Raw genomic sequence first — 144,179 nt, 5'->3', positions numbered from 1 at the left:
CCCATCACTGTACCTGAAGAATGCAAAGCCCCTGTAATCATGGCTGCACAAGTAAAGACCGCACTTTCCAAAACAAAGAATACAGCATCCATGGGACCTGACAACATCTCAGCCTGCGTTCTGCACGAACTACAGAACGAACTGGCACCCCACCTAAGTACCATGTTCAAACATACCCTCACTTCAGGCTTTGTGCCTACTGAATGGCACACAGAGATGGTTATCCCAATCCACAAAGGGGGCACCACCACGGACCCCAGGAACTACCGCCATTAGCCTGATGAGCCTGGTCTGCAAGGCCATGGAATGTATCATCTTGGAGCTTATAAACAAGGGCATAGGTAACCTCCAAACTCTGGACCCCACTCAGTTTGGGTTTGTAAAAGGTAGGTCATGTCTCCTAAACCTGATTGACTTCTTTGAAGCAGTCATCAGAGCTGCGGACGAGGGTAACACAGCCTATCTTGACCTCGCCAAGGCTTTTGACACCATCCCCCACTCTGGAATTATAGATAAACTCACTAAACTGAGCATAAATCCTTATGTCACAAGATGGGTGGCCAACTGGCTCCAAATCCAACTTCAGACCAGTGACAAGTGGAGTACCACAGGGCTCAGTCCCGGGTCCTCTCCTGTTTTGCATCTACTTCTCAGAAGTCCAGGCTAATACAGCAGGTCTTTGGCTAATGAAGTTCGCAGATGACTACAAATTAGGTGCCATAACAGAATCACCTAATCATGTGGACAGTCTACAAAGGGGCCTCACTGAGACTGATGCTTGGTGTCAAAGTCATGGCCTGAAGCTCAATGCCAAGAAGTGCACTGTCGTCCCCTTTGGGAAAAACACTACCCATGAACTACCACACAGGTGGTAGCTTACTAAACACTGAAAGTGTGATGAGACCTTGGGACACAGGTGGACAATAGTCTCTCCTTTGATAATCACATCACCACAGTAGTCTGGAAATCCTTCTATTTGGCACACCTCATCACAAAGGGGTTCACCTCTAGGAAAAAAGAGGTAATTGTTCCTCTCTACTCATCCCTCATCAGATCCATTATAGGAGTACAATGCCCCATTTGGCATGTACCTCGCAAGACATCTACAACAACTAGAAAGGCCACAGAAATACCTCACTAAGAGGATTATTTGGCCTCAAACAGATGCCATACACAATCTCAAAAAACTCCAGCTCTACTCCGTCGCTTATCACCTACTCAGAGGCAACCTCTGCCTAATGTACAAAGCCATGTCAAACCCAGATCTGTTGAACATGCTGCACTTAAAGAAACCCCAGTCCCTCCGAGCCACACACTCCAGGGACCTAAACCTTGCCACCACAATAAACAGAACATGCTGGAGGAATAAATTCCTGTCCCAGAGACTTTCCATGCTCTGGAACAGACTACCCATTCACGTCAAGCAAAGCTCCTCATTAGCCCTCTTTAAGAAAAATCTCGACAACTGGATGGGAAATAGGAAATTCACCCTGGGGATCACTTTTGTGGCTCTGCTAGACAGGGGCGCAGGAAGATAACTTTCTTGGGTGGCAAAAGCCAGGGAACCTTTTTGGCTAGGCTTATATAGGCCCCAGGGCCGATAGCCTAGTACCTACCTATGAACCAGATAGAACAACCTTTAATGTGACCCCCTATGAACCATATAAAACAACCTTTAATGTGACCCATAGTATCATCTCGGTAACCTCACTATTATTGTTGAAATTGTAAACTGATTAATCTCCTTTAAAACATTCTTGGAAGCCTTTTATTTTAATTATATGACAGACTTCTTTGGCAAAAAAATAAGTTATTTGGGCTTAAAGTTAATTTAAATATGATAGCACTGTGGTCAGATAAAGGACATGAAACAATTTGCACCTTGTCTGTCTTAGAATATAGTGTATTGGATACCCAAACTTTGTCTATATTAGTCTAGGTCCCAAATCTATAAGAGTAGTGAGTATATTTCAAATAAGATGGTAATATTAGATCAGATAGATCTCTCATATTCATTGTATTGGTATAATGATTTAAATCATTTGCTACTGAAGACATTTTGGTTAATTTAAGATTTGAAGTATCTTTATGTGATAAAATGCAATTGAAGTCACCAGCAATCAGCATATCACTCCTAGAATATAATGTGATACTATCTAAGTATTTCTTGACTGTTTTCTTACTTATACCTGCTATCCAGCATGTATCTATGAAGGTATAATATTTTTTTATTAATTTTTACAACCACCAGTCCTAGTATACCATTCTTATCGGAATAGGAATCCACAGTTTTGGGTGAGCCTATTTTTTTCCCATAGAATAAGGATACCTCTTCTTTTGGCACCAAACTGAGAGCCAACTAAAACTAAATAGTCTTTTAACAGCATTCTGTTTAAATCTTCAGTCAATAAGCAAGTTTCTTGTAAAAAGACAGGGTCAGACTTATGCAGTGTTAAATATTTACTTAGGCTACTTCTCTTGGGTTGGATTACTTAACCCATTAACATTTAGTGAAAGACATTTGTACACTAGCATTATACATGACAAAATGTTTAGAAACTACTTTAAAGTGATTTAATGTAAAATCCTTAAAATGTATGGCAAAAACGAACAGAGCCAGCAGACGTTGATCTGAAAATACAGTTTATTGTTAGAGGTTAATAAACCTACACATTTATGCACAGACCGGTTTCGGTGGAAAAAACACAACCTTCATCAGTGTATACAGACATAAAATGTGAGCAGCTTATATAATGTCAACTATCTTCCCATTGGTGGGTCACAAATTCTCATTGAGACCAGGTGGGAATAATCCCCCTAGTTTGATTATCCATTTTTTCTCCTTGGTATTGAGAATAGAATGCCATCCTGTTTTATTGGTCCTGTTGCCTGAGATCATGTCAATAATCATGAATGTGAATTTAGCAGTCTGATGTTCCAGAAAATGTTTGTACAGTGCATTACTAATTTTCTTATTACGAATATTGCTCAAATGTTCTGATATCCTAATTCTGAGTGGTCGTGAGGTTTGTCCTATGTAAAAAGCACCACAGTGACAGCTGGCCATATAAACAATCCAATCACTGCTACAATTGGCAAAGAATTTAATATCATATACCTGTGAGCAGTTTGTAGTTGAAAATTGTTTGGATTTATAAATTTTGTCACAATTGGTGCAGTGTCCACATGGGTAACAGCCAATTAGTGGCTCTCCAGATAATGTAGTTTGTATAGATTGTAAATTGGTCATCCTATTGGCATGTTTGAAATCACTGAAAAAACTGCCTAGGTTCCTACCTTTCCGATATGAAAATTGGCATTTCGTTGGGATGAAATTGGAAATATCTGGATCATATGCTAGAATATTCCAATGTTTATTAATACTATCAATCAGTTGATTGGTATTCCGTGCATATGTTGTGGTAAACCTAATGTTGGTACAGTCCTTACGAATATGTTGTTTATATTGTAAAAAAATTCTGTCTATGTGTAGAATTTGTAGTATTACTGGCAGTAATAACATCCCCCATGCCATAGCCTCTTGATCTGAAGCGTTCAGTAAGATCTTGCCTATTATTTTGAAAAGCAGAGTCTGTAGAACAAATCCATTTAATACGTATAAACTGTGATTTTGAAATGTTCCGTATGACATGGGGTGGATGGAAACTGGAACCATGTAAAATAGTATTTTATTCAGGATGCTTCCTGAAAACCTCTGTAGAGAGTGTGTTATCAGACTGTTTGGTGATTGAAACATCCAAAAATGTGATTTTTTTGTAATCATAATGAACTATGAACTCAATGCCCCATTGATTACTGTTGAGATATGATACAAAATCCATCAGGCCTGTAATGTCCCCTCTCCAAATCATCCAACAATCGTCAAGATAGCGTTGCCAGATATCAATGTTATCTAAAAAAATGTTATTATTGCAATCATATATAAGGTGATGTTCAACAAAAGCCATAAAAAGATCTGCATAGATGGGAGCAAAAGATGCTCCCATGGCCGTACCTTTTACTTGCCAATAACATTTCTCTTTGTAGAAGAAAACATTGCTAGCTAAAACAAACCTGGCTAATTCTACCAAGAAAGAATTAAATGTTGGTTCATATAGACCAGCCTTGTCTAACCAAAAGGAAAGGGCCTCAAGCCCGGACTTATGAGGGATATTAGTATATAGTGAGCATACATCAAGTGTACACATGGCCCAATCATCCTCCAACTGACTATCTGATACAATATTCAGGAACATAGTAGTGTCATGTATGCGTGATCTTATTGAGCTAAGTAAGGGCTTCAAATGCAGAGTCAGAAACATAGACAGTGGTTCTGTGATATACCCTTTGCCAGAAACAATGGGTCTGCCTGGAGGGTTCACCAAACTTTTATGTGTTTTAGGCAAAAAGTAAATGTATTGTATTGTGGGGTCGTGTACTATAAGTTGTTGTGCGGTTTCTTTAGTGATAATAGATTCGTCCTGGGCCCAGAGTACAAACTCTTCAATCCGTTTTTTGAACCTATGTGTAGGATTGATGGTCATGTGTGAATAATATTTCGGATCAGATAACTGTCTCATAGCTTCTCTGTCATAATCCAACCAATTTAGAATAACCACAGCACCGCCTTTGTCAGCTGAAATTATAACAATGTCCTCATTGTTCTGTAAATCAGAGGCAGCCTATTTTTCTGCTAAAGAGATATTATTAGATTTAAATTGCACATCTTGCCCAAAAAAATGGAGATATTTGAGAATATTTCTCTGAAATTGAAGGACAAGGGGGTGCATAGGTGGATTAAATGTTGATTTGTGATAAACAAATCTATCACTTTCAGAGAGACTAGTATCACCAAAAAACAGTTTAAGATTGAGCAACCTGCAGAATGAAAACACATCTTGAGCCATGTTATCTTCTGAAATAATGAAACCGGGTACAAAAGACAACCCTTTATTCAATACAGACAGTTGTATAGGTGAAGGTATGTAATCAGATAAGTTCAAAACATTATTATCATTAGGCACATTTATTTTTCCATGACCATCTGTAAAAGACCCTGAATGTTTGTAATGTTTCCTGTGTTTCCTCCCTCCCCTGCGTTGCTTTGGCCTAAAGGGACATAAGAAGTATTCCTTTTGGGGACCGGTGAATCTGTCACTGACTGAGGCTCACTGTCGGTACATGAGGAAATGTCCTCATTGGAAGAAGCAGAAGTTCTGCTTGAACTTTTTAGGATGGACCTGGGCCGTTTTTTTCTAGATGTTCTATGAAATGTGGGAGTGAACCTGACTTGTTTAGTAGTATGTGCAAAGGGATTAGAAGTTTGATAGTCACCTTGGTCTCTTTGGAACTTCTTTAGTTTCCTGGTTCGCAATTGGTCCTCTAATGTCTTCATGTCTCCTGCTATTTTATTAAGATGAGTTTGGAATGATGGTTCGCCTTCATAAGGCTTAATATCATCAACTAACTTAGTAACCACTTGAATTTCAGAGTCAATAGTTCTGTCATAAAATTTAGACAAAGATACTACAAAGGAGATAGTTGCCTGCTGCTGAACAGATGACCATTCCTGAAGGAGTTCCTCATCAGCATTAGAAACTAAAGGCTGAATACGAACTCGAAGGCCTCTCTGGGTGATACCTTTGGCCAAATAGACCTTAAAAAGCTTTGAGTGCCAAATGTTTGATCTAAGAATCTTAAGATGTGAAAACAAATCATGAAAACATGAGGCACACTTGGAAGCAGAGTCAAGTACACCCAAAGTATTATTGCTGTCAACAATATTGGAACTTAACCCAAAGGCTCTAAGATCTTCCCTGTCGGAAGACAGACCTGTAATAAAACTGGCAAGATCCATGAAGGAAAATAAGCTGACAATATAGTCTAAAAACTAAGTCAGCAGATATTGTTCTAAACACAAGGACAATGACAGCCCAAATATGATTAACTGTGTCCTTGTTGAATATGTAATACCAACAAATTGGTTGTATAATCAAAAAAAGAACCGTGGTACTGATCAGCAACAGGCAAACAGTCTAAAAAGCTAAATTTATAGTATAGACAGAGATATGGACAATGGTAAAGTAGAAACTAACCATATATATATATAATTGAAAAATATGGCTAACCAATCATTCCAGACCCAAACAATAAAATATTGACAAATCTATTCAAAAAAGACTAATGAGCCAAAAGTCAAGTCAGAATTCCAAGATACCAATTGGTAATGCCAAAATGATAAAAAATAACTAATTGTAAGGGAGAGACACAGTCCAATTCAATATAAAAGACAGTTGAACAACAATGGACTATATTTGTATCTAATTACTACCCAATGAATAATTATATGTTGGATGATTGTGAACAATCTGATGTAAGATGGCAGAATATGAACTATAGATATGTCAAAAAAAATCAGACACTAATATGGTCTACTCTAAACCAATATTAGAATATCTGTATGAAGCCATATAAAAACAGGCAATATTAATGCAATATAAACACTAATCAACCAAGGCAATTGTGAAGCCCAAATGTGTAAGATATCTATACCTCACAAATATACAATGAATCTTTGGAGGGGTGCTTAAATTGCACCAATAATTGTTTAAACGGACTGAACAAAGAATGTTAATATAATATCATAATGAAACCCCCTAAAGCATTGTAGGCTTGTAAAAAAGCTATAAGTGAAAACGCAAATTGACCATGCATAATAGGACCAACTATCATTAATTTCTGAGCACCTAAATATAAAAAAATAGTAAAGACTGATACCTAACTAATACCTAGCATAAAAGATATGTGGAAATTGGGAATCAATGAATCATTCTCATCGCCAACTCAAAAAGTGTAACAGAAATATCCACCTACAAAACAAATGTAGTTTGAAACAAAATTTGTAGATAGTTGTAAAAATACAACCAACACTATGTATAAGTCAATGGACAGAATTACAAAAGTCCAATCATTCAGCAAATAAACTGTTTTGGAACAAGCAAGGCACCAACACAAAAAAAATGCGTAGTTGTGTTCAGTCACAATATCCGAGTAACACCATTCCTGATGTGAATCACACCAACCAGTCCAACCTACTAGATAGGCGACCTCCGTATGTAAAAGCACCTGATCTCCCAAATGAAGAGGTTCAAATATATCATAAACGAAGTCATTGGCTATATAAAGCAAAAATGCTTCTGTTCTTATACACACTGCCGAGTTATAATACAAAGTTAGTTCCAAACAACGTGGTGTATAGCCAACACGTGCATCTGTACAATCACTGGCAGAAAGTACTTTGTGTATTCAATAGGATCCAATTCAAAGAAGCAAAGCTCCAACGCAGAATAATGCATAGTTGTATTCAATCACAGTGCCCAAATAACACCATTCCTAATGTAAAACACACCAACCAGTCCAATCCACTAGATAGGTGACCTCCGTATGTAAAGAACCTGATCTCCCAAATAGAGAGGTTCAAATATATCTGAGCAAATCGTTGGTTTTAAAAAACAAAAATGCTTCTATTTCTATGCCCAACTGCCGAATTATAATACAAAAGTTAGTTCCAAATAGCGTAGCGTGTTCTCAATACTTGCATCTGTACAGGAACTGACAAAAAGTACGTTATTATATTCAAATTCACATTCATGATTATTGACATTATCTCAGGCAACAGGACCAATAAAACAGGATGGCATTCTATTCTCAATACCAAGGAGAAAAAATGGATAATCAAACTAGGGGGATTATTCCCACCTGGTCTCAATGAGAATTTGTGACCCACCAATGGGAAGATAGTTGACATTATATAAGCTGCTCACATTTTATGTCTGTATACACTGATGAAGGTTGTGTTTTTTCCACCAAAACCGGTCTGTGCATAAATGTGTAGGTTTATTAACCTCTAACAATAAACTGTATTTTCAGATCAACGTCTGCTGGCTCTGTTCATTTTTGCCATACAGTTTATTCTAGTGCCGTGCAGTTGCTCTGCGTGCAGTAACTCTGTTTTTGGTGACGAAATCCTTAAAATAACATAAGTAGTACTTGTTATGGACAAAGACACTAAAGTTAATGTAAAAACAAAAGGATTAAAAAATTTAAAACCTTCAGCATGGAATAAAATATTCCAGGCTTGATAAAATTTTCATACAAGCCACTTTTTATCCATACCATTTTACCGTCAAACTCAATATTGCTACTTGTGAGATATATATATATATATATATACATATATATATATATATATGGGTCTACTTCATTTGCCCTAACTTCCGATTGACTGACACCCATTTGCCCGAGACCAAATGACCGAAATTTCATTTGACCAACACTTCATTTGACCAACACTTCATTTGACCAACAAGTATTATTGGCAAGAAAATGGGATATGCCCCCTTCCCCACTGTAGTGCGACCCTGGAGTTAGAATATATAGTTAGGGGGTGGGGGGGGCAAAGCCCCCCACTTAATTTCATATTATATTGTTTAGTTTTGCTTTAATATTGCTTAGTAAAACAAAAGTAAGTGGGGGGGGCTTCACCCCCCACACCCCCCCCAACTATATATTCTAACTCCAGGGTCGCACTACAGTGGGGAAGGGGGCATATCCCATTTACTTCCCAATAATACTTGTTGGTCAAATGAAGCGTCTCTCAAATGAAATTTCGGTCAAATGGGGTCGGGCAAATGGGTGTCGGTCATTCGGAAGTTAGGGCAAATGAAGTAGACCCATATAAATAGCTATAGATATATATACATATATGTATATGGATCTAGGACTTTTGATTGAAAGATCAAAAGCCCGAATCCATTACCACCAAACACACTTTAACAAAAGCGCTTTCATCAAAAAAGTGCTTTCATTAAAGCATGTTAAAAAAAAAACACAATCTACTTGAATGCAGGGGGGCAAGCCCCCACACTGCCTCTTCTTTAATATTCTCACTCTGAGGTCTCACTACAGTGGGGAAAAGGGAATTTTCCCTTACCACACCATAGTACGACTGGAACTACAAGCATACTTACGCGAAAGTGCTGCTTCGGTGAAAAGCACTTTCGCGCAAGTATGCTCACCAAATTGGGATTCGTTGAAAGATGCAGTCGAGCATCTGTACAGATCCCATATATATATATATATATGTGTGTGTGTGTGTATATATACACACAACATTAGCTAAATAAAAGTTTAATACAATAAAAGGAGATACTGTATACCTGTAAAACAAACTAAATACTAAATAACAGGATTCATATACAAAAGGAACCGTCAAAATGGAGAAAATTTCATTATCTATTCATTTATGATATTTAACACCTACGAGTATACCTGGTGTTCTTTGTATGAAATTTTTTAAATTAAGGATATATTAGAATCATTCTTGAAACTGCAAGCGATTTATAAATAAGAAAATGATGTTTTATAAAAGCAAACTTTAGTTTTCTTGAGACAGTATTTCAATTAAAATGACACTATTTTTTTATATATATATGATAGTATAAAGCAACAGTATGCAGGTAACAAAACCATTTAAAGGGACGTGTATCTGTAACTATAGGTTGTTTTGCATATGTTAACACTTATTACATTGCCTAACATGCATTATTATAACCAATTATTTAATAACCAAACTTATCAGGGCTGTCCCACAAGACAAAATTCTGTGGTAGTGTTCTTTTAGGTCCTTGCTATTTACCACCATTTATATTTAATAAGACTACAGCAAGGCAAACTGTTGACAAGTATTTTACGCAGTCATGTAACATACCCTATAGAGGTTATGTGTGTTACCAACAAATCAAATCTACTATGTCTGAGAGGGAGATAAAAGCAGAACTAGTAGCTTGAAAACTATGACTGCAATGTTAACTGATGAAGACGAGTATATTAACTAAATAATGTTCACAAAAAATAATAAAATTTTTTATTTAAGAAGTCTAAACATCAGTTGTGAGTTGACATAAACACTTAAGTAATACTACACTAATTAGTTGAATAAATATCTAATATGTTTTACACCTCAGTATTGTTTCAAGGATTAACAAAAAAAAAAAAACTCTAATGGTCCCACATAATATGTCCTTGTGCAACATTACAAGTGCTCCTGCTTAATGTATTAAACATATGAAATAGCAAAATAATTCAAAATATACTTTTCAGGAAACTAATGAATTAATTTAGTCTTAGATGCATTACTTACATTTCTTAATGAAACAGAAAGGACATACTAGGATTAAAACATTTGACAAGTCCATTTCGGCATTACTTTTGACTTTCAGTGAGCTCCCTGGAACTGAAGGGTCAAAGGTCGCACTGTACTTCCTCACTAACTCATGAATAGTCTTTTATGGAAATGTAGCGCTGCAGGAACACACAGGAGTTCAAGCCTTGCTAATAATCTTTTCAAAACCTTTGAAAGGTGAGTTGGTGGGAAAATAAGCTAAAATAAAAAGCTTTTAACGCAGATTACTCCGTAAGCCACGATTTAGCTGAAATTTTTGTTTTACTTTCATTTAGCATGGGAAAGTTAAAAAAAGCACTTAATGTATAATTATATCATTAAACTAATGAATCCTACATGCATTTCAACTCCAAACCCACAGCTGGAACCCTCATATTTACTGAAATTAAATCTAATTATCAAATTAAATTAAAGAAATATTAAACAGTGAAAAATTGCATTACTATTTACATATCTACAGTTCCAGAACAAAACCCATTCTGTTTAAAGCTTGTATTACTATATCATTTTTTATGAAAGAAAAGGAGTAAGGACAAAAAGGTGTGAAGAACAAAATAATATAACTATAATAATTCCTTGCATATTCATTAAGGATTAGATTAGATAAATCTGTTACAAAGTACGTAGCTTCCCCTAGTGAAACTGTTATAAGCTATGGTGGCTGGGAAGCTGATGTATATTAATTATTAATTGTAAAAGTAAAAGAGTATTACCTTTAAGGTGAGTTTCATTAAGAAGTCTCTAACCAAGACCTACTACAAATCTACAAACCCAAGTCTAAATTTGGACGCAACATGTACAGCTATCACCCCACTATTGCCTGGAATAGACTCCCACTAGAAATAAGGACACTTATACATCCTAAACAATTTAAGACAGCCATCAAAGAGCACTTTAAAAGTCACTGGTCCTGCCACTGCACTCTCCCTCCTTAAACATCCCCTACTTCTCATACCTTAATCTACTTTCTGCCCTTAACTCACTCTTCTCACTAGCTCTCTCTAATCTTCCTTGACTACTCTTTCTGTCTTCTAAAATCTATTAAGCAAGTTGCCTCAGAGAAACATTCTATTGTAATTGTCTTGCCTTCATGCAACTACATTATGATAAAACTGGGTTTTTGTAACCACTTATCCCAAAAACTATACTCATCTTAATGACATATTTCTTTATACATCTTGAAATAGTTATTCTACACTCCTGATTATTGACAATGTGTAACATTGTATTGCTATATAATGCCTTGTAATAATCCTGTAACATTACTGTTTAATGCTAATTTATACTGAAAATTGTATAATATGTTGGAGCTTTTCTCCCTGGGCCTCTACTGAAAAAGGGCTCATCAGCTCAGTCGGACAATCCCTGTCAACAAATGTAAAATAAATTAAATAAGTGCTTACAACAACCTAAATGAAAGCAAATTAAGTGGAGAGGCTTATAAGAGGTTTATTTATCTCTAAGCTTTTTTTTTCTTTGACTGTCCAGTCAGTCTTTGCAGCTTGTCTCTTTGACAAAATACTTATATCCATGTCTTCAACAGAATTCAATAAATTCTTCTTGACGAAGGAAACAGCTTCTTTTAAAGTGTCAATTTTTTTTCCCCACTCGGGTAAGAATAGTTTTAGTTTTGTATGGAAGATCAGATGTGTTTTGATACCATGTTTCTTCAGTGACTTTAGCAAAGGTAAACAAGCTTTTCTTTTTGAGACCACGAGGGAGGGATAATCATTATCAAATCTGATAAATGAGTCACCAAATTTCAAAGGTGAAGCAGACCAGGCTGTTTTCAAGACTTGATCTTTATCTTGGCTAGAGAAAATGTTGACAATAATGGATATGGGATGTGAAGGATTTTTACTTGGAGATACTGCAACCAAAGATCTGTGAACCCTTTCTATTCCATAAGACAGGGCTTCAGGAAGATTTCGTATTTTAAGGATCCAAGATGATAGAAAGTTTACCATGTTGTTACCTTCCAGTTATTCAGAGACCCCATAAATCCTGATGTCATTTCTTCTTGCCCTGTTCTCCAGGTCATCTATCTTCTCCAAGGATGTATTATTCTGTTGCAGAATACAGTCAGCATTATGTTTTCCTTCTAATAATCTGCTGTCCATGTCTGTCACAGAATCTTCTATGGCTGCAGTCTGGGCTTTCTGTTGTTTAATGACATTCTTGATCAATTCAATCTGTTTTGTGCAGTCTTCTTTTATTCTGTTAGCCCTGGATTCTAGTTTATCATTTTTTTAAGGATAGGTCTTGAATGTTGGATAGAATTGACTCCAGCTCCTTCCTCACTGAGTTTTCTTTTGTGGCAACCTTAGAGTGGTTTGTCTTCTTTCAGTAAAGTCTTTCTCTTGAAATTTTGACAGGAAAGTATATGAAATATTTACTTTTTTTTCAACAAAATAATCCATGAAGCTTTTGGATCAATAATTCATCACTTTTAAAAGATTGTTGATGAAAATGACTAATTAATCCTGTCAGAAATGAATGAATGAAGCAGAATAAAATTCCTGTGCTGCTAGCTATTTGCCATCTTGGCCACACCCCCAACAATGCCCCCCCCCCTTTTTTGTTCCCTTTTGCTATGCGGCAGCCTTACCCCAGTGACCAGCATCCATCACCAGATCCACTTGCTTCTTCTACCACCTCCAGTCTTGCTCCGTTATAGGCTGGGGCCAGTGCAGATATTAAGGGCATCCTGGGGGGGGGGGGGCAGTCTGAGACATCAACCATCAGCTGGGGGATTTTTACATTATACTGTACCCTTTTTCCCATCCTCCTGCACTCCAGTCAAATGCCCAATGGCTACTCCCCTCATTGGACTACATCTCCCTTCAGGGAGCATCATCATCTAATACCCCCCCCCCCCCATGATGAGCACACATCCATCCCACCCTGCGCTGCATTCTTAATTCAATCAGTTATATTATTAAGTATGTTGTTTCCCCTTTAAAGAGTGCATTTTGATTCCTTCTCATTCATTTATTTTTAGATTTAAAACTCTCTCTCTTTTAGCATTCACTTTTTGAACATATTTCTGTATTATTGCTATTAATAAACTTACATAAGATGCAGCTACTTGAAGTTTGGCATTACTAGAATATTTTAATTTTCATGACATGAGATCTTTTGCAATTTGTAACTCACTGTTAGAATCCCTTGTTTTCACATGTTAAATGTCACAGTTTGCAGTCTTCATATAGTGTGCTTGAGTATATATACTCAAATGAATTAAAAAGTTGTATCATCAAATGCACAACTGTAGCAGTCATAAGTTTTCAAACAACCTGGATTCCAGTTAAGTTTTTTTCAGTAAGTAAAAGTGATATATATTCTTGCATCTGCTAGGAGGATAAATCATATTCTTTTATGTCCTATTTGTAGATTTTGAGTGTTGTGTGAGGGTTGCCTAATGGTTACGATGTTTGCCTTACAAACACAAGGTGCAGGGTTTGAGTCTCACAAGGGATAATTGGCTAGGCTTACAACGGCTTACAAGGGCAGTTAGCTTAGTACGAATCTATGAACAACTGTAAACATTACATAAGCACAGCATATTAACTCTCCATGATCTAGCGCAAATTTTGCTTAAATTTATTAAATGCATAATTATAGTCATAACATTTTTTTTAAAACAGCTATAAACATACTATTTAAAGTCTACATGTTCTAGTGTAAGTTTTGCTTACTGAAACCCAAATAAGTTTGCATTTACTTATGATTCTTCAAGGAGCTGTGAATGGCATTTACAACAATAAGTAAATGGAACTCAAGTGGGACCTTCATTTTGTATCACTACTCTTCATAGGCATATTTGTGATCCAACTTAAATAATTCAAAAATATCCTCTGCTGCTCCCAGATATATTAAGTATGTTGTTTTTTTGCTGATGAAAAATAGGCTGTAATAGTATTTGTCAACTTAAAGGTTAATGTCTTTTAGGGGTCCCACCTCCAAAAGAATGCACTCTTCTTTTAAGTGATTCAATCTTCAGTCCAGTAAGTCTCATAATGCATCCATTTCTTAATTAATTAACCCTCCAGGTTATATGTAGTGTCTTTTTCTGTAATGGATAGCCAGTTGAGTTTTTTTCAGTAAGTAAAAGTGATATATATTCTTGCATCTGCTAGGAGGATAAATCATATTATTTTATGTCCTATTTGTAGATTTTGAGTGTTGTGTGAGGAATATAAGCATAATAGGATTAGTCCATATTAAAGTTTTGTAAATAAGACATTTTTGACTAAAGCTCCTCTAACCTTAGGAGACAGTAGATAAGAGATGTAGCACAGTTTTGAGATGTGATAGAATTTTGGTGATGGTATTTTCAATGTACAGTTTAAAAGTCACGGAAGGATACAAGGTGACACCTAAGTAGTTTTGGTGGGTTGTATGAGTTATGCTATTGCTTATATGGCAATTGAGTAGTAATGGTGGGCAGTTGGCAAATTTTTGAGGTATAGCAAACAACATAACATTTATTTCCTTTGCATTATGAAGCCAGTTAGATAATTGTGAGAAATGTGACTTCAAGTGAGTTTGATCAGTCATTCATAATAATGTCATCAGCATGCATGATAACATTTCAAACAAAGTACTTTGAATGCTAGAGCAAACATTACATTACACACTGCATCTGTGTCTAGTCTAAACAGTACAGTTCTATTAATAATTTTAACCTTTCCTTACCATATTTTCAGATACTTCTGGTTGTGGCTTTTCTGTACTTCTAATCTGCACTGTATTTTATCCTATAAAGTTCTTATCATTAATTCATGACCACAAACAATAATGCTGTTTAAATTAAAATTTAGTGTTTTCATTTTGCACACTATAGAAAGTACAGTTGTGTACACTTACCATAAATGTAGATGTTAGAGTGTATTCACTGTTGCAGTCATCACATTTGGGTTATCTGCTTGCAGTAGCCCTCAGTCAGCCTGATTATCGAAGTCTTGGGTCCTGCTTCAGTTGCTGTCTCATCTTCCATGACGTCAGGTAGTCAGGAGTATAAAGCATGCAGCTGACGCCATTACATCAGTTTTTCTTGCCCCAGATGTCAGGTACCCCCATAATGGGAAGCAATTATATATACACAAGGTTACACCTCCAACAAAAAAGCAAATACACCAAAAAGCTTTAAGCATAGTAAACAAGAATATAGGTATAGCCAATAGAAGTCGGGGCTGGAGGGAGGGTAGCTAGGACTGCAACAGTGAATACACTTGAACATCTACACTTAATGTAAGTGTACACAACTGTACTATGTTCTTCGTGTTTCACTGTTGCAGTCATCACATTTGGGTAGATTCCCAATCTAAGGATGGGAGGAGGAAATTAGAGAGCATTAGGACCAGCTATTAGGCTCTGCAGGACTGCAGTGGCAAAACCCGCTCTGGATTTAGAAAAAATTGGCAAGTGGTAATGCTTGGTGAAGGTATGTACAGAACTCCAGGTAGCAGCTTCTAGAATGTCCCTAGTAGGGACACCTCTGAGAAAGGCTGTAGAGGTAGATGCAGCCCTGGTTGAATGTGGTCTTATCCCCTGTGGGGTAGGTTTTCCATGGTGCTTATAGCAGAAATGAATGCAATGGCCTATCCATTTCGAAATGGTTTGCTTTGAAATGGCCTTCCCCTCTACCCCTGCAACAACTGCAACCAGCAGCTGTTCAGATTTCCTGAGAGGTTTAGTCCTGTCCAAGTAAAATCTAAGTTGTCTGTGCACAGCTAAGGAGTGCAGTATTCATTCTCCTTTGTTCTGTGGATTAGAAAATAAGGTTGGCAAATGAAGGGACTGATTAAGGGTCACACTGGATACCACCTTGGGCATGAAGGAGTGATTGGTCCCAAGGGACACCGTGTCCGCATGAAAAATGATGAAAGGCTCCACTGCCATGAGGGCCTGTAATGCAGACACCCTTCTTGCTGAAGTGATGGCTAAAAGGAATGCTGTTTTCCAAGAAAGGAATTTCAACTCTGCATTTGCAGCTGGCTCAAAAATAAGCAGAGTGAGTTTTTCCAATACAAAGTTAAGGTTCCAGGCTAGAGTAGCAGCTCTCCTGGGTGGTCTTAAGTTTTTGGCCCCTCTGAGGAACTGCTTCAGCAGAGGATGAGAGAATATGGGTGGTTCTGTGTTGTAATGAGCTGAAATGGCTGAAGCATGAATTTTGATGGAGGAAAAGGAAAGGCCCTTGTGAAGCATCTCAGTTAAGAGTTGAAGAATCTGAAGTAAACTGGGCACTACTGTGCCCATCCCCTTAGTTTGGTTCAAGGAACAGAATCTTTTCCATTTTTAAGCATAGGATTTTCTAGTACTAGGCCTCCTTGCCTCCAGAATGACATCCAACATTTGCTTACTGAGGGATGGTAACGGAGAGATTAGGTAATTAGCCAGTCTGCCAGGTTCAGTGTTTGAAGCTGTGGGTGCAGAATCTGGCCCTCCTGATGGGACAGCAGGGCAGGGGTCTGAGGCAGGTGCCATGGTGTCAACAGTGACACACTGCGCAAAAGGGGGTACCAGTGTTGGCGTGGCCAGTCTGGTACAATCAGTATCGTCCTTGGTTTGTCTTGTTTGATCTTTAGTAGTACCTTGGAGAGGAGAGGCAGAGGGGGAAAGGCATAAACTGATAGGTTTTTCCAGGTGAAGGACAGGGCATCCACTTTCCAAGCTTGTTTGTGGGGAGTCCTTGTGCAAAATCTGTCCAATTGGTAGTTCTGGGGGAAGGTAAACAGGTCTATCTCTGGGCTTCCCCATTTGTTTCTCAACATGTTGAATATCTTTGGTTCCAGTTTCCACTCATGTGGGTCCATGGGATTTCTGCTTAGTTCATCTGCCAGTGTATTTAGCTTTCCTTGCAGAATTGAGCCTGTAGGTGCACTTGATAGGTCAAGGCTGTGTTCCACAGAGCCATGGCTAGTCTGCAGAGAGGATATGAATGGGTTCACCCCTGCTTGTTTATGTACCACATAACAGTGGTGTTCTCTGTCTTTACCATTAACTGTCCTGGAAGAATGTGGTCCTTGAAGGCTGTCAGAGTATTCTGTACAGCTAACATTTCTTTTTGATTGATATGCAGGTGCATTTGACTTGGGTTCCATTTGCCCTGAATGTACTTCCCTGCCAAGTGAGCCTCCCATGCGTAGTCTGATGGGTCTGTTGTTAGGGTTTGGGCGGCAGGGGGTAGAGTGAATGGCAGACCCTTGTTTTGGTGGCAGGCCTCTGCCCACCAAAGGAAGTCTATCTGTAGACAAGGTATGATAGGAATCATTGCTTCTAGATCCTGAGAATCTTGACACCATAGACTTTTTAGATACCACTGTAGTTTCCTCATATGCAGTCTTGCATATGGAATTAGGAGGATGCAGGAGGCCATGAACCCCAGGGCTTGCAGTATTTTCCTTGCAGGTAGTTGGGTCTTTGTGGCCAGTAGTTTGAAGTAGGCTGTCAAATGAATTTGTTTTTCTGGCGTGAGGAAAGCCATCTGGGAAGTTGTGTTCAAGCTTGCTCCCAGGAATACAATTTGTTGGCAGGGTACAAGATGTGATTTCTTTTTGTTATGGTGTACCCTAGAGAAGTTAGCAATTTCTGTACAAATGCCAGATGATTCAATAGTATGTCCTGGCTTTCTGCCTGAATTAGACAATCGTCCAGGTATGGGTATATTTGAATATTTCTTTGCCTGCAGAATGCAATGACTGGAGCTAGGCACTTTGTGAATACCCTGGGTGTAGTAGATAAGCCGAAGGGCAGTGCAGAGAACAGATAGTGCATGTAGCCTGCTTTGAAGTGTAGGTATCTTCTGCAAGATTCCCTTACTGGGATGTGCAGGTAGGCTTTCTTTAAATCCAGTGTTGCCAACCAGGCATCATTGCCTAGCATAGGAAGCAGCTGGTGAAGAGTTAGCATTTTGAATTTTGGGATCACCAAAAATGTGTTTAGGATAGAAAGGTCCAGGATAGGACACCAGGAGTTGTTTTTTTCTGGGCACCAACAAAAGTCTTGAGTAGAATCCTTGTCCCCTTTCTCTTCTGGGACAGGGTGAATAGCCCTGATACTTAAGAGAGAGAGAACTTGCTTTTGAGCCTCTGCCCACTGATTTGGGGGTAGATCTGGCCAACCGTTTGGGGTTGGTAAGGAGTGGAAGTGGAATCTGTATCCTTGGGTAACTATATTTAAAGCTGCAGGTACTCCACGACAAACGAAGCCAACCAGTTTCTTTAGAAAAACACTGCTTTAATCAAATGAGTAAGCGCTTTCACATCTATACAAGATGCTTCATTAGACTGTCTGATGAAGCATCTTGTATAGATGTGAAAGTGCTTACTCATTTGATTAAAGCAGTGTTTTTCTAAAGAAACTGGTTGGCTTCATTTGTCGTGGAGTACCTGCAGCTTTTTTCTACTTAACTTTGATTTTTGGCGTTTAGCAGGTACCTTACCCTCAGAGGCTTTTTTGTTTCCACAAACTATATTTAAAACCCATTTGTCCTGGGTAATGAGTTCCCAATTTTTTGCCTGCAGGGCAATCTTTCCCCCTAAAGGAGCACTCAGTTGTGCAGAGCTTGGAAGTTTTAAAGTTAAGTCATTGAGACAGTTTACCATAGGGGGAGTCTTACTACTCCCTGCTTTGGAAGTGGGAGCGACCCACTGCTTTGTCCTGTGAGTACCTTGGGACTGAAGCCTGGTTCTGCTGGTTCTGGGTTTGGACTGAGAAGGCCTGGAAGAGGCAGGAAAGGACCAATTCCTACTAAATCTGGGAGGCTGTATTTGCAGGAAATCTTTAACAGTTTGCATTGATTTAGCATCTTCTGCTTTGTTGCCAAACAGGCAGTCTTGGTTTAAGGGAGCATCCAGCAATTTAGCTTTAACGTGATCTGGCAAAGATTGCTCCTTAAGCCAAGCATGCCTTCTAAGTACAGACCCAGTGACAGCAGCCCTGCAAGATGCATCTAATGAATCAAAACCACATTGCAAAGTATGTTTTCCAACATGTTCAGCAGAATGCATTAAATCCTGTAAATCTTTATTTTCAGCACAGTCAGGAATCAACATAATTTTCTGTTTAAGCAATCCAATAATATGCTGCTGATACTTTAACATATGAAACTGGCAGTTTAAAGCCCTTATGGCCAAGGTTGCATTAGTGTATACCTTCTTACCCCGTCTATCCAGCGCCCTGGAATCTCTATCAGAGGGGGTAGGATTTTTGGCAGTAGTAGCCTTAATGCCCTTGGGTCCCTGTGAAATGGTCTCAGGATCTGTAGTAGGACTTTTAAAGAGGAACTTGTGAGAGTCAGGAACCCTGTAATATCTATCAGGTTTTCTGGGAGTAGGAGGTAAGGAGTCAGGGGCCAAGCTAGATTCCAAGAAGGCATCATCAACAATGTCTAGTACAGGGGGGATAGCTAAAGGCCTGTGTTGGGGCAGGAGTAAGAAATCCCTAAGCCTCTTTTTACAGTCAGAGAAATCCTGGCTTTTCCAGTGAAAATGCTCCTTAAGAGTATGCAAGGTTTTACCAAAAGAGAAATTCTCTGGAGGGGAAGCAGATGGAATTTTTCGAAACAGTCACTAAGGCCATTGATGAGGGTAAGGCAGTTCACACAGCCTACCTTGACCTAGCAAAAGCGTTCGACACAATACCCCACTCGGGCATCATAGAAAAGCTCACCAGCTTAGATGTAAACCCATATGTCACAAGATGGGTTGCAAACTGGCTCAAGGACAGAACACACAGGGTTAGAGTTGCTGGTGCCATGTCAGACTCTAAGCCGGTCACGAGCGGTGTCCCACAGGGCTCAGTCCTGGGCCCCCTCTTGTTCAGCATTTATTTTTCTGAAGTGCAGGCAAACATAGGGGGATTGTGGCTGACAAAATTTGCAGATGACTGCAAACTGGGCCCCATAATTGACACTCCATCAGACACAGACATCCTCCAGAGATGTCTCATAGAAATGGATAACTGGTGCCAGAGCCATGGCCTTAAGCTAAATGCCAAAAAATGTATAGTCATACCCTTTGGGAAAAACAAGGTAACCCCTAATTACCACATAGGTGGTAATCCATTAAACACGGAAGAAGTTATCAGGGACCTGGGGACCCAAGTTGACAGTAACCTCTCTTTTGACACTCACATTGCCAAAGTGGTTAGGAAGACCTTCTACATTGCCCACCTGATCATGAAGGGATTCACATCCAGATCAGGAGAGGTCATTGTACCCCTGTACTCTTCACTTATCAGACCAATGATTGAGTACAACACCCCATTCGGAATGTACCTTACCCGACACCTGCAGCAGTTGGAAAGACCCCAAAAGTTCCTCACCAAAAGGATAAAGGGGCTCAAACATATGTCATACGATGCCCGACTGAAGAAACTCCAGCTCTATTCAGTCGCATACCATCTGCTCAGAGGTGATCTGTGCCTGACATACAAGGCCATGTCCAACCCGGAATTAATGGACATGCTTCACCTCAAAAAAATCCAAATCCACCAGAGCCACGAGAGCAAGAGACTTAAACCTCAACACGGATATAAATAGGACGTGCTGGAGGGACAGATTCATCACCCAGAGACTCCCTACACTATGGAACAGAATCCCAGTCCATGTGAGGCAGAGCCCCTCACTGACTCTGTTCAAGAGAAATCTTGACGAGTGGATGGGAGATCGTAGGTTTACCCCGGGAATCATCTCTGTATCACTGCTGGACAGAGGCACAGCAAACTAATGGGTATAGTATTCTCATCCTAAGGGGTGGTGAAAGCCACACACACTCTGGCTAGGCTTATAAATGCCCTAGGGCAGATAGCCTAGTATGAACCTATGAACCTATGGAGTGCTCTGCATCAGAATCCTCATAGGTAGATAAGGGTAAATCCTGGTCACCAGAGGAAACAGAAATTTCAGAGTTCTGATCAGAAGAATCATAAGGAAACTTAGTCCTAGGTCTCTTAGAGGGGGAAGGGTGGCTTCCCCTGATTAGAGTAATAAGGTCTTCAGCCATTCTTATCATTTGTTTTTTAAACATAGAGGCCTGACCATGCGGTCTGGAAGTCGGTTTTCTAGGCATGGATCGAGTTTTAGGCCTTGAAGAAGAAGATGGCGAGTTTAATATGCAAGTCAGTAGGCCTGAATACACCCTTAGAAGCCAGTGCCTGCACAGTGGCTCTGGACCCATCCAAGGTAGAGACAGCCGCAGGTTCCACAGTTGAAGAAGCATCTTGCGGCATACCGGACTCCGAATGGTTCTCAGTAGAGGCCTGCAAATCTGAAGTAGCGGGTATCAGGGGCTGCAAAAGCGCCACACTGAGTACCGGCGAACTGGCGACTAGCTTAGGAGAAGCGTCGTCGGCAGCTTTGGACCTATGCGGTCTGTCTCTGTCTTTATCTTTGCATTTTTTTCGGAATGTCGGTAGTTGGGTGGCTTACCGAAGCCATTTCTGGATAATTGAACCGAGTACCAAAATATTTAGAAGCACTGTGGTGGTGGTGGTGGTGCTGCGGTAGCGTTGTCACCTCACAATAAGACGTTGTCCTGTTCGATTCTCAGCTAGAGCGTCTTCTGTGTGGAGACATGCATGAATGGGTGTACCTTCATTGAAGGTTGTGCATCAGGGCCGGCAACTCGGCACGTAAAAATCTACTGCCAATCATTAGCGGACCGGAGTTCCGCTGTGGCGATCTCTAACCGGGAAAAGCCGAAAGACACAATAACAATCAAAATATTTAGGAGTGTAAATAAACCGATGAATAATTCGTGTTTAAATAAGGCACAAAACCGACAGCAAGGTACGTTGTGGTCTGGGCCCTAAGCAAGGAATACAGTACGAATGAAAATCTTTATGAGGTATTTGCTTTCCACAAGAAATACAATTATTAACTTTTACTGACATCGGTTTAGAGCAAGAAAAAGTTTCCCCAATGGGGTACTTAGTTTAGTTGAAGACTTCGGTTCTGAACTCAAATGAAAATTTCAGGAGTTGGCCGACCAGCACTTGCGAACTGCTTCTGCTTCGGGCACCGCACGGCAAGAAAGACTGATGTAATGGCATCGGCTGCATGCTTTATGCCCCTGACTACCTGACGTCATGGAAGATGAGACAGCAGCTGATGCAGGACCCAAGACTTTGATAATCAGGCCGACTGAGGGCTACTGCAAGCAGATAACCCAAATGTGATGACTGCAACAGTGAAACGCGAAGAACATCACTAATTTCTTTTTCAACATTTTTGTAGCCACATCTCATGGATTAGTTGTCAACAGCACTTCTGTCTGTTTCTAATGTTTAATGAATCTCTTGTGACTGATTTTTTTTCTTTTTTCTCTCTCTTTTTCAACATCCATCTTGCAACGTTAATAAACTCTGCCTGAACCACCTGACACGGTAAGGGTTCTGATCGATTCCACTTGGACTGGTGATCCAAGACGAACAGCCAAAGTAATCCCAGGATAATCTCTATTACTTCCAACCTATGTAGTTAAGCCCTTGTGGTTATGGTATTAAATCTTGACCTTTCTTGTCTTTGCTGAGTTATAGGGTCCCAGTGACATCGACCTACTAGAGAGCAAGTAGTTTGCACTTGATGAAAAAAATACTCCAAACATCAGAGAAAATTATCTGGAGGAATTACCTCTTTCTATGGTCATTTTCTCTTTGTGGATGTTTGAAGTGGTCAAAAGCTCCCCAGGGGGACAAACTTGGATAAAAGCTGCCTGAACCATCTGACATGGTCGGGGTGGTGAACAATCTCACTTGGAGATGTTTCAGTCCAAAACATCTGTCTCAGAAAAGAATATGATCTGATGTTGTCAATTTTCATTTTGTCCTTGATATATGGGTTTGATTCCAATACTGGAGCCGACTCAGCCATTACAGCTTGGACTGACCAAAAACTCTCGAGCTTCACCATTACGTATAATCCCACTCTCCCATTTACCTTTGATCTCGTTTGCTGCTTTTTCAAAACAGACAAGTTCACCAGAGCTCTCAAGCTTAGTTCGTTTTTTGGATAGTTTACTTCATATTCATTCAGGCTTCTTCCTTTTTTCTGTGGTTATTTCCTTATTTTAACTCTGTTGTCCCTTTCCATGTTCCTCTACCCTTCAATTAGTGATTGCTGTCCCCTTTCCATACACTCTAGTGTATCCTTTGCTGTCATTGTTGATAGCCCTCTTTCCGTACACTTCAGTGTACTCTTTTACTATCATTGTTGATAGTTTCTTTTTTCTTTGTATCTCTTTTTTCCCCTTTCTTTAAAAAAAATGCTTTCCTGTCTAGTATTTCTTGTTTAAGAGTGTCTTTCTATCTCCCTTTCATGTGAGTGTGTTGTGTGCCCTTTCCAGCCTCTATTTTATTATGGCTTGGAAAACTAAGGCTCCTTCTGGCTTCAAAAACTGCCAGAAGTGCAGCCATAAGATTCCTCTACCTGATTTACATCTGTTGTGTGTTTATTGTTTGGGTCCTGTAAATTTACAGGAAGACTGCAGTATTTGCAATGGCTTTAGTCAGAAGGCTTTTGTTAAAAGAAAAAACAAATGAATATTGAAAGGTTTGATTCCTTCCACCTTTGGAGAGGCCATATCTGGTCAAGACAAGAGCAAAATGGATTTTTCTTTCCCTTCTTCATCATTCTGTTTAGAGAAGGGCAAAAAGAGGAGTTTGTCTGTACCCACATTTCCGTTGGCACCAATATCTAAGCAGCATAGATCCTCTGCTCCTAAAATTTCCTCGGAACCAATGTACTCTGGCTCTAAGACTTGGGTTCCGGTAAAATCACTAACACTAACCACCATTCCTGTTTCAAAACCCTTGACGCTGAAGTTTTCTGCACAAGAAATGTTGCTTTCTGGCTCTTCATCAACTCCATCGGCACAGACTATGGATATAGTGCAAAAGGATGTTTTACCCAGAACTACTTACTCTCCATCTATTGACCCCTTTGTGGATGAGTTACCCGAAGTCTTTCTTCAAAGACCTAAATCAGCCTCTCTGATATCAGTCCATTCCACCAAAAGCCTTCCAGAACTCTGTGTTGAGACTGGTGAATAAAATTTTATGGGCAAGAGATTTTACAGTACTCCCTTTGGCTCCAGACCCTATGGGCTCAGGAGCTGATCCTTCATTCACCTCTTTAACTACTACTCCTCTAACCTCCTCTGAGGCATCAGAGTTTACAGTTCTGAGTTGTCCAGTGCCAGTTGTATCAGTTCTATAAATCTCTCTTGCTTCAGAACTGGTTATTGCCCTGAGTTCTTTGGTTCTTTTGGCTCCAGAGAACTTCCAGGGCTGTATCTGTCCTGTTGGTTTCTAGGGTCAAGAGTTGACTCCAATTTTTTGGAGCCATTCCTGCACCTTGGAGCATCTGTGTGGTTCAGTTCGGCTCTGGCTTCTGTCTCAGGGGCTGTTTCTTTGGAGCAGAGAGTGACCACAGTTCCAATGCAGTCTGTCTCTGTTCTGGGCTCCCTTCCTTCTTCAGGAGGGCCAGCCTTTGAGGCAATGGAGAGGGTCTTGTCTCTTACAAGGACTCGGTTGGCCCCTTCTTCCTCGGAGCAGATACTTTCCTTACACCCAGTTATTCGTCCTGAGTCTCTACTGGCGCAGCAAATAACAAAAACTCAGGAATCTCAGGTACAGATTCTGTCATCTTCTGATACCTCTCCAGACTTCCCCCCCTGAGGAGGTTCCTCAGAAGAAGTGCAAGAGGAAACACTTAGATTGCCCACAGGAATTGGTCATGGAAGATGTTGATTTATGAAGGGTAGTCACCCCATGATGGTGTCTCCTTTGGAGACATACTAGAAATTTTGAAACCAAGAGGTGACTGGAAGTCCCTAAACCCTTCCTCAGAGGAATCAGTTTACCTACAGGCTTTTGGTACCCACCCATCTACCTCTTGGGTGACTCTGCCTGCTGATAAACTCATTCAGTTGATTTCTCAGTGGGTGTGAAAGGCTCTGGACACCATTGAACCCATCCCCAAAAGACCAGACAAAATTTTATCTGCACCTGAGAATAAAAGATTCTGGGCTAAAGGTTTACTGGTAGATGCCATGGTAATAGTGGCCACCATGAAAAAAGAACTCGCTGAGGAGAGTTCATCTGTCCATATACCCAACAGAGAGTCTTGGGCAATGGATAGATTTGAGGAGTGGGTTTATGCTTAATTGACCTTTGCCTTAAGGTCTTTGACTTTCCTGGCACATTTTACCAGACTTCAAAGGGATCTGATCAAGGAGTTATTAGATATGTTGGCAGAAGCTGTTATGAGGGGGTCCATGAAAAAGTTGCTTCCCAGTTGGCCACCATGGAGTCTGTGTCAAACTCATCCATGAGGCTCATTGTGCATGCAGCTGAAGGGACCACTAGTGCAGCAGGTTCAGATGTAGCCATAAGGAGACATGCCTGGATGTGTCTGTGTGATTTTGCGGGACCATTCAAGCCTTCATTCATCAATGAACCCTTTGACAGATCATGTCTGTTTGGCCCAAAGGTTAGAGAGACATTATCCAGGTGTGAGAAGGATGGCAAGACCCTTTCTGTTGTGCATGGGTGTATGTTTTTCCACACCACAAAGATCCTTTTCCAGGAATCAGAGGAGCGGTGGAAAGATGTGGTTCAAAAAATCCAAGGGCCTTTCCAGGACACACGTGATGCCAGTTCTCCCAGAGGCTGAGGGGGGAACTACAATGAAAGACACCATCCATGTGACAGAGGTGGTCCGCAGAACCAGGGCTTCAGGGACTCCTTCCTGGGTAATATCTTTCAGTATTCCTGAAAGGAGGCCTGATTGTCTTCCTGTGAAGGCAGTTGGGGGACACTTATCCTTGCACCAAAACAGCTGGCTAAATATAACAACATATTCTTGGGTGTAATGGATTACTTCAAAAGGTTATACCATACCTTTTTCCCTTCTTCCCCCTGTATACAGAAAAATCCCTTACGTTCCACCCAGTCAGAGGGAACCAGCAGTTCTAGAAATTCAAAAACTGCCAGAAAAGAGACATCAAAGAAGCCCCACCAGACCATAGAGGATACAGAGTTTACTCAAGATTATTTTTAGTGCCAAAAAGACAAGGGACTGGAGACCAATTTTGGATCTCAGTGTGTTGAACAAATCAGCTTGACAAATGAAATTCTGGATGGTCACAGTATAGTCCATTTTTCCATTTTTAGGAAAGGACGACTGGATGTTCTTGATAGATCTTCAGGATGTGTATTACCACATAAAAATGGGCAAGTGCTCCAGAAAGTTCCTCCACTTATGGCTGGGAGCCAGTCATTACCAATTCAGGACACCCTCAGGGTGTTCACCAAATATATGGCAGTAGTAGCAGCTCACTTGAGACTGCAAGGATTCCAGGTGTTTCCATATTTGGATGACTGACTCTCACTGCCGCTGTGACCAGGCATCAATTGATAGAGACAAGGGATTACATTCTCAACACCTGTGCATACATAGGAATAACTATAAATTACGAAAAATCTCAACTGTCTCCAACTCAGAGTTTAGAGTTTATAGGAGCAGTACTGAATATGACAACAACTGTAGCATCCCTTCCCCAGTGAGACTTCGAAAAATCATAACCCAGGTTCAAAAAATAATTCACAGCAAGAAAGTACTCGCTCACTTAATTTTACAGGCCCTAGGTTCTATGGTAGAGACAATAACTCTAGTTCCCCTAGCCAGATATCATGTGAGAATTCTACAATGGCTGTTGGCATCTCAATGGTCTATGCTATACCAACCCATGTTGGACCAGATTCTGATCACCAATCATTGCAGAAAGGATCTAGCTTGGTAGATTCACTCCAAAGAAATTCTCCTGGCCCATTCCTTTGTCCTTCCAGAACCTAATGCCATAGTGACCACGAATGCCTCCCAGATGGGGTAGAGGGGCGTTTTCTGGAGAAGATTGTCCAAGGCACTTGGTTCTCCTTAGAGGCCAACTTGCATATTAATGTCCTGGAACTAAGAGCGGTGCTTTCAGCATTGCAAGCCTTTCAAAATGCTCTTCCTCTAGGAACAGCTGCAGTTCAGACTGCGTCAGTAGTTTGGTACATTAACAAACAGGGAGGAACCAAATCTTATCCCCTTTGTTGAGAAACACTGAGAGTGTGGCGATCTCTTCCAACTGCTTTCTTGCAGGGAGTTCCAATGTGATAACAAGCTATCTGTACAGTGTACCATGACCTTGCCAAAGCATTTGCTACCATACTACATGCAAATATAATAAGTAAGTTGAAGGAGTTCCAAACTGACCTGTATGTAGTTAGGTGCATAGCCACTTAGCTCAGAGACAGGACTCACATAGTTAGAATATGGGGTGCATCCTCTGAGAGCATGATGGTGACCAGATGAGTTCCACAAAGATATAATCTAGGACCTCTGCCGTTCAGTATCTACTTTTCAGATCTCCGTTTATCAAAAAAGGATCTTTGTTTAACAAAGTTTACTAATGTTTGTAAGCTGGGAGTTGTTAAGTCCCCTCTGACATGCATGCACTTTAGGATGAGCTTATACTTGTCAGTAGCTGGTGTACTTAATTGGCCTTAAGCTCAATGACAAACAGTGCAACATTGTAGCATTTCCTAAGCACCTCCAGCTCCAGTCTATTGTACAAACACCAGTTCGAAATGAAAAGGTTGTGAGAAACTTGGGCACATAGACGGACAGATCCCTTACATTTGACCATCACATTGCAACTGTGATTAGGAAATACTTTTATCTTACACATCTCAGAGCAAAATGTATTTCACCCAGATCAAAAGAAATCCTCATCTCGTTGTACTCTGCTTTGATTAGATGCATCAAGTATAATGTCCTGTTTAGGATATAGCTTATGAAGCATACCAAACGGGTCTATATTAAATATTCGAACGCTTAAACATTCGAATCACTAAAGATCAAACTTTAGTGATTGAACACTTAAATGTTCAAATATTTAAAAAAAATAATAATATAAAGTGTTTACACCCCCACACCCACTGCTACTTAAATATATCAACTCCGAGATCGCACTTCGTGCTACAGTGCGGAAATGGAAAATTTCCCATTCCCTACATTGTAGCGCGATCTTGGAGTTGGTATATTTAAGTAGCGGGGGGGGGTGCAGGGAGGCTTGCCCCCCCCCACTTACACACTTTAGTTTTTCTTTTTTTTTTTGTTTTAAATTTTTTTTTTACTTTTTAAAAATATTCGAACATTTAAGGGTTCAATCACTAAAGTTTGATCTTTAGTGATTCGAACGTTTAAGCATTCGAATATTTAATATAGACCCTATCAAACAACTGGAAAGACTCAAGCAGTTTGTAACTAAAACATCAGGGACCTAAACAATCTGACCAAAAAGAAAGACTGGAGGCTTAATTCCTATATTCAGTTTCATATAGACTCCACAGGGGAGACCTGTATCTTTCCTATGGGGCTGTAAGAGATCCAGTAGTCCAAGAACATTTAGGAATAGAGATCTAAATCTATTTCAACAAATAAATAAGATCAATAGGAGGAATAGATTTGACAAGCAGTGCCTATCCCTTCTCTGGAACAAACTCCCTCTCCAAATGAAGCAGTGTGATACATTGTCTGCCTTTAAAAACGAGTTGGACAACTGGATAAATGTTCATAAATTCACCTCTGGTATGACTGACCTGGCCCTTTTTGAAATAAGAGGCAAGACCCAAGACTAGATACTGGTAAGGTAGAACTGGATCCAAGACTAAATTGCCTTGTAACTCCTTTGATCATATGTGAGACAGCTATCCAGTGAATAACAAAGAGGGTTTCATTTAATTGGTTTAGCTTATCAATGAAGCCTGAGTATGGAATGGTATCAAAGGTTTTGGCCGAGTCCAGACATGCCATGTGAACCAATTTACCTGAGCTGAATGCCTTAGTGACTTGTTTAAAAAAGTCCACCAGGTATAAGAGGCAGTATCTGTCTTTAACACACCCAAACTGGTTAGGGTTCAGGGCATGAACATTGCCAATGTCCTTGTCTATAAGGTCCATAATCATGAGCACTGTTGCTTTACAAATGAGGCTGATAGGTCTATAGTTGCCCAAGTTAGTCACGAGGCTCCCTTTGTGGACTAGGATTACTACAGCAGTTCATACTTCTGAGACACATCCACTGGACAGGCTTAGACTGAACAGTTGTAATAAGGAGTCAGCCAGGTAGTGTTTGGTACCGATGGGAAGACAACCTGGCACATTGTCCGGGCCCATGGAAATACAGTTTTTGGCCTTGGAGAGAGCGCTTAGGATTTGCCCAGAAGTGATTTAGGGGACGGCATTGGCATGCTGAAATGTTGTGAGTAGTTTGGGAGAGACTGGGAGTTAAAATTTAAGCTGAGTTTGTCTGCTAATATGTTGGCAATGTCCTCAGATGTCAGGTACGTGACGGTATTTTGTGTTATCTCAAAGTATTGTTTGTTCTTATTTCTTAGGTTCTTGACATAGCTGATGAAAGCTTTATGCCAATCGTAAGCAAAGGTGGCAATTTGCAAATCATGCTTGCCCTTGGTCTATTTGATTTTGTTTCAAAGTTCTCTGTTGATTGATATGAGCTGTTTTCTAGCTGATGAGATATTCTGTTTGCATTTATGGGCTTCTTGTTAGTATTATTGTATAGTTTGCTGATACTGGTGTTCCTCCAAATGGGTTTGCTCTTAAATTTGGCAAATTCTGTTTGATATACTGCATTATGAGGCTAATGTCTTTTACTTTACTGTGTTGGAAAATGCTGTTGTAATTATTTTATGTATAAAGTTTATGGAGTGTAAATTCTTTTTCCCCCACAGCTAAAATATTCAATTTCTGTAGATATGCCAATTTATAGAAATACCCAGTGTACAAACTACTACTGTCCATCCATCCAGTTTGTCAACCTCTTGTCATTTTGAGGAGCAGCTTAAAGAATACCACATATTCAATATCTCCAGCAAAAATAATAATTGAAAGCCAACAGAGTCTATAATGCATCAAAAAGAAGATTTACTGTCTATATATTGGAGGATTCTCTCTCCTACACAAACACAGTTCAGATTCAGAGAAACGCACCTACCAACAAATAATTTGGAGGATTAACAGTTCTCCCATGGCACATCTTTGTGATGTGGGAAGAAATTGAAGCATCTAGCAAAAGCCCATGAAGAGAGTACATGAAGGCAGCCTAGCTGATAATGTGAGACAGCAGTGCTAAGTGATGTGCCATTGTGCCCATCCTGTGTTTGAATTTAGTGCCCTAATATTCTTCAGTGAAGTAAGTTTTGGGTACAAGACTGCTCCAGTGTTTCCATCACAAAGAATAGTGAAAAATATATTTCAGAATATGTTTAACTTACTCATAATGGGACACAGCAGAAGGGAAAATACAGACTTGTAGTCTGTCTGCTTATAGGTATCGCAAGAAGACAGAGTAAGAGCAACAGCCATTAGTCTGTTCTTTCAAAAATGTGGCAATATAATTTATTAGATTAGGTGGGAGGTTGGCATAATGGTTAAGGTATTTACCTTGCAGACACAAGGTGCAGGGTTTGATTCTCTCATGGAGTAATTAACTACATGGCCCACAATTTTGTTGAGATGCGCATCTTTCCTGGACAAATTAAAGTTGAGTTAAGCATACAAACAAGTGCATTACTTTTATCAGAAGTCATGTCTACAAAAGTAAACCTACAGATTCTGTGTGGCAAAACAAATCTTCCATTCATAGAACAGTTTGCACAAGAACTGCTAAGTGTCACAACAACTGATCAGTACTGATGAGAGATTTAGCTGTCGAGATTTAGCTGTCTGGCAATGATTTATAATAATATTCCTCATTTTATTAAGTTCTGTCAAACTGTATAGTCATGGTAAATGAATATCCAGTTTTAAACTCTTGCAGCAGAGCCCCCCAGTATCTCTGGCAGGCTGTCTCTACTAAATTTGACAGGCTGTCTCTATTTCACTCCATAATCCCCTAGTCCTGTAATATGACTCGGAGATTAGAAGCAGCATATGAACCGATATGCAATGTTACTATTTTGTAATCCATTTAGAGTGACACAAATCAAAGTGCCTAAAAAAAAATGAAAGAAAATATGTTACATTGAGACAGAGTTGCTAGTACTCATTTATTGTAATCAGCTCTGGGTCTTCTGCATCTTGGTGAGTAAGGGACATTTCATCCAATGCAGCGACCACCTTTAAGACAATAAACACTTCACTTGGTAATCAGAAATGGCATCCCTTATTTGTAGTTTTCAGTCACAACATTACTCAGGCATTAAAATCCAGTTATATTCCATCGACATCACTTCTCTTCTTTTTTACTTCCAAGGTGCTGTGCTGAACTGTGCAGAAGAATGCACTGTTTACATCTTCCCAGTTGAGTTTTACCTGTAGAGGTCAGTAATTTAGATGCCGTATAAAATACTATAGCTTGCTACTATAAATCATGTTATAAGGGAAGTGTTTTAATATATTACAACCAGTTAGATTCAACTTGTACTGATGGAGTTGAAGAAAAGGAAACCACTATTTACATTTATTTAGCAGTTTATTTATTTATCCATATTTTGTTAGCCAGCTAGCTGGTTCATGGACAGTTTTCATCCACAACCAAAGTCAGACAGGCAAAGAAAATGTACACAGACTTAACAGTCAAAAAGTAATTAAATAAAATTCAGTGATGGAGAGATGCTGAGCATGCCATGAAAAATAGCTACAGGGCATAATCATACAAAAATTAGTTAAGACTAAATTTTTTTGGTTAGTACATTCATAATCTCATGTATTTTAGATGTTGAGCATAAATACATACTTTACTAGTCGTATGAGCTATGAACTTGTAAATAAGGCATGAAATATTTACAGACATTGCATCAGCTGGGTTGGGTGATATTGCTGTGAATCATAATGGAGATAAAGACATTTGATGTTATGTAGATTGTAAGTGTAGGATGTAATATTGTGTTTGCACAGAATTGTTGCAAAAGTTGCTCTTGAATTTATATACTAGATTCCCTTTAGCAATTTACAAAAGGAATTTAAATTATTTTAACTTTGGAATTTTTGAATTACTATATTTTAGGAAGCGGGGCAATTTTATAGAAGGCTTGTACGGTTAATGTTAAGATATATGATGACTTTTGTAGCTGGATTCCTTCCTCATTCTGGAGCTAGAATGAAGTGTTTCTAATCTGCAGTTCATTTTTAAGGGAGGGGCAGTATTTTTCATTCATGCATTTTAAAATTAGAGTATTGAGAAGAACAGTGCCTGTGTCTATACAATAACAATTTCAGACTTCATATCATCATCCAGAGATGCCCCCTTTTACAGGCTAAGTGAATAAATCTTCATATTTTGTTCCAAGCTGTTTGCAGCACTGACGTTTTTTGGAAAGAAATCAAAATATATTAAAGAGGGAGTATTCTAACCTGTGGGGGGGAATAAAAACATTTATGGGTATTGACTGCCTTGTTTCAGTGGTTAAAAGGTGGGATAATTTGAACAATGCTTTTCGCTGGCCTAGTTCTTTATCAAGTTCAAAAATCCAAAACGGATTGACCACAAGCCCAAAAGAATAAAATATATAAATGTTTAATACGAAGCGCTTTTCATCACCAAAAGTACAGTAACTTCATCAGATACCATCCAAGTTACAAATTTCTTTTTTAAAACCTTGTTCCATAGTCACATGAAAATCGTAACCAACCAACCAACAAAAAAATGAATGCATCACCACTAGAATTAAAGTGACAACACAAAAAAGTGTTTTTTTTTTTTTTAAAAGTAAACTCTATAAATCAACGTAACAAGCAAGATCATGCTGTTACAATAGTAATGAACATTATGGATACATAAAAATTAAATCAATTTAAACTAAAACCAAATAGTTTATTGAAAAATGGAAAAAGTATATTTATATATAATTGTGGTCAATTCGATTTGGATTCTTGGTTTTTCATTTTTCACCAGTTTGTTTTTGTGTGTCTTTATCAAATTCAGATTAGTGTGTTTGTTGAATGTCAGAGCAGATATTTCTGATGTGTGATGGAAGGGTGCAGTAGTGTGACCAGGTTCTTATTTGTTAATGCCTGGGTGGTAGACAGTCTTTGGTGTGTTCCAAAAAGCATCATTGGATTTCTGGATATTAATAGCAATGATACTACAGCTATGCTAGTTCCAAACTAAGAAGTTTTTCTGAAGTTGGTTATTCAATGTGGAAGTTATTTTATGTGTCTTAAGGATTGCATCATCATCTGCATCAAAGATGAAATTGATGCTGTACAGCGCATAGGGCAAACATTTAATAGAGAGAATAAAGGGCTGAGGACTGATTCCTGTGGGACTCCCTTAGTAGCTGAGCCTATATCTGATTGTGTTGTTGGCATGGACTGTAAAGTTCTTTCAGATAGGAAGCCAGCAAACTATTTCAGCACATCCTTGGAAAATTGAATTTGATTAATTCTGAAGTAGTATGAGATGGTTCCTGTTTTCAAAAGCACATTTGATGTCAGGGAATATAATTTCAATTAGCCATTTTCCATATTTGAAAATATATGCTTGGTTAAAGCATATAAGGGGGTTTAAGGTGATGTAGTATTCATTGAAGCAATGATGTGTGTCTGACAGAAGGCCATATTGATTTATGTATTACATGTTCACAGGTAGGTACTAGGCTATTGGCCCTAGGATCTATATAAGCCTAGCCAAAAAGGTACCCTGGCTTTCACCACCCAAGAAAATTATTTTCCTGTGCCCCTGTTGAGCAGATCCACAGGGGTGATCCCCGGGGTGAATTTCCTATTTCCCATCCAATTATCAAGATTTTATACAATCTTTTCCAGACTTTTATCAAGGGAGCATCTATTGTCAACTGGTCAATTGTCATTTGCTGAGAGTGGAGTAGGTACTTTAGGATGGGGAGAATCAGGGAATGCCTGAACATGGGAGGGATGCTTTCAATGAGAGAGTAACTGTGAACATGTGTGGGTTGGGGACCTGTTTAAGTAGTTTTGGGTGTAATGTATGAATAACTTGTTCATGACCATCATATACAGAAGTGATGGCAAAACAGACCCTTAGTGGAGCTAGCACCCACCTTTAATTTTTCTTTTGCATTCCTAGTGAAGATCATAGTGACAGCAGGCTAAGCAAGGTAGAACATGCTTCCCTCATAAAATGCCCAGACCATCTCAGATTACTCTTCTTCACCTGAAGCTGCAGCAGCTCTACTCCAGCTCTTTCAAAGTTCAGTGAACTCTTCACCTGTTGCAGTGAGAAAGTGTAGCAACCCTGCAAAGAAACTTTTAGTTATGTACTCACCATAACTTCAGATGTTTGGGATCGGGACTGTTGGTGGTGCATCCTGGGATATAGTAAGCTCAGCCAATAGGATCACATAACATCCTTATTTTCACCACCTGTAACTGCAGCCTGCAACCACGGATAAGGGTGAAGATGTAGAATAACTGGAAAGCAGACAGCTTTGTCAGAGAACTCAGTTCCTAATTTCCTACTACAAATCAGTTCAGTACCCAGAATGAACCTGCTGCCTTAGTCCACATCTCCCTGTTATGCTGTCATTGCTGTAACTTGTGAGCAAGAGCCTGAAGTTCTTAAACTTGTCCACTAAGGGCAGCTTCTCTGCATCTCAATAAAGCAAATTCATTGTTTTCAAGAGAAAACCAAAACCTCAGACCCAGAGGAGCTGAATTTCATCCCAGTTACTTTGAAGTGAACAGAGAATCACTTGCATTCACATTAACTATAATGGCCAGATGAAGCCTAAAGGACTCCCTCATCTTTAAACTGCATAGGTGTTATACAACCCATGAAAGTCACAGGCACAAGTGATGGCTAAAGGGATTATTGGTGGTACCATAACCCACTTTTAATGAATTTGATTTAATGCCAGTAGTAAGGGCACAACTATCACCGTGTTCATACAAGAACCAGGTAGAATGTAGTAGTAGCAGGCCTAGAATACCATGCTCCTACATGAGTTTCAACAGCACATGGTGGGGCATCCTATCATAAACCATCACCCAAATCCAGAAACAGCTATAGACTGGATCAAGGAATTCCAACATCACTCATAGCAGGGCTGTACTAAGGAGCTGTTCCACTATTCTACAATTTGGATAAAATTCACACTGTTTCTGTTGAATCCAAGGTTTGAATGTCAGCCGGAGTCTCTTCTCAAGCAATCTAGCACAGTTTTTGTGAGGAGGCTGAGAAATCTGATACCTCTTTTTTGCATTTATTTACTGAAAACACTCTTTTCATGTTAGGCTTCAATAAAGACTGTTTTGATGTGTTTATACCTCTGACTCATTTCATTTGCTTGTAGTATTTATATTTTTCAACCAGGTTGACCCTACTAAAAATCCCATTTAAAGAGACAATCCTGAGAAAAAATGATTCATTAAGAGACTCTGACACACAACTCAGTGATTTAAACTTACTGAAAAAACATGTGGGTGATGGTCCTAAAATACATTTTTTACAGGAGGCAAGTACTCCATACCCACCTTACTTAAATATACTAACTCTATTCATACCCTCTTACTTAAATATAATTAACTCCATGGCCAAACAACTACAGAGAAAAAAGACACACCCTGCAAGGGTGAATGGTAGATCTTCTGAGAGAAAAGCTTGCATAATAAAACAAATATGTAGTGCAACAGTGTAAAGTATTTTATTTATTTTATTTATTTTTATTTTATTTAATTTTATTTAACATTTGTTGACCGGGAAAGTCCGACTAGGTTCCACAGATCCTGTTTTCAGCGGAGGCCCGGGGAGAAATCCTCCAGACGCATGTCTTTAGAATGTGGGAGGAAACCGGAGTACCCAGAGGAAACCCACGCGAACGCAGGGAGAACATGCAAACTCCACACAGAAGGCACCCCGGCCGAGAATCGAACCAGAGAACCTCTTGCTGTGAGGCGACAGCATTAACCGCTGCACCACTGCAACAGAAAGTAAAAAATATTAAGCAAATAAATAAGCAAAACATACAGGAAAGTTATGTACATTACCACAAATCTTTGCATATGTGTACAGTACTTTCAAAAACAAAAATCCTTGGTATCCATCGAAGTATGAGAAAACCCAGTATGCAACCCATACTAGGTCAAAAACAAACCAAAAACAAATGTTGTAGTGTGGAGGGTGTGAAGTTCACTCCTTGGATTATGTTATTCACCTAGTTAACTAATAAAAATCAAACTGTAAAAAACATACTACAAATAATAAAACTGAAAATGGTAGGTAGTCCACAGTTGAGTTAGAAATGGAATATCCTTTAATGAAACACACAAATATGGCTATACCAGTCTTTTGTTTATAGTAATATCCATTAATCAGAAAAAAAAAAATTGTAGCTAAGCATCACATCTAAAAGTTTACCTGCTCTTTCATGTTGCGCTGGTGTGCCATTGTTATTTTTTCTGTAGGAATCAATCACTGTTTCAATACAATAATTATGTGGAAGTACTGTATATAATGATTAAACATTTATTATTAATACAATGCTATCAGCATCAATTGTAATATGTTTTATTTTCTTTAAATAGTCAGAGTCTTATGTACGAAATGTTCTTCTCAAACAGGGGTTATAACAAAACATCCAGGTAGATGGCAACAGCTTTGGTCAGGGAATCCCCCACTTGCAGCCACTGGCCTCTAAGGAGGGTTTTCTCTATTTTTTGTGGCTTAGGGATTCCAAAGAATTTAGGTAAGCAGGGGGAAGGTGTCTGTAAATAGTGAAATAAGTTATCTGTTAACAAACCATCATCATAAAGTGCAGTCAAGGCTGTGTACCAATGGTTGTATGATGCCTTAATATCTTCCAAAGTTAAAAACTCATAATAGTTTGTGTCAGTCAGCATTTCTTCTAACCTCTGGTTACAGCCACTGGTATCAATAATATACTCCCTCCCTTGTCAGCCTTCATAACCCATCGATATTTATCTCTGCCTAGCTCTAACAATGCTTTTTTCTAACTTGTGTTAAGGTTGTAGAACTTTCTCCCCACTGGTTTTTGCAGTACTTTGCTGATGTCCATTTCACATTTGACCTCAAAGGCTGCTAAAGTTTGGTGTAAGGGAGGACAGTAATTGCTGGGTTTTTTTATTGTTTCTTCCATAGTTTTTTTTTCTCAGTGGTATCAGATTTGCCATGGTACAGAATGTTCAGATTCAGTTTTCTGACATAGGATTTTAAATCAACCAGTACCCGTGCTGTGTCAGACCTGCAGTGGGGAACAAAAGTTAATCCCTTTGAAAGCACACTAATCTCAATGTCGGTAAGCTAGTTTTTTGGAGTGATTCCAGACAACAGGGTAAGTTCATAGTGTGGTTGGTTTCTCCATCTGGTTCTGGGTCCTGTGGTGTAGTTGGGTTCTCCCAAATATTTAATTTCCCTCACTCCTGTCCATTGCTTGCTTTTCCAGTCCCCCAGAGGGGCTCTGGCTGGGGTTGGGGGTAATTGAAACTCTGCTTGCGCCCTCTGGATTCTCAGGAGATTGTACTGGTAGTCTTCCTGGTGACTTTGATATTATTGTCCTCCTTTGGAGCTCTGACATTAACCCTGGTAATGGCATTGGTAGTTGTACTGTTGTTGGTGTTGTGGTCGATGTCTATACTGATGGTAATGTCCTTCTTGGTGGTGTGGGTCTCGGTGTTCCAGATGCTGGTCCTGATAGTCATGCTGTCTTTGGTCTCGATTGTCCTGTTGGTTCTAGATCTGGTGTTGGTTCTGGTTCAGTTTTCCTCTACCATATCTCTCTGACAGTTCTAGTCCATTCTGTGATTCTGGGTCTGGTTCTGATCTAGGTAACCCTGCCCTCACTGGACCTCTGAGGTGTAATGGTAGCCAAGGGTATCTGTGAAGATGGTGGTGGGGGCACTTGTTCCATCTGTGTCAGATGTCTGTCCAGTTCTTTGCATCAGTTTCCCTCTCGAAAATCCTGTTGGGATCTGCTGTCATGTTGGCTTTACCTTTTGTAGCCTCTGTTATATCTCCTGTTACCATGTCTATAGTTGTTGTAGTTAAAAAATCCTGTCTTTATTCTTGTTTTTTGTTTTATTAAATCTGTCAGGGTTTTCCTTATCACCTTGATCCCTTTTCATCTTCTTCAGCTTACATTCTTTAATGGATTGTTCAAAGCTTTTTATCCCCTCTCTCATAGAATCAAACCTCGCATCAAGGTCTTCATGGTTCTCATTTAATATAGCCATCTCCAGCTCTGAGATTACAGCTTTAGTTGCCTCCTGTTTAGGCTGGTTATTTTAAGGAGCAGTCTTATGAGGTTGTAGCTAGCATTACTTAAGGTATCAAACCATTCAGCAGTTAGGGTTTCATCCACATTACTCCACATAGGCTTCTTGTTAAGGCACAGCCCCCTAGGCAGTCTCTTCTTATTTGGGCTTTGTTGTAAGTAAATGTACTCCCAAAATAGCCCTTTCATGATTTTTTGTTCTTTTTCTAGTTTATTAAAAGAGTGAAAATTGTCCACACCTATGTTACGAAATTCTTTGTCATTACTGTTCCCCAGATTAACTTTGTCATCATAATTTTCCTCCCAGGTAGGTGCTGTAAGCAAGTCCAATAGTCTGCCGTTTTCCATGTTAAAGTCCCAGTGGTGGAAAAAAAAACACATAAAACATTGCAAAGACCTCACAGTGTATAACTGCAAAAGGAAAAATCCATGGTATCCCTCAAAGTCTCAGAAAAACAGTATGCAAACTATACTTGGTCAAAAACAAACCAAGAAGAAACTTTGCAGTGTGGAGGGTTTGAAGTTCACTTCTTGAATTATGTTATGCACCTAGTTAACTAATAAAAATTGAACTGTAAAAAAGTACTACAAAATAATAAAATAGAAAATAATAGGTAGTCCATAGCTAAGTTAAAAATGTAATATTGGGGGGGGGGGGCAGACTGAAAGCAGCAGAACTTTAGAGCTATAAATAACTATAAATCAGTTAAATTAAACAGGAAAATTTGTTTTTTTTTAAATAATAACAAAAATTTATAGATAAAAATTTAAACTATATAAATAGCAATTTTGGTGAACTTTCATCAAAATTTTCCTGTCAGAAGAACTTGGAGAAAATCTCGGTCTTTGAAAATGAGCAACTCAAGGAACTCACATCCTGATGCAGCCTTAAGAAAGGAAATACAAATGATGACAACCACCCTGCAGGACCTATCCTTGAAGATGGACGACTTTAAAGAAAACTTAGAGAATCTTAAAACAAATTGCCAGAAACAGACTGATACTTTTAAGGAATTATTACAACAGCATCAATCAAAAATAGTAAATATTGAAACCTCTCTAAATGACACTGAACTGAGACTCAAAGAAGAAGAAACAAAAAGAATATCTTCTGAAACAAAATACTTGGCTGTTAAACAAAACAGACTTAGAAAATAGAGAGAGGAGAAACAATATTAGAATTTTAGGGTTACCAGAAAACACAGAAGGTGAGGATATCATTTAAGTTTTAATTACTTGGCTTCATGATTTTCTAGACTTAGACTTAAAAGAAGGTCTTTCTTTTGGTATCAAGAAAGCCCACAAAGCTCTGGGGAAACCTGCTTCCTCATCAGCAAATACCCCTCCCAGATCAATTGTTAAAAAATGTCTCTCATATTTGGACAAAGAATTAATTCTAAGATCTGCCTGGAGGAAAGCACCTTTAAAGTATAACCAGAACTTGATACAATTTGATAATGATTACTCCACCAGAGTAATTGAATAAAGAAAAAGAGTATGGTCAATGATAAAACTACTAAAGCAAAACAATATCAAAGCTCAACTTGCCCTTCCAGCTAAGATAAAAATTATATATGCCAATGAGATGAGAACTTTTAATGATCTAGAAGAAGCTTCATCTTTTATCAAAAATAATAATGTGATTTATATACCAGAAGATATGGAATGGACATCCCCATCTCTCAAAAGAATAGAAAAAAAAACAAGTGCTTGGACTGATGTCAGGAAAAAAAAAGACTGAGCCCAAAACATATGTTGTAAAAAAAAAAAAAAGACTTGAGCCCAAAACATCTGTTGTAAAGAAAAAAAAAATTGCTTGTTTACTTTAACTTCCAAAAAAAAAAAAAACTATGACTTGAACTGTCATCAGAACTAATCAAAATGAAAATGTAATCTCTCATTTATGCTTAAAACAAAAAGTTAAGTAATCAAACTGCAAGCTTTGATATTTAAACTACAAAGGTACAGGTATGTTAAACATAACCTAATTCACTTTATTAGTGAATAAATTCTTATGTTCATAAGGTTCATAAGTTAGTACTAAGCTAACTGCCCTTGCGAGCCATTATAAGCCTAGCCAATTATCCCTTGTGAGACTCAAACCCTGCACTTTGTGTTTGTAAGGCAAACACCTTAATCATTAGGCCACCCCCCATGTTCTACTTACCATAAACTTTATAGAACACAAATATAAAAAACTATTTTTACTATGATATGTGTTTATCTTTACCTCTAGATTGCTTATTGTTTCTACTTATTAAATTCACTTAAATAATCTGGTCCAATAAAAAAAAATATTTTCATTTTATTTGGCCTTAGTTATTGCATTCCTTATTATACTGAATTGTGTTAGTTCCAACTGGCTTGTTTTGCTTATTCCAGCTGGTTTGTATAGTTAAAATGGCAATACATCACTTTGCCATTACTGCTTTACCCAGAGTTGTGTTTCAGAAGCTTCCTGGTAGGCATAAGTTTGTTGTGGCTTACAGATGTGACCCTGTACCAATGTTTACCGTGTTTGGGTGTCTGGTGATTCATCTGAATACCCTGTGTATTGACTGTGATCATAGATGTGTCTTGGTAACAGTCCGACTGATTTTGCAACTAGATGCTGAGAACGCTGGAAGAGGGAACAGACGCTAATGCATAAAAGCAGTTATGAGATTTGCCTGCTTAGATGGCCTTCATAATACTTTATGCTTTGTTTGAGACATTGTGAGGTGAGGATTGGTGCTGTGGTTGTTGGGTGGCTGAGGGCTTTGCTGTTATGTTTATGCATTTGCTAGTTGTGGTCCAAGATGACTGTTAGTGTAATCCTTCTGATTTACGATTGTCCGGATTTCAGACTACTTCCCCTTGTTTAACTGCCCATTTATTTGAATGGGGAAAAAAGGGAGGGAAAGTTCGCACAGCTAGGCAGGAGAGGTGAAGCTTTACAATAATTAATAGATTTCCATTTGTGATCTTCTGTTCTTTCTTTGTTTCAGTTTTTCTGTAAGTTAGTCTTTTTTCATCCTGCTGTGAGTCATTCTTTCTGACTGTGTGGGGAAAATATTAAAAGAGCATACACTGTTGAACTTTGAACAATAAAATGCTAATCAACAGTGGGATTTGAGTGGCAGTAGGAAGTTAGTAACCTAAGGTAATATATATATTTAACTGTGGATGGTCAAAACTAATTGTGGAACAATACATCATAGATCACATTGCCAAAATATCACAAAAACAAGTTTTCATCTGGAAGATAAGAACTCAGTTTTTACGTATTTAAAGGAATGTGTATAGGAGAGTGCACATGTTTTTTTGTACATGGTGTACTTTTCTCAGCAGGTGTGGTTGCAAACAGCTATTAGTTCATGGCTATCTATAGTATTTATGGGCAAGTTTAACAACAAAGTTGGTTAAAGAAACATGTTTGTGTTGTTACTCTAATGTAATTGGTAGAGTATATAATAACTCAAGGTATTTGTGTAGATTGATTTATTCTAGCAACATAGCCGAACAATGTTGTTCTATATGACAATATTTTAGATTAAACACACTTTTTCACATGACTAATACCATTAATGCTGCATCACAAGTAACACAATCATTTCTATTAAGGAGAATATTTTAGGAAATATGATAAACATCACTTGTTTATATCATATATGTTTTAATTGTTAAGCAGTTACAGCTACAGCTAATGCTACTATCATATTCATGAACAGTAGGACATTATAGTATTATTAAACTATGTCAAAAATTTTAAAAAATTAAAAAAAGGAAAGAAATATATATTTTCAGTTCTTATATTCTCTTTATAAAGTATTCTTTATATATTAGTTTAGCTTATGGAGCTCAAAGAGCTTTTATGATTGTTAAAAGTATGAGTGATAATCTAATAGAGTTAATATCTATTAGATTAGGAATGATTTTCATTCCATGTTTAGAGTGGAATTCAGTTACGGTATTTATGTTTATCTTGACGTTATCTAAAAAATCTCCTTTTCTTTTTAAGCCTGACCAAAGCAGTAGAGAAAAATCTGACAAATTCTCTTAAATACTTATACATAATATATATATATATATATATATATATATATATATATATATATATATATATATATATTTTGCTGTTATCAAAGGAATATGTCGAATAGTCAAAAGAAAATACTCATCCTTTTGACAAGTAAACTGATATGGATTTAACCTTATTATCCTTAAATACCAATGGTTTAAATAACCCAACTAAAAGATCTAATTTGTTGCAATACTTAAAATTAAACAAAGCGCAAGTAGTTTTTCTTTATGAGACACATTTCAAAACAAATGATAGTTATTCATGGAATCCTAAAGATTACTTAATCTTAGCTTAGTCTACCCAAAAGACAAAGACTAAAGGTGTAACAATCTTATGGAAAAAGAATATTCTAATGCCAGAAACCATCTTTAAATATGAAGACAAAGAAGGTCTTATGGCTATGGTAGTCGTCAAATTTAAAAACAGAATATGAACATTGGAAAACCTATATTGGTTCCCTGGTATTTGAGCAGGAACAATCAAAAAACACTTAGATTTCATCTCTAATAATCATAAGGGTAATCTTATAATAGGAGGGGATTTCAGCTGCATTCTAGATTCATCTGAAACCAATAATAAGAGAGCCCATTAGGACTTCCTCCATCTCCTTCTTCTTTCGGCTTTTCCCGGTTAGGGGTCGCCACAGCGGATCACCTGTTTCCATTTCTTCCTGTCCTCTGCAACTTGCTCTGTCACACCAACCACCTGCATGTCCCCTCTAACCACATCCATAAACCTTATCTTAGGCCTTCCTCTTTTCCTCTTACCTGGCAGCTTCATCCTTAGCATCCTTTTCCCAATATACCCAGCATCCCTCCTCAGCACATGTCCAAACCAACTCAGTCTCGCCTCTCTGGCTTTAACTGTCCAATCTGGCTGACCCTCTAATATACTTATTCCTAATCCTGGCTACCCTCATCACACCCAGTGCAAATCTTAACATCTGTAACTCTGCCACATCCAGCTCTGACTCCTGCCTTTTTGTCAATGCCACTGTCTCCAACCCACAAAACATAGCTGGTCTCACTACTCTTTTGTAGACCTTCCCTTTCACTCTTACTGGTACTCGTCTGTCACAAATCACTCCTGACACTCTTCTCCACCCACTCCACCCTGCCTGTACTCTCTTCTTCACCTCTCTTCCACACTCTTCATTACTCTGAACTGTTGATCCCAAGTATTTAAACTCATCCCCCTTCGCCAACTCTACTCCATGCATCCTCACCATTCCTCTATCCTCTCTTTCATTCACACACATATATTCCTTCTTAGTCCGGCTGACCTTCATTCCTCTCCAGAGCATATCTCCACCTCTCCAGGGTCTACTCAACCCGTTCCCTACTCTCACTACATATCACAATGTCCTCTGCAAACATCATAGTCCACGGGGACTCCTCTCCAATCTCGTCTGTCAACCTGTCCATCACCAGTGCAAATAAGAAAGGGCTTAGAGCTGATCCTTGATGTAATCCCACCTCCACCTTAAACGCCTCTGTCACTTCCACTGCAGATCTTACCACTGTCACACTACCTTTGTACATATCCTGTACCACTCTTACATACTTCTCTGCCACTCCCGACTACCTCATACAATACCACAACTCCTCTCTAGGCACCCTGTCATATGCTTTCTCTAAGTCCACAAAGACACAATGCAACTCCTTCTGACCTTCTCTGTACTTTTCCATCAACACTCTCAGAGCAAACATCGCATCTGTAGTGCCCTTTCCTGGCATGAAACCATACTGCTGATCACTAATGATCACCTCTCTTCTTCACCTAGCTTCCACTACTCTTTCCCATAATTTCATGCTGTGACTGATCAGTTTTATCCCACTGTAGTTACTACAGCTCTGCACATCACCCTTATTCTTAAAAAAAAAAAAAAAAAAACAAATCAGTACCAAAACACTTTTTCTCCACTCCTCAGGCATCCTCTCACTTTTCAAGATTTCATTAAACAATCTGGTTCATCTCCAAATATTTAAAAAAATGATTGATTTATTTCATTTACTAGACAGATTTAATTTGAAAGATGATAAATCTCTATTATTTTCCCATCAAGACCACAGATACGAACAAACTAAAATAGACAAAAATATTAATTGTCCAAGACTTGCATTTAAAAATCACTAACTTCTCAATTACTCCACGCCCCTTTTCAGACCATGATTCTTTGATTTTAAAAATCCAAACTGACTTCAAACCTTTAATCTTATCATCTAGAATTCCATCATATATAACAAAAATTGAAAGAATTTAAACACTGGCTGTTATCAGAATTACAGTTTTTCCTACATACTACTTATACAACAGAAATCAATAAAATAATGATATGGGACTCATTAAAAGCCTATATATTTGGTAAAACTCTTACTTGGTGCAAAAAATAAACTAAAATAATGGGATAAAGAATTATTAGATGCACAATCCAAACTCATGTCAATTAAAAATGAAAAAATCAAGACTCCCCACAAATCAGAAAGAAAATAGGAGTTAAATAATAAATATAATGAAATATTAAAACATAAAACTACTTTAGCATTAGAAAAATTAAAAGCAAACTCCTTAGCCACCTCTCCTAAATATCTACATAACTTATCCACAAGAATCAAAATATAAGCCAAATCCAATAATATTAACATTTATCATGAAATGAAAGGAAAAAAAGTATCAGATATAGGAGATGTTCTTGATGCATTCAGATATCACTACATGGAGCACTTTAAAAAGAGAATTTCCATATTGACCAACTAAACACAGTTATTAATTTTGCTAATATTAAAAAGATACCAGAAGAATTAAAATCAGACTTACAAAAGCCTATATCCTATAGGGAAGTTATTGATAAAATTAAAGAAGGCAAGACTAACAAAGCACCAGGAAGAGACGGTATCACTATGGAATTATATAAACGTTTTCCCCCAACGATAACCTCCCTACTCCATAAAACTTTAATAGAAGTTCAAACAAATGCAATAATTCCACCCTCTTGGAAATAATCTTTAATTACTCCAATTCTAAAAGAGGATAAAACATCAAATCTGTGCACCTCAAAGAGACCCATATCACTACTGAATAATGATTACAAGATATTTGTGTCAATTTTAACTAATAGAATTAAAATACCCTCATCTAAAACAATCAGTGATTAAACAGGATTTATATTCAATAGACACACACATGATAATATCAAGAGGATACTTACTCTTATAGATTATGTAAATAAAGAAAATAAAGAGATACTTACAGTAGGTTTAGACACAGAGAAAGCTTTTGACTCTCTAAATTGGGATTATCTACAGTGCAATGAAAAAGCATTTGCCCCCTTCCATAGGGCCATGTAGGTTCGGATAGTTCTTTTCCTTATTAAATAAAATCATTACTTAAAAACTGCATTTTGTGTTTACTTGGGTTATCTTTGTCTAACATTTACATTTGTTTGATGATTTGAAACATTTAAGTGTGACAAACATGCAAAAAATAAGAAATCAGGAAGGCGCAAATACTTTTTCATTGCCCTGCATTTAGAATACTATCACTATTTGACTTTCCCCTTGTTTCATTCACTTACTAGAAAACATGTATATAAACAATTTAGCCTATGTTAAATTAGGCCCATTCACATCAGAATCTATTTATATAACAAAAGGCACTAAACAAGGCTGCCCTATGTCGCCCATTCTTTTTGCTCTAGCCACTGAAGTATTTGCAGAAACAATACACAATAACTGAAAAATAAAAGGGGTGGATGTTTACAATCAATATATTTCTAAAATAATGCTTTTTGCCGACGACATAATATTAACCTTAATTAATTCTAAAGAGTACTTGGAGGAGTTAGAAGTAATGTTTGAGAAATTTTACTTGATCTCGGGTCTTCACGTCAATAAGTCAAAATCTAAATTTCTTTCTTAAACAAAAAGAAAGAAGTACAGGTTAAAGAAAACCATATTATAGGGAAACAAGAATCTACTCTAAAGGGCATAGGAATAGTCTTATGTAAAGATCCAAATGAGATAACATCAGTAAACTATAACAATATCATTACCACAATGAAAATTTGTATTGATAGATGGAATAAAGTATTATTAACTTTTGAAGACAGACTTCAATTAATAAAAATGGTTTTACTACCCAAGATACAGCTATTCAACTGCTTCCCGATATATGTTTTTTCAAAGAAATTACTTCAGCTTTTTTTTTAATTTTTATGGTTCCCTAAGAGAAACAGAATAGCCTTAGCACATCATATTAGACCATGGAAACTAGGAGGATTAAACATTCCAGACATAGAAACATCTATAAAGGCATCCATATCCAAAACTATTATAGACCGGATAAATCCCAATCATTTGGCCAATTGGAAAGAACTACTAACTGTCATATTAATAAATGAGTTTACTTTTTTAAATAAGTTTCCAATATTACATAAAGCTAATAAACCTTGGTATCTGATAAGTACATGCATGCAATATAATACAGCAAAACCTACTAAAACATATCTCATTAATTACTACATTAATTCATGTAGGAAACTTATAAATGCTATTATGGACCTGAAACTTTGTATTGATCTCCTAATACTTTTCACCATAACAGGGGATTATCCTCATAAAATATGTATAGAGAAATAATCACTTCTTGGGAACAAAACAAACTTTTCTATTGGATACAACGCATAAAAGAGTTAAAAGTTTTAGATATTTAAGAGATAAAAACAACTTAAAATCTAATCACAGGATTGGTTGACTCTACAAAGCATTTTTATTTATTCCCAAGATTTATGTAGAATAATTAACAGTTCCTCTTGTAAAGCTACGCCGAAATTCATAAATCACTTATATGAAATTATATACAATGACCATAATAAAGAAAACATATCCTTCCTATATAAAGAACTAATATACTATAAAACAATACCTAAATATTCTTATTGGAAATGTATTTTGAAAGGTCATTCACTACAACTGAATGAAGAAATTAAAGTAAATATTTTGTTATCAGTTAAATATACTTCACATACACCATATTGGAAAATCTTTAACTGGAAATATATACACAGAGCTTTTTTAACCCCAGATAAAATTCCCAAGTTCAGTTCCCCCACAAATGGAATATGATGGAGATGTGAACAGAAACATAGAGCAGATCGGAATGATATTTTTTATGATTGTACTAAAATCAAAACATATTGGGATGGAATTAATACATTCAATTGCAGGCTTTGTTTAATGATTCCTTCATTTTATCTAAAACACTGATCCTTTTGAATGTGAATGAAGGTCCACATCTGAATAAAACAAACATGTATCTCTTATGGACAATACTTGCAATCTCAAGAAAATGTATAACCAACTGCATTCTAGATTCATCTGAAACCAATAATAAGAGACCCCATTAGGACTTCCTCCATCTCCTTCTTCTTTCGGCTTTTCCCGGTTAGGGGTCACCACAGCGGACCACCTGTTTCCATTTCTTCCTGTCCTCTGCATCTTGCTCTGTCACACCAACCACCTGCATGTCCCCTCTAACCACATCCATAAACCTTATCTTAGGCCTTCCTCTTTTCCTCTTACCTGGCAGCTTCATCTTTAGCATCCTTTTCCCAATATACCCAGCATCCCTCCTCAGCACATGTCCAAACAACTCAGTCTCACCTCTCTGGCTTTAACTGTCCAATCTGGGCTGACCCTCTAATATACTTATTCCTAATCCTGTCTACCCTTGTCACACCCAGTGCAAATCTTAACATCTGTAACTCTGCCACATCCAGCTCTGACTCCTGCCTTTTTGTCAATGCCACTGTCTCCAACCCATAAAACATAGCTGGTCTCACTACTCTTTTGTAGACCTTCCCCTTCACTCTTACTGGTACTCGTCTGTCACAAATCACTCCTGACACTCTTCTCCACCCTGCCTGTACTCTCTTATTCACCTCTCTTCCACACTCGCCTTTACTCTGAACAGTTGATCCCAAGTATTTAAACTCATCCACCTTCGCCAACTCTACTCCATGCATCCTCACCATTCCTCTATCCTCCCTTTCATTCACACACATATATTCCGTCCTAGTCCGGCTGACCTTCAATCCTCACCAGAGCATATCTCCACCTCTCTGGGGTCTCCTCAACCCGTTTCCTACTCTCACTACATATCACAATGTCCTCTGCAAACATCATAGTCCACGGGGACTCCTCTCCGATCTCGTCTGTCAACCTGTCCATCACCAGTGCAAATAAGAAAGAGCTCAGAGCTGATCCTTGATGTAATCCCACCTCCACCTTAAATGCCTCTGTCACTTCCACTGCATATCTTACCACTGTCACACTACCCTTGTACATATCCTGTACCACTCTTACATACTTCTCTGCCACTCCCGACTACCTCATACGATACCACAACTCCTCTCTAGGCACCCTGTCATATGCTTTCTCTAAGTCCACAAAGACACAATGCACACAGACATAACACCAACTTTGGAAGGTTTTTACACCTTATTGAAGAGCTCAATTTTGATGGAGATGAAAATTAAGGAACTAAGGACTTTTCCAAGACCATTGGTTAACAATCCATGGAAAAAGGTTTTGTCATTGATTGATACTTTACACCAATGAATGGTCATGCCCTGACAAGCAGACTGTTATATTTATGTATTATTTGTTTTCACATGTAACTATTATCAATGTCAGGCTGATGTGTATATTGTATATAGTTATTTATAGGTTCATACTAGGCTATCTGCCCTAGGGCATTTATAAGCCTAGCCAGAATGTGTTTGGCTTTCGCCACCCATTTTAAATTAATTTTGCTATGCCCTTTTTCGAGGTTAGTATACTGTGCCTCTGTCTAACAGTGACACAGAAGTGATACCCGGATTAAACCTACGATCTCCCATCCACTCATCAAGATTCCTCTTGAAGAGAGTCAATGAGGGACTCTGCCTTACCTGGACTGGGATTTTATTCCAGAGTGAAGGGAGCCTCTGGATTAAGAATCTGTCCCTCCAGCATGTCCTATTTATTTCAGTGCTCAGGTTTAAGTCTCTCGAGCGCGTAGCTCGATGGGATTTGGATTTTCTGAGATGCAGCATGTCCATTAATTCCGGGTTGGACATGGCGATATGCCACTGAGTAGAGCTGGAGTTCCTTTAACCGGGCAGCATATGGCATCTGTTTGAGCCCTTTGATCCTCTTGGTGAGGTACTTTTGTGGTCTTTCCATTTGCTGCAGGTGTCTGGTAAGGTACATCCCAAAAGGGGCGTTGTGCTCAATTATGGGCCTGATGAGGGACAAGTAAAGAGGCACGATGACCTCCCCTGATCTAGATGTGAATCCCATCATGATTAGGTGGGCTATATAAAATGTTTTTCTAACCACTTTGGCCACGTGGTGGTCAAATGAGAGACTGCTATCAACTTGGGTCCCCAGGTCCCTAATTACTTCTTCTGTACTTAATGGATTACCACCTATGTGGTAATTTGGGGGCACTTTGTTTTTGCCAAAGGGGATGACTATAAACTTTTTGGCATTTAGCTTGAGGCCATGGCTCTGGCACCAGTTGTCTGTTTCTATGAGGCCCTTTTGGAGGATGCTTGTGTCGGTTGGAGAGTCTATTATGGCACCCAGTTTGCAGTCATCTGCGAACTTGGTCAGCCACAGTCCTTCCGTATTGGCCTGTACCTCCGAGAAATATATACCGAACAAGAGATGTCCCAGGACTGAGCCTTGTGGGACGCCACTTGTAACTGGTTTGGAGTCTGACATGGCTCCAGCAATTCTAACCATGTGGGTTCTGTCCTTGAGCCAGTTTGCAACCCATCTAGTGACATAGGGGTTTATATTTAAGCTGGTGAGCTTATCTATAATGCCCAAGTCGGGTATTGTATCGAAGGCTTTTGTGAAGTCCAGGTAGGCTGTGTGGACCACCTTCCCCTCATCAATGGCCTTGGTGACTGTTTCAAAGAAATCAACCAGGTTTAAGTGGCAGGATCTGCCCTTAACAAAGCTGAACTGGGTAGGATCCAGTGTCTCTAGGTCCCCAATATCTTTATTTATGAGGTCCATGATGATTCTTTCCATAGCTTTGCAGACCAAGCTAGTCAGGCTTATGGGGGCAATAGTTTCCAGGATCCATTGAGGCACCACCTTTGTGGAGAGGGACCACTGTCTCTGTACGCCACTCTTTGGGTACATATCTTGTAGTAAGGCTGAGATTGAACAGTAGTTTTATGTTTGGGTTTAGCTCTTCTTGGAGTTCATGTAGGACGCAGCCCAGGACACCATCTGGTCCCATTGATGCTGTGTTTTTTGCTTTGGAGAGGGCGGCTCTTACATGAGCATCTGAGATGTCAGGGGGGCAGCACTCTTCTGGTATAGATATTTGCCCTTTTGGTGGGAAGGGGGGAGAAGTTTGCGCTGAACCTGTCAGCTAGTATGTTGGCAATGTCTGTGGGTTCGGTGTATTTTTTGTCATTTTGGACTAATTCTGAGCATATCTGGGAATTCCCACCCAGGTTTCTAACATAACTAAAGAAAGCCTTGTGATTATCCTTATTGTCCTGTGCAATTTTTCTCTCGAAGCTGGCCTTAGACGATTTTATGAGTGCCCGTAGTTTTTTGCTAATACTGATCAGAGATGCCTTCCCTTTTTGGCATTTTGCTCTATCATTTAGTAGCTTCCTCCTTCTATTGTATAGTTTGTTTATGGCTGGGGTCCACCAGACAGGACGTCTGCCTTTGGAGGATTGGGTCTTGGTTTTATTTGGGATTGCATGATCCATGCATTCCTGAAGGTGTTCATAGAATGCATTTATAAAGGATTCTGTGGTCTGGGCCGTATTTTCCACAGGCCTGGGGGCTTTGAAGGATTCCACCTCAGTTTTGAGGAGTGTGAAATTTGCTTTAGAGAAGTTTTTCACTGTGGTTTTCTGGGCAAGAGGTGGGGTCGGGATGTGAATATCCAGTGAGATTAGTTTATGGTCTGATCTTACCAGTGAGGGATACACTTCTGGTCTGGAGCATAGAGTCCCCATGTTGGTGATGATCAGGTCCAGTATGTTTTCCCCTCTTGTGGGAGTGGTAACAAGTTGTTCCATAGCATTTGAGTTTATAAATTCTAGGAGCCTTTGGGCTATGGTGTTGGAGCTAGAGTAATGCTCCCAGTCTATGTTTGGGTAGTTGAAGTCGCCCAATGTAATGGTGTCTGGAGAGACCTTCATATTTTCCAGTGTTCTCAGGAAGGCCGAGTGGGGTTCCTGGGTTTGGGAGGGTGGTCTGTAGCAGGCTATAAACTGGAAGGCAGTTTTACCCACTGTTAGTTGCACATGGATAGTCTCTGATGCTTCGTGCTGTGCCACCAACCTGGAGGTGTGGGTATCTTTGACGAATATTGATACTCCCCCTCCTTTTGTGGTTCGGTCCAAGTTTTGGGGTCGAAAAGCATGGTATGAGGTATAACCTAGTAGTGCTGGGGTGCTCTCGGGAGCCTTGAACCAGGTTTCTGTTACTGCACAGATATCGATGTTCTCCATGCTAAGGAGAGTTTTGAGTGCCTGCATCTTGAGGTTTAGACTTCTGGCGTTGAGTAGCATTACTCTTAGTTTCTTATCCCTTGTGATACCTATGGAGGTGGGTTTGTCTTTTGAGCCTTTCCTAAAAAAGGCACTATGGGGGTAGCAAGAGCCTTTGCCAATATCCGAAAGCCCAGGGGTGACAGGTGCAAGCCGTCCCTAGCGAAGCATCGTGGCTTGTTGAGCATGTCATACCAGGATGACAGGCATTGGATCCCCTTTGAATGACACCAATACTTAAGCCAGTTGTTGAAATTGATCATCTTGTCTTCATATTGTGGCATCATTCTTGGTGAGGGTAAGATGCTACTCAAGGTCAGAGTCATACCGGCCTGGGCCACATGCTCAGAGAGCTCCTCTATGTCTTTTTTCATGTAGTCCAGGGAGGTACATCTCAGGTCATTCACACCAGCATGGACAATGACTGAGTCATATTTGTACTTTCCTTGGAGTGACCTGAGTGCTTGTGTTATGTGGCAGATCCTAGCGCCCGACGGGCAGTTCACCATGACCTTCTCCTTGTTCAGCCTGGTGAGCGGGACATCAGTGTGCCTGACGATAGAGTCACCTATTACAAGTGTATCAGGTGTGTTGTTTAGCCTTAAGGGCTGTGACTGTTCGGCACACTGGCTTTGTGAGCTATGTGTTGCACGTGTTTTGTTTTGGGTTAGCGGTTGCTTGGGTGTCTGCTTTGGAGGTCTCCGCTGCTTAGGCAGATTTTTATTTAGAGCCTCCGAGTATGTTTTTGTGTGTTTATGTGTTTGGTTTGCTGTCATGGTAGGTCTATATGAGACTGGAATTGTAGTGAGTGTGGTTTCCTTCTCCTCCTGACTGGTTATGCCAGTACTGAGTTGAGAGAGCTTAGCCTCCAGTTTGGCTATATGGATGCATCTCTCACATGTGTTGGAATTTGTTGGGAGGAGGAGAGGGTTGTCTGTGTACATGAGGCAGTTGTAACATTGCCTCATGATTCCCAGATTCACCAGCTGGACCGGAGAGGAGATTGACAACTGACATTTGGACATGCTAGAATAGTATTGGGAATTCCTTTATAATTAAAAAAGAGGGCCAATGGGGAACAAGGTACTCAAGGGGAGTTTGTGAGGGTGTAGTGCTTTTAATTTTTTAGTGCTGACTTATATAATTGCTTTAGTGAGCAAGTGCCAGGTAACTTAAATGCAATGTGTTACAAGTAACTTAAATGCAAAAATGACAAACAGTAACTTTCTTTTAAGTGAACCAAGGAAATAAGTACAGTAAGCAATGCAGATATCACTAGGGATCCACAGAAGTGCTGAAAAGCCGCGTTTTAGGTGGTATTAGCATTTCAGGGAAATAACAAGCAAACAAACAACAAGCATACAAACAAAGCTAGATTCAGCAGGCCTGGATCTAGTCTATGCCACAGCAAACAACGTGTACCAATTTTAGTAAGAAACAGTTGAAATATGCAGGCACTATTAGCCTTTAACCAGAAATTCCCAGCTCAGAAGGGCAGAGTCCAGCCTCTCCTCTCACAAGAGTGCAGACCACGAACCTTCTTAATGTAAAATAACTGGCCTGAAGCCCAAGTGCTTAAACCAGAACTAATACACTTTTAGAATAACAGACACTGAGCCCTGAATCAGCAGTTCCCAATTTAGAAGGATGTAAGCTACCTGTCCTGCCACCACAGTGCAGGCCACAAACCTTCCTAATGTAAAACAACTGATCTGAAGCCCAAGTGCTTAATCCAAAAGACTTTGAATGATAGCTACACTTTAATCAAGTTACTACCAAGCAGTAGTAAATATAATTGAATACTTTAAAGAATGCCTGGATTAGTGCTCAAGTTATACAAACAAAGCTAGATTCAGCAGGCCTGGATCTAGTCTACACTACAGCAAACAAGGTGTACCAATTTCAGTAAGAAGCAGTTCAAATATGCAGGCACTATAAGCCTTTAACCAGAAATTCCCAGCTCAGAAGGGCAGAGTCCAGCCTCTCCTCCCACAAGAGTGCAGACCACGAACCCTTTTAATGTAAAATAACTGTCCTGAAGCCCAAGTGCTTAAACCAGAATTAATACACTTTTAGAATAACAGACACTGAGCCCTCAATCAGCAGTTCCCAACTTAGAAGGATGTAAGCTACCTGTTCTGCCACTACAATGCAGACCACAAACCTTAAACTAAAAGGCTTAGAATGAGTTACACCAAGCAGTAATAAATACAACTGAGTACTTTTAAGATGACGCAAAAACAAAATAAAGTAGGAAGAAACACAAATACAGTAAAAGCAAAAAATTTTTTTTTTCTTTTTTTTTTCAGAAAAGTAGCAAAAACAGTAGTAAAAACAATTCACATGCAGTGCAAGCTGGCACACTTGTGTATGTAGCAATATTAGTCCACACACAGTTTGAAAAGATGTAATTAAATTAAAAAGGACTAAAAGCAAGTGCAGAAAGGGTTTATTAGGTAGAATGTGGTAAAGAGATGGGACTGGGGGAGTGTCCTAGATCAAATCTACAGTGGGGCGGGCACTGCAAAAGCCACCAAATTTAAACTACAACCAAGAACAGGGAGGGGGGGTGGGGAAGACAGTTTCAACAGAGATAGATATGAGGAATCACAGTGCAAATTATAACCAAAAAAATATATACTGATATCTGTATATTTGCAGAACAGTAAGACAACAGATATCTAAGTAACAATTTAGCTCTATAATACAGAATAATACAAAAAATATACTCAGTTCTATATATTTGCAGAGAGTCTTGTAAGGCTGTCTCTCAACAATCCACTTTAAATGCAGGCTGCTATTAACAGCAAATTAAGGGAACCTTGAGTTAACACACAAGCTATAGAAACTAAAATGAGGGGGGGGTGGGGAAGACAGTTTCAACAGAGATAGATATGAGGAATCACAGAGCAAATTATAACCAAAAAAATATATACTGATATCTGTATATTTGCAGAACAGTAAGACAACAGATATCTTAGTAACAATTTAGCTCTATAATACAGAATAATACAAAAAAATATTCTCAGCTCTATATATTTGCAGAGAGCCTTGTAAGGCTCTCTCTCAACAATCCACTTTAAATGCAGGCTGCTATTAAGAGCAAATTAAGGTAACATTGAGTTAATTACACAAGGTATAGAAACTAAAATGAGGGAGGGGGGAAGACAGTTTCAACAGAGATAGATATGAGGAATCACAGTGCAAATTATAACCAAAAAAATATATACTGATATCTGTATATTTGCAGAAGAGTAAGACAACAGATATCTAAGTAACTATTTAGCTCTATAATACAGAATAATACAAAAAAATATACTCATCTCTACATATTTGCAGAGAGTCTTGTAAGGCTGTCTCTCAACAATCTACTTTAAATGCAGGCTGCTATTAACAGCAAATTAAGGGAACCTTGAGTTAACATACAAGCTACAGAAACTAAAATGAGGGAAGGGGTGGGGAAGACAGTTTCAACAGAGATAGATATGAGGAATCACAGTGCAAATTATAACAAAAATAAAATACTGATATCTGTATATTTGCAGAACAGTAAGACAACAGATATCTGGAAGACAGTTTCAACAGAGATAGATATGAGGAATCACAGTGCAAATTATAACCAAAAAATATATACTGATATCTGTATATTTGCAGAACAGTAAGACAACAGATATCTAAGTAACAATTTAGCTCTATAATACAGAATAATATACTCAGCTCTATATATTTGCAGAGAGTCTTGTAAGGCTGTCTCTCAACAATCCACTTTAAATGCAGGCTGCTATTAACAGCAAATTAAGGGAACCTTGAGTTAACACACAAGCTACAGAAACTAAAATGAGGGAGGGGTGGGGAAGACAGTTTCAACAGAGATAGATATGAGGAATCACAGTGCAAATTATAACCAAAAAATATATACTGATATCTGTATATTTGCAGAACAGTAAGACAACAGATATCTAAGTAACAATTTAGCTCTATAATACAGAATAATACAAAAAATATACTCAGCTCTATATATTTGCAGAGAGTCTTGTAAGGCTGTCTCTCAACAATCTACTTTAGATGCAGGCTGCTATTAACAGCAAATTAAGGGAACCTTGAGTTAACACACAAGCTATAGAAACTATAATGAGGGAGGGGGGTGGGGAAGACAGTTTCAACAGAGATAGATATGAGGAATCACAGTGCAAATTATAACCAAAATAATATATACTGATATCTGTATATTTGCAGAACAGTAAGACAACAGATATCTAAGTAACAATTTAGCTCTATAATACAGAATAATACAAAAAATATACTCAGCTCTATATATTTGCAGAGAGTCTTGTAAGGCTGTCTCTCAACAATCCACTTTAAATACAGGCTGCTATTAACAGCAAATTAAGGGAATCTTGAGTTAACACACAAGCTACAGAAACTAAAATGAGGGACGGGGGTGGGGAAGACAGTTTCAACAGAGATAGATATGAGGAATCACAGTGCAAATTATAACCAAAAAAATATATACTGATATCTGTATATTTGCAGAACAGTAAGACAACAGATATCTAAATAGCAATTTAGCTCTATAATACAGAATAATACAAAAAAATATTCTCAGCTCTATATATTTGCAGAGAGTCTTGTAAGGCTGTCTCTCAACAATCCACTTTAAATGCAGGCTGCTATTTAGAATGTCACTTATAAAATGTTATGAAATTATACATCATTTCCTGAAATAAAAAAATCTTTTGAGTTAAAAAAATAAAAATGGAATATCCTTTATTGAAACATACAGAACAAACCATCTAAAAATCAAATTGAAAGAGGCTGCAGGTTGGAACTGACTAGTAGCACTGACTGATTCTTAACTTGCTTTGGGCCAATGCACTTTAATGAGTATCTCTAAATTCCCTATTTGATGAGTGTGTATGATTATATTTCAAAGAAATGAATGGCCAACTTCAATGGAAAGGGGAAACTTATTCCATATTCTTGGAAGGGACTGTGTAATATGTGTGTGATTTTTTTATACTGTTATTGATATTTAGTTTTATTATTAGGTCCCCTGAATTGCTGTTAATTCCCTTGTTTCTTACATTCTAGGCATAGACTTTGAAATAAAATCAGATCAGATACCATCTTACAAATCATGCAAAAGTCACCTCTGAGCAACTTGTAAGAAATAAAACATAATGACAAATCCTGAAGCCTTTCTGAACAATTCATTTTTTCTAGCCCTATGATTTTTCTAATAAAGAATCATTCTATCTTTTCAAATTGTTTCAGAGGGCTTTTATAAAGTTTACAGATCACAGTAATACATTCATTGGGTTAGATCAGTGACCTATAGCACTCTTCAAGAAAAATCTTGATGACTGGATGGGTAATAGGAAATCCACCCCAGGGATCACTTCTGTGGTTCTGCTTGACAGGGGCACAGGAAATTAATTTTCTTGGGTGGCAAAAGCAAGGGTACCTTTTTGGCTAGGCTTGTATAGGCCCTAGGGCCAATAGCCTAGTACCTACCTATGAACATATAAAGTGGTGCAATAACCTTCCATAAGTGACTGTGTCCTTTAGCAATAAACTGGTTACATAATATGCTTTTCTGATTTTGGTAGATACACAAAAGTCAAACTTTAATTTATTAATACTGTGAGTCATATTAAAAAGTTGCACTTGTACTTTTTTGCTGTGTGGACAATAAATTTATTAATGCACTTAATTCTATTATCAAGCAAGATATTAGGCAAAAAGCTTGTCTTAAAAACTGCAGTGCAAGTTTCAGCCTAAGTAAAGTTGAATATTGAATGGCTGTCCCTCAAAATGTTTAATGAGAAACACCGGTTTATAATTAAATCAACAGAAAAAGAGTAGACATTTCATCATTATGACTAGAAATCAATTAAAAATGTTATTGGTTAGTAAATCTGAAAGGTGACTATACATTTTTAATGACTAACTCCCTGAGAAGAATTAACACCCTACACAGCTTATCAAAAGAAGCAGAACCATCTGGAGGAGAGCAGAACATAAGAAAATACCACTGTTGTTTTTAGGTCTTGATGCAGAGAGACGATTCAACAGATTAAGCTGGAATTGTATGAGTAGGCAAAGGAAGCATACACACTCCATGATACAATGTCAGGGTTAATTAGGAGGATATATGAAGGATTAGAGACAAAAAATAAAGTGGGAGAGCTCCTCTCTGATAAAGTTGTTTTGGAAGAGAGGAACCTCATAGGGGTGTCCAGTTTGCCCTTTGTTATTTGCTTTATATTTAGAGTCATCGGCAAATAAAATAAGGGACTCAGAAATCCAAGGGTATAATTGGTATGGCAGTCAATAAGAGTTGCTTTATTTGCAGATGATACCATTTTGTACCTGATAAATCCGGAAAAGGACATCTCAGTGTTGTGGAACATTTTCAGGCAGTTTTAAGTCTTTTCAGGATATAAAATTAATGAAGTTAAAACAAAGGCTGTAGCCATAAATTATGTACCATGTACAGATTTGTTCGGCAATATGCATATTTCTGGGAACACAATACGATGAAGTATTTAGGAGTATGGGTTAAAAAGGCTTCTGTTATAACAGCTAAGAAAATGTGGGAAGAGACTAAGTAAAAGACAATACAAATACAGAGAAACTATAAGCTCTTCTTTATGGATATGGATAGTAAGACACAAGCAACCTGAGGAGAAGCTGGGGCAGTAACTTAAAAAGAGTTAAACTTTATCTGGGATGGGAAGAGGGTAAGAGTTACGTGGGATAAGCTGATCCTTCTTATAGAACATGGTGGCTTAGGACTAGATTTGAAGGGATATTTTAGAGCTACACAGTTAAGACTCAAATACATAATGCAAGCAGAAGGTTATAATTCAGAATGGAAAGGGATGGGGGGATTCAAAAAATGGAGAGAGAGAGAGAGAGGGAAAGGGATTTTGGATACAGATACTAAAGGAGAATAAAAACAACCCTACAGAATATTATATTCATAACACAGAAGAGAGTATTCTAAGAACTAAGCCATCATATGAATGGAGAAAGGACCCAGGCAGGCCTTGGACTTGATACAAGATAAAAGGCAAAATAAACCAGGCCACCACCTAGATCTGCTGAGGAAGATCTAGACAAATCAGCTTCCTTTTTCCCCACCAAGTCCCATATTTTCTGAATCAGTATTTCCAAATTAACATGGATAATTTTGAGAGTCCGATTGTATGAACAATAATCCTAAATATTTAATGGCTTCCTGAAGCCCTAATAATGGAAAGTCCTGTAAGGTAGTTGGTGAGGGTACGTAATTAAAACAAAGGGACTGGGTTTTATGAATACTTATCTTGTATTCTGAAAACCTTCCAAAGCCAGATAAGATATCTGTAAGTGTATATATATATATATATATATATATATATATATATATATATATATATATATATATATATATATATATATATAAAATATCTGTTTCAGGAATTGAAAAATATAAGCATAAATCATTGGAATATAATGAGAGTTTATAGTCTACCCGTCTGACACTATAAGGTCTAATTGTGGATTTCCTGAGTTTGCATGCAAGTGGCTCCAGATACAGATTAAATAAAATTTGGGAAAGGGGGCAGCCTTAATAATCATATTTGTTAACCAGGTAGGTTCACAGTCCCTTTCGGAGGTGACCCAGGAGCAATTAGTGACTTGGTCAAGGTCACACAGTAGGCAAATAAATGCTTATGGGAGTCAAACCCTATACTACAAGAACTACAGCTTGCAATCTTAGCGTCTGTGCCATCCACCAGCTATCAAGCCTAGCTTAGTGCCTTGCATGACTGTAATTAAGTAACAAAAGGAAGAAAAATACAGATCAAGCTTAATAAATGCTGTTGCATTATGGTATTGGCTATGTAAAACCTTCACTAGGCATGAAGGAAGTCCCATCCTCCTGAGGACCATAAAAAGAAAAGGCCAGTACCCTATCAAATGCCTTTTATGCATCAAGGTTAACTGTAGTCAGAGGCTTATGTCTTTTTTTTCTGCATCCTCTAGAAGCAGATATATCTTCAGAAGGTTAACATGGGTTGAAAGTCCTGGCCAGAAGCCCATCTGGTCTGGATGGATAATGGGTCGGAAGGTCTTAACAAAGTGAGTGGCTAGAACAAACTGAAATAGTTTATAGTTGAGGTCCTTATCAGGGTTTAGAGGCTGGTGGTTACCTTTTAGTGAACTTTTATGAGTCAAGAGATATTTGTTCAGACTGAACAAGTCTAAAAAGTTAGCAAAAGAAATGTTAAACAGATTGCTGTTGGGGGCAATTATTATTCAACTTTAGTTCATTCTTATAAAAACCAGTAAGCATAAACAGAAGTATATACTTGAAAGAACAGGTAAAAAGCCACATTTTAACTTGAATAAACTAGAAGATATTTATTTTGTAATTCTGTTTTTTTTGTGTGTGTGAAATGAATCATCACTATCATTAAAAGATGCTGCAATGTATTTTACAAGTCCTTACAATAGCAATGATACTGACAGCTAGACCTAAAGTGTAACATAGAATTTCTTCACGTGTTCTCCATATTCATAATGCTGTGTGTGAACTGGATAGTCTTGGCGATTCTTTTGTCTTAAATGATGTCATACTCAGTTCTAGATCATTTTAAGTGCAAAATGAAAAAGTGATAGACTGCTGGAACTGGTCTTGCAGTCTGTCTATTACACTGGTGAGACCACTTGGAATGTGAAGTGATGAGTATTAGAACATCTACTCGATATACATAATGGATTTCTGTTCAGAAAACAAACTTTTTTTTTTTAATATCACTCAATCTGAATGTCTGCCCAAGTTTGGCATATCATATCAGGTTGGCACAAAACTTTGCTTTTTAAAGGTTATTAATGGGTTGTCTGATAGTTAATGCAGAGGATTAAGGATATGAACTGTTAATGAGGCTCTTCCTATGATCCAGTGTTCTGAGTCACATAGTCTCCATTTGCCTAATATGTGACTATAAAAAGGACCAGGAACCAAGACAAGAGAAACCACGAATACACCAAAGAATAATGGTCTGAACAAGATAAAGAAATAAATAATTCATTGTGTACAAACTGAGTGCTTTTTGTCTGCTTGTAGCAAAGGACTTCTCCAGAGTTTACTTCAATCAATTAGAAAACATTTAAGTAATAAAAAAACAGTCACATGTTAACAGACAGCCAGTGCAGCACTAAAATGAAAACTGACATCATAATTGATTACGTACATAATAATTTACCTTCACAAATATGCAGACATAAAAGACTTTTATACAACATTATTAATAAATACACATAGACCTTAGACCCACTGAGACTGATTGCTAATGGTGGTAGATGTAAGACACATACTTTGGTGAAATATTTGGATTGTAAATTGAAAAAAAATATTTAGATAAATTTGAACACATCTGCTGAGAGTCCTAGGACTTTTTGTATAAACTTAAAGGGGTGACCAATTCCGTGGATTATGTTTTTTTGACTGTGGTTGTGGTGAATCATTTTAATGTCATCCCACACAATATAGGTTTAGAATGATTCCATGATTTCTTGGTAGAAAGCACTGATCTTAATGATTGAGAAATTTATATTTGTGCTGTGTTAATGGAAACAATACTTATGAATAATTATATTTTTATCAATGGGGAATACTACTGGCAGAAGAATGGTGTGACTATGAGGGCAGCATGCACCCCCATTTATGCTAATATTGTGGTGCTACAGTGAAAGAAAAAATCCTTTTTGAGATATTTAAACTTCCCCCTTGGGCACTACACATGCATTATTTGGATGATTTGTTCATCTTATAAAATGGCTCTAAGTCAGAAATAGAGCATTTTGCTTCTTATATGCTCTTATGTTCTTATATGAACATGACCACCCCTTTTTTGAAGTTTACTTATCAGTTTAGTGAATCTCTAATACACTGTTTGGACATCAAGGTGGGGGTAAACTGTGAATTGGGTACATTCACAAGTACTATTTACAGGAAACCAACTTACTCTAATGGGTTGCTGCATTTTTTTGAGTAATCACCCCTACCACCAGAAAAAGGGCCTTGTTAAAAGTCAGTTTATCAGGTTGGCCCATATGACAGCTGAAGACAGGGTATTTCAAGAAAAATGTAGATACCTGTCTGCAATTTGTTTTGTGTAAAGGCTACCCTGGAACTTGTTTCTGATAAATTAACTGTTTGGGATGAAAGCGCTTATTCCTCTAAATAAACGGTGTGGATTTACTACTTCCTGCTTGCGTGTGATTCACTTTGGATTTCATGGTTTATTTTGCTTCTCTTTGGATTGGTTTACAAGTTACTTTTGCAGCACGCTGATGGAGGTGGCACAACCTAATACCTCGCATCCTAACTCTTTGCAGTCAAATGTGCCTCAACAACAAAGTGAATATGTGGGTGATCTCACAGTCCTTATAAAACAACTAAATCATCAACTGGGCAATTTGGAGCAGATTACTTTATCCCAGTTATGAATGCACCCCATTCCCTGCACATCAACCCAGAATTTAGGTGAGGATTTTAATAGCAGCGAATATGGTGAAACAAATCTGGTTACACATCTCAAAATGCAACCAAACTTAAGACTGGATGAGGTCAGTAGTAATAACATTATAAATGTATCAAATAATCTTGAATTTAACCAGAATAATATTCCTGTACTGTCTGACTGGCTAAAAAACGTCTCTCAGTTTAACCAACAGAATTTGAGAGCAAACAATACTAGGCTTAATGACAAACTAAGTGAGCTTGAGTGTGTTTTGCTCAAAATAAAGAAACTGCAGATGGATAATTCTTATTTTAAGGAGTGTTTAAGACTGCAAATTGTTCCTAAGGGTCTGTGCTTGTGGTGTTACCCTACAGGCTTGATTTCTGACTCAATGTTTCACAAAGAGTTAATCCAGTTAGTTGATACATTTGGATTTGAGTATATGGACATGGTCATTAAGAACAATGAAACCCAGATTGAGATGTTGATTAAGGAAGTTAGTGCTTTGGACAGAACTGTTATACAAGAGCAATTGTCTGGTGATTACAGGTTTATTATGCCAGAATTTGTCGTAGCATTGATGAACAAATGACTGATAAAAATAGGAAATTAAAAAAAACTCACGAGGGATGAGAGGGAGTACAGTACTAATACAGCATATCCCCCACCACCCCAGTCTCAGGAATGGTATCCAAGTAGGACCAATAACTACCCCAGGAAGGATTCAAATGACCCAACTGTTGACAATAACTATAAGCCCACTGAGGATAATTTTTTAGACGAGGAAGATTATTCCCCGTTGAGGTACTCCGAATGCCTCATGAATCAACAAGGCATGAACAACCAGGGGCATCAACAGTATCCCAATTACCAATGGGGAACTTTCCGGTTGAACGGGGGAACAACAGGGGGTCGTGGAGAGGGAAGAGATGGATGATGAACACATGATGGACTTAAACAGTGGCCTGTTAGATAGAAACTTATTTCTTCTACCACCTGTGTCTACTGAATTAAACAGTACTCAGGACTTTAAAGTGTATAACTTTTCTGATGTAATATTGAATGTTACTGCTTGTGACCTACTTGGTACAGGTTTTATCTTTATTCCAAGTAAATCTGTGAATTTAGTGCAGACATTAATTAACCTCAAACAATATGTGAGGAAGTGTAACTTTAATGTCATTTTTCATAAAGTTGAGCAGGTTTGTGACCCCTTTAGGGTCTCTAGTACTTTTAACGCCCCCCCCCCCGTTCACCCGGCTTTAGAGATTTTTGAAAAGGTTTGTGAATAGAACATAAGAATGTATATACAAACGATAATAATAGGAGACAAAAGTGCAATCTGAGCAATGATGAAATAGATGAATTAGAATTTCTTAAGCATTCTGTGGGGACTAGAATCATGAAACCTGATAAAGGGGGTGGTGTGGTCATCATGAACAAGGATGATTACATCAAGAAAATGAAGTTGATCCTGAATACCCCCACTTATAACAGGAGTTCATTAAATGAAATGAATGGCACTTATAGAAAAATAAATGGATTTATTCAGGACCTCTGTCGACAGTTTAATATCCATCAATGAATTACACTTTTTGTCAGTAGAATTCCCCATAACCCCAGTTATTTCTGGGGTACCTAAATTACATAAGAGCATTTATCAGCCCCCAATGTGACCTATAGTGGATGCCAGGGGATCAATAACCCACCCACTGGAAAAATTCCTAGACATGCAATTAAAGATACATCTAATAAAACTCCATTTGTGTGTCGATTCCTGGGATTTTTTAAAGAAAAATGAATAATATAATATACGATAATTAATTTTTACTGATAGCAGTTGATGTGGTTGATTTGTATACAGTTATTCCCCATGAAATAGGGGAACAATGGTTCTGTGATTACTTACATCTGAAGAATATCCCACAACAAAAAAATGAATATGTATGAACAACTCCTGGATATGGTACTTAAAAGGAATTTTATCCTTTCTGAGAAGGAATACTACCTCCAGACCCAATGGGTGGCAATGGGTCCATGTTGTGGGGATCTTTATGCTAATATAGTGATGCTTGAATGGGAAAGACGAATTTTAAAGGATTCACCATTCTTTCCTTTCTGCCATACATACACCTGTTTGCTTGATGATATATTTATTTTGTGGAAGGGACAATGGGATCAGGTTGAACCATTCTTGCACTATCTTAATAACACAACCTCATTCTTGAAGTTCACACACACACAATTAGTGACTTTGAAATTTCATACTTGGACATTTTACTGAAGAAAGACGATATAAATTACAGGTTCCTAGTGGAACTTTATCTTAAAAAAAATATTCCAATAGCTTCATCCACTATAGTAGTAGTCACCCCTTCTCACAAAAATGGGCCGTGGTTAAAGGCCAATTTGTCAGGGCAGCCCGTATGGTGACCTTGTGGGAGTCATTTGAGAATGAATGTTTGAAATTGAAAGACATGTTTTCTAAGAGTGGGTAGCCTAATAATCTAACAGATGAGCTGATGGGGGAAGTTATGGATAAGAGACGTAATGGGTACTTTCTACCGATCTTAAATCTTACTTCTAATCAGAATATAACCAGATCTACTGTTACAGATACTACCATTGCTGGTTCTGTACAGTGCTCAACAGTTATAAGTGGATTGGATTTGAATACCCTGACACATGGGGTCTATATTATATAGTTGAAGTTTCAAAACTTCGAACCTCACATGAACGAACTCATATGAGCAAAGTTCGAAACATTGACTATATAACAAAAATTAAAAAAAAAAAATTACCTTACCGCTCTGAGCAGGGGGCAAGCCCCCCTGCACCCCCACACTCCCCTACTTAAATATAACAACTCCGAGAACGCACTTCAGTGCAGATAGGGAAAATTTCCCATTCTACACATGAAAAGCCATTGACTTTCACCTTCAACCTTTCAGACATTCGATCATATGATGTCAACCATCTATGATTCGAACATCGGAACGGTCGCTCATCTAATATAGACCCAACACATGTGCCACAACAGAACTTCCATTCCAGTTTCACCACTACATTTTCCAGTGATGGATTTCATATTAAGAACATCTTGCAAAAAAAACTGGAAGTTATTAAGTGGTGACAGGGACCTTAGGGAGCTTGTAGGGGATAGACCAATATGTGTATTTAGAAAAGGCTCTAATTTAAAAAACTTCTTTGAGCATCAGCACCTTCCGTTTACTGGGGGATATATGTATAAATGTCGTAGGTGTAAATTTTGCCCCTATATCTTTGAAGGAAATACATTTACAATTAATAATATGAAGGTGAAAATACCCCATAAATGCTGTTGTAACAGTGAGAAATTAGTTTATTGTGCTTTATGTTCTGTTTATGCTTTTATGTGGGGAAGACAGAATATAAACTCAAAAACAGTATTGGGGAACATCTGAGAAATATTAGAGATTGTTGTGAAGTGAATGCACTAGCAAAGCATGGCACATTAAACCCAGGACAGATGTTTAAATTTATTGTTTTAGAAGTTGTATCTGTATCAGAAAGAGGTGGTGCATGGCCCTATTTTATGGGAAAAATTGGAATTAATATGGCAAATGGGCCTGCATTCAATATACTGGCCAGGTTTAAATGAAAGCCTCTCTATCTCTAGTCTTTTAAAATTGAAAGCTCTTAAAAGATAGTTTTTTGTAGTAATTATGTTTGTATTTTTAAAAAATTCTAATTCTTTCATATTTATACTGTTTTTATACATTTTGTGTATAACTGTGTTTTTTATTTATATATTCTTAAATTCTTGATACTAATATAGTGTTTATATGCATATTCGTATATTTATATTAAGGGTGTGTTTATACATTTGGGCTCCAGGATATGATGTAATCTTTTACTTACATAAATGTGGTGTAGGATGAATCTATACTGTTTCTGATGAAGTTCCTGATAAACTGTTTAGGATGAAAGCACTTATTCCTCTAAATAAACTGTGTGGATTTACTACTTCCTGCCTGCATGTGCTTCACTGTGTATTTTGTGGTTTCTTTTGCTCCTGTTTAGAGCAGGCAAGCATGTCAGCAGAGGAGTATAGCAAGGTGACAAGGAGCCAGTTGGCTGAGATGTACTAGGCTAAAGGACTGGCGCATGCCAACCTCACTAAAGCAGACACAAATGCAGCTTTAGTCACAGCTGCATCAGAGAATAGCAACCAGGAGGACAGTCAGACTGGCCGTGGAGATGTACATCTCTCAAAGTGGACAGCTCAAACTTTTCCACAGAGGACATAAGAATCCATCTGGAGTTAAAGAGACTTGAGTTTAGAGGCCAAGCATTTGAAAATAGTAGCAGCAGAGAGACTGAGGCATCTAGAGACTGAGGTAAATGAGAAACAGTGACACCTGGATGCTGAGGAGAAAGAGAGGCAGAGGCAACATGAAAAGGAGATGCTGATTCTTCGCCAGAGTCATGGAGGTAATGGGAAAGGGAGTAAACGAACCCTAGAAGCAAAAAAGGTCAGTAAATTTCTTCCACAATTTACAGAGGGGGATAATTTTGATAGTTTCATTCATATGTTTGAGAGGGTATGTAAACAGTATGATGCTGACCAAGGGCTTTGGGTACAGTTCCTGACCCCCTTACTCCATGGTAAAGCTGTAACTGTTCTTTCCAAACTGTCTGATAATGACTGCTTAAATTATAATGTTGTAAAAAAACTGTTTGCTATAATGTTTTAAGTTAACACCTGAAGCGTATAGGAAAAAGTTTTGTGAGCATAGACACAAGGCAGATGAAAGTGTGTGTGAATATGCTGAACTAAGCACTTATTTTCATAGGTGGGTGAGTGTATGACAGGTCACCACTTTTGAAGGGCTGGCAGACCTTTTATTGAGGGAACAAGCCCTTAGCACTTTGCTTGATGACATGAGGATCTGGTTAGCTGATAGACAATGCCTTACTGTAGATGAGTTGGGGAAGAAGGGAGACCTATACCTAGCAAGCAGGGCATCCCTACAAGGAAAGGGACACCCAGTGATGCTCATGGGTCTAAGGGAACCCATGGTGGGCAGCCCAGACTGTCCCAATATAATCTGCTAGTAGTAGGGGAAGCCACTAATCCAGGTACACGTCCAGGACCCAGGGTTAAATGTTATGCAACCAGTGGGGCTATGCAGCATATAGATGTCCATGGAGGCAAGTTGGGGAACAAAAGGTGGGAGAGCCAGTAAGTGGAAATGACAAAATGCCAACAGTTGGCTGTCTTGAGACAACAAGGGTACCAAACTGCAACCCTGCAGATGTCCTGATAGTGAATGATTTTGATAATGCAGTACCATGTGTTCATGCAATTACACGCAGTCAGCCTTGGAGATAAGCACGTGGGTCTGGTAGCCTGGGGAGACCCAGACAGACTGCACACTTGCAGCCAGGACTAGTGAAGTGGTTACTTCAGGGAGGGAGCTACCCTGTAGCAGTAAGACTGTAGGTGAGCCACAGCGGCTTGTGGGTACTGATGTTCCCATGGACAGGGTGACTGCAAGGGCAGAGGTGAGTAATAGTACCCAGGCTGACAGTGAGGCAGTGCTGTCAAGAGGATACCAGACTTCCTGTGGAAGTGGAGCTGGGAAGGGTTACAATGAGAGAGCTTAGACAGGTTCAGCTCTCAGACCCTAACATTACAAGGCCTGAGAGAGGTAGCTAGAGAGGCACCTGATTCTCTTACTGTATAGAGAGTAGACCCCCGAGGGAGGGATAGTGGGTGAGAGAATACAGCAGTTGGTAGTGCCCAGATCCTACCATCTGGCACTTCTAGCCATAGTCCATGATATTCCCTTTGCAGGTCATATGAGCATAAAACGTACCAAATGATGTATTATGCAGAACGTTTATTGGCTTGGGATTTCCAGAGATGTAACAGGGTACTGCAGGAGCTGTGAGCAGTGCCAAAAGGTAGGCAAGGCAGGAGACAAGGGGAAAGCTCCTTTGATGTCTTTGCCTGTGATTGAGGAGCCATTTCAAAGGTAGCTATGGATATTGTGGGGCCTCTGAGTGCCCTAAGTTTCACACGGAAAAAGTATATCCTAGTGGTAGTAGATTATACTACCAGATACCCTGAGTTAGTGGCTTTGTCCTTCATTGAGGCAGAAAAGGTGGCAAATGCTTTGTTAGAGATTGTCAGCAGGGTATGTTTCCCAAAAGAAATACTGACTGACAAAGGTGCCAATTTCATGTCAGACCTGCTGACTTGTCTGTGGAAGTACTGTAGGTTATAGCACTTAAAGACCACCCCCTATCATCCCCAGACTAATGGTCTTGTTGAGAGGTTAAACTCTACACTCAAGACCATGCTACGGACATTTGCAGACCAGTTTAAGAGGGAGTGGGACAAATATTTGCCCCATCTATTGTTTGCTTACAGGGAGTTTCTTCAGGAATCCACTGTTTTTTCACCCTTTGAGTTGTTGTATAGGCATAGTATGAGGGGAACTCTAGATTTAATTCAAGATGAGTGGGAGGGTGAGTGTGAATCTTACAACGAGTCTGTTGTGGTATATGTCCTAAACCTCAGGACAAGGCTCAGGGAACTAGTGGGCTTGGCCCTTGAGAACCTGGCAGAAGCCCAACAGCAGAAAAAGGTCTGGTATTACAGGAATGCTCAAGCTAGAGAGTATGCTGTAGGGCAGCAGGTAATGGTTCTCATTCCTGTCAGACACAAAAAGCTACAGACACCTTGGGAGGGACACTGCAACGTGGTAAGGAAAGTCAGTGATGTTAACTACATGGTAGAACTGCTAGGCAGGGGCACAAATTGTACCATGTTAACAGATGAAACCTTACCATGACAGCAAGGCCCTTGTGCTGAGTATTTGCAGTGGATTGCAGGAGAAGTCTGAGGGGGATCTGGTGACTGACCTCCTCAGTGAGACTCGGACTGACACCTCAGTGGAAGGGGTAGCAATGTCCCAGCAGCTATCCCCCACCCAGGTTCGAGAAATCCGAGCAGTGTTACAGGAGTTTGGGGACATGTTCACTGGGAAACCAGGGTGCACCCACCTGGTGCAGCACCACATAGATACAGGACCTCAAAGGCCTATTAAGCAGGTCCCTTATAGGGTGCCTGAGAGAGTCAAACAGACTCTGAGGGAGGAGACACAAGAAATGTTGGAACTAGGGTAATTCATGAGTCCAGCAGTACCTGGGCCTCCCCAGTGGTGCTGGTACCAAAGAAGGATGGCAGCACCAGGTTCTGTGTGGACTACAGGAAACTATATAGTCACACAGAGTCAGATGCTTACTCCATGTTTAGGACAGATAAAGCCCTAGAGCAGCTGGGTGGGGCTAAGTATCTTACCACCATTGATCTTACTAAGGGTTACTGGCAGGTGCCCTTGACCCCCAGTGCTAGAGAGAGGTCAGCTTTTGTGATTCCTTTTGGCTTGTATGAGTTCACAAAGATGTCCTTTGGGATGAAAAATGCCAGAGCGACTTTCCAGAGGCTGGTAGATCGTATCCTAGCAGGAGATTTTGCCCTTGCTTACCTAGATGAAATTGCCATCTACAGCCAATCCTGGCAAGTGCACCTTCAGCATGTCAGGGAGGTGCTGGGCAGACTACAGAGGGCAGGGTTGATCACTAAGCCCAGCAAATGTCAGGTAGGTATGGCAGAGGTCTCCTTCTTGAGACATAGAGTGGGCAGTGGTAAGATCAGGCCAGAACCTGCCAAATTGGAAGCCATTCAGGCATGGCCTGGACCTGTTACCCAAAAGCAGGTGAGGGAATTTTTAGGGACAGCAGGGTACTACAGAAAGTTCTTCCCCAATTATAGTACCATAACTGCTCCCCTCACAGACCTGACAAGGAAAAACAGGCCAGATAAGGTAGTGTGGATCCCAGCATGTGAGCAAGCATTCCAGAAGCTTAAAGAATCTTTAGGAGTATCCCCTGTGTTAGCCAGTCCCAGATTACAGCAAATAATTTGTTGTGCAGGTGGATGCTTCGAACCATGGGATGGAGGTTGTACTTAGCCAGATTTCTTCAGAGGGAGAAGAGCACCCAGTGGTTTACCTCAGTCATAGGCTCCAACCCAGGGAGGAATGCTATGCAGCTGTAGAAAAGTAATGTCTAGCCATAGTGTGGGCACTGCAGAAACTTTAACCTTATCTGTATGGAAGGAAATTCAGTGTAGTTACAGACCACAATCCCTTAACATGCCTACATTGAGCCAGCAAGCAAAATGCCAAGTTACTAAGGTGGAGCCTAAGATTGCAGGCATATAATATGACAGTGCAGCACCACAGTGGGGTTAATAATGCCAACGCAGATGTGCTATCAAGACATGGAATTTGGTAAGGTATTCCCAGGCAGGCTCAACCCTCTCACATTTCTCAAGGGTCACTTGAAGAACTAGCTTGAGTTCTTGTGTGTGTGTGTGGGGGGGGGGGGGAGATTGTGAAGGCTGCCAGCCCAGCTAGCTATAATTTTTTAAATAATTATATGTTATTTGTGAATAGTAATCTGGTTTGTATGCTTCTCTTACAGCTATAAGAAAGCTGTATGTTATGTGCTGAGCTTCAAAAATGTAACCACAATGCACCCTACTGGAAAAGAGCAAAACTCTAAGTAAATAAGTTGAATTGTTTATGATGGTGGTTATCTCAGCTTGGAGACAGAATGTCTGCAGCTAGAAATGTTTTCTATTGTCTGGAAACAGAAACAATTACAGGTTTCCAAGGTAAAAGTGTTTGACAGTTTTACGATTTCCAGTTCTAGGCAAGCTTCTAAAAGATAAGTATTTTTAACTCAGAAGTGTTATATTTTAAGTTCCTGTTAGCCTGATAACTAAAGGCAGGGTGATAAAAATGATGTAATCTGAGATAACCCAGCATAAATGTTTGATAGTAATTGTAAGAACTATCTCAGAGAGAAAGTCTGTGCATTTTGTATCTTGTCTTGGATCTAGAAACATCCTCTAACTAGCACTCCTGCTTTGCTAATAGTAAGTACTAGGTTACAGTGATTTCTCTTAGAAATAGGTAGAAATATAGCAAGATTAGTTTAGATGTTTTCTGTATTTATGTGAGACTGTCCTGCAATTTTGTTTTAAAGTATTTCCTGTGATTCTGAATTCTGTTGTCACTGTGTTGAGTTATGGAGTATTGTCTTGAGCTTTTATTATTTATTATTAAATATATTTAAACTTTTTAATTGTGGCTGGTTTGTTTACAGATAGCTAAGCTCTTAGAGTACTTGCATAAGTGTTTGGAGACACTGTACATGCCATTCTTAAATAGCATTGCTGTTGGTCACACTTACCATTTGGATAATAATAACATTACACAGTAGAATTGGTGACCCTTTGGGAAGGGCCTTATAGTAGCTGATAAAGAGCTGGTTGGTGGCAGTGATTACTACCTTATAGTCTGGGCAAAAGGGGCATAGCTAGTGAACCTGTGCCAGCCTTCCCCAGAAGTGTCTGTGTGGTTGTATATAAATCAAGTCTCAAAGTGTGTGTGTGTGTATCAGCTACTTGGGCAGGGACATAAAGCACTGGTTGGACAGGGAGGATGCTGGAGGTTTTGGCTTGACCACTCGGCTGAGATCTGAACCCTATAGCTGTGCCAGTGGGGAGTCTTTTTGGGGGATCTGGAGAGAGAGGGAGAAACCAGCCCCAGACTGACTGTGATCTCTGTGTGCATTTAAGGGAAACTGTACTTCACTGTGTGTGTGTACTTGTCATCCTGCCAATGTGCACGTCTTTCACTGGTACTAGTGGTGGGGATTGAGCCTTCTTGATTACTGGGCCAGTGCAGGGGCATCACAGGGACAGACAAATGATTTTTTTTTGTATAGAAATTTCTGGGAATCTGGAAATGTATAAAACCTTTCAGGCTTCTTGGGGGCAGGGAGCTGGGTTTCTAGATTCGAGGAATTAATGACAAAGGTGCCCTGCAAAGCCTCTAGGAGAGGTAGGATGGCTGAGGGTTTTGTCCCTCCCATACGTAAAATCATATCTTTTTTTTTTGGCATGTCTGACACCTGCTCATCTACCACTGAAAATGCTGGATTATCTTTAACCCTTTACCCTCTGTAAGCAGTAATATGTAAATATACAGTCATCCTCATCAGCCTGAAAGTCAACAGGCAAATTAATTTGACAGGGGTAAGACAAGGAATCCCCATCATAGTTTGAGTCACCTTCATCAGATGAAGAGTCCCTAAGTCTCTTCAGGAGAGGAGGACAAAGATCAGAGGATAAAAATGAGGGGGCGTAAGACACATTATTGCTTTGATCGGCCCCTGGGAAAAATCATCATTCCTTCTGAGGGTCCATGACAGGAGATGTTTAGTCTTTAGCTTTTTCTTAGAAGAAAGAGTAACTTGCATAAAACAGGAAGGTTCACTCTGACCCCTGATGTACCTTAATAACACAGTTAGAGATTTCCTCCCTGACAAAAATCTGACGGATGGTGCTAGCAAAGCCTGTCCTTGACCTGGAGAAGGAATCTAGTTTGTAGTACTTTGTAATGGTATGTACAGAGGACCAAGTTGCTGTTTCTAGAATACTTCTAAAATCCAACCGTTTCCAAAAGCCACAGATGAAGCCAAGGTCCTAGTAGAATGAATCTTGATCTTGCATTAAATTGTCTTGTTGTGGTGTGTATAACAAAGGTAATAGCATAACGCAACCATTTGGAAACAGACATCTTTTGCATAAGTTGTTCTTTTTTCTTACCTTCACAAGAAATTATCACAGTTCCTAAAATATTTAGTTCTGTCAAGATAGTAACTAAGCTGTTCATGGAGATCCAAGGTATGGCGCATTCTTTTTCCATTTTTAGGTACCAGAAAAAAGACAGGGAAATGGATAGTTTGGCTCAAAGTAAACCTGGATACCACTTTACACATAAATGAAAGATTAATTCTTAAAGAAACCATATCCTTGTGGAAAATGAGATAAGGCTGACCTACCATAAGAGATTGCAATTTAAATACTCTTCTTGCAAAGGTCAGAGTAATTAATAACACCGTTTTCCATGTTAAGAATATCAAGCCAGCCTGATGATCTGGTTAAAATGGTGCAATATTGAATTTTTCCAAGACAAAATTGAGATCTGGAAAAGCCACTTATTTCCTAGGAGGCTTGACATGCAACAATTCTTTCAAAAACTGTTCACTTGAGACTGCATTGATAGAGGGGGATCCATAGGCAGATATGTTAAAATAGCAGCCAAATGAACCTTGATGGAAGAGTAAGAAATGCCAGAGAATTGTAATACACACAAATAATGTAGAACCAGAGAAATGCCAGCTCCGGAAGGGTCCTGATTCTTGTCTTAGCACCATCTAGAAAATCTCTTGCTTTTACTAATATATGATTTTCAAGTAATAGGTTTTCTTGCATCCTTTAATACCTGTTGCATTTCCTCAGAAAATAGGTGCTTGAATCAAAACAGTTAGTTTTAGGTATTTGGAGTTGGGATGTATCAAACACTCTGTCATGTGTAAATAGGTCCAGTCTGTGAGGAAGTTTGTGGTAACTGTCCATGGTCATTTCCAATAAAAAGGGAGAACCACTGTTGCCTGGTCCAGAAGGGAGTGAATCTGAAGAGTCATTTTAATTCTTGAGAATGACTATGAATTTAAGAGGAAAGTATACAGGAACATTCTTGTCAAAGGGGGGAAAAGCATCCATTTTCCATATTCTACTTGCATGGAGTCATGGAGCAGAAAACTGCCAACTGATTGCTGTGAATGGAGGCAAAATGATCTGTCTGAGGAGTTCTCTACAGCGGGATCAATTCTTGGAAGATCCCTGATTCATTTTTCATTAGTGAGGGTCTTTACTGGTCCTCTTCAGTTTGTCTACCACAAAATATTTTGCTCTGATGGTATGTAAGAAGCATGCGTGGTGAAATTGTTCTGAAAAGTTATATCCCAGGCTACCATGGCTAGTCTGTAAAAAGGGTAGGATTTGGTTCTCCCTTCATGTGCCCTATCATTTTGGTAATGTCTGTAAGCACTTGTAATGGACCTAGAGACCATAAATGACTGAAAGTATAGGGAGCATCTCTTTAATGTTTGTGTTTTGGTCTGTCTTTTTTGATCCAAAAGATCCTGTACTTTTATCCCCATAGGCACTACTTCCTAAGCAGTCTGATGCATCTGTTATTTATAGATTGTGATGGAGCTAGAAGGGGAAATGGAAGATCCAATTTCTAATGAAATTGGTCTCTCCACCAAAGAATTTCCCTTCATATGGATTTTAGGTACCACTGAATTTTGAGAATCATAGATGCCATGAGACCAAGAATTCTGAGAAATTATCTAGCTGAAACAGCAATCTGAGAGGAAAAACTCAGGAATACATCTAAATACAGACAGACTTTTTTCCTGTTGAAGAAAAGCTATTTGGACGGAAGTAGCCAGAAGACATCACTGGAAAACAATCCTGTGAGAATAAGTTAAACGAGACATTTGTATGTTCTCTTGGTACCTCAATCTATGTAGGAGATCTCTTTCTCATCTAAGTGAGAGATTCTTGACACTTTGAAAAAGACTGCAAAGATAAGCAAGTCACCTAAATAAGAAAAAAAGTAAATACCTTAAAGTCTACTATAAGCTGTCACTGGACCAAGACACTTTGTAAATACCCTGGGAGCATTGGTTAGTCCAAAGGATATTGCAGAAAACTGAAAGTGTGATCCAATTACTAGAAAATGCAAATGGGGAATGAAGTGTAAGAGATAACATTCTGAACTTGGACACTATCATAAACTGGTTTAGAAAGGAGAAATCCAGAAATGGTCTGCATGAATCTTCTTTCTGTGGCAACAGAAACTTTCTTAAATAAAAACCTCCTCCTAGCTGAAGAGGAGGAGGGGACTGCTTCTCTCACCCCCCCACCCCCAAGTCATCAGGTACTGAATGTCAGGAGGGAAAAGAGGAGTTTGTTCTGGCAGATGAGGGGAAAATCCCTTGGAAAGGAGGGAGAAACTCCCACTACCACCTGTAACGATGATAAATTACCTTCATAACCAATTTGTCTGAAAATGTCTTTTGCCAAAGAGAGCAATGGAGATTCAGAATTTCTGAAAGGATTAAAGGCTTGTCAAAGTTTGGAGAAGGGGAAGGACTTTGAAAAAGGTACAGTTGTGTACACCTACCATAAATGTAGATGTTCAAGTGTATTCACTGTTGCAGTCATCACATTTGGGTTATCCCTGCTAGGCTAGCCCTCGGCTGGCCCAAATACCAGAGGCTTAGTATTTCTGCGTTGGTTGCTGTCACTTCAGGACTGACATCAGGTCATCAGTAGTATAAAGTAAAGCAGCCGATGCCATTACATCAGTTTTTCTTGCCCTGTCAGGAGCCCCCAAGTGGGAGCTAGGTTATGGTGGAAGAACCCCACCAGTAGAAAGTAAATACCAAAATGTTCCTTGTAAAGAGAGAGAGAGAGAAAGAAGAGGGGGATGGAGGCAGGGAAAAGTACAAACAACAGCCAAAACCCAATACAGGGTAAAACGAAGAAGGACCAACAATACAATTCAGACCACTGCAAAACGAATCCACGGAAAGCCAATGTGTTGTAGAAAAAACTTTAATCCAAACTTAGCGCTTTCACCAAACAAACTGTGGCATCATCAGAGTCAATCAAAAGTACAGTTGTGTACACTTACCATAAATGTAGATGTCCGAGTGTATTCACTGTTGCAGTCATTACATTTGGGTAATCCTGCTGGCAGGTTGCACTCAGTCGGCCTGAATTCCAAAGTCCTGGGTCCTGCATCGGCTGCTGTCGCCCCTTCCCTGAAGTCAGGTCATTAGGGGTTTAAAAGATGCGGCCGACGCCATTTTCTTTAGTTTTTCTTGCTCCAGATGTCAGGTGCCCCCTAAAAGGGTAGCCAAAATTTTATATATACATATATATATATATATATATACACACACACACACACACATATAAACACATGCACCAATATAAACCTTACCTTCCTCTACAAGCAAATACATCACATAGGTTGTATGAATCAAAGAAGAAAAGATAGGTTCCATCAGAAGAAAAGGGGATGGTGGGTGGGTAACCTGGGCTGCAACAGTGAATACACTCGAACATCTACATTTATGGTAAGTGCACACAACTGTACTATGTTCTTTGTGTTTCACTGTTGCAGTCATTACATTTGGGTAGAGTCCCAAAGCTATGGTTGGGAGGCTGGAGCTAAACAGTGTTAGGAGCAGCTATGAGGCCCTGCAGAACTGCAGTGGCAAAGCTTGCCCTGGATTTAGAGTAGAGTGGCAGATGATAGTGCTTTGTAAAGGTGTGCACTGAACTCCAAGTAGCAGCCTCTAAAATGTCCTTGGTTGGTACTCCCCTGAAAAAGGCTGCTGAAGTGGCTGCAGCTCTGGTTGAATGTGGCCTAATGCCCTTGGGCACTGGCTTGCCATGGTGTAAGTAGCAGAAACGAATGCAGTGGCCTATCCACTTTGAAATAGTCTGCTTTGATATAGCCTTTCCTTGTGATCCTGCAGCATATGCCACTAGTAATTGCTCTGTCTTTCTGAAAACTTTGGTTCTGTCCAAGTAGAATCTAAGCAGTCTGTGTATGTCCAAAGAATGCAGAACTCTCTCCCCCTTGTTCTGTGGATTTGGATAAAAAGTTGGCAGATGAATAGTTTGGTTAAGAGCCACACTGGACACCACCTTAGGCATAAATGTTGGGTTTGTCCTCAGAGAGAACCTGTCTGGATAAAAAAATGATAAAAGGTTCCACAGCCATGAGTGCCTGTAGCTCTGAAACTCATCTTGCAGAAGTTATTGCTAGGAGCAGAGCTGTTTTCCAAGATAAAAACTTTATATCAGCAGTAGCGGCTGGCTCAAAAGGAGGCAGGGTGAGTTTTTCCAAGACATAGTTGAGGTCCCATGCAGGCATTGGTGATCTCCTTGGAGGCCTTAAATTTTTGGCTCCTCTGAGGTACTGCTTTAATAAGGGATGAAAAAAGATTGGTGGCTCTGTGTTGTAATGAGCCAAAATGGCAGAGGCATGAATTTTAATAGATGAAAAAGATAGGCCTTTGTCCAGCATCTCAGTTAAATATTGCAAAATCTGAGGAATATTTGGCACAGCTGTATCAGTTCCTTGTGCCTAGTTCCAACCACAGAATCTCTTCCATTTTCCAGCATAAGATTTTCTAGTACTAGGCCTTCTGGCTTCCAAAATGACATCCATCACAGTTTTACTGAGAGGTGTGTTTTGTATGACTACATTATCCTCCATGCTACCAGGTTTAAAGTCCTGAGTTGGCTGTGCAGGATCTGATTGTTTTGCTGGGACAGCAGATGAGGTATTTGAGGTAAGGCCCAAGCTGGGCATTGAGACAAGTTCCTTAGTATTGGATACCAGTACTGGCGGGGCCAGTCTGGGGCATACAGTATCATCTTTGGCTTCTCCTGTCTGACCTTTAGGAGTACCTTGGGGAGGAGAGGCAGTGGGGGAAAGGCATATACTGATAGGTTTTTCCAGCTGAAAGATAGGGCGTCCACTTTCCATGCTTGTCTGTGATAAAACCTTGTGCAGAATCTTTTTAGTTGGTAGTTGTGAGGGGATAGATCTATGTCCGGGCATCCCCATTTCCTTGCTATCATCCTGAAGACTTGTGGATCCAGCTGCCACTCGTGGGGATCCATGAGGTTTCTGGTTAGTTTGTCTGCCAGAGTATTTTTCCTTACTGGCAGGAATTCTGCCTGCAGATGTATTTGGTAAGTCAATGCTGTGTCCCACAAAGTCATGGCTAGTCTGCAAAGGGGGTAAGAATGTGTGCTTCTTTATATACCACATGACCATGGTGTTGTCTGTCTTTATCAGTAGTTGTCTCGGATGAAGTAGGTCCTTGAAGGCTGTCAGGGCATTTTGAACAGCTAGGATCTCTTTTTGATTGATATGTAGATGCATTTGGTTTGAGGTCCATGTGCCCTGAATGCATCTTCCTGCCATGTGGGCCCCCCAGGCATAATCTGATGCATCTGTTGTTAATGTCTGCCTGGCTGGGGGTAATATGAATGGCTGTCCCTTGTTTTGGTGACAAGCATTTGCCCACCATCGAAACTCTTGTTGCAGGCAGGGAATGAGAGTAATCATAGTTTCCAGGCTGTGGCAATGTTGAGTTCAAACACTTTTTAGGTACCATTGAAGTTTCCTCATATGCAGTCTTGCATATGGAATTAGTAGGATGCAGGATGCCATGAAGCCCAAGGCCTGCAGAATTTTTCTTGCAGATAACTGGAACTTTGTTGCCAACATTTTGAAATAGGTAGTCAGTTGCCTTTGTTTGTCTGGCGTGAGATAAGCCATCTGGGCAGTTGTATTTAAGCTTGCACCCAGGAATATTATCTCTTGAGGGGGTACTAGTTTTGATTTCTTTTCGTTGACTGTGTGCCCTAGGCATGTTAGAAGTCTTTTCACAAATGCCAGATGTTGTAGAAGAATGTCCTTGTTCTCTGCTTGAATTAGACAGTCGTCCAAATAAGGATATATTTGTATTCCTCTTTGTCTGCAGAATGCAATTACTGGTGCCAGGCACTTTGTAAAGACCCTGGGTGCAGTAGATAAGCCAAAGGGCAGTGCAGAGAATTGGTAATGCATTGAGCCAGCCTTGAATCTGAGGTATCTTCTGCATATTTGTCTGACTGGGACATGCAGGTATGCCTCTTTTAGGTCTAAAATCACAAGCCAAGTGTTCTTGCCCAGCATGGGCAGAAGCTGCTGCAAAGTCAACATCTTGAATTTTGGTATATCCAGGAATGTGTTCAGAATAGATAGGTCTGGTATTGGCCTCCAGGCCTTGTCCTTTCTGGGTACCACGAACAGTCTTGAGTAAAATCCTTGTATCTGCTCTTGCTCTGGTACTTGTTGAATGGCCCCCATATCCATGAGGGATGACTCTTGTTTTTGTGCCTCTGCCCATTGATTTTTTGGCAGATCTGGCCAGCTGTTTGCCTTTGGCAGGGTATGGAAATGGAATTTGTAGCCTTGTGACAAGATATTTAGAACCCACTTGTCCTGAGTTATGATGTGCCAATTTGATGTGCCAATTTTGAGAAAAAAAAAGTGCCAAGTTTCCCCCTACGGGTGCTGCCAGGAGATAAGTGCTTGGTGCAGGCAGGGGGAAGTCATTGGGACTGGTCCCTGTATGGTTGTGATTTGTCTTCTCCAACTTTGGAGGTAGAAGCACCCCATTGCTTTGACCTATATGAACCTTGCACCTGGGATCTGCTTCTAGGGCATCTGGATCTGCCCCTTTGAGGTCTGTCTGACAAAGGAAATGACCAATTCTTTGTTGGCCAGTTTCTACTAAACCGAGGTGGCTGTACTTGTAAAAAATCTTTGACAGTTTGCATAGATTTAGCTTTGTCCTCCATTTTCTTTAACACCTCTTCTGCCTTAACACCAAACAAAGTATCATGCTGTAAAGGTGCATCTAATAATTTAACTTTGACATGATCAAGCAGATTTTGTTCCTTTAACCAAGCATGCCTCCTAATTATAGAACTGGTAACTGTCGCCCTGCAGGAGGCCTCCACAGAATCAAAACCACATTGCAAAGTATGCTTTCCAACTTGTTCAGCTGCATGCAATAAATCCTGCATTTCCTTGTTTTCTGCACATTCAGAGTTTAACAACATTTTCTGTTTAAGCAATGCCATGACATGTTGCTGATATTTGAGCATATGAAACTGACAGTTTAAGGCCCTTATAGCCAAGGTAGCAGATGTGTAAACCTTTTTTCCCCATCTATCCAGTGCCCTAGAATCTCTGTCAGAGGGAGTAGGGTTTTTTTGCAGCGGAAGCCTTAACTCCTTTGGGACCCTGTGAAATAGTTTCTGGGTCTGCAGCAGGGTTTTTAAAAAGGAATTTATGAGAGTCAGAAACCCTGTAATATCTGTCAGGCTTAACTGGAGCTGGAGGTAAGGAGTCAGGGGTAAGACTAGACTCCAAAAACACATCATCTACAATGTCTAACACAGGTGGAATGGCTAGTGGCCTGTGTTGAGGTAGTAAAAGGAAATCCCTGAGCTGCCTCTTAGATTCTGAAAAATCTTGGCTCTCCCAGTGGAAATGCTCCCTCATGGTATGCAAGGTTTCCCCAAAAGAATAGTCCTCTGGAGGAGAAGCTGAAGGTATAGATTCTTCAGCATCAGAATCCTCATAGGGGGGAAGAGAATATTCCTGATCAGAAGAGGAATCAGAAGAAGTGGAAACCTGATCTGAAGATTCATAGTCAGTCTCTTGCCTAGGCCTCTTATCAGGAGGGGGATGGGAACCCCTGATCAAGGTAATCAAGTCTTCAGCCATTTTGAGCATCTGTTTTTTGGGCATGGAGGCCTGACCATGTGGCTCTTGAGTTTGTTTCTTTGCTTTAGAAGGTGCTTTAGTCTTTGCCTTTGAAGCTGAAGTTGGTTCAATGTAAAGATGTTTAGGTCTGAATACACCCTCAGAAGCCTGTGCCTGCTCAGCGGCTCCGGACCCATCTGAAGGAATAGTATCTGAGGCTCCAAAACCCTGAGTTTCCAGTGGCATGGCCGACTCCACATGGGAGTCGGTAGCGGCTTATGACTCTAAAGTAGTGGGCATCAGGGGCTGCGAAAGCACCTCACTGAGAACCGACGAACTGGCGACTGGCTTAGGAGAAGTTTCGTTGTCAGTTTTGGGCCAAGGTAGTCTATCTCTCTCCTTTTCTTTGCGTTTTTTGTGAACTCCGGTAGTCGGATGGCTATCCGACGACATTTCTGTATAATTAAAGCAGCGTCCAAAATAGTTTAAAGCAAAATCATACCGATGCTTAATAGTGTGTTGGTTAAATCTAGCACAAAACCAACAACCAGAAACATTGTGATCAGGGCCTAGGCAAGGAATACAGTAAGGATGAAAATCCTTAGGAGGTATTTGCTTTCCACAAGAAATACAATTATTTACTTTTTCTGACATCGGTCTGGAGCAAGAAAAAAGTTTCCCCAATGGGGTACTTAGCTTTATTGAGGACTTTGGATCTGAAATTCCAACATGAAAATCTCAGGAGTCGGCCAACTGGCACTTGCGAACTGCTTCTGCTTTGGGCACCGTGCGGCAAGAAAGACTAAAGAAAATGGCGTCGGCCGCATCTTTCATACCCCTGACGTCAGGGAAGGGGCAACAGCAGCTGACGCAGGACCCAGTACTTATAATTCAGGCCGACTGAGGGCAACCTGCCAGCAGGATTATCCAAATGTAATGACTGCAACAGTGAAACATGAAGAACATCCAGGACTGCAACAGTGAATACACTCAAACATCTATATTTATGGTAAGTGTACACAATTGTACTATGTTCTTCATGTTTCACTGTTGCATTCATCACATTTGGGTTGATTCCTAATGCTGAGGAAATGGTGGAGGCAGTCAAGGAGACTAGAGGCTGGCTAGGATGCCCTGTAAGACTGCCATGGCAAAGCCTGCCCTGGATTTGGAGAAGATAGGCAGGTGGTAATGCTTGGTGAAAGTGTGACCAGATGTCCAGGTGGCAGCCTCCAGGATGTCCCTTGTGGAGACTCCTCTGAGGAAAGCTGCAGAGGTGGAGGCTGCTCTAGTGGAGTGAGTCCTGACCCCCTTAGGGGGAGGTTTTCTGTGTTGCTTGTAACAGAAATGGATGCAGTGCGATATTCTTTTGGAAATTGTTTGCTTGGAGATGGCTTTGCCCTCTTCCCCTGCAGCAAAGCTAACCAGTAATTGATCAGACTTTCTGAGTGATTTAGTCCTGTCTTGATAGAATCTGAGCTGTTTGTGCACATCTAAAGAGTGCAGGACCCTTTCCCCCCTTGTTTTATGGGTTAGGGGAAAAAGGTGGGCAAATGAATGGATTGGTTGAGAGTCACGCTGGACACCACTTTGGGCATGAAGGATGGGTTATCCCTGAGGGAAACCCTTTCATCATGGAAGATGATGAAGGGCTCCACAGCCATGAGTGCTTGTAGCCTCTTCTGGCTGAAGTGATGGCCAGAAGAAATGCTGTCTTCCAGGAGAGAAATTTTAACTCTGCTGAAGATGCTGGTTCAAAGGATGGCAGGGTGAGCTTTTTCAACACAAAGTTAAGGTCCCAACCTGGGGTGGGTGCTGCACTGGGTGGCCTCAAGTTGCTAGCCCCTCTTAGGAATTGTTTGATTAAAGAGTGTGAGAAAAGGGGCTGCTCAGTGTGGAAATGAGCAGAGATAGCAGATGCATGAATTTTAATAGAGGAAAAAGAGAGACCACTGTGTAGCAGGTCAGCTAGGTAATCCAGGATGAGGGGTAGGGAGGGCTTTGCCGTATCGGCTCCCTTAGCCTGAATCCAGGTGCAGAACCTTTTCCATTTGTCAGCATAAGACTTTCTAGTGCTAGGGTGTCTGGCCTCATACAACATCTAGAACCTGTTTACTGAGGTTGACAGATTGATCAGTGGTCAGGGAATAAGCCAGGCTGCCAAAATGAAGGTCTGCAATTGGGGATGTATGAATTCTCCTTCCCTCTGGGTCAGGAGGGTTGGGGTCTGATTGAGATGCCATGGTGGCAGTGGGGACAGGCTGTGCAGCGACAATAAGAATTGTCCTTGTTTTTTCCTCCCTTATTTTGAGCAGTACCTGGTGATGAGAGGTAGTAGAGGAAATGCATAGACCGATAGAGTGACCCAGGGGAAGGATAGAGCATCCACTTTCCAAGCCATGCAGTGATGTTCCCTGGTGCAGAACTCACTGAGCTGATGGTTGGTTTGGGAGGCAAAGAGGTCGACCTTCAGGGTGCCCCAATTCTAAGTTATTACGGTGAATGTTCTTTTGTCTAGCTGCCACTCATGTGGGTCCAGAAGATTTCTGCTTAAGTGGTATGGCAAAGAGTTTAGACAACCTGTCAGGAATTGCGCTAATAGGTGAAATTGGTTGGTAGAGGCTGTGTGCCAAAGGGTCATGGCCAGCCTGCATAGAGGGTAGGAGTGAGTCCCTCCCTGCTTGTTGATATACCACATCACAGTGGTGTTGTCTGTTTTGATCAGGAGAGCCCCTGGAGAGAAAAGGGGCCTGAAAGCTGTCAATGCGTGCTGGACATCTAACATCTCTTTCTGGTTGATGTGCAGATGGATTTGCTGTGGGCTGCATTGGCCCTGTAATGCACCTACCGTCCAGGTGTGTACCACAGGCATAGTCTGATGCATCTGTGGATTAGGGTCTGGGTGGCAGGGGATGGTGAGAGAGGTAGTCCCTTGTTGTGGGAGCATGCTGCTGCCCACCAAAGAAAATCTTTCCTTAGGCAAGATATCATTGGTATAAGAGTTTCCAGGTCTTGTGAGTGTTGACACCAAAGGCTTTTAGGTACCATTGAGGTTTCCTCATATGCAGTCTGGCATATGGAATGAGTAGAATGCAAGATGCCATGAAGCCCAGAGCTTGCATGATTTTCCTTGCAGATAATGGGTCTGGTGGCTAGTTGAGAAAAGTAGGCTGTCAGGTAAGTTTGCTTTTCTGGTGTAAGGAATGCCATCTGAGATGCTGTGTCCAGGCTTGCTCCCAGGAATATAATCCTTTGGGTGGGTAATAGTTTGGATTTCTTTTCATTGATAGTGTACCATAGGGAGGTCAGTAGGGACTTTACAAAGGCCAGGTGCTTGAGCAGCTTTTCCTGACTGTCTCCCTGAATTAGGCAGTCTTCTAAGTATGGGTAAATTTGGATATTCCTTTGTCTGCAAAAGGCAATGGCGGCAGTCAGACATTTTGTGAAAACTCTGGGAGCAGTATATTAGCCAAAGGGAAGTGCAGAAAACTGAAAGTGCAGGGATCCTGCCCTGAAACGTACATATTTCCTGCATGATTCCCTGATAGGGATGTGGAGGTAGGCCTCTTTTAGGTCTAGGGTGGCTAGCCAAGCATCCTTGGAGAGCATGGGTAGCAGTTGCTGGAGGGTGAGCGTTTTGAATTTTGGTATCACCAGGGAGCTGTTTAGAATGGATAGATCGAGGATGGGGTGCCAGGTGCCCTCTTTTCTGGGTACAAGAAATAGTCTGGAGAAGAAAAGTACAGTTGAGTACACCTACCATAAATGTAGATGTTTGAGTGTATTCACTGCTGCAGTCATTACATTTGGGTAATTTGCTGGCAGGTTGCCCTCAGTCGGCCTGAATTCCAACGTCTTGGGTCCTGTGTCGGTTGCTGTCTCCTCTGCCATGACGTCAGGTTGTCAGGGGTATAAAACAAGCAGCCGACGCCATTTTCTTTAGTTTTTCTTGCCCCAGATGTCAGGTGCCCCCCAAATGGGTAGCAAAAATATATATATAAGCTATATATACATGCAACAATACAAACTTTACCTTCATCTACAAGCAAATACACCACAAAGGCTGTAGAAGATAGTGAAGGAAAGAGAAACTGCAGAATAAAAGGGGGATGGCGGGCGGGTAACCTGGACTGCAAAAGTGAATACACTCAAGCATGGAGAACATCGATATCTGTGCAGTAACAGAAACCTGGTTCAAGGCTCCCGAGAGCACCCCAGCACTACCAGGTTATACCTCATACCATGCTTTCCGGCCCCAAAACTTGGACTGAACCACAAAAGGAGGGGTTGTATCAATATTCGTCAAAGATACCCACACCTCCAGGTTGGTGGCCCAGCACGAAGCATCAGAGACTATCCATGTGCAACTAACAGTGGGTAAAACTGCCTTCCAGTTTATAGCCTGCTACAGACCACCCTCCCAAACCCAGGAACCCCACTCGGCCTTTCTGAGAACACTGGAAAATATAAAGGTCTCTCCAAACACCATTATATTGGGTGACTTCAACTACCCAAACATAGACTGGGAGCATTACTCTAGCTCCAACACCCTAGCCCAAAGGTTCCTAGAATTTATAAACTCAAATGCTATGGACCAACTTGTTACCACTCCCACAAGAGGGGAAAACATACTGGACCTGATCATCACCAACATGAGGACTCTATGCTCCAGACCAGAAGTGTATCCCTCACTGGTAAGATCAGACCATAAACTAATCTCACTGGATATTCACATCCCGACCCCCCCCTTTCCCAGAAAACCACAGTGAAAAACTTCTCTAAAGCAAATTTCCCACTCCTCAAAACCGAGGTGGAATTCTTCAAAGCCCCCGGGCCTGTGGAAAATATGGCCCAGACCGCAGAATCCTTTATAAACACATTCTATGAACACCTTCAGGAATGCATGGATCATGCAATCCCAAATAAAACCAAGACCCAATCCTCCAAAGGCAGACGTCCTGTCTGGTGGACCCCAGCCATAAAAAAACTATACAATAGAAGGAGGAAGCTACTACATGATAGAGCAAAATCCCAAAAAGGGAAGGCATCTCTGATCAGTATTAGCAAAAAACTACGGGCACTCATAAAATTGTCTAAGGCCAGCCTAGAGTGAAAAATTGCACAGGACACTAAGGATAATCACAAGGCTTTCTTTAGTTATGTTAAGAACCTGGGTGGGAATTCCCAGATATGCTCAGAATTAGTCCAAAATCACAAAAAATACACTGAACCCACAGACATTGCCAACATCCTAGCTGACAGGTTCAGCGCAACCCCCCCCTACCAAAAGGGCAAATATCTATCCCAGCAGAGTGCTGCCCCCCTGACATCTCAGATGCTCTGGTAAGAGCTGCCCTCTCCAAAGCAAAAAACACAGCATCAATGGGACCAGATGGTGTCCCAGGCTGCATCCAAAATGAACTCCAAGAAGAGCTAAACCCAAACATAAAACTACTGTTCAATCTCAGCCTTACTACAGGATATGTACCCAAAGAGTGGCGTACAGCAACAGTGGTCCCTCTCCACAAAGGTGGTGCCTCAACGGATCCTGGAAGCCTGACTAGCTTGGTCTGCAAAGCTATGGAAAGGATCATCATGGACCTCATAAATAAAGATATTGGGGACCTACAGACACTGGATCCTACCCAGTTTGGCTTTGTTAAGGGCAGATCCTGCCTCTTAAACCTGGTCAATTTCTTTGAAACAGTCACCAAGGCCATTGACGAGGGGAAGGTGGTCCACACAGCCTACCTGGACCTCACAAAAGCCTTCGATACAATACCCCACTCGGGCATTATAGATAAGCTCACCAGCTTAAATATAAACCCCTATGTCACTAGATGGGTTGCAAACTGGCTCAAGGACAGAACCCACATGGTTAGAATTGCTGGAGCCATGTCAGACTCCAAACCAGTTACAAGTGGCATCCCACAAGGCTCAGTCCTGGGACCTCTCTTGTTCAGTATATATTTCTCGGAGGTACAGGCCAACACGGAAGGACTGTGGCTGACCAAGTTTGCAGATGACTACAAACTGGGCGCCATAATCGACTCTCCAGCCGACACAAGCATCCTCCAAAATGGCCTCATAGAAACAGTCAACTGGTGCCAGAGCCATGGTCTCAAGCTAAACGCCAAAAAGTGTATAGTCATCCCCTTTGGCAAAAACAAAGTGCCCACAAATTACCACATAGGTGGTAATCCATTAAGTACGGAAGAAGTAATTAGGGACCTGGGGACCCAAGCTGATAGCAATCTCTCATTTGACAACCACATGGCCAAAGTGGTTAGAAAAATGTTTTATATAGCCCACCTAATCATGAAGAGATTCACATCTAGATCAGGGGAGGTTATCGTGCCTCTTTACTCATCCCTCATCAGGCCCATAATTGAGTACAATGCCCCTTTTGGGATGTACCTTACCAGACACCTGCAGCAACTGGAAAGACCCCAAAAGTACCTCACCAAGAGGATCAAAGGGCTCAAACAGATGCCATATGCTGCCCGGTTAAAGAAACTCCAGCTCTACTCAGTGGCATACTGCCTGCTCAGAGGCTATCTGTGCCTGATGTATAAAGCCATGTCCAACCCGGAATTAATGGACATGCTGCACCTCAGAAAATCCAAATCCCATCAAGCTACGCGCTCGAGAGACTTGAACCTCAGCACTGAAATAAATAGAACATGCTGGAGGGACAGATTCATAACCCAGAGGCTCCCTTCACTCTGGAATAAAATCCTATTCCAGGTTAGGCAGAGTCCCTCATTGACTCTCTTCAAGAGGAATCTTGATGAGTGGATGGGAGATCGTAGGTTTACCCCGGGTATCACTTCTGTGTCACTGTCAGACAGAGGCACAGTATACTAACCTCGAAAAAGGGCATAGCAAAATTAATTTAAAATGGGTGGCGAAAGCCAAACACACTCTGGCTAGGCTTATAAATGCCCTAGGGAAGATAGCCTAGTATGAACCTATGAACATCTACATTTATGGTAAGTGTACACAACTCTACTATGTTCTTCATGTTTAACTGTTGCAATCATTACATTTGGGTAGAATCCTAAAGCTATGGATGGCAGGCTGGAGCTAAACTGCATTAGGGACGGCTATAAGGCACTGCAGAACTGCAGTGGCAAAGCCTGCCCTGGACTTAGAGTAGAGAGGCAAATGATAATGCTTTGTAAAAGTGTGAACAGAACTCCAAGTAGCAGCCTCTAGAATGTCTTTGGTTGGTACCCCTCTGAGAAAAGCTGCTAATGTAGCTGCAAGCCCTGGTGGAATGAGACCTAATGCCCTTGGGCACCGGTTTGCCATTGTGTAAGTAGCAGAAACGAATGCAGTGGCTTATCCACTTTGAAATGGTCTGCTTTGAAATAGCCTTTCCCTCTGATCCTGCAGCAAATGTCACTAGTAACTGCTCAGTTTTTCTTACAGCTTTAGTCCTGCTCAAGTAGAATCTTAGTTGTCTGTGTACATCCAAGGAAAGTAGAATCCGCTCCCCCTTGTTCTGCGGATTTGGATAAAAAGTTGGCAGATGAATAGTTTGGTTAAGAGCCACGCTGGAAACCATCTTAGGCATAAATGAAGGATTGGTCCTGAGGGACACCCTGTCTGGGTAAAATATGATAAAAGGCTCCACAGCCATGAGGGCCTGTAGCTCTGAGACCCTTCTTGCTGTAGTAATTGCCAGGAGCAGAGCTGTTTTCCATAAGAACTTTAGATCTGCAGTAGCAGCTGGTTCAAATGGAGGCAGGGTGAGCTTTTCTAACACATAATTGAGGTCCCATGCAGGAATTAGTGATCTTCTGAGAGGCCTTAAAGTTTTGGCCCCTCTAATATACTGCTTTAGTAAAGGATGAGAAAAGATTGGTGGCTCTGTGTTGTAATGAGCTGAGATGGCAGAGGCATGGATTTTTATTGATGAAAAAGATAGGCCTTTGCCAAGCATCTCAGTCAAGTATTGTAAAATCTGAGGAATATTTGGCTCTGCTGTGTCAGTTCCTTGTGCTTGGTTCCAAGCACAGAATCTCTTCCATTTATCAGCATAAGACTTTCTAGTACTAGGCCTTCTGGCTTCCAAAATGACATCCATCACAGCTTTGCTGCCATGCTGCCAGGTTCAGTGTTTGGAGCTGATTGTGCAGGATCTGACTGTTTTGCTGGGACAGTAAGTGAGGTATTTGAGGCAAGTACCAAGCTGGGAATTGAGACATATTCCTTAGGCTTGGGTACCAGTATTGGCGGGGCCAGTCTGGGGCAATTAGTATCATCTTTGGTTTCTCTTGTCTGACTTTTAGTAGGACCTTGGGAAGAAGAGGCAGAGGAGGAAAGGCGTAAACCAACTGAAGGATAGGGCGTCCACTTTCCATGCTTGTCTGTGATAAGTGCTTGTGCAGAATTTTTCCAGTTGATAATTCCGAAGAGAGGCAAATAGGTTATGTCTGGGCTCCCCCATTTCTTTGTTATCATGCTGAAGACTTGTGGATCTAGTTACCACTCGTGAGGGTCCATAAGGTTTCTGCTTAAATCGTCTGCCAGAGTATTTTGCTTTCCTGGCAGGAATTGAGCTTGAAGATGTACTTGGTAAGTCAAGGCTGTGTCCCACAGTGCCATGGCTAGTCTGCAAAGGGGGCATGAGTGCGTGCCCCCCTGCTTGTTTATGTACCACATAACTATGGTGTTGTCAGTCTTTATCAGTAGTTGTCCTGGATGAAGTAAGTCCTTGAAGGCTGTCAGGGCATTTTGAACAGCTAACATCTCTTTTTGGTTGATATGCAGATGCGTTTGTTTTAGGGTCCATATGCCCTGAATGCATCTTCCCACCATGTGGGCCCCCCATGCATAATCTGATGCAACTGTTGTTAAGGTTTGGCTGGCAGGGGGTAGAGTGAAAGCCCGTCCCATGTTTTGGTGACATGCCTTTGCCCACCATAGAAACTCCTGTTGTAGGCAGGGAATGAGAGGAATCATTGTTTCCAGACTGTGACAATGTTGACTCCATAAACTTTTTAGGTACCACTGTAGTTTCCTCATATGCAGTCTTGCATATAGAATCAGTAGAATGCAGGATGCCATGAACCCCAAAGCCTGCAGAGTTTGTCTTGCAGATAACTGGGTTTTAGTTGCCATCAGTTTGAAGTAAGTAGTCAGTGACATCCGTATGGAGCAAGAAAAAAGTTTCCCCAAAGGGGTACTTAGCTTTATTGAAGAATTCGGTTATGAAACTTGAATTCGAAAATTTCAGGAGTCGGCCGACCAGCACTTGCGAACTGCTTCTGCTTCGGGCACCGTGCGGCAAGAAAGACTAAAGAAAATGGCGTCAGCTGCTTGTTTTATACCCCTGACGACCTGACGTCATGGAAGAGGAGACAGCAACTGACACAGGACCCAAGACTTTGGAATTCAGGCCGACTGAGGGCAACCTGCCAGCAGATTACCCAAATGTAATGACTGCAACAGTGAAACACGAAGAACATCCTTGGCCTATCTGTTCTGCAGGAACGTGCTCTATTGCCCTCATAGAGAGCAGGGAAAGGACTTGCTTTTTTGCCTCTGCCCACTGGTTTGGAGGTAGATCTGGGAACCCTTTTGGGGTTGGAAGAGTGTGGAAAGAAAATATGTATCCCTGGGACACTATGTTGAGGACCCAGCGGTCATTGGTAATGGTGGCCCAGGGGCTTCCGTGAAAGGAGAGTTTTCCCCTAGGAGTAATTGCAGGTGGGCAGGAGGAGGGGGGTGGGGAGGAGAGCCATTGTGAGTTCTTACCATGAGGGGGGTGGTTTAGAAAGTACAGTTGTGTACACTTACCATAAATGTAGATGTTCAAGTGTATTCACTGTTGCAGTCATTATATTTAGGTTATCTGCTTGCAGTAACCTTCAGTCGGCCTGATTAACAAAGTCTTGGGTCCTGCGTCGGTTGCTGTCCCTTCTTCCATGATGTCAGGTTGTCAGGGGTATAAAACATGCAGCCAACGCCATTACATCAGTTTTTCTTCCACCAGATGTCAGGTGCCCCCCTAATGGGAAACAATTAAATCTATAAATACAAGGATATACCTCCAACAAAAAAGCAAATACACCAAAAAGCTTTTTGAGCATAGTAAGTGAGACTAGAGCTATAGCCAAAAGAAGAAAGGGGGCTGGAGGGAAGGTAAAGTACAGTTGTGTACACTTACCATAAATGTGATGTTCGAGTGTATTCACTAGAAGCTGCTACCTGGAGTTCAGTCATTACATTTGGGCTGTCTGTTCAGGTTGCCTCTCCAGTCGCCTGATTAACAAAGTCTTGGGTCCTCAGTTAGGTTGCTGTCTTCTCTTCTATCGTCAGGGGTCAGGGGTATAAACAAACTTGCAGCTGATGCCATTACATCAGTTTTTCTTGCCCAGATGCCCCTGCCCCCAAAGTATATATATATATATATTATATATATATATTATATATATATTTATATATATATATATATATATATATATATATATAAATATAATTAGAAACACAAAAATATACCTCCAATCAAAAGCAAATACACCAAAAAGGCTTTTAAGCATAATAAAAGAAGAAGAGGTATAGTAAAAGAAAAACAGGGGGCTGGAGGGAGGGTAACCAGGACTGCAACAGTGAATACACTCAAACATCTACATTTATGGTAAGTGTACACAACTGTACTATGTTCATCTTGTTTCACTGTTGCAGTCATTACATTTGGGTAGATTCCCAAAGCTAAGGTTGGGAGGATGGATTTATACAGCATTAGGACTAGCTATAAGGCTCTGCAAAACAGCAGTGGCAAAGCCTGCTCTGGATTTAGAGAAAATTGGTAAGTGATAATGCGTGGTGAAAGTATGAACTGAACTCCAGGTAGCAGCTTCTAGAATATCCCTGGTAGAAACACCTCTGAGAAAGGCTGCTGAAGTAGATGCAGCCCTGGTGGAATGAGATCTGATCCCCTGGGGGATAGGTTTTCTATGGTGCTTATAACAGAAATTAATACAATGGCTTATCCATTTAGAAATGGTTTGCTTTGAAATAGCCTTCCCCTCTGCCCCCACAGCAAATGCTACCAGCAGCAGTTCAGATTTTCTTCGAGTTTTAGTCCTGTCCAAGTAGAATCTAAGTTGTCTGTGTACATCCAATGAATGCAGAATCTGCTCTCCCTTGTTCTGTGGATTGGGAAAGAAAGTTGGCAAATGAATGGACTGATTAAGAGCCACACTGGATACCACCTTGGGCATGAATGACGGATTGGTCCTGAGTGACACCATCTGCATGAAAGATGATGAAAGGCTCCACTACCATAAGGACATAAGACATCCTTCTAGCTGAAGTGATTGCTAAAACGAAGGCTGTTTTCCCGGAAAGAATTTTTAAATCTGCAGTTGCAGCTGGCTCGAAAGGAGGTAGAGTGAGTTTCTCCAATACAAAGTTAAGGTCCCAGGCAAGGGTTGGAGCTCTCCTGGGTGGTCTCAAGTTTTGGCCCCTCTGAGATACTGTTTTAGAAGAGGATGAGAGAAGAGGGGATGGTCTGTGTTGTAATGAGCTGAAATGGCTGAGGCATGGATTTTTATGGACGAGAAAGACAGGCCCCTTGTGAATCATCTCAGTTAAGTATTGCAAAATCTGAGGTAAATTGGGCACTGCTGTGCTCATCCCTTGAGATTGATTCCAGGCACAGAATCTTTTCCATTTGTCAGCATAAGATTTTCTAGTACTAGATCTTCTCACCTCCAAAATGACATCCATCACAGGTTTGCTGAGGGATGCTAAGGGTGAATTTAAGTGATTAGCCAAGCTGCAAGATTCAATGTATGGAGCTGAGGGTGCAGAATTTGGTTCTCTTGCTGAGACAGTAAGGAGGGTGTCTGAGGGAGGTGCCACAGAGAAATGTGTGACACACTGTGCAGAAGTGGGTACCAGTGTTGGCGAGGCCAGTCTGGAGCAATCAAAATCATTTTTGGTTTGTCCTGTTTGACTTTTAGTAGAACATTGGAGAGCAAAGGCAGAGGGTAAAATGTATAGACTGATAGATTTTTCCAGCTGAAGGACAGAGCATCCACTTTCCAGGCTTTTTTGTGACGAGTTCTTGTGCAAAATTTGTCCAACTGGTAGTTTTGGGATGAGGCAAAAGATCTATGTCTGGGCTCCCCCATTTGCATGTCAACATGTTGAAAATCTGTGGTTCAAGTTTCCATTCGTGTGGGTCCATGAGATTTCTCCTTAGTTCGTCTGCCAGAACATTCTGCTTTCCTGGCAGAAATTGAGCTTGTAGTTGTACTTGGTAGCTCAAGGCCGTGTTCCACAGTGCCATGGCTAGTCTGCAGAGGGGGTAGGAATATGTACCCCCCTGCTTGTTTATGTACCACATAACCATGGTGTTGTATGTCTTTATCAGTAATTGTCCTGGATGAAGGTAGTCCTTGAAGGCTGTCAGTGCATTCTGAACAGCTAGCATTTCTTTTTGATTGATATGAAGGTGCATTTGATTTGGGCTCCATTTGCCCTGAATGCACTTCCCTGCCAGATGAGCCCCCCATGCATTGTGTGATACATCTGTAGTTAGGGTTTGGGTGGCAGGGGGTGGTGTGAATGGCAGTCCCTTGTTTTGGTGGCAGGCCTCTGCCCATCATAGGAACTCTAGGTGCAGGCAAGGTATGATAGAAAAGTACAGTTTGTACCTACCATAAATGTAGATGTTCGAAGATCCACATTGCTGCAGTCCTAACACTTGGGTAGTCCGCTGTCCCTCGGTCGGCCCGAATATCAGAGTATAAGGCTGACGTCGGTCAGGGCGCATTTGACTGACATCAGAACGTCAGGGTACAAATGCGCATGACCGACGTCATATCCTCAGTCTTTTCTTGCCCCAGATGTCAGAAGACCCTAAAGAAAAAGGTCAAAACCCATAGGCAACAGCCAAACAACCAACCAGCCTAACACCAAGAATATGTACAATATATACAATATATACAAAAAACACAATATACCTCAGATGGATAACCCAACCCACACAACCACCTCAAACTACAGAGGGGAAGGAGGGAGGGTAAATTGGACTGCAGCAATGTGGATCTTCGAACATCTACATTTATGGTAGGTACAAAACTGTACTATGTTCTTCATCTCACATTGCTGCAGTCCTAACACTTGGGTAGAATCCCAAAGCAGAGGTAAGGGAGGATGGCTAAACTATAATGAAGCAGGAGCTGCCAGAATGCCCTGCAACACAGCAGTGGCAAACCCAGCCCTGGATTTAGAGTACAATGGAAGGTGGTAATGCTTAGAGAAGGTATGCACTGAACTCCAAGTGGCTGCCTCCAAAATATCCTTAGTTGCCACCCCCCTCAAAAGCTGTTGAAGTGGCAGTAGCCCTAGTGGAATGAGGCCTAATCCCAGCTGGAATCTCTTTGCCATGATGGGAATAACAGAAAGCAATGCAAAATCCAATCCACTTAGAAATAGTTTGTTTTGACACGGGCTTGCCCTGAGAGCACAAAGCAAAAGAAACTAATAACTGCTGAGATTGCCTGAACCCTTTAGTTCTGTCCAAATAATATCGCAACTGCCTGTGTACATCTAAAGTGTGCAAAATCTTTTCCCCTTTATTTTGGGGATTTGCATAAAAGTAGGCAAATGAATAGTTTGGTTTAAAGCCACACTAGAAACCACTTTAGGCATAAAGGAAGGATTAGTACGTAAAGATACCCTATCCTTATGGAAAATTAAGAAAGGCTCAACTGCCATAAGGGCCTGCAATTCAGAAACCCTTCTTGCAGAGGTAATGGCCAACAAAAAGCAGTCTTCCATGACAAATATTTCAACTCAGCAGTAGCTGCAGGCTCAAAAGGTTGTAGAGTGAGTTTCTCCAACACAAAATTGAGATCCCAAGCAGGAGTAGGAGCCCTTCGTGGGGTCTTATATTCTTTGCCCTCTAAGAAATTGCTTGAACAAAGGATGAGAAAACAATGGTGGGTCACAGTCGTAGTGAGCTGAAATTGCTGCAGCATGAATCTTAATAGAAGAGAAGGACAAACCTTTGTCTAATAACTCAGTAAGATATTGAAGAGCCACACTTAAATCAGGCTCAGAAACATCCAAATCCTTAGCTGCACTCCAAAACAAAAATCTCTTCCATTTATCTGCGTACACTTTCCTTGTACTAGGCTTTCTAGCTTCCAAAATCACATTCAAAACTTGTTGTGGAAGTTGAGACCCTCTATGGTTTAAAACAGAATATGCCAGGCTGTTAGATGAAGAGAGTGAAGTTTGACATTGAGCAAATGACTGTCCTCCTGGGACAACAGATGTGGAATCAAAGGCAAAGGCCATGGAGGCTTCCGCACCAGACTTCTCAGTAATGGGTACCAGTGCTGCCGAGGCCAATCTGGAGCTATCAAAATCATCCTTGGCTTGTCCTGTCTGACCTTCAGAAGTACCTTTGGGAGGAGAGGCAGAGGTGGAAAGGCATACACATGAAGATTTTTCCAACTGAAAGAAAGAGCATCCACTTTCCAGGCTGTGGGATGAAACCTCTTTGTGCAAAACTTTGGCAGCTGATGGTTTAGTGGAGAAGCGAACAGATCTATGTCTGGAGTTCCCCAGGACACTGTCAATTTCTGAAATACATGAAGATCCAGTTTCCACTCGTGGGGATCCATGATTTGTCTGCTTAACACATCTGCTAAGGAGTTCTGTGCTCCTGGCAGAAACCTTGCCTGAAGACTTAGTTGTAAACTGAGAGCAGTCTCCCACAAAATCATTGCTTGCCTGCATAGAGGATAAGAATGTGTTCCCCCTTGCTTGTTGATGTACCACATGACAGTTGTGTTGTCTGTTAGAATCAACACCTGCCCTGGAAGAAGTAATTCCTTGAAAGCTATTAATGCAAACTGGACTGCTAACATCTCCTTCAAGTTGATATGTAGATGCTGTAGTCTGACAGGCCACTTGTCTTGTATCCACTTTCCGTTTAGATGAGCTCCCCAAGCTTTGTCCGAGGCATCTGTCGTGAAAATTTGACTCGCCTCTGGCCGGGTCACAGAGAGTCCCTTGTTTAGGTGACATTTCTGAGCCCACCACAAAAATTCCTTTTGAATGCAAGGTATTATTGGAATGACAGTGTCCAGATCCTGGCAGTGCTGTGTCCATACATTCTTGAGATACCATTGCAACTTCCTCATATGCAGTTTGGCATTGGGAAGCACCAGAATACAAGATGCCATGAACCCTAAGGCTTGAAGGACTGTCCTTGCAGTCAGCCCGGACTGAAGAGATAGATGATGGAAGTAAAGGGAAAGATTCTTTTGTTTGTCCGGGGTTAGAAAGGCCATCTGGGATGCTGTATTCAGTCTTACACCCAGAAAGCACGTCTTGAGAGGGTACTAGACTGGACTTTATTTCGTTCACAGAATACCCCAGGCATCTTAGCACTGCTATCACATATTCCAAATGACGAAGAAGCTCTTCCCTTCCTTGAGCCAGAATCAGGCAATCGTCCAGATAAGGATAGATTTGTATTCCTTTCAGCCTGAAGAAAGCTATCACTGGAGCCAGAACTTTCGTAAATACTCTGGGCGCAGTAGATAAGCCAAAGGGCAATGCAGAGAACTGATAGTGAGAATTCCCAGTCCGAAAACGCAGATACTTCCTGCAACTTAGTCTGCTAGGAACATGAAGGTATGCCTCTTTGAGATCCAAAGTTACCATCCAGTGATCCTTGCCCAGCAGAGGTAAAAGTTGTTGTAACGTCAACATCTTGAACTTGGGAATGTCCAGATAAGTGTTGAGGATAGATAAATCCAAAATTGGTCTCCACGTGTTCCCCTTTTTTGGTACAAGGAACAGGCGAGAATAAAATCCTAGGCCTCTTTCTGGCACAGGAACCGGCTGTATGGCCCCTATTTGGAGTAACAGAGAAATTTGCTTGTGAGCCTCTATCCTTTGTTGAGGAGGAATGTCTGGCATGCCCTTGAAAGGAGGCAAGGTATGGAAATAAAACCTGTAACCGTGATGTATGATGTCCAAAACCCATCTGTCTTGGGTAATCAACCTCCAATTTTCTTCGAAAAGTGCCAACCTTCCTCCCAAAGGTGCTGCCAGGCGAGAAGGTTCTGGCAGCTGAAAAGGTAGGTCATTGGGTTTGCTTACGAAAGGACTGACCCCTGCCCTCACCTGAAGACTCTGCAGGAGAACTCCCTGTCCTAGGCCTGAAAGAGCCCTGACCTCTGCCCCTGCCACGTCTAGATCTACCCCTAGACTGGGAATCATAAGAAGGATAAGTCCACCCCTTAGTAGGCCAATTTCTACTAAACTTCGGAGGCTGAACCTGCAAAAATTCTTTAACAGTCTGCATAGACTTAGCCTTGTCTTTCATTTTCTTTAAAACTGCCTCAACAGGAGAACCAAACAAGACATCAGATTGCAAAGGGGCATCCAAAATCCTAGTTTTAACATGGTCAGATAAATTTTGATCCCGCAGCCAGGCATGCCTGCGAAGAACTGACCCAGTGGCAGCCACCCTGGACGAGTCCTGTACAGCATCAAAACCACATTGCAAAGAGTGCTTACCCACCTGTTCAGAAACATGCACTAAATCTTGTAATTCTTTACAATCAATACCTTCTGCCAGAGCATCAACCTTAGATTTCAACTGTGAAAGGAGATAATTTTGATATTTCAACATGTGAAACTGGCAATTCAAAGCTCTCATGGCTAGAGTGTTAGAAGTATAAACTTTCTTTCCCCATCTATCCAAGGCCCTGGCCTCTTTATCTGCAGGAACCGGATTCTTGACAACAGAAGCCTTAACACCCTTAGGCCCCTGGCTAACAGTTTCAGGGTCTGCCCTAGGACTCTTAAAAAGATACTTATGAGCTTCAGGTACCCTGTAATACCTATCAGGTTTAACAGGAGCAGGAGGCAAAGAATCAGGATTAAGAGAAGCCTCTGCAAATACATCTTCCACCACATTTAGAACAGGAGGTATAGCCAAAGGCCTATGCTGGGGTAAAAACAAAAATTCCCTAAGCCTTTTCCTGGAATCAGAGAAGTCCTGACCTTCCCATTTAAAATGCTCTCTCATGGAGTGAAGGGTCTCTGAAAAAGAAAAATCCTCAGGAGGAGAAGCTGAAGGAGTAGAATCATCCACATCAGAATCAGAATAATGAGCATACTCCTGCAAGTCTTCAGCCGAAGACTCAGACACATCCGAAGCCTGCTCCCAATCCCCCAACACTGGTTCCATCCTAGGCCTTTTATCAGGAGGGGGCATAGAGCCTCTAATTAAGGTAATTAAATCTTCTGCCATTTTAAGCATGTGCTTCTTGGGCACAGAACCTGAAGAACTAGGAGTGACACCCACAGAAGCTAAACTAGATCTGCCTCTAGGAGAAGCCTTGGAAGCAGAAAGAGAGGGCCTAGACCCCTTAGGAAGGGAGGGGAGGACAGCAATCTGAGAAGCCCCTACAGCCTGACCTGCCTCCTGGGAGGCCACATCCTGTAAAGTCAAAGTTTCCCCCTGAGACTCCAGAGAGGCCTCCGTCGGAACCACCGGTTCCACTGACGCCTCTAAAGAACCGGCGTCCGGTTCGGACGACTCCTCTAACCTAGGTTTAACTGCCTTGTCCTTGCGCTTCTTAGGAAGCGGCCGGAGCATCCGACGGCATTTTGTAATTGCACCGCTTCCCAAAGACCAACCTGGCACAATCCAACCTCCGCTTTATAGTGCGTTTATTGAACCTAGCACAAAGCGGCACCCAACAACGTCGTGCTCAGGTCACAAACAAGGTATACACAAATTATGGTAATCCCTATGCGGTATCTGTTTCCCACAAGAAATACAGTTATTCACTTTTTCTGACATCCGGTAAACCACTGAGGCAAGAAAAACCAAAATATTCCCAACGGGTACTTAACCAACTCTGACTTCGGTCTGAAACTCCGAATTCGAAAAATTTCAGAACGCCGAACGGCACTTGCAACACTGCTTCTGCATCGGACCATGCGGCAAAAAAGACTGAGGATATGACGTCGGTCATGCGCATTTGTACCCTGACGTTCTGATGTCAGTCAAATGCGCCCTGACCGACGTCAGCATTATACTCTGATATTCGGGCCGACCGAGGGACAGCGGACTACCCAAGTGTTAGGACTGCAGCAATGTGAGATGAAGAACATTCATTGTTTCCAGGCTGTGACAATGTTAACTCCATAAACTTTTTAAGTACCATTGAAGTTTCCTCATATGCAGTCTTGCATATGGAATTAGAAGAATGCATGAGGCCATGAACCCCAAGGCTTGTAGTATTTGCCTTGCAGATAGCAGGGTTTTTGTGGCCACATGTTTGAAGTAAGTTACCAAATGAATTTGCTTTTCTGGCGTAAGGAAAGCCATCTGGGCTTTTATACTCAAGTTTGCACCCAGGAATATAATTTTTTTAGAGGGTACCAGTTGAGATTTCTTTTCGTTTATGGTGTACCCTAATCAGGTTAGAAGTCTTTTTACAAACGCCAGATGTTTTAGAAGAATGGCCTGGTTTTCTGCCTGATTTAGACAATCGTACAGGTATGGATATATTTGAATATTTCTTTATTTATTTATTTGAAGTTTGTTTGCCAGGATAATCCATTGGGCCTAGTGAGCCCATTTTCAATGGAGTCCTGGGGAGAAAAGCTCCATAGATACAATGTCAACATATACAACTAAGAATAAAGTAAAATATAGTAGGATAAACATAACATAAACAGTTTGTTAAAGTATCAGAGTAGTACATATAAACACAAGATAATGTTAATGCAACAGGAAAAAACAACCGAAGAGCATATGCAACAATAAGCATAAGTTTACAATTTTTAGTTTCTATATTCACTAGCAAATGGAAAGAGAAAGTATAGGTAAGATTTTGGTTAGTAGGTGTGCACAGAGAATATTTACATAAGTGGTTAACTACAGTATGAATGTTCCCTAGGAAGGGAAGAGTTGTAGATTTAGGGGTGAGTAGTAGCTGGAGGGATTATGCAGGATGGGTGCAGGAGCATTCCCAGAGAGAAGACAGATGTGAATGGAGGAGAGATTTAAAGACTGGAAGGCTGCTGGTATTACGGATATGTGATGGGAGGGAGTTCCAGAGGTGGGCCAGGGAAAAGGAAAGTAGGAGTTTGCCTGCTGGACGGGCAGGTTTGTGGAGTTCAACTAGGTTCTGAGTGTTGGTTCTAAGGGGTCTGTTAGGATGGTGCACGATGAAGGCTGAGGAGAGTGAGGGCTTGAACATGAGCTTATGAGCATGAGTTAGTTGAGTGTAGGTAAGGAAGTTAGGGAGTTCTAGCCAATTTAGTTTGTGGAGGGCAGTACAGTGATGGGAGGAGGATCTGTGGCCAGAGGCGAATTTGGCGATTTTGTTGTAGTAGGAAGAGAGTTTTGTTTTAATAGAGGATTTAAGGTTGGTTAGGAGTGGGACACCATAAAGGAGAGAGGGGATGAGGTATGTGGTAGATAGGAGGAATCTAGTAGATGGGGAGAGGAAGCGGATATGCCGGTAGAACATGCCTAGTTTCTGATGTGTTTTTTTAATGTTTGTATGTATATGGGAATCAAATGTAAGCTGATTATCAATGAGAGCTCCTAGCAGTTTAGCACTGGAAACAATTTCTAGGGATGTGCTATTTTGACTGGTTATGAGGAAAGAGTTTGTCGATAGTTATGCTTTTTGATGGGGTGAATAACATGAGTTTGGTTTTGATGGATTGAGAGCACGATGATTGTCATGCATCCATTTTTCAGTGGTTGAGAAGGCATCTTGAGTTAGTTTTTTAAGGAAGGGAATGGAGTTTGCAGCGCAGATAATAGTTGAATTGTTTGCATACTGGACTATTGTAGCATTTGGGATATTGTGGTGGAAGTCATTAATGAAGATGTTGAACAATAATGGACCTAATATGGAGCCTTGGGGTACACCAGTGACAGTGTTGAGGTAAGAGGAGGTAGATTTCTTCCATTTGACAGATTGCTGCCTGTTGGAAAGGTAACCAGAAAACCAGTTGATGCAAGAGGGGGAAAGATGTAGGTTTGAGAGTTTGTTGAGTAGCAGGGAATGGGAAATGGTGTTGAAGGCCTTAGAAAGGTCTAGGAGGAGAGTGGAGACAATATAGTTAGAGTCTCTAGCTTTATTTACAGTTTCGAGGAAGGAGAGAAGAGCAGTAGTAGTGCTGTGACCAGGTCTAAATCCATGTTGTGTTGGGGTTAATAGGTGATTGTTGGTGAGGTAAGGTAGTAGTTATATGTGGATACATTTTTCTAGTAGTTTAGAGATGGGGAATAAGATGGCAATAGGACTAAAATTGGAGATGGTGTTGTTACCTCCCTTATGGAGGGGAATAATGTAAGCTTTTTTTCCAAATTTGGAGTACATAACTTTCTTGGATTGACCGATTTATAAGTATACAAATGGGGAAGGCATGGCTTCAGTAGCTATCTTTAGGAAGAAGGAAGAGATGTTATCGGGAGCATTAGAGCAAGGTTTTAACTTAAGCAGTTTTTTATAGTACATACGGGTATGGGTTTGGGGGAGAAGAGAGGGAGATTGGAGGTCGAGGAGCCTAGATAGGAAGGGGAAGTTGGAGTTGTAGCTGGGGGAGTAGAGCTATTAGTAAATGATGATGTTAATTTAGTTATGGAATCAATAAAGAAGCTATTAAAGCCTGCTTTGCCTGCAAAATGCAATTACTGGAGCCAGACACTTTGTGAATACCCTGGGCGCAGTAGACAAGCCAAAGAGCAGTGCAGAGAACTGATAATGCATGCAGCCTGCTTTGAAGCACAGGAATCTTCTGCAAGATTTCCTGATTGGGATATGCAGGTAAGCCTCTTTTAAGTCAAGAGATGCCAACCAGGCATTCTTGCCTAGCATAGGAAGTAACTGGTGAAGAGTCAGCATCTTGAATTTTGGAATGTCCAGAAAGGTGTTTAGAGTAGACAGGTCCAGAATTGGACACCATGATTAGTCTTTTCTGGGTACCAGGAAAAGTCTGGAATAGAAACCTTGCCCCTTTTCCTCTTCTGGTACTAGTTGAATAGCCCCCATGTTTAGGAGGGGAAGTACTTGTTTCTGAGCCTCTGCCCACTGATTTGGGGGCAGGTCTGGCCACCCATTTGGTGTTGGCAGCGTGTGAAAAGGAAATTTGTATCACTGGGATACTACATTTAAAACCCATTTGTCCCGGGTTATAAGTTGTCAGTTTCTTGAATGAAGAGACAGTTTTCTCCCCAAAGGGGCGGCTAAGAGGTAAGTGCTTTGTAATTTTAAAGGGAAGTCATTGAGACTGTTTATCATAGGGTGGTGCCTTGTTGTTTCCAGATTTGGAAGTGAAAGCACCCCATTGCTTAGTTCTGAAAGTCCCTTGGGACTGAAATCCGGAGGTTTTGGAATGTCTCAGTTTGGCCGTAGTGGTTCTGGAAGGAGCTGGAAAGGACCAGTTCTTAGTAGGCCAATGCCTACTAAATCTAGGAGGTTGCACTTGTAAGAAATCTTTCACAGTTTGCATAGATTTACCTTTATCTTCCATCTTTTTTAGACTTCTTCAGCCTTATTGCCAAATAAGCAGTTCTGCTGTAAAGGAGCATCCAAAAGTTTTGCTTTAACATGATCAGACAGAGATTGCTCCTTAAGCCAAGCATGCCTTCTAAGAACAGACCCAGTAACAGCAGCCCTACAAGAGGTCTCTAAAGAATCAAAACCACATTGCAGAGTATGTTTGCCAACTTGCTCAGCTGAATGCAACAAATACTGCAAATCTTTATTCTCCACACAGTCAGAAATCAACATCATTTTCTGTTTAAGCAGTCCCATGATATGCTGTTGATATTTTAGCATATGGAACTGACAATTTAAAGCCCTGATTGCTAAGGTTGCAGAAGTATAAACCTATTTACCCCATCTGTCCAGCACCCTGGAGTCTCTATCAGAACGGGTAGGATTTTTAGCAGTAGAAGCCTTAATGCCCTTGGGCCCCTGAAAAATGGTTTCAGGGTCTGCAACAGGAATTTTGAAAAGGAATTTGTGGGACTCAGGAACCCTGTAGTACCTGTCTGGCTTGCTAGGGGCTGGAGGCAAGGAATCAGGGGCCATACTGGATTCAGAAAACGCATCAACAATATCTAGAACTGGAGGTATAGACAAAGGCCTATGCTGAGGAAGAAGGAAATCCCTAAGCCTCTTTTTGGATTCAGAGAAATCCTACTTTCCCAGTGGAAATGCTGCCTTAAGGTATGTAAAGTTTCCCTAAAAGAGAAATCCTCAGGCGGAGAAGCAGAGGGAATGGAACCCTCTGCATCAGTGTCCTCATAAGTAGGAATGGACATAGCCAGATCATTAGAAGAGTCAGAAGAAATGAGAGTCCTGTTCAGAACAGTCATATTCAAATTCAATCCTAGGCCTCTTGGTAGGGGAGGGTTGACTACCCCTGATAAGAGTAATTAAATCTTCAGCCATTTTGTCATTTGTTTTTTAGGCACAGGGGCCGGAACATGTGGCCTGGGCGTCAGTTTTTTAGACATAGATCGAGATTTAGGCCTTAGCACTGAAGTTGGAGTCGGTTTAATATGCAAGTCTGTAGGCCTGAATACACCCTCAGAAGCCGGTGCCTGCTCAGCAGCTCTGGACCCATCCAAGGTTAAGACATCAGCGGGTTCCATATATGAAGCATCTCACGGCATACCGGACTCCGAATGGGTCTCAGTAGAGGCCTGTGAATCAGAAGTAACGGGTATCAGGGGCTGCGAAAGTGCCTCACTGAGTACTGGCGACTCGCTTAGGAGAAGCGTCGTTGGCAGTTTTGGACCTCAATGGCCTGTCTCTGTCTTTTTTTTTGTGTTGTTTCAGTAATCCGGTAGTCGGATGGCTAACCGACGTCATTTCTGGATAATTAAACCGAGAACCGAAATATTTTGAAGCAAAAATGTACCGACGACGGATAGTGCGCTGATTAAATAGAGCACAAACCGACAGCAAGGTACGTCGTGGTCAGGGCCTAGGCAAGGAATACAGTACAAATGAAAATCCTTATGAGGTATTTGCTTCCCACAAGTAATACAATTATTAACTTTTACTGACATCGGTAAGGAGCAAGAAAAAGTTTCGCAATGGGGTATTTAGCTTTAAGTTGAAGACTTCAGTTCTGATGCTCAAAAACGAAAATTTCAGGAGTCGGCCGACCGGCACTTGTGAACTGCTTCTGCTTCGGGCACCGCGTGGCAAGAAAGACTGTGTAATGGCGTCGGCTGCATGTTTTATACCCCTGACAACCTGACATCATGGAAGAAGGGACAACAACCGACGGAGGACCCAAGACTTTGTTAATCAGGCCGACTGAGGCAACCTGCCAGCAGATTACCCAAATGTAATGACTGCAACAGTGAAACACGATGAACATCCAGGACTGCAACAGTGAGTACACTTGAACATCTACATTTATGGTAAGTGTACACAACTGTACTATGTTCTTCATGTTTCACTGTTGCAGTCATTACATTTGGGTAGATTTCCAAAGCTAAGGTTGGGAGGAGGAATTTAAAAAGAATTAGGACCAGCTATAAGGCTCTGCAAGACTGCAGTGGCAAAAAGAGCTCTGGATTTAGAGAAAATTGGCAAATGATAATGGTTGGTGAAAGTATGTACAGAACTCCAGGTAGCAGCTTCTAGGATGTCCCTAGTAGGGATGCCCCTGAGAAAGGCTGTAGAGGTAGATGCAGCCCTGGTTGAACGGGGTCTGATGCCCTGTGGAATAGGTTTTCCATGGTGTTTATAGCAGAAATGAACGCAGTGGCCTATCCATTTTGAAATGGTTTGTTTTGAAATAGCTTTCCCCTCTGTCCCTGCAGCAAATGCCACCAGCAGTTGTTCAGATTTCTTTTGAGATTTAGTCCTGTCCAAGTAGAATGTAAGCTGTCTGTGCACATCTAAAGAGTGCAGTATCCGTTCCCCTTTGTTCTGTGAGTTAGGAAAGAAGGTGGGCAAATGAATCGACTGATTAAGAGCCACACTGGATACCACCTTGGGCATGAAGGAGGGATTGGTTCTGAGAGACACCCTGTCCGCATGAAAGATGATGAAAGGTTCCACTGCCATAAGGGTCTGTAATTCAGATACCCTTCTTGCAGAAGTGATTGCTAAAAGAAAAGCTGTTTTCCAGGAAAGAAATTCTAAATCTGCAGTAGCAGCTGGCTCGAAAGGGGGAAGAGTGAGTTTCTTAAGACAAAGTTAAGATCCCAGGCTGGAGTTGGAGCTCTCCTGGGTGGCCTTAAATGTTTGGCCCCTCTGAGGAACTGCTTGAGCAGTGGGTGAGAGAAGAGGGAAGGCTCTGTGTTATAATGAGCTGAAATGGCTGAGGCATGAATTTTGATGGTGGAAAAGGACAAGCCCTTATGAAGCATCTCAGTCAAGTATTGTAGAATCTGAGGTAAATTGAGCACTGTTGCGTTCATTCCTTGAGATTGGTTTCAGGCACAAAATCTTTTCCATTTTGCAGCATAAGTATTTCTAGTACTAGGCCTCTTTGCCTCTAAAATTATATCCTTCACTGATTTACTGAGGGATGGTAAAGGAGAGATTAGGTAATTAGCCAGGCTGCTAGGTTCAGGGTTTGCAGCTGAGGGTGCAGAATCTGGTTCTCCTACTGAGACAACAGGGAAAGAGTCTGAGGCAGGTGCCATAGAGCCAAGCATGACACACTGCACAAGAGTGGGTACCAGTGTTGGCGAGGCCAGTCTGGTGCAATTAAAAACGCCCTTGGCTTGTCCTGTTTGATCTTTAGTAGTACCTTGGAGAGCAGAGGCAGAGGAGGAAAGGCATAAACTGATAGGTTTTTCCAGCTGAAGGATAGAACATCCACTTTCCAAGCTAGCTTTTGGGGAATCCTTGTGCAAAATTTGTCCAATTGATGGTTCTGGGAGGAGGCAAACAGGTCTATATCTGGGCTCCACCATTTGCTTGTCAACATGTTGAAAATCCTTGGTTCCAATTTCCAGTCGTGTGGGTCCATGAGGTTTCTGCTTAGTAAGTCTGCCAGTGTATTTAGTTTTCCTGGCTGGAATTGAGCTTGTAGACTCACTTGGTAGCTCAAGGCTGTGTTCCACAATGCCATGGCTAGTCTGCACAGGGGGTAAGAATGTGTACCCCCCTGCTTGTTTATGTACCACATGACAGTGGTGTTGTCTGTCTTTACCATTAGTTGTCCTGGAAGAATGTGGTCCTTGAAGGCTGTCAGAGCATTCTGTACAGCTAACATTTCGTTTTGATTTCTGTGCAGGTGCATTTGACTTGGGTTCTATTTGCCCTGAATGCACTTCCCTGCCAGGTGAGCCCCCCATGCATAGTCTGATGCATCTGTTGTTAAGATTTGGGTGGCAGGGGGTAGTGTGAATGGTAGTCCCCTGTTTTGGTGGCAGGCCTCTGCCCACCAAAGGAACTCTATGCATAGGCAAGGTATGATAGGAATCCTTGCTTCTAGATCCTGTGAATGTTGACATCATAGGCTTTTGAGATACCATTGTATTATCAACAATATCTAGTACAGGGGGGATAGCAAGAGGCCTATGCTGAGGCAATAAAAGAAAGTCTCTTGAGCCTTTTCTTGGATTCTGAATAATCCTTGCTCTCTCAATGGAAATGTTCATATGCAGCCTTGCATATGGAATTAGAAGAATGCAGGAGGCCATGAACCCTAAGGCTTGCAGCATTTGCCTTGCAGATAGCTGGGTTTTTGTGGCCACTTGTTTGAAATAGATTGCCAAATGAATCCGTTTCTTTGGCGTGAGGAAAGCCATCTGGGAAGTTGTATTCAAGCTTGCTCCCAGGAATGTAATTTGTTGACAGGGTACCAGGTGTGATTTCTTTTCATTTATGGTGTACCCCAGACAAGTCAGTACCCTTTGAACAAAGGCTAGATGATTCAAAAGTATGTCCTGGCTTTCTGCCTGAATTAGACAATCGTCCAGGTATGGGTATATTTGAATATTTACTTGCCTGCCAAATGCAATGACTGGAGCTAGGCACTTTGTGAATACCCTGGGCGCAGTAGATAAGCCAAAGGGCAGTGCATGTAGACTGCTTTGAAGCGTAGGTATCTTCTGCAAGACTCCCTGATAGGGATGTGCAGGTATGCTTCTTTTAAGTCTAGTGTTGTCAACCATGCATCTTTGCCTAGCATAGGAAGCAGCTGGTGAAGAGTCAGCATTTTGAATTTTGGAATCACCAGAAAGGTGTTTAGAGTAGAAAAGTACAGGATAGGATGCCATGTATTGCCTTTTCTGGGTACCAGGAAAACTCTCGAATAGAAACCTTGTCCCTTTTCCTCTTCTGGTACTAACTAAATAGCCCCCAAGTTTAAGAGAGACAGTACTTGATTTTGGGCCTCTGTCCACTGATTTGGGGGTAGATCTGGCCAGCACTTTGGTGTTGGTAACGTGTGGAAGTGAAATCTGTATCCTTGGGACACTATATTTAAAACCCATTTGTCCTGGGTAATGAGTTCCCAGTTTTTGGCCTGCAGACCAATCTTTCCGCCTAAAGGAGCATTCAGTTGGGAAGTGCTTGGATGTTTTAAAAGCAAGTAATTGAGACAGTTTTCCATAGGGGGGGGGTCTTACTACTTCCAGCTTTGGGTGCGGAAAACCCCCACTGCTTAGTCTTGTGTGTCCCTTGGGACTGAAACCTGGGGTTTCTGCTGTGTCTGGGTTTGGCTTGAGAAGACCTGGAAGAGGCTGGAAAGGACCAATTCTTAGAGGGCCAGTGCCTACTAAATCTAGGAGGCTGAACTTGTAAGAAATCTTTAACAGTTTGCATAGATTTAGCTTTATCTTCCATCTTTTTAAGAACTTCCTCACCCTTGTTGCCAAACAGGCAGTCTTGATTTAAGTGAGCATCCAACAATTTTGCTTTAACATGATCAGGCAAAGATTGCTCCTTAAGCCAAGCATGCCTTCTGAGCACAGACCCTGTAATAGCAGCCCTGCAAGAGGCCTCTAATGAATCAAATCCACATTGCAAAGTATGTTTTCCGACCTGTTCAGCAGTATGCATTAAATCCTGTAATTCTTTATCTTCAGCACAGTCAGGAATCCACATAATTTTCTGTTTAAGCAATCCAATAACATATTGTTGTTTTCTTGCAGGTAGCTGGGTCTTTGTTGCCATCATTTGAAAGTAATGAGTCAGTTGCCTTTGCTTGTCTGGCATGAGATAAGCCATCTGGGCAGTTGTATTTAAGCTTGCACCCAGGAATATTATCTCGAGAGGGCACTAGTTTTGATTTCTTTTTATTTACTGTGTACCCTAGGCAAATTAGTAATATTTTTACAAACGCCAGATGCTTTAGTAAAATGTCCTTGCTCTCTGCTTGAATAAGGCAGTCATCCAAGTAGGGATATATTTGAATTCCTTTTTGTCTGCAAAATGCAATTACTGGTGCCAGGCATTTTGTGAAGACCCTGGGTGCAGTAGATAAGCCAAAGGGCAGAGAAGAGAATTGGTAATGCATTGAGCCAGCTATGAAGCTGAGGTATCTTCTGCAAGACTGACTGATTGGGACATGCAGGTATGCCTCTTTGAGGTCCAAAGTAACTAGCCAAGCCTTCTTGCCCAGCATGGGTAGAAGTTGCTGTAGTGTCAACATTTTGAATTTTGGAACATCCAGCAAGGTATTTAGAATAGACAGGTCCAGTATTGGTCTCCAGGCTTTGTCCTTTCTGGGTACCAAGAAAAGTCTTGAGTAGAATCCTTGCTCCTGCTCTTGCTCTGGTACTTTTTGAATAGCCCTCATGTCCATGAGAGCAGAAATTTGTTTTTGTGCCTCTGCCCATTGATTGTGTGGCAGGTCTGGCATACCTTTTGACCTTGATAGGGTGTGAAAGTGGAACTTGTAACCCTGAGAAACAATATTCAGTACCCATTTGTCCTGGGTGATCATGTGCCAATTTTGTGAGAAAAGTGCTAGTTTTCCCCCTAAGGGGGCTGTCAAAAGGTAAGTGCTTGGCATTTGTAGAGGAAAGTCATTGGGACTGTTTCCTATAAGGTTGTGATTTGTCTTCTCCATCTTTGGGGGATGAAGCACCCCATTGTTTAGGTCTGTATGAGCCTTGGGACTGAGATCTGCCTCTTGGGCGTCTGTATCTGCCTCTTTGTGGCCTGTCTGACACTGGAAAGGACCAATTTTTAGAAGGCCAGTTCCTGCTAAATCTAGGTGGCTGAACCTGTAAGAAATCCTTTACTGTCTGCATTGATTTTGCTTTATCCTCCATTTTCTTTAACACCTCTTCTGCCTTAACCCCAAACAAAGTATCATACTGTAATGGAGCATCCAATAATTTTGCTTTAACATGATCAGGTAAACTCTGTTATTTTAACCAAGCATGCCTTCGAATGACAGAACCTGTAACTGTGGCTCTGCAAGAAGCCTCTAATGAATGAAAACCACATTGCAAAGTATGCTTTCCCACTTGTTCAGCTGCATGCAATAAATCCTGCATTTCCTTGTTTTCAGGACGTTCAGAGCTTGTAAGCATTTTCTGTTTTAGCAAAGACATTAGGTATTGTTGATATTTAAGCATGTGATACTGGCAGTTTAAAGCCCTTACAGCTAAAGTAGCAGAGGTGTACACTTTTTTCCCCCCATCTGTCCAGTGCTCTAGAATCCCTATCAGAGGGAAAAGGGTTTTTAGCAGTGGAAGCCTTGACCCCTTTGGGACCCTGAGAAATAGTTTCAGGATCAGCAGCAGGGTTTTTATAAAGAAATTTATGAGAATCTGGAACCCTGTAGTACCTATCTGGCTTAACTAGTGCAGGGGGTGAAGAATCAGGAGTCAAACTGGATTCAGAAAATACATCAACAATATCTAGTACAGGGGGGGATAGCAAGAGGCCTGTGCTGAGGCAATAAAAGAAAGTCTCTTGAGCCTTTTCTTGGATTCTGAATAATCCTTGCTCTCCCAATGGAAATGTTCCCTCATGGTGTGCAGGGTTTCCCCAAAAGAGTAGTCCTCAGGAGGAGAGGCTGAAGGGATAGATTCTTCAGCATCAGAGTCCTCATATGGAGGAAGAGAATATCCCTGTTCTGAAGAGGAATCAGAAGAAATAGAAACCTGGTTAGAGGAGTCATAGTCAGTGTCTTGCCTAAGCCTTTTATCAGGAGGGGGATGGGAACCCCTGATCAAAGTAATTAGGTCCTTGGCCATTTTGAGCATCTGTTTCTTTGGCATGGATGACTGTCCAAGAGAATGCTGTACTTGTTTCTTTGTCTTTGAAGGTGTTTTAGACTTTGCCTTGGCTGCTGAAGTGGTCTTGACAGTAAGCTGTGTAGGTCTGAAAACACCCTCAGAAGCCGATGCCTGCTCAGCGGCTCCGGACCCATCTGAGGGAATAGTTTTCATAGGCCCAATACCTTGAGTTTCCAGAGGCCTAGCTGTCTCCACGTGGGAGTCACAGGTGGCCTGTGGCTCTGAGGTAGAGGGTGTCAGGGGCTGCGAAAGTGCCTCACTGAAAACCGGCAGTTTTGGACCTCGGATGCATGTCTTTTTCTTTGTCCTTGTGCTTTTTATGGTCTCTGGTCATCGGTTGTTCTGATGGCATTATATAGTTAAACCTTCGGCCAAAGTAATGTAAAGCAAAATCGAACCGCCGCTTAATAGTGCGTTGGTTGAATCTAGCACAAAACCGACAACTAGCAACGTCGTGGTCAAGGCCTAGGCAAGGAATACAGTAAGAATGAAAATTCTTATGAGGTATTTGCTTCCCACAAGAAATACAATTGTTAACTTTTACTGACATCGGTCTGGAGCAAGAAAAAGTTTCCCCAACGGGGTACTTAGCTTTTATCGAAGACTTCGCATCTGAAATTCAATTTCGAAAATCTCAGGAGTTGGCCGACCGGCACTTGCGAACTGCTTTTGCTTCGGGCACCGCACGGCAAGAAAGACTGAAGAAAATGGCGTCGGTTGCATCTTATATACCCCTGGCGCACTGACGTCAGGGAAGAGGTGACAGCAACCGACGCCGGACCAGGACTTTGGAATTCAGGCCGACTGCGGGTAGCCTGCCAGCAATATAACCCAAGTGTAATGACTGCAACAGTGAAACACGATGAACATCTTGTGTGAATCAGGAACCCTGTAATATCTGTCAGGTCTTCTGGGAGCAGGAGGCAAAGAATCAGTGGCCAAACTACATTCTAAAAAGGCATCATCAACAATGTCTAGTACAGGAGGTATAGCTAAAGGCCTATGCTGAGGCAGGAGTAAGAAATCCCTAAGCCTCTTTTTTGAATCAGAAAAATCCTGGCTTTCCCAGTGGAAATGCTCCCTTAGAGTATGTAACGTCTCATCAAAAGAAAAATCCTCTGGAGGGGAAGCAGAGGGAATAGAGTCCTCTGCATCAGAATCCCCATAAGTAGATACGGGCAAATCCAGATCATCAGAAGAATCAGAAAAATCAGAATCCTGGTCAGAAGATTCATAAACAACTTCAGTCCTAGGTCTCTTAGAAGGGGGAGGTTGGCTTCTCCTGACTGAGTTGTAAGATCTTCATCCATTCTTATCATTTGTTTTTTAGGCATAGAGGGCTGAGCATGCGGCCTGGGAGTCGATTTCTTAGGCATAGTTCAAGATTTTGGCCTAAATGAAGGAGGAGGCATCGGTTTAATATGCAAGTCCATAGGCCTGAATACACCCTCAAAAACCGGTGCCTGCACAGCGGCTCCGGACCCATCCAAGATAGAGACATCCGCAGGTTCCACAGTTGAAGCATCTCGCGGCATACCGGACTCCAAATGGGTCTCAGTAGAGGCCTGCGAGTCAGAAGTAGTGGGTATCGGGTTGAAAAAACACCTCACTGAGTACCGGTGAACTGGCAATTGGCTTAGGAGAAGCGTCGTTGGCAGGTTTGGACCTCGGCGGCCTGTCTCTGTCTTTATCTTTGCGTTTTTTCGGAATCCCGGTAGTCGGATGGCTAACCGATGACATTTCTAGATAATTAAACCGAGAACCGAAATATTTAAAGGTGAAAATATACCGACAACGGATAGTGCGCTGATTAAATAAAGCACAAAACCAACAGCAAGGTATGTTGTGGTCAGGGCCTAGGCAAGGAATACATTACAAATGAAAATCTTTGTGAGGTATTTGCTTTCCACAAGTAATGCAATTATTAACTTTTACTGACATCGGTAAGGAGCAAGAAAAGGTTTCCCCAATGGGGTACTTAGCTTTAGTTGAAGACTTTGGTTCTGAAACTCGAAATCAAAAATTTCAGGAGTCGGCCGACCGGCACTTGTGAACTGCTTCTGCTTCGGACACCACATGGCAAGAAAGACTGATGTAATGGCATCGGTTGCATGTTTTATACCCCTGACGACCTGACGTCATGGAAGAAGGGACAGCAACCGATGCAGGACCCAAGACTTTGCTAATCAGGCCGAGTGAGGGCTACCTGCAAGCAGTTAACCCAAATGTAATGACTGCAACAGTGAAACATGAAGAACATCTGATTTTCCTTCTGATTCTTCTGATCAGGAATCTGATATTTCTGTTCCTTCTGATTACCAGGATTTGCCCTTATCTACCTATGAGGATTCTGATGCAGAGGATTCCATTCCCTCTGCCTCCCCTCCAGGAGATTTTTTTCTTTTGGTGAAACCTTGCACACTCTTAGGGAGCATTTCCGTTGGGAAAGCCAGGATTACTCTGACTCCAAAAAGAGGCTTAGGGAATTCTTACTTCTTCCTCAACACAGGCCTTTAGCTATCCCTCCTGTTTTGGACATTGTAGATGATGCTTTCTTGGAATCTAGCCTTTCCCCAGACACTTTACCTCCAGCTCCCAGAAAACCTGACATGTATTACAGAGTACCTGACTCTCACAGGTTCCTCTTCAAGAATCCTACTGCGGATCCAGAGACCATTTCCCAAGGACCAAAAGGCATTAAGGCTACTGCTGCCAAAAATCCTACTCCTTCTGATAGGGAATCTAGAGCCTTAGACAGATGGGGTAAGAAGGTATACACTTCTGCTACTTTGGCCATTAGAGCTTTAAATTGCCAGTTTCATATGTTAAAGTACCAGCAGCATATTATGGGACTACTTAAACAGAAAATGATGTTGATTCACGACTGTGCTGAACACAAAGAATTACAGGATTTAATGCATTCTGCAGAAAGTACAGTTGTGTACACTTACCATAAATGTAGATGTTCGAGTGTATTCACTGTTGCAGTCATTACATTTGGGTAATCTGCTGGCAGGTTGCCCTCAATCGGCCTGAATAACAAAGTCTTGGGTCCTGTATCAGTTGCTGTCTCCTCTTCCATTATGTCAGGTCATCAGGGGTATAAAACATGCAGCCGACGCCATTTTATTCAGTTTTTCTTGCCCCAGATGTCAGGTGCCCCCCCAAATGGGGAGCAAAAAAAAAATATATATATAAACAGAAATATATGTAAATGCACTTTTAGCAACATAAACTTTACCTTCATCTAAAAGCAAATACACCACAAAGGCTTTAGTATATAGTGAAGGAAAGAAAAGTTATAGAAAAGGGGGATGGCGGGTGGGTAACCCAGACTGCAACAGTGAATACACTCGAACATCTACATTTATGGTAAGTGTACACAACTGTACTATGTTCTTCCGTGTTTCACTGCTGCAGTCTACATTTGGGTAGAATCCCAAAGCTATGGATGGGAGGATGGAACCAAATAGCATTAGGAGCAGTTATAAGGCCCTGCAGAACTACAGTGGCAAAGCCCACCCTGGATTTGGAGAAGAGAGGCAAATAATAATGCTTTGTGAATGTATGAACACAGCTCCAAGTAGCAGCTTCTAGAATGTCTTTGGTTGGAACCCCTCTGAGAAAAGCTGCTGAGGTAGAGGCAGCCCTGGTGGAATGTGACCTGATCCCCTTGGGCACAGGTTTACCATGGTGCAAGTAGCAGAAACGAATGCAGTGGCTTATACACTTAGAAATAGTCTGCTTTGAAATAGCCTTCCCCTCTGACCCTGCAGCAAATGCCACCAGTAGTTGCTCAGATTTTCTTAGAGATTTGGTCCTGTTTAAGTAGAATCTTAGCTGTCTGTGTATGTCCAATGAATGCAGAATCCGCTCCCCCTTGTTCTACGGATTTGGGTAAAATGTTGGCAGGTGAATTGTCTGGTTAAGAGCCACACTGGATACCACCTTAGGCATAAAAGAAGGATTGGTCCTGAGGGACACCCTGCCTGGGTAAAATGTAATAAAAGGCTCCACAGCCATGAGAGCCTGTAGTTCTGAAACCCTTCTTGCTGAAGTGACTGCTAAGAGAAAAGCTGTTTTTTAAGATAGAAATTTAATATCCGCAGTAGCTGCTGGTTCAAAAGGAGGCAACGTGAGTTTTTCCAGCACAAAATTGAGGTCCCATGCAGGAGTTGGTGATCGTCTGGGAGGTCTTAAGTTTTTAGCCCCCCTAATATACTGTTTAAGCAGAGGATGAGAAAAGAGGGGAGGCCCTGTGTTGTAATGAGCCGAGATGGCAGAGGCATGGATTTTTATTGAAGAAAAAGATAGGTCCTTGTCAAGCATCTCAGTCAAATATTGTAAAATCTGAGGAATATTGGGCTTTGCTGTGTCTGTTCCTTGTGCTTGGTTCCAAGCACAGAATCTCTTCCATTTATCAGCATAAGATTTTCTAGTACTAGGCCTTCTGGCTCCCAAAATGACATCCATCACAGATTTACTGAGAGGTGTTGTTTGAATAATTAAATGATCAGCCATGCTGCAAGATTCAGAGTTTGGAGCGGAGTGTGCAGAATTTTATTGTTCTGCTGAGATAGTAGATGAGGTATTTGAGGCAAGTACCATGGAGGAAGTTGAGACATATTCCTTAGAATTGGGTACCAGTGCTGGTGAGGCCAGTCCAGAGCAACTAGGATCATTTTTGTTTTTTCCTGTCTGACTTTTAGTAAGACCTTGGGGAGAAGAGGCAGAGGGGGAAAAGCATAGACTGATAGGTTTTTCCAACTGAAGGATAGGGCATCCACTTTCCATGCTTCTCTGTGATAAGTTCTTGTGCAGAATTTGTCCAGCTGATAATTTTGGGGAGAGGCAAATAGATCTATGTCTGGGCCCCCCCATTTCTGTGTTAACACGCTGAAGATTTGTGGATCCAGTTTCCATTCCTGCGGGTCAATAAGATTTCTGCTTAGGTCGTCTGCCAGAGTATTTTGCTTTCCTGGCAGGAATTGAGCTTGAAGATGTATTTGGTAAGTCAAAGCTGTGTTCTACAATGCCATGGCTAGTCTGCAAAGGGGGTAGGAATGTGTACCCCCCTGCTTGTTTATGTACCACATAACCGTGGTGTTGTCCGTCTTTATCAGTAGTTGTCCTGGATGAAGTAAGTCCTTGAAGGCTGTCAGAGCATTCTGAACAGCTAGCATCTCTTTCTGGTTGATATGCAGATGCAACTGTTTTGGGCTCCAATTGCCCTGAATGCATCTCCCCACCAGGTGGGCCCCCCAAGCATAATCTGATGCGTCTGTAGTTACGGTTTGGCTGGCAGGGGGGTAGAGTGAATGACAGTCCCATGTTTTGGTGACATGCCTTTGTCCACCATAGAAACTCCTGTTGTAGGCAAGGAATGAGAGGAATCATCGTTTCCAGACTGTGACAATGTTGACTTCATAAACTTTTTAGTTACCATTGAAGTTTCCTCATATGCAGTCTCGCATATGGAATTAGTAGAATGCAGGATGCCATGAACCCCAAAGCCTGCAGAATTTGTCTTGCAGATAACTGGGTTTTTGTTGCCATTTGTTTGAAGTATGTTGTCAGTTGCCTTTGTTTGCCTGGCATAAGGTAAGTCATCTGGGCAGTTGTATTCAAGCTTGCACCCAGGAATTTAATTATTTGAGAGGGTACCAGTTGGGATTTCTTTTCGTTTATTGTGTACCCTAGGCATGTTAGAAGCCTTTTTACAAATGCCAGATGTTGAAGAAGAGTGTCCTTGTCCTCTGCTTGAATGAGATAGTCATCCAGATAAGGATACATTTGTATGCTTGTCTGCAGAACGCAATTACTGGTGCCAGGCACTTTGGAAAGACCTTGGGCGCAGCAAATAAGCCAAAAGGCAGTGCAGAGAATTGGTAATGCAAAAAACCTGCCTTGAAGCGGAGGTATCTTCTGCATGATTCCCTTATTGGGATATGCAGGTATGCCTCTTTTAAGTCTAGAGTCACTAACCAAACGTTCCTGCCCAGCATAGGCAGTAACTCTTGCAAAATCAGCATTTTGAATTTTGGAAGGTCCAGGAAAATGTTCAAAATCGATAAGTCCAGTATTGGACGCCAGGCATTGTCTTGTCTGGGTACCAGGAAAAGTCTTGAATAAAAACCTTGTCCTTTTTCCTTTTCTGGTACTGGTTGAATAGCCCCCATATCCATGAGGAACATAACTTGTTTCGGAGCCTCTGCCCACTGATTTTGTGGCAGATCTGGCCATCCGTTTGGAATTAGCATGAAGTGCTAGTTTTCCCCCCAAGGGGGCTGCCAAAAGATAAGTGCTTGGTGTAGGTAGAGGAAAGTCATTGAGACTGCTTACTGTAGGGTTGTGCTTTGTTTCCTCCAGATTTGGAGGTATGGAGTCACCCCATTGCTTTGACCTGTAAGAACCCTGTGATTGGTATCTGAAGCCTTTTGAGCATCTAGATTTGCCTTGAGTGGCTCTGTTGGATACAGGAAAGGACCAATTTTAGTAGGCCAGTGCCTACTGAACCTGGGTGGCTGCACTTGCAAGAAATCTTTTACAGTTTGCATAGATTTAGCTTTGTCTTCCATTTTCTTTAAAACCTCTTCTGCCTTATTACCAAACAGAGTATCATGTTGCAAGGGGGCATCCAACAATTTAGCTTTAACATGATCAGGCAGATTTTGCTCCTTGAGCCAGGAATGCCGTCTAATCACAGATGCAGTAACTGCGGCCCCGCAAGAGGCCTCCAAGGAATCAAAACCACATTGCAAAGTATGCTTTCCAACTTGTTCTGCTGAATGCAATAATTCCTGTAACTCTTTATTTTCCACACAATCAGAAATCAACATAATTTTCTGTTTCAGTAAGCCCATAACATGCTGTTGATATTTAAGCATATGAAACTGTCAGTTTAAGGCCCTGATTCTCAAGGTTGCAGACGTATAAACCTTCTTTTTCCATCTATCCAGCACCCTGGAATCTCTATCAGAGGGGGTAGGCTTTTTGGCTGTAGAGGCCTTTACACCTTTGGGACCCTGTGAAATAGTCTCAGGATCAGCAGCAGAATTTTTGAATAGAAATTTGTGGGAGTCAGGAACCCTGTAATATCTGTCTGGCTTACTAGGAGCCGGAGGTAGGGAATCAAGAGCCATGCTTGATTTCAAAAACACATCAACAATGTCTAAATACAGGAGGTATTGCCAAAGGCCTATGCTGAGGAAGAAGAAGGAAATCCCTAAGCCTCTTTTTTGATTCAGAGAAGTCCTGACTCTCCCAGTGAAAATGTTCCCTTAAAGTATGCAAAGTCTCTCCAAAAGAGTAATCCTCAGGAAGAGATGCAAATGGGATGGATTCCTCTGCATCAGAATCCTCACAGGGTGGAATACAAAATTCCTGATCAGAAGAGGAATCAGGAGAAATGGAAACCTGATCTGAAGATTCATAATCAGTGCCTTGCCCAGGCCTCTTAGCGTGGAGGGGGGGGAGGGGGGGTTGGGAACCCCTGATAAAGGTAATTAAGTCCTCAGGCATTTTGATCATCTGTTTTTTAGGCATAGGGGCCTGAGCACGTGGCTCATGCATCGGTTTTTTAGACATAGATGTTTTTGACCTAGTTTTTGAGGCTGGCGTCAGTTTAATATAGAAATGTTGAGGCCTGAAAACACCCACAGAAGCTGGTGCCTGCTCAGTGGCTCCAGACTCATCCGCGGGTTCAATACTCTGAGAATCTTGTGGCATACCAGACTCCAAATGGGTCTCGGTAGAGGCCTGCAACTCAAAAGTAGCGGGTATCAGGCTCTGTGAAAGCCCCTCACTGAGTACCGGTGACTGGCTTAGGAGAAGCTTTGTCAGTTTAGGACCTCGACTGTTTGTCTCTTGTCTTTTTCTTTGCGTTTTTTGTGAACTCCGGTAGTCGGATTGCTAACCGATGACATTTCAGGATAATTAAATCTTGATCCAAAATAATTAGAAGCAAAAATATACCGACGCTTAATAGTGCGTTGGTTAAATCTAGCACAAAACCGACAGCAAGGCACGTTATGATCTGGGCCTAGGCAAGGAATACAGTACAAATGAAAATCCTTATGAGGTATTTGCTTCCCACAAGTAATGCAATTAACTTTTACTGACATCAATAAGGAGCAAGAAAAAGTTTCCCCAACGGGGTACTTAGCTTTAATTGAAGACTTCAGTTCTGAAACTCGAATGCGAAAATTTCAGGAGTCGACCGACCAGCACGTGCGAACTGCTTCTGCTTCGGGAACCGCATGGCATTGAAAACTGAATAAAATGGTGTCGGCTGCATGTTTTATACCCCCTGACGACCTGACGTCATGGAAGAGGAGACAGCAACCGACGCAGGACCCAAGACTTTGATATTCAGTCCGACTGAGGGCAACCTGCCAGCAGATTACCCAAATGTAATGACTGCAACAGTGAAACACAAAGAACATCAAGTTGGTAAAACATTATGATCTGGGCCTAGGCAAGGAATACAGTACAAATGAAAATTCTTATGAGGTATTTGCTTCCCACAAGTAATGCAATTATTAACTTTTACTGACATCGGTAAGGAGCAAGAAAAAGTTTCCCCAACGGGGTACTTAGCTTTAGTTTGAAGACTTCGGTTCTGAAACTCGAATGCGAAAATTTCAGGAGTCGGCCGACCGGCACTTGCAAACTGCTTCTGCTTCGGGCACCGTGCGGCAAGAAAGACTGAATAAAATGGCATCGGCTGCATGTTTCATACCCCTGATGACCTGACGTCATGGAAGAGGAGACAGCAACTGACGCAGGACCCAAGACTTTGTTATTCAGGCTGACTGAAGGCAACCTGCCAGCAGATTACCCAAATGTAATGACTGCAACAGTGAAACACAAAGAACATCAAGTTGGTAAACATACTTTGCAATGTGGTTTTGATTCTTTAGAAGCATCTTGCAGGGCTGTTGTCACTGGGTCTGTACTTAGAAGGCAGGCTTGGCTTAAGGAGCAAAACTTGGCAGATCAGATAACTTAATGACTTGGCAGATCATGTTAAAGTTAAATTACTGGATGCTCCCTTAAACCAAGACCGCCTGTTTGACAACAAAGCAGAAGAAGTCCTCAAAGGATGGAGGAAAAAGCTAAATCTATGCAAACTGTTAAAGATTTCCTACAGGTACAGCCTCCCAGATTTAGTAGACATTGGCCTTCAAAGAATTGGTCCTTTCCAGTCTCTTCCAGGCCCTCTCAGTCCAAACCCAGGAACAGCAGACCACCTAGGTGACAGTATCAGACTGCGCACAGATCTAAGGAGTGGGGGGCTCCGAATTCCAAAGCAGGGAGCAGTAAACATCCCCCCTACGGATAAATGGCACAATGACTTAACCTCCCAAGTCCTACTCAACTGCCTGCTCCCTTAGGAGGAAAGCTCTCCTTGCATGCAAAAAACTGGGAACTCATTACCCGGGACAAATGGGTTTTGAACATAGTTTCCCAAGGATACACATTCCACTTCCATTCCCTACCAACCCCAAATGGTTGACCAGACCTACCCCCAAATCAGTGGGCGAAGGCTCAACAGCTGGTTCTCTCTCTTCTAAGTATTAGGGCTATTCAACCTGTCCCAGAAGAACAAAGGGAACAAGGCTTTTATTCAAGACTTTTCCTGATACCCAGAAAAGACAGCTCCTGGCGTCCTATCCTGGACCTTTCTATTCTAAACACCTTTCTGGTAATCCCAAAATTCAAAATGCTAACACTTCAACAGATGCTTCCTATGCTAGGCAAAGATGGCTGGTTGGCAACCTTAGGCTTAAAGGAAGCTTGCCTGCACATTCCATTAAGAGAATCTTGCAGGAAATACCTACGCTTCAGGGCAGGCTCCATGCACTATCTGTTCTCTGCACTTTCCTTTGGCTTACCTACTGCGCCCAGGGTATTCACAAAGTGTCCAGCTCCAGCCATTGCATTTTGCAGGCAGAGAAATATTCAAATATACCCATACTTGGATGATTGTCTGATTCAGGTAGAAAGCCAGGACTTGCTATTACAACACCTGGCATTTGTAAAGAAACTTCTAACCTCTCTGGGGTACACCATAAACAAAAAGATATCTCATCTGGTACCCTGCCAACAAATTTTATTCCTGGGAGCAAGCTTGAACACAACTTCCCAGATGGCTTTCCTTGCTCCAGAGAAACAAGTTTATCTGACAACTTACTTTAAACTATTGGCCACAGAGACCCAACTATCTGCAAGAAAAATTCTGCAAGCCCTGGGGTTCATGGCCTCTTGCATTCTACTAATTCCATATGCAAGACTGCATTTGAGGAAAAAGCCTATGGTGTCAACATTCTCAGGACCTGGAATCAATGATTCCTATCATTCCTTGTTTAAAGACAGAGTTCCTTTGGTGGGCAGAGGCCTGCTACCACAACAAGGGGCTCCCTTTCACTCTACCCCCCGCCACCCAAACCCTAACAACAGACGCATCAGACTATGCATGGGGGGCTCACTTGGCAGGGCAGTGCATTCAGGGCAAATGGAACCCGAGACAGATGCACCTGCATATCAACCAAAAAGAAATGTTAGCTGTACAGAATTCCCTGACAGCCTTCAAAGACTACATTCTTCCAGGACAACTATTAGAAAAGACAGACAACACCACAGTTATGTGGTACATAAACAAGCAGGGGGGAACCCACTCGTACCATCTCTACAGACTAGCCATGGCTGTGTGGAACACAGCCTTGAGCTTCCAAGTGCACCTACAAGCTCAATTCCTGCCAGGCAAGCTAAATTCACTGGCAGACGACTTAAGCAGAAATCTCATGGACCCACACGATTGGAAACTGGAACCAAAAATATTCAACCTCTTGAGGAACAAATGGGGGAGTCCAGAGGTAGACCTCTTTGCCTCCCCTCAGAACTACCAATTGGACAAATTCTGCACAAGGACTCCCCACAGTCAAGCTTGGAAAGTGGAAGACCTGTCCTTTACCTGGGAAAGCCTCTTGGTTTATGCCTTTCCCCCTCTGCCTCTCCTCTTGAAGGTTCTGCTAAAGATCAAACAGGACAAGCCAAGGACAATACTGATTGCAACAGACTGGGCACACCAGCACTGGTACCCCCTCTTGCACAGTATGACACTGCTGGAACCATGGCACCTGCCTCAGACCCCTTCCCTGCTGTCCCAGCAGGAGGGCCAGATTCTGCACCCTCAGCTTCAAACCATGAACCTTGCAGCCTGGCTAATTCCTTGAGCTCCCCAATAGCATCCGTCAATAAGCAGGTGCTAGATGTCATTTTGGAGGCCAGAAGGCCAAGTACTAGAAAATCTTATGCTGAAAAGTGGAAAAGATACTGTTCCTGGAGCCACACTCAGGGGATGGGCATAACGGTACCCAGTTTACCTCATATTCTTCAGTACTTAACAGAAATGCTCCACAAGGGCCTATCCTTCTTGTCAATTAAAATTCATGCCTCTACCATTTCAGCTCATTATAATACGGAGCCACCCCTCTTCTCTCATTCTCTGCTAAAACAATTCCTTAGAGGGGCCAAAAAGTTAAGACCCCCCCCCCCAGAAGAGCCCCTACTCCAGCCTGGGGCTTTAACTTTGCATTGGAAAAGCTCACTCTCCCTCCCTTTGAGCCAGCTGCAACAGCAGAGTTGAAATTCCTTTCTTGGAAAACAGCATTCCTTCTAGCCATCACTTCAGCAAGAAGAGTGTCTGAATTACAAGCCTCATGGCAGTAGAACCCTTCATTATCTGGCAAGCAGACAGTGTTTCCCTCATGACCAACCCTTCCTTTATGCCCAAGGTGGTGTCTAATGTGGCCCTAAATCAGTCCATTCACTTGCCTACTTTCTTCCCTAATCCACAAAACAAAGGAGAATGAATACTGCACTCTCTGGACATGCACAGACAACTTAGATTTTATTTGGACAGGACTAAGCCTCTCAGAAAATCTGAACAGCTGCTAGCTGGCTTTGCTGCAGGGGCAGAGGGGAAGGCTATTTCAAAGCAAACCATTTCCAAATGGATAGCCCATTGCATTTATTTCTGCTACAAGCACCATGAAAAACCTACCCCACAGGGGATAAGATCACATTCCACTAGGGCTGCATCTACCTCTGCAGCCTTTCTCAGAGGAGTCCCTACCAGGGGCATCCTAGAAGCTGCTACCTGGAGCTCTGTACATACCTTCACCAAGCATTACCACATGCCTCTTTTTCCTAAATCCAGAGCTGGTTTTGCCACTGCAGTTTTGCAGGGCTTAATAGCTGGCCCTAAAGCTCTGTAACTTCCTCCTCCCTTCCTTAGCTTTGGGAATCAACCCAAATATGATGACTGCAACAGTGAAACACGAAGAACATAGTACAGTTGTGTACACTTACCATAATTGTAGATGTCTGAGTGTATTCACTGTTGCAGTCTTGGTTAACCTCCCTCCAGCCCCCTGACTTCTCTTGGCTCTACCTTTCCTTCTTGTTTGGTATATTTAAGTTTTCTGGTGTATTTGCTTTTGGATGGAAGTGTACCATAACATATAATTGCTTCCCATTGTGGGGGCACCTGACATCTGGGGAAGAAAAACTGATGTAATGGCATTGGCTGCATGTTTTATACCCCTGATGACCTGACGTCAGGGCAGAAGAGACAGCATCTGATGCAGGAATCCAAGGCTCTGGTATTCAGGCTGGCTGAGGGCTACCTGCAGGCAGATCACCCAAATATGATGACTGCAACAGTGAATACACTCGAACATCTACATTTATGGTAAGTGTACACAACTGTACTTTACTTGACTTGCAGAATGCATTAACTTTTGTAACTCTATTTTCTGCACAAGTAGAAAAAGAAGATATTTTTTATTTGAGGAGGTTCATGGTATGTTGCTGATATTTCAGCATAAGGAACTGACCATTTAGTGCTCTAATAGCAAGAGCAGCAGAGGTGTATACTTTTTTACCCCACCTGTCTAATGCTCGGGAATCCCTATCTGAGGTGGTGGGATTCTTAGCTGAAGTTGCTTTGATTCCTTTAGGTCCTTGGGAGATGACCTTGGTGTCAGCAGTAGGATTTTTGAAAAGAAAATTGTGAGAGTCAGGGACCCTATAGTACCAGTCAGGATTCCTGGGAGCAGGAGGGAGGGTGTCAGGAGTCAGACTGGAATCCATAAAATCATCATCCAGAACATCCAGGACAGGAGGAATGGACAGAGATCTGTGCTGTGGAAGATTTAAGAATTCTCTGAGTCTCTTTTTTGACTGAGGGTAGTCCTGACATTCCCATTGGAAATGCTCCCTTAAATTATGTAGGGTTTCCCCAAAGGAAAAGTTCTCAGGTGGAGAGGCGGAAGGGATGGATTCCTCTGTATCAGAATCCTCATAAGCAGAGAGGGATTGCATATCTTCATATTCAGATGCATCAGAGTCATCGGACTCCTGTTCAGATAAAACTACTGGGGACAAATCTCTTTTTCTTTTGGAATGGGTAGCCTGGCTTCCCCTGATAAGCATTATAAGGTCTTCCGCCATTTTAAGCATTTGAGATTGAGGGAAGGAAGCAAGTGCCTGAGCTTGGGTCATCAGTTTTTTGGGTGCAGTTCGTACCCTGGGCCTTAGAAACTCGGTAGTTTTCGAAAGAACTGTAGATGCGAAAGAAGTCGTCGGTCTGTGTCGAGTATCGGTAGTGCAAAATACTTCCTTGGAAGCCAGTGCCTGCTCAGCGGCTTTGGACCCATCCAAGGTAGAGACATCCACAGGATCCTTAGTCGAAGAGTCTTGCGGCATACCAGACTCTAAAAGGGTCTTGGTAGCGGCCTGTGAATCCACATAAGCGGGCATCAGAAGCTGCGAAAGGGCCTCACTGAGGACAGGAGAAAGTACAGTTGTGCGCACTTCCCATAAATGTAGATGTTCGAGTGCATTCACTGTTGCAGTCATTACATTTGGGTGATCTGCTGGTAGGTTGCCCTCAGTTGGCCTGATTAACAAAGTCTTGGGTCCTGCGTCGGTCGCTGTCCCTTCTTCCATGACGTCAGGTCATCAAAGGTATAAAACATGCAGCCGACGCCATTACATCAGTTTTTCTTGCCCCAGATGTCAGGTGCCCCCCCCCCCCCAAATGGGGAGCCAAATATTTAAGTAATTTTAAAAAAACATAAAAACATACCTCCAAACAAAAGCAAATACACCAAAAAGGCTTTTACGCATAGTAAAGGAAAGTAGAGGTATAGTAGGAGAAAAATAGGGGGTTGGAGGGAGGGTAACCAGGACTGCAACAGTGAATACAATCGAACATCTACATTTATAGTAAGTGTAGACAATTGTACTATGTTCTTGTGTTTCACTGTTGCAGTCATTACATTTGGGTAGATTCCCAAAGCTATGGCTGGGAGGATGGATTTATACAGCATTAGGACCAGTTATAAGGCCCTGCAAGACAGCAGTGGCAAAGCCAGCTCTGGATTTAGAGAAGAAAGGTAAATGGTAATGTTTGGTGAACGTATGAACTGAGCTCCAGGTAGCAGCTTCTAGAATGTCTCTGGTAGGAACACCTCTGAGAAAGGCTGTAGAAGTAGATGCAGCCCTGGTGGAATGATATCTGATCCCCTGGGGGATAGTTTTACCATGGTGCACATAGCAGAAATGAATACAATGGTTTATCCATTTGGAAATAGTTTGCTTTGAAATAGCCTTTCCCTCTGCCCCTGCAGCAAATGCCACCAGTAGTTGTTCAGATTTTCTTAGAGATTTTGTCCTGTTTAAGTAAAATCTAAGTTGTCTGTGTACATCCAATGAATGCAGACTCCACTCCCCCTTGTTCTGTGGATTGGGAAAGAAAGTTGGCAAATGAAAGGTCTGATTAAGAGCCACACTGGATACCACCTTAGGCATGAAGGATGGATTGGTCCTGAGACACCCTGTCCGCATGAAAAATAATGAAAGGCTCCACTGCCATAACAGCGTGTAATTCAGAAATCTTTCTAGCTGAAGTGACTGCTAAAAGGAAAGCTGTTTTCCAGGAGAGAAATTTTAAGTCTGTAGTAGCAGCTGGCTTGAAAGGAGGGAGAGTGAGTTTTTACAATACAAAATTGAGGTCCCAGGCAGGGGTTGGAGCTCTCCTGGGTGGTCTTAAGTTTTTGGCCCCTCTGAGATACTGCTTTAGCAGAGGATGAGAGAAGAGGGGAGGTGCTGTGTTGTAATTAGCTGAAATGGCTGAGGCATGGATTTTTATGAAAGAAAAGGACATGCCCTTGTGAAGCATCTCAGTTAAGTATTGTAAAATCTGAGGAATATTGGGTACTGCTGTGCTTATTCCTTGTGATTGATTCCAGGCACAGAATCTTTTCCATTTGTCAGCATAAGATTTTCTAGTACTAGGCCTTCTCGCCTCCAAAATGACATCCATCGCAGGTTTGCTGAGGGATGCTAAGGGTAAATTTAGGTGATTAGCCACATTGCAAGATTCAAAGTTTGGAGCTGAGTGTGCAGAATTTGGTTGTTCTGCTGAGACAGTAAGTAAGGTGTCTGAGGCAGGTGCCACGGTGGAAGGTGTGACACATTGCACAGGAGTGGGTACCAGTGTTGGCTAGGCCAGTCTGGAGCAATCAGAATCATTTTTGGTTTGTCCTGTTTGACTTTTAGTAGAACTGTGGAGAGCAGAGGCAGAGGGGGAAAGCATGCTGATAGTTTTTTCCAGCTGAATGATACAGCATCCACTTTCCAGGCTTTTTTGTCCAACTGATAGTTCTGGGGTGAGTCAAAAAGATCTATGTCTGGACTCCCCCATGTTCGTCTCAACATGTAGAAAATCCGTGGTTCTAGTTTCCATTTGTGTGGGTCCATGAGATTTCTGCTTAGTTCGTCTGCCAGAGTATTCAGTTTTCCTGGCAGGAATTGAGCTTGTAGTTGTATTTGGTAGGTCAAGGCTGTGTTCCACAATGCCATGGCTAGTCTGCAAAGGGGGTAGGAGTGTGTACCCCCCTGCTTGTTTATGTACCACATAACTGTGGTGTTGTCTGTCTTTATCATTAATTGTCCTGGATGAAGGTAGCCCTTGAAGGCTGTCAGTGCATTCTGTACAGCTAGCATATCTTTCTAATTGATATGAAGGAGCATTTGATTTGGGCTCCATTTGCCCTGAATGCACTTCCCTGCCAGATGAGCCCCCCAAGCATAGTCTGATGCATCTGTAGTTAGGGTTTGGGCAGCAGGGAGTGGAGTGAATGGCAGTCCTTTGTTTTGGTGGCAGACCTCTGCCCTCCATAGGAACTCTAGTTGCAGGCAAGGTATGATAGGAATCATTGTTTCCAGGCTGTGACAATGTTGACTCCATAAACTTTTTAAGTACCGCTGAAGTTTCCTCATATGCAGTCTTGTATATGGAATTAGAAGAATGCAGGAGGCCATGAACCCACAAGGCTTGCATAATTTGTCTTGCAGATAGCAGGGTTTTTGTGGCCACCTGTTTGAAGTAAGTTAACAAATGAATTTGCTTTTGTGGTGTAAGGTAAGCCATATGGGCAGTTGTATTCAAGCTTGCACCCAGGAATGTAATTTTTTGAGAGGGTACCAGTTGTGATTTCTTTTCGTTTATGGTATACCCTAGACAAGTTAGAACCCTTTTTACAAATGCCAGATGTTTTAGAAGAATGTCCTTGTTTTCTGCCTGAATTAGGCAATTGTCCAGGTATGGATATATTTGATTATTTCTTTGCCTGAAAAATGCAATTACTGGAGCCAGGCACTTTGTTAAGACCCTGGGCGCAGTAGATAAGCCAAAGGGCAGTGCAGAGAAAGTACAGTTGTGTACACTTACCATAAACGTAGATGTTCGAGTGTATTCACTGTTGCAGTCATTACACTTGGGTTATCCTGCTGGCAGTCTACCCTCAGTCAGCCTGAATTCCAAAGTCTAGGTCTGGCGTCGGTTGCTGTCACCTCTTCCCTGACGTCAGTGCGCCAGGGGTATAAAAGATGCAGCCGATGCCATTTCTTCAGTTTTTCTTGCCCCAGATGTCAGGTGCCCCCAAAAGGGTAGCCTAAAAATATGCCAATAAAACATGCATGCACCAAAATATATGTATATTATACCTTCATCTACAAGCAAATACACCACATAGGTTGTATAGATTAGAGAAGTGCAGATAAGTTCCAGCAGAGATATGGGGGATGGTGGGTGGGTAACCTGGACTGCAACAGTGAATACACTCAAACATCTACATTTATGGTAAGTGCACACAACTGTACTATGTTCTTCGTGTTTCACTGTTGCAGTCATTACACTTGGGTTGAATCCTAAAGCTATGATTGGGAGGATGGAGCTAAATAGCTTTAGGAGCGGCTATGAGGTCCTGCAAAACTGCAGTGGCAAAGCCTGCCCTGGATTTACAGTAGAGTGGTAAATTATAGTGCTTTGTAAAGGTGTGCACTGAACTCCAGGTAGCAGCCTCTAAAATGTCTTTGGTTGGTACTCCCCGAGGAAGGCTGCTGAAGTGGCTGCTGCTCTGGTTGAATGTGGCCTAATGCCCTTAGCCACTGGCTTGCCATGTTGTGAATAGCAGAAACGAATGCAGTGGCCTATCCACTTTGAAATAGTCTGCTTAGAGATAGCCTTTCCTTGTGATCCTGCAGCATATGCCACTAGTAGTTGCTGTGTCTTTCTGAAAGCTTTGGTTCTGTTCAAGTAGAAGCGTAGCTGTCTGTGTATGTCCAAAGAATGCAGAATTCTCTCCCCCTTATTCTGTGGGTTTGGATAAAAAGTAGGCAGATGAATAGTTTGGTTAAGGGTCACACTGGACACTACCTTAGGCATAAATGTCGGGTTTTTCCTCAGAGAAACCCTGTCTGGATAAAAAAAAAAATGATAAAAGGTTCCACAGCCATAAGTGCCTGTAGCTCTGAGACTTGTCTTGCAGAGGTTATTGCTATGAGCAGAGCTGTTTTCCAAGATAAAAATTTTATATCAGCTGTAGTGGCTGGCTCAAAAGGAGGCAGGGTGAGTTTTTCCAAAACATAATTGAGGTCCCATGCAGGTATTGGTGATCTCCTTGGAGGCCTTAAGTTTTTGGCTCCTCTGAGGTACTGCCTTAACAAAGGATGAGAAAAGATTGGTGGCTCTGTATTGTAATGAGCTGAAATGGCAGAGGCATGAATTTTAATTGATGAAAAGGATAGGCCTTTGTCCAGCATCTCAGTTAGGTATTGCAAAATCTGAGGAACACTTGGTACAGCTGTGTCAATTCCTTGTTCCAGGCACAGAATATCTTCCATTTTCCAGCGTAAGATTTTCTGGTACTAGGCCTTCTGGCCTACAAAATGACATCCATCACAGCTTTAGAGAGAGGTGTGTTTTGTATGACTACATTATCCGCCATGCTGCCAGATTTAAGGTCTTGAGTTGGCTGTGCAGGATCTGATTGTTTTGTTGGGACAGTAGATGAGGTATTTGAAGCAAGGTCCAAGCCGGGCATTGAGACAAGTTCCTTAGGATTGGATATCAGTTACTGGCGGGGCCAGTCTGGGGCAATCATTATCATCTTTGGCTTCTCTTGTCTGACCTTTAGGAGTACCTTGGGGAGGGGAGGCAGTGGAGGAAAGGCATATACTGCTAAGTTTTTCCAGCTGAAAGATAGGGCGTCCACTTTCCATGCTTGTCTGTGATAAGTCCTTGTGCAGAATCTTTTTAGTTGGTAGTTGTGAGGAGAGGCAAATAGATCTATATCCGGGCACCCCCATTTCCTTGTTATCATGCTGAAGACTTGTGGATCCAATTTCCACTCGTGGGGATCCATGAGGTTTTTGCTTAGTTTGTCTGCCAGAGTATTTATCTTTCCTGGCAGGAATTGTGCCTGCAGATGTACTTGGTAAGTCAATGCTGTGTCCCACAAAGTCATGCCTAGTCTGCAAAGGGGGTAAGAATGAGTGCCTCCCTGCTTGTTTATATACCACACGACCGTGGTGTTGTCTGTCTTTATCAGTAGTTGTCCCAGATGAAGTAGGTCCTTGAAGGCTGTCAGGGCATTCCGAACAGCTAGCATCTCTTTTTGATTGATATGCAGATGCATTTGGTTTGCAGACCATGTGCCTTGAATACATCTTCCTGCCATGTGGGCCCCCCAGGCATAATCTGATGCATCTGTTGTTAATGTCTGCCTGGCTGGGGGTAAAGTGAATGGCTGTCCCTTGTTCTGGTGACAAGCATTCACCCATCATCAAAACTCCTGCTGCAGCCAGGGAATGAGGGTAATTAATGTTTCCAGGCTGCGGCAATGTTGAGCCCAAACACTTTTTAGGTACCACTAAAGTTTCCTCATATGCAGTCTCGCATATGGAATTAGTAGAATGCAGGATGCCATGAAGCCCAAAGCCTGCAGAATTTTTCTTGCAGATAACTGGGCCTTTGTTGCCAACAGTTTGAAATATGTAGTCAGTTGCCTTTGTTTGTCTGGCTTGAGATAAGCCATCTGGGCAGTTGTATTTAAGCTTGCACCCATGAATATTATCTCTTGAGAGGGTACTAGTTTTGATTTCTTTTGGTTGACTGTGTACCCTAGGCTGTTAGAAATCTCTTTACAAATGCCAGATGCTGTAGTAGAATGTCCTTGTTCTCTGCTTGAATGAGGCAGTCGTCCAGGTATGGATATATTTGTATTCCTCTTTGTCTGCAGAATGCAATTACTGGTGCCAGGCACTTTGTGAAGACCCTGGGCACAGTAGATAAGCCAAAGGGCAGTACAGAGAATTGGTAGTGCATTGAGCCAGCTTTGAATTTGAGGTATCTTCTGCATGTTTGTCTGATTGGGACATGCAGGTATGCCTCTTTTAGGTCTAAAGTTACGAGTCAAGCCTTCTTGCCCAGCATGGGCAGAAGCTGCTGTAGAGTCAACATTTTGAATTTTGGTATATCCAGATATTTGTTTAGAATAGATAGGTCCAGTATTGGTCTCCAGGTCTTGTCCTTTCTTGGTACAAAGAACAGTCTTGAATAAAATCCTTGTCCCTGCTCTTGCTGTGGTACTTGTTGAATGGCCCTCATGTTCATGAAGGATGAGACTTGTTTTTGTGCCTCTGCCCTTTGATGTTTTGGCAGGTCTGGCCAGCCATTCATCCTTGGCAGGGTATGGAAGTGAAACTTGTAACCTTGTGACACTATGCCTAGGACCCATTTGTCCTGGGTTATGATGTGCCAATTTTGAGAAAAAAGTGCTAGTTTTCCCTTAAAGGTGCTGCCAGAAGATAAGTGCTTGGTGCAGGCAGGGAGAAGTCATTGGGACTGTTTCCTGTATGGCTGTGATTTGTCTTCTCCACTTTTGGAGGTAGAAGCATCCCATTGTTTAGATCCGTACGAACCTTGGGGCTGGGATATGCCTCTTGGGCGTCTGTATCTGCCCCTTTGTGGTCTGTCTGACACTGGAAAGGACCAATTCTTTGTAGGCCAGTGTCTGCTAAATCTTGGAGGTTGTACCTGTAAGAAATCCTTAACCGTTTGCATAGATTTAGCTTTGTCCTCCATTTTCTTTAACACCTCTTCTGCTTTAACACCAAACAAGGTATCATTTTGTAATGGAGCATCTAATAATTTTGCTTTGACATTGTCAGGCAGATTTGTTCCTTTAACCAAGCATGTCTCCTGATGACAGAACCCATAACAGCGGCCCTGCAGGAGGCCTCCAAAGAATCAAAACCACATTGCAAAGTATGCTTTCCAATTTGTTCAGCTGCATGCAATAAATCCTGCATTTCTTTGTTTTCTGTACATTCAAAATTTGCCAACATTTTCTGTTTAAGCAGTGACATAATATATTGCTGATATTTGAGCATATGAAACTGATAATTTAAAGCCCTTATAGCCAAGGTAGCAGAAGTGTAAATCTTTTCCCCCCATCTGTCCAATGCCCTAGAATCCCTGTCAGAGGGGGTAGGGTTTTTTTGCAGTGGAAGCCTTGACCCCTTTGGGACTCTAAGAGATAGTTTCTGCGTCAGCAGCAGGGTTTTTGAAAAGGAATTTATGAGAGTCAGGAACTCTGTAGTACCTGTCCGGCTTAACAGGAGCTGGAGGTAAGGAGTCAGGGGTCAGACTGGACTCTGAAAATACATCATCTACAATGTCTAACACAGGAGAGATAGCTAGGGGCCTGTGTTGTGGGAGTAAAAGGAAGTCTCCGAGCCTTTTCTTAGATTCTGAATAATCTTGGCTCTCTCAGTGGAAATGCTCCCTCATGGTATGCAAGGTTTCCCCAAAAGAGTAATCCTCAGGAGGAGAGGCTGAAGGGATAGATTCTTCAGCATCAGAATTCTCATAAGGAGGAAGAGAGTAGTCCTGATCAGAAGAGGAATCAGGTGAAATGGAAACCTGATCTGAAGATTCATATTCTGTCTCTTGCCTAGGCCTTTTATCGGGAGGGGGATGGGAACCCCTGATCAAAGTAATTAAGTCTTTGGCCATTTTGAGCATCTGTTTTTTGGGCATGGAGGCCTGTCCATGAGGCTGTTGTACTTGTTTCTTTGTCTTTAAAGGTGCTTTAGTCTTTGCCTTTGTAGCTGGAGTCGTTTTAATGTATAATTGAGTAGGTCTGAAAACACCCTCAGAAGACGATGCCTGCTCAGCGGCTCCGGACCCATCTGAGGGAATAGTCTCCGAAGGTCCAATACCTTGAGCTTCCAGCGGCCTAGCCGACTCCATGTGGGAGTCTGTAGCAGCCTGAGGGTCCAAAGTAGCAGGCGTCAGGGACTGCGAAGGCACCTCACTGAGAACCGGCGAACCGGTGACTGGCTTAGAGGAAGCCTCGCCGTTGGTTTTGGACCTCGGATGCCTGTCCTTTTCTTTTTCTTTGCGTTTCTTGTGAATTCCGGTAGTCGGATGGCTATCCGATGGCATAGTGTAATTAAATCTTCTGCCAAAATAGTGAAATGCAAAATCGTACTGACGCTTAATAGTGCGTTGGTTGAATCTAACACAAAACCAACAACTAGCAACGTCGTGGTCAGGGCCTAGGCAAGGAATACAGTAAGAATGAAAGTCCTTATGAGGTATTTGTTTCCCACAAGAAATACAATTATTAACTTTTTCTGACATCGGTCTGGAGCAAGAAAAAAGGTTTCCCCAATGGGGTACTTAGCTTTTAATGAAGACTTCGGATCTGAAATTCGAACACGAAAATCTCAGGAGTCGACCGACCGGCACTTGCGAACTGCTTCTGCTTCGGGCACCGCGCGGAAAGAAAGACTGAAGAAAATGGCGTCGGCTGCATCTTTTGTACCCCTGGCGCACTGACTTCAGGGAAGAGGCGACAGCAATCGATGCCGGACCTAGACTTTGGAATTCAGGCCGACTGAGGGTAGCCTGCCAGCAGGATAACCCAAGTGTAATGACTGCAACAGTGAAACACAAAGAACATCTGGTAATGCAAGTAGCCTGCTTTGAAGCGGAGGTATCTTCTGCAGGATTCCCTGATTGGGATATGCAGGTAAGCCAAAGTCTAGAGTTACCAACCAGGCATCTTTGCCTAGCATAGGAAGTAACTGTTGAAGAATTGGATGCCATGATTTGTCTTTTCTGGGTACTAGGAAAAGTCTTGAATAGAAACCTTGTCTCATTTCCTCTTCTGGTACTGGTTGAATAGCCCCCATGTTCATGAGGGACAGTACTTGTTTCTGGGCCTCTGCCCACTGATTTGGGGGCAGGTCTGGCCATCCGTTTGGGATTGGCAACGTGTGGAAATGAAATCTGTATCCCTGGGATACTATATTTAAAACCCATTTGTCTTGGGTTATAAGTTGCCAATTTCTTGCATGAAGTGCCAGTTTCTCCCCCAAAGGGGCGGCTAAAAGGTAAGTGCTTGGCAATTGTAGAGGGAAGTCATTGAGACTGTTTACCATAGAGAGGTGCCTCGTTGTTTCCAGATTTGCAGGTGGAGGCACCTCATTGTTTTGTTCTAAAAGTCCCTTGTGACTGAAACCTGGCACCTTTGGAATGTTTGGGTTTGACTTGAGTGGCTCATGAAGGAACAGAAAAGGACCAGTTCTTAGTAGGCCAGTGCCTACTGAACCTGGGTGGCTGCACTTGTAGGAAATCTTTTACAGTTTGCATAGATTTAGCTTTGTCTTCCATCTTCTTCAAAACTTCCTCTGCCTTATTACCAAATAGACTGTCCTGTTGCAAAGGAGCATCCAACAATTTTGCTTAGACATGATCAGGTAGACTTTGCTCCTTGAGCCAAGCATGCCTTCTTAGCACAGACCCAGTTACAGCAGCCCTGCAAGAGGCCTCCAAAGAATCAAAACCACATTGCAAAGTATGTTTTCCAACTTGTTCAGCTGAATGCAATAAATCCTGCAAAGCTTTATTTTCCACACAGTCAGAAATTAACATCATTTTCTGTTTAAGCAGTCCCATTATATGCTGTTGATATTTAAGCATATGAAATTGACAATTTAAAGCCCTGATTGCCAAGGTTGCAGAAGTGTAAACCTTCTTACCCCATCTATCCAGCGCCCTGGAATCTCTATCAGAAGGGGTAGGATTTTTAGCAGTAGAGGCCTTAATGCCCTTGGGACCCTGAGAAATGGTTTCAGGATCTGCAATAGGATTTTTGAAAAGGAATTTGTGGGAGTCAGGGACCTTGTAGTATCTGTCTGGCTAACAAGGAGCTGGAGGCTGAGAATCAGGAGCCATACTAGATTCTGAAAAAAGATCATCAACGTCTAGAACAGGAGGTATAGCCAAAGGCCTATGCTGAGGAAGAAGAAGAAAATCCCTAAGTCTCTTTTTAGATTCAGAGAAATCCTGACTTCCCTAGTGGAAATGTTCCCTTAAGGTATATAGTTTACCCAAACAAAAAATCCTCAGTGGAAGAAGCAGAAGGAATGGAATCTTCTGCATCAGAGTCCTCATAAGTAGGTACAGACAAATCCTGTTCATTAGAAGAGTCAGAAGAAATAGAATCCTGTTCAGAAGATTCATTATCAATGTCTTGCCTAGGCTCTTAGAAGGAGGGGGTTGGCTACCCCTGATCAGAGTAATTAAATCTTCAGCCATTTTGATCATTTGTTTTTTAGGCATAGGGGCCTACACATGTGGCCCAGGCATCAGTTTTTAAGACATAGATTTAGATTTTGGCCTTAGTTTTGAAGATGGCGTTGGTCTAATATACAAATATGTAGGCCTAAAAACACCCTCAGAAGCCGGTGCCTGCACAGCGGCTCTGGACCCATCTCAGGTAGAGACATCCGCGGGTACCATAATTGAAGCATCTCGCGGCATACCGGACTCCAAATGGGTCTCAGTACAGGCCTGCAAATCAGATATAGTGGATATCAGGGGCTGCGAAAGCACCTCACTGAGTACCGGCGAACTGGCAACTGGCTTAGGACAAGTGTCGTCGTCAGTTTTGGACCTCGACGGCCTGTCTCTGTCTTTTTATTTGCGTTTTTTAGGTATTCCAGTAGTCGGATTGCTAACCGACGAGATTTCTGGATAATTAAATCATGAGCCAAAATATTTATAAGCAAAAATATACCAACGTTTAATAGTGCATTGATTAAATTTAGCACAAAACCGACAGCAAGGTACGTTGTGGTCAGGGCCTAGGCAAGGAATACAGTACAACTGAAAATCCTTATGAGGTATTTGCTTCCCACAAGTAATGCAATTATTAAATTTTACTGACATCAGTAAGGAGCAAGAAAAAGTTTCCCCAATGGGGTACTTAGCTTTTAGTTGAACACTTCGGTTCTGAAACTCGAAAATGAAAATTTCAGGAGTCGGACAACCGGCACTTGCTAACTCCTTCTGCTTCGGGCACTGCGTGGCAAGAAAGACTGATGTAATGGCGTCGGCTGCATGTTTTATACCCCTGACGACCTGACGTCATGGAAGAAGGGACAGCAACCGACGCAGGACTCAACACTTTGTTAATCAGGCCAACTGAGGGCAACCTGCCAGCAAATTACCCAAATGTAATGACTGCAAAGTACAGTTTTGTACCTACCATAAATGTAGATGTCCGATAGGTATGCATCTGCAGTCATCACATATGGGTTATCCTGCCTCAGGCAGCCCTTCGGTCGGCCGGATTCCAAAGTCTGGGTCTGGCTTCGGCTGATGTCGCACTTTCCCCGACGTCAGAGCGTCTGGGGTATAAAAGCATCAGCCGACGCCATCTTCCTCAGTTTTTCTTGCCCCAGATGCCAGGTGCCCTCCAGGAAGGCTAAATTTGGAAAAATGCAATAAAATTCCAAACATTTGCAAAAATATATATACATGTATATACAAACAAATACACCATAATAGATTCCCCCAGCTAGCTAATAGAGGGGTAAGCACCCTAGGAATACCACAGAGGGGAAGGAGGGAGGGTAAACCTGACTGAAGATGCATACCTATCAGACATCTACATTTATGGTAGGTACAAAACTGTACTATGTCCTTCAAGGATGCATCTGCAGTCATCACATATGAGTAGAATATCATAGCCAATCTGGGGGTGGAGGTACAAAGTAAAGGATGGTGTAGTTAAGATACCCTGCAGGACTGCCGTAGCAAAACCTGCTCTGGATCTGGAGTATAAAGGTAAATTGTAATGCTTGGCAAATGTATGCACGGAGCTCCATGTAGCAGCTTCTAAAATGTCTTTGGTAGCCACCCCTCTTAGGAAGGCTGTGGTGGTGGCAGTGGCTCTCGTGGAATGAGGTCTAATGTTAGCTGGCACAGTTTTTCCATGAAAGGAGTAACAAAAATGAATGCAATTTCCTATCCATTTTGAAATTCTCTGTTTTGAAATTGCTTTTCCTTGTACCCCAGCAGCATATGCTACAAACAACTGGTCAGTCTTTCTGTAACTTTTAGTTCTGTCCAAGTAGTAGCGCAGTTGTCTGTGTATGTCCAGGGTGTGCAGAAGTCTCTCCCCTTTATTTTGTGGTTGTGGGAAGAATGTAGGCAAGTGAATCGCTTGGTTCAAAGATACCCTGGATACCACCTTTGGCATGAAAGTAGGATTGGTCCTCAAAGAAACTCTGTCCTGATGAAAGATAAGAAATGGCTGCACTGCCATTAAAGCTTGTAGCTCAGATACTCTTCTTGCTGAGGTTATGGCCAGAAGGAAGGCAGTTTTCCAAGACAAAAACTGTAGATCTGCCGATGCTGCTGGTTCAAAGGGAGGAAGTGTTCGTTTTTCCAACACGAAATTCAGGTCCCAAGTAGGTAGAGGTGGTTTCCTTGGAGGATTAATGTTTTTGATTCCTCTTAGAAATTGTCTTAGGAGAGGATGAGAGAAGACAGGTGGATTAACATTGTATTCCGCTGAGATTGCTGAGGCATGTATCTTGATGGAAGAGTAAGACAGGCCATTGTGGGACAATTCTGCCAAATATTCCAGTATATGTGCCATGTTCATCACAGTCACATCTAGGCCCTTTGCTGTGTTCCAGGTGTGAAATCTTTTCCATTTTGCTGAATATGCCTTCCTTGTGGAAGGGCGGCGAGCTTCCATAATAATATCCTTCACTCTCTGGGATAGGTTATCCTGAGGAGGAGTCATGGTATTCTCCAGGCAGTTAGCTGCAAGGTTTTCAGGTTGGAGTGCAGAGTCCTGAAATTGTGCTGCGTCAGTAGGAGTGGGCATAGGGGGAGAGGCCATGGTTTCGTCTGTGACATGCTCTTTAACAGTGGGTACCAGTGCTGCCTTGGCCAGTTTGGAGCTATCAGAATTACTCTGGGCTGCTCTGTCCTGATCTTCAGTAGGACCTTGTTCATTAATGGGAGAGGTGGGAAAGCATAAACTGTTAGAGCTTTCCAGCTAAAAGAGAGAGCGTCCACTTTCCATGCTTGTGGGTGGTATGTCTTTGAGCAGAATTTCTTCAGTTGATGATTAAGGGGTGAAGCGAACAGATCTATTTCCGGCCTTCCCCATGATTGTGTGATGAGTAAGAAGATGTCTGGGTGCAGCATCCATTCGTGTGCATCCATGGTAGTTCTGCTTAAGCTGTCTGCCAGTGTATTGTCTTTCCCTGGCACGAACTGGGACTGTAGCTGTATGTTGAGTTTCAAAGCAAGTTCCCATAGATTCATTGTCAGTCTGCAAAGAGGGTAGGAATGGGTGCCTCCTTGCTTGTTTATGTACCACATAACTGTGGTGTTGTCTGTCCTTATGAGTAGGTGGCATTGCTGAAGGAAAGGTTTGAAGGCCTCGATTGCGTGTATCACTGCCAGCATTTCCTTTTGGTTTATGTACATGCACAGCTCCCTTTGTGACCATAGCCCTTGGATACATCTGCCCTCCATGTGTGCTCCCCAACCTTGGTCTGAAGCATCCGTGGTGATGGCTTGGTTGGCTCTTGGCTTGCTGAAGGGCAACCCGCTGTTCGACTGGCAGGCTTGAGCCCACCACAGAAATTCCTTTTGAAGGCAAGGAATGAGTGGGAGCAGAGTTTCTAAGCTGTGACTGTGCTGTGTCCATAAACTTCTTAGGTACCATTGTAATTTTCTCATATGCAGTCTTGCTTGTGGAATCAGAAGAATGCAAGATGCCATGTAAGCCAGGGCCTGCAGGATTTTCCTTGCAGTCAGCTGAGTTTGTCTTGTCAGATTCTGGAAGTAAACTGGTAGTTGTTTTTGTTTTTCTTCTGTGAGAAAGGCCATTTGGGTGGTTGTGTCCAGATCCACACCCAGAAAAGTTATTCTTTGGGATGGAACCAGTCTTGATTTGTGGATGTTGACTGTATATCCCAAGGCCTGTAATAGGTGGATGGCATAGTCCAAGTCCTTTAACAAAGTTTGCTTGCTGTCCGCTTATATTAGGCAGTCGTCCAGATATGGGTAAATTTGAATCCCCTGAAGTCTGCAGTGTGCAATTACTGATGCCAGGCATTTCGTGAATACTCTGGGCGCAGTAGATAAGCCAAAGGGCAATGCTGAGAATTGATAATGCTCTGACCCTGCAAGAAATCTGAGGTGTCTTCTGCAGCTTTGTCGAATAGGGACATGCAGGTATGCCTCCTTGAGGTCTAGAGTCACCAGCCAAGACCCATTGCCCAGCATGGGAAGGAGTTGCTGTAGAGTCAGCATTTTGAATTTTGGCACAATGAGGTAAGTATTCAGTGCAGACAAGTCGAGAATAGGCCTCCATTGATTTTCTTTTCTTGGAACAAGGAATAATCTGGAGTAAAATCCCTGGCCTTGTTCTGAAAGAGGTACCTTTTCTATGGCTTTCATTTGCATTAAGTTTGTAATTTGCTTCAAAGCCTCTGCCCTCTGATTTGGTGGCAGGTCTGGCATGCCTTTTCTTTTTGGCAATGAGTGGAAAAGGAACCTGTATCCTTTGTCTATTATTTGCAGTGTCCATGTGTCCCTTGTAATGCTGTGCCAATTTTTTGAGAATAAAGAAAGCTTTCCGCCCAAAGGTGCTTCTAATTGAGCCCTGGTCGGCGGAGTCAAAATAAAGTCATTGAGTCTGTCCTGGTGTAGCAGTTGTAGTTCCTGCACTGCCTCTGTAGGAGCCTCTAGCTTGCCCTCTACCTCTGGCACGCCTATTCCTGCCTCTTTGAGATCTGAGTCCGGAAAGGACCAATTCTTAGTAGGCCAGTTTCTGCTGAATCTCGGTGGTTGGACTTGCAGAAAGTCTTTAACTGTTTGCACAGATTTTGCCTTTTCTTCAAATTTCTTTAAAACCTCTTGAGCCGTGGAACCAAATAATTTTTGCTTTTCCATAGGAGCATCCAAAAGCTTAGCTTTAACATGGTCTGGCAGAGATTGTTCCTTCAGCCAGGCATGCCTACGTATAACTGCACCTGTCATAGCTGATCTACATGAAGCTTCCAATGCATCATAACCACACTGCAAGAAATGGTTACTAACCTGCTGGGAGTTATGCACCAGATCCTGAAGGGATTTGCAATCAAGGGGTTCAGAAGAGGACACTTTCTTATGCAATTCATCTAGTAAATACTCTTGGTACTGTATCATATGAAATTGACAATTTAATGCCCTCATGGAAAGAGTTGCAGAAGTATACACTTTCTTACCCCATCTCTCTAATGCTCTGGACTCCCTTTCAGAAGGTAGAGGATTTTTAGCAGTGGCAGCTGCAACCCCTTTTGGGCCCTGGGAAATAGTTTCTGGATCAGCAGAGTGGGCCTTGTACAGGTGTAAATGTGAGTCCGGGACCCTGTAGTACCTATCAGGTTTGGCAGGAGCCGGAGGGAGAGAGTCAGGGGCAGTACTAGCATTAGAGTACACATCATCAATGACATTCAAAACAGGAGGTATAGCTAAGGGCCTATGCTGAGGTAAATGTAAAAAGGTCCTTAATCTCTTTCTGGAATCAGAGAATTCCTGACCCTGCCATTGAAAATGTTCTCTCATAGAGTGTAATGTCTCTCCAAACGAAAACTCTTCAGAAGGGGAAGCCGAGGGAATAGATTCTTCAGCATCAGAATCCTCGTAGGCCGAATAAGCCTCCTCCTGGTGGTCTGATAGAGCAGAGCCACCCATGGACTCATCTGAGGACTGGGGATCAGAGGGCTCAATCCTGGGCCTTTTGTCTGGAGGTGGTTGAGAGCCCCTGTCCGGATGAGGTTGGGAACCTCTAATTAATGAGATCAGATCCTCTGCTAGGGTAAGAATCTGAGAGCTAGTAGAAGGTCTCTGAGAGGGAACCTTGGGAGGCAAAGCCTTAGTAAGTTTAGCAGCCTTAGCCCTAGAGAAAGCCTTAATGGACATGGAAGCAGGGGGTCTGGCTGCACCACATGCAGGAGTAGACTTATCTAAAGGAATGGTGTCGGAAAGTTCCTGGACACCGGTTTCAGTAGGTAATTCAATGACTGACTCGGCCGGGGCCTCCAGGGCCGAGGTAGTCGGTTGTGTGGTTTCGGTAATAGGAAGTACCAAGGACTCGGTTTCAGCCGAGACCGAGACACTCGCGGTAGGCCCGACCGAGGTTGCAGCTGAAACAGCGGTCCACGTGTGTCGGTCCTTGTCCTTCCGTTTTTTAACTAAATGCGAAGTCGGAGTCTCCAACGGCATCTTATAAGCAAAACTAGCCCCAAAAAACTCCTCTGCAAACTCCGACCAACGTCTAAGAGTTCGTCGGTTGAAGGAAGCACAGGCTGAACAGGCCGAGACGTCGTGGTCTGGGCCTAGGCAGGGGAGGCAGTAGGAGTGGAAATCCTTATGAGGTATTTGTTTCCCACAAGTTAAACAATTATTGACTTTATCTGACATCGGCTGAGGCAAGAAAGAGTCCCCAACGGGGTACTTAGCTTTTTCGAAGTCTTCGGTAGCTGAATCACAGGAGCTGGCCGACCGGCACTTGCGAACTGCTTCTGCTTCGGGCACCACGTGGCAAGAAAGACTGAGGAAGATGGCGTTGGCTGATGCTTTTATACCCCAGACGCTCTGACGTCGGGGAAAGTGCGACATCAGCCGAAGCCAGACCCAGACTTTGGAATCCGGCCGACCGAAGGGCTGCCTGAGGCAGGACAACCCATATGTGATGACTGCAGATGCATCCTTGAAGAACATCAGTGAAACACGAAGAACATCTGATGACTAGCTTAACAGAAGCATCATCAGCAGTTTTGGACCTGTGCGGTCTGTCTCTGTCTTTATCCTTACGTTTTTTTCGGAAGATCTGTTGTCAGATGGCTTACTGAAGCCATATCAGAATTTGAGGACTGAGAGAAAATATCTAACTACAATAAGGGCCTGACAATGTATAGTTTTGGCATTGAACAAAGCACAAAATCGACAGCGGTGGACATCATGGTCTGGGCCTAAGCAAGTGACGCAGTAAGAGTGAAAGTCTCGGTGTGGTATTTGCTTTCCACAGGCGAGACAATTTTTTACTTTTTCGGACTTCGGTTAGATCAAGAAAAAAGGATCCCCAACGGGGTACTTAGCTTTAGAAGACTTCAACTTCAACTTCAACTCAGAAATGAAAAACTCAGCAGCCGTCCAGCACTCGTGCGAATTGCTTCTGCTTCAGGCTCCTCGGCAAGGAAGACTGATGTAATGACGTCGGCTGCCTTATTTTATACCACTAATGATCTGACGTCAGTCCTGGAGCAACAGGAGCCAACTCAGAAATACTAAACCTCTGGTATTCGGGCCGACTGAGGGCTACCCTGGCAGGGATAACCCGAATGTGATGACTGCAACAGTGAAACACAAAGAACATCTCAGTCATTTTCGAAAGAATGGCAGACGAGAAAGAAGTAGTCAGTTTGTGTCGAGAATCAGTAGTGCGAAGGACTTCCTCGGAAGCTGGTGCCTGCTCAGCGGCTCTGGACTCATCCAAGGTAGAGATGACTGCAGGATCCTTAGTTGAAGAAGAATTTTGCGGCATACCGGACTCTGAAAGGGTCTCGGTAGTGGTCTGCGAATCCACAGAAGCGGGCATCAGGGGCTCCGAAAGCACCTCACTGAGTACTGGAGAACTGATGACTAGCTTAACGGAAGCGGCGTCGGTAGGTTTGGTCCTGTGCGGTCTGTCTCTGTCTTTATCTTTATGTTTTTTTCGGAAGATCTGCTGTCTGATGGCTTACCGAAGCCATATCGGAATTCAGGGTCTGTAAGCAAAAATATCTGGCTACAATAAGGGCCCAACAATGGATAGTTCTGGTGTTGAACAAAGCACAGAAGCAACAGAGGGGGACGTCGTGGTCTGGGCCTAAACAAGTGACACAGTAAGCATGGAAGTCTCGGTGTGGTATTTGCTTTCCACAGGCGAGACAATTATTAACTTTTTCTGACATCTGTTAGTGCAAGAAAAAAGGATCCCCAATGGGATACTTAGCTTTAGAAGAGTTCAACTTCAATTTGGTAGACGAAAACTCAGGTAGCGGCCAACCGGCACTCTTGCGAACTGCTTCTGCTTTGGGCACCACGGCAAGAAAGACTGATGTAATGGCGTCGGCTGCCTTACTTTATACTACTGACGACCTGACGTCAGTCCTCAGCTGACGCAGAAGTACTAAGTCTCTGGTATTTGGGCCGGCTGAGGGCTACCCTGGCAGGGATAACCTAAACATGATGACTGCAACAGTGAAACACGAAGAACATCACCTCTTTTCTCAAGAGTGACAAGGGTAACCTTGGGGATTTAGACAGCCCTCGATGAAAAGCGAATCAGTGTAAATTCTATAGCCTTCTGGGCCTCTTTCAGGGTTGTTGCAATCTTTAAATCCAGGCTGACCATGTAAGCTTGTGGAAGGATTAAAAGTAAATAGCACTGCAATGGTAGTATTTCAAACTTTGGAACTATTAAAATGAAAGTTATGTACTTACCAAAACAGTAGATCTGTATTGTTTAGTTCCATCCATCCTCATCTGATGGGCCTCTGATCCGACTTCAGCTGTTGTCAGACCTAGGATCCACAGCTCAGGCTCCTACTCTTACTCATAATCCCCTTCTTTCCGTAACATTACCTCAGATTGAGTTGGCCTTCAAATGCTTTAAGAACCATTACCTGAATCAGAAAAAACAAGTTATGTTCCTACCATAACGTTCCATCTGTGTTGTTGATCTTCATTCATTCATGACGGATGAGTTTCGGTTCCATCCTCAGAACCAACTTGGCCAATATAACAAGCTCACTCCAGCCAAAAACTCTCGAGCTAAGGTTATCAGTAGTGCCTCTCTCCTAATCTCCTCAGATCGAGTTTGCCCATAAGGATAATAAAGCAGAGGCTTTGTCTGAGAAAATGCCATAACATGTAACCAGGACCAAATCTGAACCTCCAAGCGTCTTTCGGAGGGAGTTGGTGGGTGGGATGTCATGAATGAAGATCAACAACACAGATGGAACATTATGGTAAGAACATAACTTCATCTGATGTTAATTTTCATTCATTCATGATGGATGGGTCAGAGTCCCTAACTACCTTGTGTCCAGGGAAGCCCTATGGAAGGATATTTCTGAGCACCATTGAGACAAAGGATGCTCCCCCCGGAGACCAAATGCAATTGTAATAAGTGATAAAGGTATGAGGGGTAGCCCAAGTGGCTGCTTCATAAATGTCATCCATAGAAGCTCTTGAATGAAAAGCCACCAAAATAGCAACTGATCTGGTTGAATGCACTTTGATTTTGATAGTTAAATGTATCTAGTTTTGTTGATAGACAAAAGAGGTGCAGTCTCTCAACCATTTTGCCAAAGTGAATTTGGAAACTGATTTTCCTAACTTGGGTCCTGAAAAGGACAGGAAAAATTGGTCAGATTTACGGAAACAGTCCTGTCAAAGTAGAAATGTAGTTGTCTATGTACAGCTAATAAATGCAAACAGTATTCTCGTTTATTAGAAAAATTTGGGAAGAACACTGGTAGGTCAATAGACTGATTGATATTTAACTCTGAGACAACCTTGGTAAAAAAGAGGGTTAGACCAAAGAGATACTCTCTCTTTGTGGAAAACTATGTAAGGGCATTTTAGTCACAAGTCCTGCAATTCTGATATTCTCCCCGTTGAAGTAATGGCTACCAAGAATGAAGTCTTCCAATAATTTTATATTGCAAGTGGCAGCAGGCTTAAAGGGATGACGAGTCAAAGTTTGCAGAACCAGCGACAAATTCTAAGGTTCAATGGGCTCTTTGAAGGGTGGTTTTATATGCATGACTCCTTTCAAAAGGGTTTTACAGAGATGGTGAAATATTGAGGAATCTTGGAAACCTTTATGAAAGTTTGAGATAGCTGCTAAATGGACCCCGATTCTAAATAAAGTAAAATGAAGTACTCCAACACTGAACTAATAGGAGCCAGGAAGGGGTCCATTCCCTTCTCTCGAGACCAAAACACAAATAAGTTCCATTAATTTTCCTGGTGGATGGATTATGTGAAGCCAGAAGTATTTTCCATACAGGGGAAGAAAGGTTATTTTGCCTGGCAATTACCGGAAGTGGAGATACCAAGCTGTCCGCTTGAGGCTTGAT

This window comes from Protopterus annectens, chromosome 4.part0, assembly GCF_019279795.1.
Source record: "Protopterus annectens isolate FY-2018-M chromosome 4.part0, PAN1.0, whole genome shotgun sequence".
NCBI lineage: Eukaryota > Metazoa > Chordata > Ceratodontiformes > Protopteridae > Protopterus > Protopterus annectens.
Note: the sequence above shows the minus strand (reverse complement) of the source record.